Source organism: Colletotrichum navitas (assembly GCF_030913465.1).
Source record: "Colletotrichum navitas strain CBS 125086 chromosome Unknown LY79scaffold_28, whole genome shotgun sequence".
Classification (NCBI taxonomy): Eukaryota; Fungi; Ascomycota; class Sordariomycetes; order Glomerellales; family Glomerellaceae; genus Colletotrichum; species Colletotrichum navitas.
This window is the reverse complement of record NW_026850574.1, coordinates 112,705-241,025: the sequence shown is the minus strand read 5'-3', so window position 1 is coordinate 241,025 and position 128,321 is coordinate 112,705. Positions and strand designations below refer to the sequence as shown.

General features: G+C 54.4%; 43 protein-coding genes across 43 annotated transcripts in view; 23 read left to right on the top strand and 20 right to left on the bottom strand.

Annotated features, from left to right (window-relative positions):
• LY79DRAFT_553427 (uncharacterized protein) overlaps positions 1–1,532 on the bottom strand; it is a 1,961-nt gene extending 429 nt beyond the window's left edge. The window contains exons 1-3 of the mRNA XM_060557778.1: positions 720–1,532; positions 278–670; positions 1–216 (exon numbers count right to left, since the gene is read on the bottom strand). The exon at positions 1–216 is cut by the window's left edge and continues 329 nt beyond it. Coding sequence (XP_060414354.1) covers positions 1–216; positions 278–670; positions 720–1,133 — 1,023 coding nt within the window. The 5' untranslated portion in view covers positions 1,134–1,532. The remainder of the gene's footprint in view (positions 217–277; positions 671–719) is intronic.
• On the top strand, positions 1,533–3,646 carry LY79DRAFT_659228 (cora-like Mg2+ transporter; the record flags this gene model as incomplete). The annotated part of the gene is made up of 3 exons (XM_060562740.1): positions 1,533–2,415; positions 2,477–3,108; positions 3,175–3,646. Exons 1-3 carry the CDS (start codon positions 1,777–1,779, stop codon positions 3,644–3,646), a joined length of 1,743 nt encoding a protein of 580 aa, XP_060414353.1. The 5' UTR covers positions 1,533–1,776.
• Positions 3,647–4,486: 840 nt separating this feature from the next.
• Positions 4,487–5,673, bottom strand: LY79DRAFT_194290 (uncharacterized protein). The gene is made up of 3 exons (XM_060551415.1): positions 5,132–5,673; positions 4,653–4,877; positions 4,487–4,563 (listed from the first exon to the last, which is right to left on the bottom strand). The coding sequence occupies exons 1-2, from the start codon at positions 5,347–5,349 to the stop codon at positions 4,664–4,666; spliced, it is 432 nt and encodes a 143-aa protein (XP_060414352.1). The 5' UTR covers positions 5,350–5,673; the 3' UTR covers positions 4,487–4,563; positions 4,653–4,663.
• A 3,649-nt stretch (positions 5,674–9,322) lies between these two features.
• Positions 9,323–11,451, top strand: LY79DRAFT_515096 (IBR domain-containing protein; the record flags this gene model as incomplete). Its single annotated transcript, XM_060554679.1, has 2 exons — positions 9,323–9,918; positions 9,975–11,451. 2 exons carry the CDS (start codon positions 9,323–9,325, stop codon positions 11,449–11,451), a joined length of 2,073 nt encoding a protein of 690 aa, XP_060414351.1.
• A 1,701-nt stretch (positions 11,452–13,152) lies between these two features.
• On the top strand, positions 13,153–15,606 carry LY79DRAFT_193870 (major facilitator superfamily transporter). The gene is made up of 6 exons (XM_060551412.1): positions 13,153–13,522; positions 13,596–13,652; positions 13,711–14,221; positions 14,294–14,424; positions 14,485–15,082; positions 15,156–15,606. The coding sequence occupies exons 1-6, from the start codon at positions 13,372–13,374 to the stop codon at positions 15,478–15,480; spliced, it is 1,773 nt and encodes a 590-aa protein (XP_060414350.1). The 5' UTR covers positions 13,153–13,371; the 3' UTR covers positions 15,481–15,606.
• Positions 15,607–17,939: 2,333 nt separating this feature from the next.
• LY79DRAFT_669603 (SH3 domain-containing protein) lies at positions 17,940–18,893 on the bottom strand (the record flags this gene model as incomplete). The annotated part of the gene is made up of 2 exons (XM_060563667.1): positions 17,940–18,692; positions 18,840–18,893. The coding sequence occupies 2 exons, from the start codon at positions 18,891–18,893 to the stop codon at positions 17,940–17,942; spliced, it is 807 nt and encodes a 268-aa protein (XP_060414349.1).
• An 888-nt stretch (positions 18,894–19,781) lies between these two features.
• Positions 19,782–21,661, bottom strand: LY79DRAFT_515113 (2-methylcitrate dehydratase; the record flags this gene model as incomplete). Its single annotated transcript, XM_060554682.1, has 3 exons — positions 19,782–20,395; positions 20,445–21,222; positions 21,377–21,661. 3 exons carry the CDS (start codon positions 21,659–21,661, stop codon positions 19,782–19,784), a joined length of 1,677 nt encoding a protein of 558 aa, XP_060414348.1.
• A 2,106-nt stretch (positions 21,662–23,767) lies between these two features.
• On the top strand, positions 23,768–25,006 carry LY79DRAFT_515102 (RNA polymerase II transcription elongation factor-domain-containing protein; the record flags this gene model as incomplete). The annotated part of the gene is made up of 2 exons (XM_060554681.1): positions 23,768–23,924; positions 24,009–25,006. 2 exons carry the CDS (start codon positions 23,768–23,770, stop codon positions 25,004–25,006), a joined length of 1,155 nt encoding a protein of 384 aa, XP_060414347.1.
• Positions 25,007–25,735: 729 nt separating this feature from the next.
• Positions 25,736–26,124, bottom strand: LY79DRAFT_193636 (uncharacterized protein). Its single transcript, XM_060551410.1, has one exon. The coding sequence runs from the start codon at positions 26,016–26,018 to the stop codon at positions 25,821–25,823; it is 198 nt and encodes a 65-aa protein (XP_060414346.1). The 5' UTR covers positions 26,019–26,124; the 3' UTR covers positions 25,736–25,820.
• A 105-nt stretch (positions 26,125–26,229) lies between these two features.
• On the bottom strand, positions 26,230–29,034 carry LY79DRAFT_515099 (POPLD domain-containing protein; the record flags this gene model as incomplete). Its single annotated transcript, XM_060554680.1, has 1 exon — positions 26,230–29,034. The coding sequence occupies one exon, from the start codon at positions 29,032–29,034 to the stop codon at positions 26,230–26,232; it is 2,805 nt and encodes a 934-aa protein (XP_060414345.1).
• Positions 29,035–29,456: 422 nt separating this feature from the next.
• Positions 29,457–30,705, top strand: LY79DRAFT_631788 (GNAT domain-containing protein). Its single transcript, XM_060562182.1, has 3 exons — positions 29,457–29,673; positions 29,734–29,887; positions 29,946–30,705. The coding sequence occupies exons 2-3, from the start codon at positions 29,781–29,783 to the stop codon at positions 30,577–30,579; spliced, it is 741 nt and encodes a 246-aa protein (XP_060414344.1). The 5' UTR covers positions 29,457–29,673; positions 29,734–29,780; the 3' UTR covers positions 30,580–30,705.
• Position 30,706: 1 nt separating this feature from the next.
• Positions 30,707–32,673, bottom strand: LY79DRAFT_553392 (polygalacturonase). Its single transcript, XM_060557777.1, has 4 exons — positions 31,765–32,673; positions 31,183–31,692; positions 31,019–31,120; positions 30,707–30,960 (listed from the first exon to the last, which is right to left on the bottom strand). Exons 1-4 carry the CDS (start codon positions 32,350–32,352, stop codon positions 30,817–30,819), a joined length of 1,344 nt encoding a protein of 447 aa, XP_060414343.1. The 5' UTR covers positions 32,353–32,673; the 3' UTR covers positions 30,707–30,816.
• Positions 32,674–33,440: 767 nt separating this feature from the next.
• On the top strand, positions 33,441–34,742 carry LY79DRAFT_669597 (pectinesterase; the record flags this gene model as incomplete). Its single annotated transcript, XM_060563666.1, has 2 exons — positions 33,441–34,257; positions 34,327–34,742. The coding sequence occupies 2 exons, from the start codon at positions 33,441–33,443 to the stop codon at positions 34,740–34,742; spliced, it is 1,233 nt and encodes a 410-aa protein (XP_060414342.1).
• A 294-nt stretch (positions 34,743–35,036) lies between these two features.
• On the bottom strand, positions 35,037–37,286 carry LY79DRAFT_590114 (C-5 cytosine-specific DNA methylase; the record flags this gene model as incomplete). Its single annotated transcript, XM_060561109.1, has 1 exon — positions 35,037–37,286. The coding sequence occupies one exon, from the start codon at positions 37,284–37,286 to the stop codon at positions 35,037–35,039; it is 2,250 nt and encodes a 749-aa protein (XP_060414341.1).
• Positions 37,287–38,929: 1,643 nt separating this feature from the next.
• Positions 38,930–40,354, top strand: LY79DRAFT_669595 (HhH-GPD superfamily base excision DNA repair protein; the record flags this gene model as incomplete). The annotated part of the gene is made up of 1 exon (XM_060563665.1): positions 38,930–40,354. One exon carries the CDS (start codon positions 38,930–38,932, stop codon positions 40,352–40,354), a length of 1,425 nt encoding a protein of 474 aa, XP_060414340.1.
• Positions 40,355–41,877: 1,523 nt separating this feature from the next.
• LY79DRAFT_515258 (helicase sen1) lies at positions 41,878–48,218 on the top strand (the record flags this gene model as incomplete). Its single annotated transcript, XM_060554693.1, has 3 exons — positions 41,878–42,236; positions 42,302–46,012; positions 46,064–48,218. 3 exons carry the CDS (start codon positions 41,878–41,880, stop codon positions 48,216–48,218), a joined length of 6,225 nt encoding a protein of 2,074 aa, XP_060414339.1.
• Positions 48,219–48,679: 461 nt separating this feature from the next.
• On the top strand, positions 48,680–49,846 carry LY79DRAFT_193558 (uncharacterized protein). The gene is made up of 2 exons (XM_060551409.1): positions 48,680–49,471; positions 49,535–49,846. Exons 1-2 carry the CDS (start codon positions 48,974–48,976, stop codon positions 49,604–49,606), a joined length of 570 nt encoding a protein of 189 aa, XP_060414338.1. The 5' UTR covers positions 48,680–48,973; the 3' UTR covers positions 49,607–49,846.
• Positions 49,847–50,631: 785 nt separating this feature from the next.
• Positions 50,632–51,117, top strand: LY79DRAFT_553384 (uncharacterized protein). Its single transcript, XM_060557776.1, has 2 exons — positions 50,632–50,907; positions 51,057–51,117. Exons 1-2 carry the CDS (start codon positions 50,715–50,717, stop codon positions 51,095–51,097), a joined length of 234 nt encoding a protein of 77 aa, XP_060414337.1. The 5' UTR covers positions 50,632–50,714; the 3' UTR covers positions 51,098–51,117.
• Positions 51,118–52,190: 1,073 nt separating this feature from the next.
• Positions 52,191–52,927, top strand: LY79DRAFT_553382 (uncharacterized protein). The gene is made up of 2 exons (XM_060557775.1): positions 52,191–52,308; positions 52,373–52,927. The coding sequence occupies exons 1-2, from the start codon at positions 52,286–52,288 to the stop codon at positions 52,911–52,913; spliced, it is 564 nt and encodes a 187-aa protein (XP_060414336.1). The 5' UTR covers positions 52,191–52,285; the 3' UTR covers positions 52,914–52,927.
• Positions 52,928–54,447: 1,520 nt separating this feature from the next.
• LY79DRAFT_553379 (uncharacterized protein) lies at positions 54,448–58,517 on the top strand. The gene has a single exon (XM_060557774.1). It carries the CDS (start codon positions 54,748–54,750, stop codon positions 58,051–58,053), a length of 3,306 nt encoding a protein of 1,101 aa, XP_060414335.1. The 5' UTR covers positions 54,448–54,747; the 3' UTR covers positions 58,054–58,517.
• Positions 58,515–59,996, top strand: LY79DRAFT_553378 (oxidoreductase). Its single transcript, XM_060557773.1, has one exon. It carries the CDS (start codon positions 59,015–59,017, stop codon positions 59,852–59,854), a length of 840 nt encoding a protein of 279 aa, XP_060414334.1. The 5' UTR covers positions 58,515–59,014; the 3' UTR covers positions 59,855–59,996.
• Positions 59,997–61,745, bottom strand: LY79DRAFT_553377 (BRCA1 C terminus domain-containing protein). The gene is made up of 2 exons (XM_060557772.1): positions 61,388–61,745; positions 59,997–61,246 (listed from the first exon to the last, which is right to left on the bottom strand). Exons 1-2 carry the CDS (start codon positions 61,457–61,459, stop codon positions 60,134–60,136), a joined length of 1,185 nt encoding a protein of 394 aa, XP_060414333.1. The 5' UTR covers positions 61,460–61,745; the 3' UTR covers positions 59,997–60,133.
• Positions 61,746–62,501: 756 nt separating this feature from the next.
• On the bottom strand, positions 62,502–63,519 carry LY79DRAFT_590108 (uncharacterized protein; the record flags this gene model as incomplete). The annotated part of the gene is made up of 2 exons (XM_060561108.1): positions 62,502–62,553; positions 62,750–63,519. The coding sequence occupies 2 exons, from the start codon at positions 63,517–63,519 to the stop codon at positions 62,502–62,504; spliced, it is 822 nt and encodes a 273-aa protein (XP_060414332.1).
• Positions 63,520–63,767: 248 nt separating this feature from the next.
• LY79DRAFT_553371 (uncharacterized protein) lies at positions 63,768–65,392 on the top strand. Its single transcript, XM_060557771.1, has 4 exons — positions 63,768–63,865; positions 63,913–64,239; positions 64,457–64,535; positions 64,660–65,392. The coding sequence occupies exons 2-4, from the start codon at positions 64,219–64,221 to the stop codon at positions 65,043–65,045; spliced, it is 486 nt and encodes a 161-aa protein (XP_060414331.1). The 5' UTR covers positions 63,768–63,865; positions 63,913–64,218; the 3' UTR covers positions 65,046–65,392.
• Positions 65,322–67,866, bottom strand: LY79DRAFT_686363 (uncharacterized protein). The gene is made up of 5 exons (XM_060564657.1): positions 67,590–67,866; positions 67,171–67,540; positions 66,508–66,987; positions 65,837–66,475; positions 65,322–65,783 (listed from the first exon to the last, which is right to left on the bottom strand). Exons 1-5 carry the CDS (start codon positions 67,797–67,799, stop codon positions 65,752–65,754), a joined length of 1,731 nt encoding a protein of 576 aa, XP_060414330.1. The 5' UTR covers positions 67,800–67,866; the 3' UTR covers positions 65,322–65,751.
• A 906-nt stretch (positions 67,867–68,772) lies between these two features.
• Positions 68,773–69,555, bottom strand: LY79DRAFT_553367 (uncharacterized protein). The gene is made up of 2 exons (XM_060557770.1): positions 69,441–69,555; positions 68,773–69,383 (listed from the first exon to the last, which is right to left on the bottom strand). Exons 1-2 carry the CDS (start codon positions 69,486–69,488, stop codon positions 69,207–69,209), a joined length of 225 nt encoding a protein of 74 aa, XP_060414329.1. The 5' UTR covers positions 69,489–69,555; the 3' UTR covers positions 68,773–69,206.
• A 1,034-nt stretch (positions 69,556–70,589) lies between these two features.
• LY79DRAFT_193235 (DNA repair protein) lies at positions 70,590–73,675 on the top strand. The gene is made up of 2 exons (XM_060551408.1): positions 70,590–70,684; positions 70,736–73,675. The coding sequence occupies exons 1-2, from the start codon at positions 70,643–70,645 to the stop codon at positions 73,493–73,495; spliced, it is 2,802 nt and encodes a 933-aa protein (XP_060414328.1). The 5' UTR covers positions 70,590–70,642; the 3' UTR covers positions 73,496–73,675.
• Positions 73,676–73,686: 11 nt separating this feature from the next.
• On the bottom strand, positions 73,687–74,497 carry LY79DRAFT_703430 (uncharacterized protein). The gene is made up of 2 exons (XM_060564967.1): positions 74,351–74,497; positions 73,687–74,279 (listed from the first exon to the last, which is right to left on the bottom strand). Exons 1-2 carry the CDS (start codon positions 74,369–74,371, stop codon positions 74,076–74,078), a joined length of 225 nt encoding a protein of 74 aa, XP_060414327.1. The 5' UTR covers positions 74,372–74,497; the 3' UTR covers positions 73,687–74,075.
• Positions 74,498–77,866: 3,369 nt separating this feature from the next.
• LY79DRAFT_686341 (N-terminal C2 in EEIG1 and EHBP1 proteins-domain-containing protein) lies at positions 77,867–79,862 on the top strand (the record flags this gene model as incomplete). Its single annotated transcript, XM_060564656.1, has 4 exons — positions 77,867–77,929; positions 78,049–78,072; positions 78,142–78,751; positions 78,815–79,862. The coding sequence occupies 4 exons, from the start codon at positions 77,867–77,869 to the stop codon at positions 79,507–79,509; spliced, it is 1,392 nt and encodes a 463-aa protein (XP_060414326.1). The 3' UTR covers positions 79,510–79,862.
• Positions 79,863–80,065: 203 nt separating this feature from the next.
• On the bottom strand, positions 80,066–81,889 carry LY79DRAFT_515115 (hsp70-like protein; the record flags this gene model as incomplete). Its single annotated transcript, XM_060554683.1, has 3 exons — positions 80,066–81,488; positions 81,533–81,680; positions 81,757–81,889. The coding sequence occupies 3 exons, from the start codon at positions 81,887–81,889 to the stop codon at positions 80,066–80,068; spliced, it is 1,704 nt and encodes a 567-aa protein (XP_060414325.1).
• Positions 81,890–82,315: 426 nt separating this feature from the next.
• Positions 82,316–83,104, top strand: LY79DRAFT_669582 (exosome complex exonuclease RRP40; the record flags this gene model as incomplete). Its single annotated transcript, XM_060563664.1, has 2 exons — positions 82,316–82,513; positions 82,574–83,104. 2 exons carry the CDS (start codon positions 82,316–82,318, stop codon positions 83,102–83,104), a joined length of 729 nt encoding a protein of 242 aa, XP_060414324.1.
• A 454-nt stretch (positions 83,105–83,558) lies between these two features.
• LY79DRAFT_193057 (uncharacterized protein) lies at positions 83,559–86,125 on the bottom strand. Its single transcript, XM_060551407.1, has 4 exons — positions 84,815–86,125; positions 83,944–84,745; positions 83,885–83,896; positions 83,559–83,813 (listed from the first exon to the last, which is right to left on the bottom strand). The coding sequence occupies exons 1-4, from the start codon at positions 85,704–85,706 to the stop codon at positions 83,729–83,731; spliced, it is 1,791 nt and encodes a 596-aa protein (XP_060414323.1). The 5' UTR covers positions 85,707–86,125; the 3' UTR covers positions 83,559–83,728.
• A 2,841-nt stretch (positions 86,126–88,966) lies between these two features.
• Positions 88,967–91,301, top strand: LY79DRAFT_515052 (nonsense-mediated mRNA decay protein 1; the record flags this gene model as incomplete). Its single annotated transcript, XM_060554676.1, has 2 exons — positions 88,967–90,560; positions 90,619–91,301. The coding sequence occupies 2 exons, from the start codon at positions 88,967–88,969 to the stop codon at positions 91,299–91,301; spliced, it is 2,277 nt and encodes a 758-aa protein (XP_060414322.1).
• A 1,037-nt stretch (positions 91,302–92,338) lies between these two features.
• LY79DRAFT_553331 (uncharacterized protein) lies at positions 92,339–93,588 on the top strand. Its single transcript, XM_060557769.1, has 2 exons — positions 92,339–92,649; positions 92,725–93,588. Exons 1-2 carry the CDS (start codon positions 92,535–92,537, stop codon positions 93,468–93,470), a joined length of 861 nt encoding a protein of 286 aa, XP_060414321.1. The 5' UTR covers positions 92,339–92,534; the 3' UTR covers positions 93,471–93,588.
• Positions 93,589–93,651: 63 nt separating this feature from the next.
• On the bottom strand, positions 93,652–94,741 carry LY79DRAFT_669579 (uncharacterized protein; the record flags this gene model as incomplete). Its single annotated transcript, XM_060563663.1, has 2 exons — positions 93,652–94,480; positions 94,536–94,741. 2 exons carry the CDS (start codon positions 94,739–94,741, stop codon positions 93,652–93,654), a joined length of 1,035 nt encoding a protein of 344 aa, XP_060414320.1.
• Positions 94,742–96,401: 1,660 nt separating this feature from the next.
• On the bottom strand, positions 96,402–98,434 carry LY79DRAFT_515234 (AMP-binding enzyme; the record flags this gene model as incomplete). The annotated part of the gene is made up of 6 exons (XM_060554692.1): positions 96,402–97,072; positions 97,126–97,288; positions 97,342–97,599; positions 97,657–98,022; positions 98,085–98,320; positions 98,392–98,434. The coding sequence occupies 6 exons, from the start codon at positions 98,432–98,434 to the stop codon at positions 96,402–96,404; spliced, it is 1,737 nt and encodes a 578-aa protein (XP_060414319.1).
• A 4,438-nt stretch (positions 98,435–102,872) lies between these two features.
• On the top strand, positions 102,873–105,227 carry LY79DRAFT_686310 (uncharacterized protein; the record flags this gene model as incomplete). Its single annotated transcript, XM_060564655.1, has 8 exons — positions 102,873–103,081; positions 103,143–103,264; positions 103,319–103,503; positions 103,651–104,335; positions 104,388–104,557; positions 104,621–104,680; positions 104,736–104,921; positions 104,970–105,227. The coding sequence occupies 8 exons, from the start codon at positions 102,873–102,875 to the stop codon at positions 105,225–105,227; spliced, it is 1,875 nt and encodes a 624-aa protein (XP_060414318.1).
• Positions 105,228–106,811: 1,584 nt separating this feature from the next.
• Positions 106,812–108,665, bottom strand: LY79DRAFT_590095 (eukaryotic aspartyl protease; the record flags this gene model as incomplete). Its single annotated transcript, XM_060561107.1, has 3 exons — positions 106,812–107,757; positions 107,834–108,395; positions 108,467–108,665. 3 exons carry the CDS (start codon positions 108,663–108,665, stop codon positions 106,812–106,814), a joined length of 1,707 nt encoding a protein of 568 aa, XP_060414317.1.
• Positions 108,666–112,457: 3,792 nt separating this feature from the next.
• On the bottom strand, positions 112,458–112,952 carry LY79DRAFT_553322 (uncharacterized protein). The gene has a single exon (XM_060557768.1). The coding sequence runs from the start codon at positions 112,943–112,945 to the stop codon at positions 112,769–112,771; it is 177 nt and encodes a 58-aa protein (XP_060414316.1). The 5' UTR covers positions 112,946–112,952; the 3' UTR covers positions 112,458–112,768.
• A 209-nt stretch (positions 112,953–113,161) lies between these two features.
• Positions 113,162–117,154, top strand: LY79DRAFT_553320 (uncharacterized protein). The gene is made up of 2 exons (XM_060557767.1): positions 113,162–113,703; positions 113,765–117,154. Exons 1-2 carry the CDS (start codon positions 113,489–113,491, stop codon positions 116,877–116,879), a joined length of 3,330 nt encoding a protein of 1,109 aa, XP_060414315.1. The 5' UTR covers positions 113,162–113,488; the 3' UTR covers positions 116,880–117,154.
• A 1-nt stretch (position 117,155) lies between these two features.
• On the top strand, positions 117,156–118,605 carry LY79DRAFT_703421 (ATP12 chaperone). The gene is made up of 2 exons (XM_060564966.1): positions 117,156–117,591; positions 117,667–118,605. The coding sequence occupies exons 1-2, from the start codon at positions 117,225–117,227 to the stop codon at positions 118,452–118,454; spliced, it is 1,155 nt and encodes a 384-aa protein (XP_060414314.1). The 5' UTR covers positions 117,156–117,224; the 3' UTR covers positions 118,455–118,605.
• Positions 118,606–119,254: 649 nt separating this feature from the next.
• Positions 119,255–119,981, top strand: LY79DRAFT_192909 (uncharacterized protein). The gene has a single exon (XM_060551406.1). The coding sequence runs from the start codon at positions 119,264–119,266 to the stop codon at positions 119,747–119,749; it is 486 nt and encodes a 161-aa protein (XP_060414313.1). The 5' UTR covers positions 119,255–119,263; the 3' UTR covers positions 119,750–119,981.
• Positions 119,982–120,212: 231 nt separating this feature from the next.
• LY79DRAFT_515214 (kelch domain-containing protein) lies at positions 120,213–124,977 on the bottom strand (the record flags this gene model as incomplete). Its single annotated transcript, XM_060554689.1, has 4 exons — positions 120,213–123,825; positions 123,878–124,160; positions 124,228–124,639; positions 124,702–124,977. 4 exons carry the CDS (start codon positions 124,975–124,977, stop codon positions 120,213–120,215), a joined length of 4,584 nt encoding a protein of 1,527 aa, XP_060414312.1.
• Between the last annotated feature and the right edge of the window lie 3,344 nt (positions 124,978–128,321).

The following is a 128,321-nucleotide window of genomic DNA, read 5'->3' as shown; positions in this document are numbered from 1 at the left end:
TAGGGGCCCAGCCTTGCTGCGGCCCCTTGCCTCGAGCAGCCTGGCCACTTTGGCATGTTCCTCCTCCAAGACATCCAGCGGCCAGAGAGACAGATTATCCCCGAGCCCTTGTGAGGAGAAGAAGTCGCCCAGAAGGAGTAGCATGTGCACCAGACGTCCGTCCAGGTTTCCTGGGTTCCGGTGAGTAACGGCGTTCTGAAGGCCAACCCGCAGCGTCTGCCCATGTGTTAGCACTCTAACCACCCCCAAGATCGTTTCGACGCATCAGATCACTTGCCTCCCAGGTCTGATGTTCGGCCTGGATCTTTGCACCGCCTCTCCGAAGCCAAAAGAGAAGCCTCTGCTGCTCTGGTGTCCATGGCCCCGTAATGAGACCGTCTGGGATAGTTGCCTTGGGGTGTACATCAACATAAAAGTCGAGCGCGGGTTTTGGGCCGTTAAGCCCGTACGCGAGCCAATCATACTCGAAGCAGCCACTTGAATCAAAGTGACCAAAACCGCCAACTCTGTCATGAAGGCAGTCCAGGGAGCCCGTATGGTCCGTCTCCTCGTCTTTTGGACCGACGTGGGAATGCGAATACCACCTGTCGCGAGCGAAGCGCCAGGCCCAAACCTGCCGCGCGTCGATCATGATATCCATGCTAAGCCAGGGAGATGCTAGCACGGAAGACTACAAGTGATTTAGCGATCTGGGACCATCCAGCGTTATCTTATCATACCTGGAACTCTGGATCTCCCGGGAAGCACTCGGAGAAGTCTTCATGTCGCCAAACTCTCCGTGAGTCTTCTGTGGCATCGCGCTTTGAGACCGTCTTGAGCGCACGTCTGTTGACACCAAACCAACAATCCCACGTAGGGTGGAATGCAGCTATGAGAAGGTTGACAAGCGTAGATCTACCAGAGAGAAGACGGCCGACGAGGGGACTGCAACGGGGGAAGTTGAGGTTCTGGCTGAGGACAAAGATACGCTCGATGATTTCAAGAGGTAGTTGCCGCTCCAGAAGGGACTTGCGCTTGACCGACAAGCGACTCGAAAGGCGTGATGTACGTTTCTTCACCGGTTGCTTGGTCGGTGCCTTGGACGAAGGGGCTTTGCCACGCTTGCCTCTAACTTTGATAGGGGTCAACTGCATGATCCGTTGGGAAAGGATACGCCTCCCAGCTCGCTCCCGTATCCCCAGGCGTGATTATATCGACCTTTTCATCTCAGAAAAGTATCTGGAAGTACTGTCGAAAATGCTTAGCCGACCAGAAGGCGAGGTGTAAGGATGGTTCATTACAGAGAAGACCAAAGCTGATGTATCAGTGGTGTAAGTAAAAGAATCTTGTGTCTCCTTGACTTTGACCTCTTATGGGCCAGAAAAAACGCGTGTTGGACAACCGAAGATGTAAAACAAAGAAGAGAGATAAAAAGTCGTGAGGGAATAAAGGAGGCCCGAATGGTGTTGCCTACGAAAACATTTCATCGTCATCCAAACCATTAGAGGGGTCTCGAGATTTCAGTAGTGGGTTCCGCCGTACCGTGCGAAGACAGTGTGGAATGATGTCAAAAAACAGGACGTGTGTAGTCACCTGGACCGTGCACATGGATCCCAGCTTCGAACCAGCTGCGCGGTAAAACATCAAGAAAAAAAAAAAGTGTCAGTCGCAGCAGATACAGATACAGAGGAGTTCGCGTCGTCATCCGAGGTCGCAAGATTCAACTCAACCCCCGGACGACATCCCCAGCTTCACACGTCTCCGAAAGAGGGGATAGTGCAGTATTGGACCGTCACAATGCGTCCAGCGATCCGAACCCCGGTTCCATCGACGAGCCTGCTACGGTTTCTGCGATCGCAAACAGAGGCCTCTTCGATTTTCAGTCGGACCCAGTGTGCCGAATCCGCGACGACTGCTTCCATTCAGCCCAGCCCAGCCCGGCTGGCTCAAAATCCCCAATGCCTTGCAAGAAGGCTTTCAAGGATAGGGACCGCGACGGTGACAAGGCCGGTTTCGACCAACTGCAGGAGTTCCGGGCTACTCCCAGCCTCGCCTCTTAGCTCCAGCTCCAGCTGCGACTCCGTCATCACCCGGGCGAGCCGCAGACGCAAACTCGCCCATCTACCCTCCTCGCCCGTCGCATTCTTTAGCACCACTTGTGCGAGACGAGACTCCTGCGGCGACGACTCCTCGGCGCCGCCCCCGACGTGGAAGGAGAGGCTATGGGGCATGCGAGGTCGAGGAGGATCCAAGGCGCTGAAGCCCAATGACCTCCCCTTCCACGACGACGGCGAGGCCGGCTCCATGTTCAACAGCCGCCGCATGCTGACAGCGAAGGCCGCGCTGGAGCCCAGGCTGCGATGTACCGAGGTGGACGAGAACGGCGAGGTAATTTTGGTCGATGGCGAGTTCAAGAAGACGGAGCTCATCGCAAAGGTTCGACTTCACCAACCCAAAAGGGGACTTCCTACAGATGCTGACAACGGGGTGGTTATAGTACGGTCTGCTGCCCCGCGACCTGCGAAAGATTGATTCCTCTAACCTGCCTCACATCTTCGTCCGCCAGAGCGCGATCCTCCTCAACCTGCTCCACTTGAAAGTCCTGATCAAGAAGGACCGCGTGCTGCTCTTCGACGTGTACGGCTCCAAGACATCGTACCCGCAGTCGGCCTTCATGTATGACCTGCAGGGAAAGCTCAAGCAGAAGCACGTGCAGGGCGGCGTTAACGGTCTGCCGTACGAGTTCCGCGCCCTCGAGGCGGTGTTGACCTCCGTCACCTCGGAGCTCGAGGCTGACTTCGAGTCCGTGCGGGACCCCGTCATCCGCGTTCTCAGCGAGCTCGAGCATGACATCGACCGGCACAAACTGCGCGTCCTGCTCATTCTGTCCAAGCGGGTGAGCACCTTCGAGCAGAAGGCCAAGCTCGTGCGCGACGCCATCGAGGAGCTGCTCGAGGCCGACGACGACCTCGCCGCGATGTACCTAACCGAGAAAGCACACGACCTCTACCGCGGTGTCGACGACCACACCGAGGTAGAGCTGCTCCTCGAATCTTACAATAAGTTGTGTGACGAAATCGTTCAAGAGGCGCAGAATCTGGTGTCTGGTATTCGCAACACCGAAGAGATGTAAGCCCATTCCGTCTCGCTTGCTCGTTTGCTACCCGAAAAAAAGACCGTTCCCGCTAACAAAAGCCACAGCATCCGCGCCATCCTCGACGCCAACCGCAATGCCCTTATGCTTCTTGATCTCAAATTCAGCGTCGGCACTCTCGGCCTGGCCATGGGCACTTTCCTCGCAGGTCTCTACGGAATGAACCTCGAGAACTTCATTGAAGAAACTAACTGGGGCTTCGCCGGCGTTACCATCACCTCGACCATCTGCTCCCTCTTGGTTTGCTGGTACGGCCTCGTCAAGCTGCGCAAGGTTCAGCGCGTCAAGATGATGTTTGACGAGCGCGGGCCCTTAACCCGGACCAGCCGGCAGCTGACTTCGCCATCGGCGACGACGCAGCCGAGCCTCGGGGCGGGTCAGCACTGGTTTCAGGACGACGGCCCAGCAGGTCTGCTCGACGCCCGGAACCGTGAGAAGTTCCGCCGCGTAACGAACCAGAAGGCCGCCGCAGCCGCCAACGCCAAGATGACCACCAAGAAGTGGTTCCAGTGAGGCGGCCGAAGAAAACGGATGAAGCTAGAGAGAGAGAGAGAGAGAGAGAGAGGTAAAAGGGGATCGCGAACACTCTCGGCTCCTTTCTTGCTTGCTTGCTTGCGTTTATGCCGTAAGCGTGGTGATGCCCCCCTTTTTCGCACGAGGTGTTGGCCATCCCTGAAGGATAAGGGCTCTCACCGCAAAGGCGAAAACCTAGACCTTTTGAACGGATGTCACGGCGTTCTGGATGGACGGGCCGGTACGAAATGTGCAAGAAGAATAACCGACCACGAGCAATATGCCCTCGTCTCACAACTCCGTTGCTATCGTTTACTGTAATTTTGCGCCAGCGTACATACACATACTGTATATTGTACCGGATCCCATGTGGGAAAGGCGAGTTCTCGCTCCATCTTCTCAACTCATTGTACGGACAATTTGTTTTTGTAATGATTGCTTGTTTGCTTGCTTGCCTACGGCAAAGGAGCACTCACTGTACACCAAAATAGTATCTATACCCCAGCCGAATAGATCAATAGACGAGGCACAGTTTCCAGAGGAAAGAAAAGAAGAAAAAAAATGACGAATGGATGATGTACCTTCTTCCGGGGATTGGCTGCTTCCAAGACACGCTGCGTGTCAGTGACGAACGTAAACAAAACAGAGAGTAGTAAACATCATTGCGAACCATTGTGTCGGGGCCTTCTTGGCCCCCGACTCCAGAACTCTCCGAACCCTCTGGGAATGTTTCCCAGAGCTAGGCCAGGAATGCTTGACGGCTCACCGTTTGGGAGAGAATGACGGCCGCAGCCCCCCCCCGTCAGTGACCAAATCCGGCGCCCGGTGGCGAGCCCCCATTCCCTCACCTTTCCCAATCCATCAGGTCGAGTCGAAGCCCAGAATGGTGGGGGGCCAAGAAAGGGGCGAGAAGGTCGCTAAAATTGAAATAAGCAAACGATGCTTTTTTCGACTGTCGGACGGATAGGAATGAGACTAGGTCGGAAGTGGCAGGGGCCGAGCATACCACAATCAGCTTTAGAGATTGTTGTTATGATCTAAGATACCCGGACGAGATTGTAGAAACGCCAAAGAGGAACAAACAAAACCCATCTCTGCCTCTTGGGGTTTGCCCCCATCCCCGTCCACGCTTCGGATGACAGGGTTGACCAATCGCCTTGACCGTGCGTCGCCGAAGGCGGAATATGATGACTCTTTGCGAGCCGAGCGAACTAAGGCCAAGCGAGAAAGTCTGACAGCCAGGAGAAGGTTAGCTCGCCGCTGATGGCTCGACAGATCAACAAGCGCAAGCCACTCAGCAGTAGTGGGAGAGGATGAGGAAATGAAGAAAGAGACGACATGAAAGGGTCAGAGCTTGGACTGAGGGCTTGCAAGTCGACAACTTCTCCTTCGATAATCTCATGCGAGAAGACTACCTGGTCAGGCTTAGCCGTGCCCTGGCGTCGCGGATGGCATGCACCACTGACTCGGGCTCACCGTCGGTACATCGACTCGGCTTGCAGACTGGGTTGGCTTGTGAGATGCTTGTCGGAAGCCATAAAGCAGTGGCAGGCTGCTGTAACTGCTAAATGGAGACTGTGCGCTCGGTGGGCCGCCATCCGTAGGCTCGCTCCAGTAACTGGACCACATATGCTTGGGTGGTTGAACACGAGGACCGCTAGAGGCATCAGTCGGTGGCGACGGAGGACTTTGAATATGCACATAGCGATGAGCCTCGACTTGATTGACAGCTTCGCGTTCTTGCCATATGGGCGATCAGAAAGCGGAACAATGCCGGCCGGGCTTGGTTTCTTGATGTCCGCAGGGGGGAGGGGGTGGGTGGTGATGATGCGGGCCTCGCGCCAACGTTTCTGCCACCAACTTCTCGCGCCTTGTTGAGGCGACTCGAGCAACAAAGCGAAGGGGAAGACGAAGACGAGCAGACTGGGCTGGAACTAGCGTCAGCGATGTCGCGCACAAGGAATTTGTGTTTCTGCAAGATGCTCTCTTTCAACAGTGAGGGACATCGTCGTGCTCGCTTCGCCGCTCAGAAAGTCGTGGCCGAACTACTTCTTGGCAGCGACCTCCGGGAATGAGAGGCACAGATGATCATTTCCGGTGGTCGACACCATCCGATATGGAAGCGGACACCCAGTCAGCACAAGAGCTGGTCAGGGGGGGGCGGCGGTTCATGGCGGTCAGAGGGGTAAGGATGGAAATACACGATACCCAACGAGGACACAGCAGACAGCACGTAGCAAGGATGTGAGGTGATATTGATAAGGTCTCAGATGACTACGGAGTATACTGCAAATAATCGCGAGCACGGGCTTGAAACTGCAGGCCTGCCGAGCCCATATTAAATTGTGCGGTACCCCAGCAGCCGGCGCGCCGGAGACAAGTCCGGAGGTCAGCCGGCCAGTGTGGGTCTGGACAGGGCGTGAGCGTGCTCCACGTCCGGACATTCTGTCCGGACGTGGAATCTGGAGTAGGTGTGCGGAGACGAGCGAGGACTGCTGCTACATGTTGCTATGGCAGCGCAACTAAGAATTCAGAATCTGCATACTCTGCACGAGTTCAAGGAGCTGGTGCTCCGGGGCGAAATGGGCCAATTCGACTAATCCCTGCCCAAAAGAAGAAGGCAAGGAAGCTTAAGCCATCAGCCGACGTATTATTGCCCTGATAAGTCTCACCATCAAGGATGTGCCAAAAGTCAAAGTGGCGAGTTGCCAACGTCCAAAGGTTTCCAGTACCTTTTGGAGTTTAGATGTTGGATGTCGTTGCCCGGACCCAATACCTACCGGATAAGGGTGGCTAACGGCTATGCCGCGAGACGACCGGCCGCCGGTGGTCGAGTGGGGGCAATAAAAGGAATCTGACCTTGTTTGTCTGTATCGTATCTGTTTTTATTGAGAAATGAAAAGGGTATACAGGTCATATTAGAACAGGCCACTATTGATACTAGTTGGGCATGCGGACATCCGGTGTAATGTGAGGATGTAGCTAAGAGGAAGTTAGTTGAGTAGTGACGGACCGTTTTACAGTTGCATATGCCGGTCATTCAAGCTACATCCAGGTCGCGCAAAGCTGCCGAGGATGACAACGAGGCTAATGTCAATGTATCCGTCCGACATGCCCCTTGGCAGCTAGAGTCGACAATGCGAATGCTGACGCAGCATTGACCTTGGGGTCCGGGCAAAGCTGCGACGGCATCCTAGAAGCAATAGCAGGCATCTACATGGTAACGATGCTCGTCAAGGATCGACACCGCTTGTACTGTTTGATTCAGTTCAAGCAAGACCTTACCAGGGATGTAGGTAGTGTTTGCTTACAGCTGGTCAACGGCGTGCGGCCGAGGCAAAGGACACGAACGAGCTTGGAAGGCGACCAAGGGGGATTCCTGGAATTATCAGCAGGCTCCCGTCCGGAATTGTCTAGACAAGTTCATGTCGGAGTGAAAGTGGTTGTTGACCGCGGTCCATTACTTGGCCTGCGAGGTGAAGAAAGACTCTTAGTGCTCGACCTAGCCCAGGAGATAGTGGGTAATCAAGTAGTGATGACCAAGCAAATGCGGCATGAAATGCAAGTGTGCGATTTCGATTGCGGCATGTCGTGCAACAGGTGCAGATGCAGGCGCATTTCTCTTTGTCGGCGGTGGTTGTCAACTCAGCGAGGCAAGGAAGACGCTGCTGACACCTCGAGTGGATGGTGGGGAGGGGTTGACGATCGAGACTGGGATCGCACAGACACACACGATCCGCAGTTACACGCTGGAAAGGCACTGCAGAGGTTGGTAACGTACCTATGTCCTGTAAATAGCAGGTCGGTGCGGGGCTGGGCACGTACCTATCGTATCCACCAGTAGTTCTCGGCGAGATGCGATTTCCCTGTCTCACCAACTGTCCACACTACCATTTGTAGTTGGCACCTTTACTATATGTGGTAGGTGCTGCCTCTGTTACCTAAGTACGATGTAGTTTACTAGTACGGATACAGATGCCTACATAGCTATCCGTAGTAGGCAGACTGGAAATCAGGTCATGCCTATGATGGATGTGACGACGCCCAACAGAGGGCGGAACCCCCCAATCACACCCCACTTGGCGCTTACCGCCGAATATCACTGGCTTCCCCAATTTTCCCCAAGCCAGTGGCTCTCATTGCATGGTTATGCTTGGCCTCAGATGTCTTTGTCATTTCTTACTGGCGGCGGCTCTGTTGGGATCATGATTAGGTATTCTTACGATTACACTTAGCGCCCGTCGCCCTTCCTCGGCTCTCCTCCTTCCCACTTTGCTGCAACAGGGGGGGCACAGGACTGTATCTTGCTGCTTAGGTATCATTCGATATTGGAGAAGGGGAAAGTTGGAACGTTAATCCCACGATCCCAGTCCCAGCCCCCTGTTCGACGACTAGTAGGCGCTTTGTTCTCGGCTGCTGCCCGTCATCCGCCGTCTTGACTCTCCACGGGCCACGCTCCATACTTCCACACGGTCCAACAAATCCATTTGCGCTGCATCTTGGGCTCTCCACCAAGTCCGTTCCCCCCTCATCTCTTCCCATCGCGCATCACCCGACAGACAAACGAGCACCGAATCACATCCTCCGAGTCCCGCTCTCACCCGACTCTTCCTTGTGGTTTGCAGAATTAAGAGACCAGCAAGGAGAGAGGGGGAAAAAAAAAGGGAAAACGGACCAAGATCTTGACACCATCCGTTCATCTCTCCCTTATCTCACTTCCCCGCCGCCACCCTCCTACTCTCCTCTGCGTCTTGACGTTATCCTTCGCCATCGTCTCTTGTTGTATTCCACATACGGATTTCTCACCAGGAAACCAACTTCGACCGGGGGTGGGAAAAAGAAGAAGGAAAAAAAGGAGGGTTCAGATCGGGGCGTTGTCAATCCACCGACAGATAACCAACCTGATCATCCGAGGCGGCGGCCTTCCCACTAATTACACACTACACATGCCCGCGCATTGCTCCCCTCATCCCCATCGTCCTCCACAGCTCCGTTCTGGGCCGTTCGCCCCCCGTAATTCTCAAGGGTCTCCAAGAATCACTAAAGAACGGCACTTTCGCCCTACCGTCAATCGCGCTTTGACTCGATCGTCCTTTTGGCTACCTGGGTGCTCGAGGCCTAACACCCCACCCCCCCCCCCCCCCTTCTCTCCCTCTCAAAACCTGGTGCTGTTTCCCCATCGCGTAAGACACATTCAATTCACGGCCTAGGCCCATTCCTGGTTCGCTTATCTCACTTCCAGGCTCAAAACAACAAGAAGCAATCCTCTACGCACGTTACAGAGTACCACGACATACCGACTACACTTCCTTCCGCTTCCCGTCCTTGGGTCTTCCTTGCCCTTGGCCACCACCCAGGAACCTTCGTCCTTCTCTCGTCCTATCATTGCTGCTGCTTGCCAACTGCTCGCCAAACCTTGTGGGTTGCCCTACTTCGTGGGTTCATCCTTTCTCCGGCTTCGCTTTATCCGTTCGATGTCAAGCCAATACTCACAACTGCCGTTTCAACCCCTCTGCGCATTAGTTGGCAACTAGTCTTACGACCTTTACTTGCCACATTGTTTGACTGGCGAGGTTGGGAGAGGCTGTCCGACGCACCGAGCCGAACCACGATGCCTCTGCTCACGCTGCGCTGACTTGACCATTATTCCCTTCTGCTCTGCCCACTCTGTCCGTCATGGCCTCGCTTGCCGGCCAGACGTGCTCGACCCCCGACATGGCCCCTTCGACGGCCGTTCTGCCATCTATCGAAGACGACGAGGCGGAATATCTTACCCAGGTCCTCCACCTCACGCCAGAAGTGTCGGAAGCAGCTATCGAGGAGGAGTTGATCGCAAAGGCGAATGCCCTGGGTATTTCAATATCGAGACTATCACCCGAGAAGCGTAACACCTCGAGCGCCGAATCGCAGACTTCTACCATTGCAACACAGCATGTCCGGACCTTCTCGACCGCCTCGCGCAATTCCGCCAGCACAACCCTCACCTCCCATCCGTCTCTGCACGCAGTTCCCATCACGGCCGATACCCCTCCGCATTCCCTCGCCAGAAAACGATCCAAGAGCCTCGGCTTTTCCCAATACGACAAGTACCTGTCTCAGATAGACCCCAATATCGACCAACCCAAGATCCAAAAAGCATCCCCATCCATTACCCACGGCGCCTCAACCCACAGCTTATTCAGCGTCTCTTCACGGAGGAGTTATTTCAGTATCAAGGAGGGCATCCGGAAGATACGACGCAAGAGGACTTCTGGTATGCTGGAATCTACAATGTGAGCACAGCACTTCGACTATATGCGTCCTCGGCTGCTAACAGAAGACACTATAGCTATTGTATATGCTGTCGCAATGAGTTCAACAAGTCCAATTCTCTGCACGGCTTGCCTTGTGGCCATACATACTGTGCCGAGTGTCTCAGCATTATGATTCAGCAATCAACGACGGACGAATCCAAGATGCCGCCTCGATGCTGCACGCAGCCGATTCCAGGGTCCATCGTTCAGAAGATCCTCAGTCGGGAGGAGCAGCATGCCTTTCTAAAGTCGGTTCTGCAATTCAGCACGCCGTGGGAAGCGAGGATATTCTGTCCGAACACAGCGTGTGGCGAATTCATCCCCCCTCGTAACAGGATCGACCCGAAGCACCCTTTTGACGTTGTGTGTCGCAAGTGCCGGACACGAGTCTGCGTGATGTGCAAACGCAACGCTCACCCCGTTGGCAAGGACTGCCCGTCTGATTGGGAGTTGGAAGCGGTCCTGAAGATGGGCGAGAAATCGGGCTGGCGAAGGTGTTACAAGTGCCGGACATTGGTTGAGTTGAGTCAAGGCTGCACTCACATGACCTGTAGATGTAAGGCCCAGTTTTGCTACATCTGCGGTGCTATATGGGACCCGTCTGTGGGTTGCCCCAACTTTTGCAACGGCGACGAAGAACTGGAGCGAAGGAGGATGGAAGAAGAAGCCAGGAATGCTGAACTTGAGGCAGAAAAGGCTGCCCAAGAAGCTGCCGCTGCTGCAGAAGCTGCTCGAAGGATCGAAGCCGAAAAACGCACCCAAGCCGACGCGCAATTCACCAAGCTGCAGGGCGAGATGCGCGAAGAATTGAACCGATTTCGGGTGTACACGAGGAAGATGAAGTGGGCCATGTGTACAAGGCAAGCCGGGAAAAAACAGGCATTGGCCGACAGGTACTCGGACCAAATTGACAAGATGAAAGAGCGCCATGCGAAGACTGCCACTCATCTAGAGGAACGCCAGATCGAAGCCGAGATGGATCTGAGGTCAACCCTCGACCAAAGTGAGAAGAGCGTCAAGATTCGCCTGAAGCACATGGAGGCATACTGCGATGGGCTCGGCCGCTCTACAAACGCCAATCTGCCGCCCAGAACCGTTACGGAGAGAGACCTTCGCCTATTGGGGCAACAGTACAATTTACGAGATGGCATGGAACGCTTACACCAGGCCAAAATCAACGTTTTGCGAGACCGTCAGGCCAAGCGCATGGAGGAACTTTTGGACCGACAGGATCAAGAACTCGAGAAACTATTCATCAAGAAGGAACAGGATATAGAGAATCTGGCAACGGATTTCGCACATGAAGAAGATATCCTGGTCAAGATTATTAATGACCGCAAACAGAGGCTACAACGACGCTGGCTGATGGCGATAGAGATTTTGCGTAAAGAGCTGGAAGAGCAAACCGGGGATCAGTATGCGTCACTCGCACTGCCAGTATGGCCTGAGGACAATGAGACGCAGGACGAGATTCTGGCGCCACTCCCCAGTTCTCTTTCAAGCGAGGGCTAGTCTTGTTACCACCAGCTCGCATCGGCGGTGTTTGCTTTCGATTATCACGGCATCACTTGCAACCATCTTTTCTTTGGGTTTACACGTTGTGCGCACAGATACCTATGGCGATGGTGTTTATCAGGAGTTTGCAAGGGCTGGCATATACCAGGCACAGATACCACTCATTGGGGGCTTGTGCCTGCACAAGCATTACTTTGGTACAGAGGTTTCCTTGAGTCTACTACAATTCGGAGAGCATTCAAATCTCCCCGGCTCATATTTGCTTACGATTACGGATGGAGAGACAGACGGATGGCAGCATTTCCTGATACAGACGGGCAGATAACGTAGCGTCGGCTAGCGAGCGCGACGAACGAGATCAAGGAAGAATGGACGAATTTATTTGATATTACCTTATTACCGAAGAGCGATTAATGTTGACAAATGAAAACAGAGACAAGAACAGCATGAGGACTCTGGGTGCAGTCCGAAGCCTACAGTCCTTGGGGCTTTTCAGCTGGAAGACTGGCCCGAGGCCCGTCCCATGAACGGTAGCTTGTGAAAGCGGGCCGAGAGTGGCGGCCGAAGATGGCGACCCACGTCCCTCTTTGAGTAACCATTCGTATCTGTCGAAGCATGTTTGGAAGACTTCGCATTAGGTTTGATTCTCAAATGAATCCGATGATTATATCGTGAGACTGCTAACTGATCTTCATACGCGCTGCAAAGTACGGTTGTCGGCTTGTTTAAAACAACCTCCCCTCTCTGGGGAAGCAGCCGAGCGATGTTCTGTCGTTGGCCGGCTTAAAGTAAGTTGCCGGTTCTGCCGAAGTAAATGGTTGAGGCTCAAGGCGGGGAGCCTAGGGTTGACCTTGCATAGAACATAATGGTGTTTCAGCTACAACAGATTCTGAGGCCAACACACCCAATCATCGCAACAACTCAAACTCCTATGCCGTACCTGAGAGTTTTACAAAGTTGGGATTGTGACGGTACTGGACTAACGGTGCCGTCACTCCGCGACCATTCCATCTCGACTCTCGCAAGGCCCGACCTAATCCAGAGACGCCTTGAGAAGGGCGTTCCTGAAGTATGATAGCCTGTCGTTTGCTTTGGATGCCATGATCCTAGAACTTATGTCGAATGATAAGGCGCAGTTCTCTTTCTGGTCGAGCCGCCGGGAAGAGCAACGGCCCCATCGAGACATTAAGTTAAATTGAATCTTTCCATATCCTGATCATGAGGGTCCAAACATCACGGCTTCGTCGGAAGGTTGATTGTTCGGATCGGCGCCGAGCTGATCAACTCAAACTCCATCACATTGTTTGTATAGGTCCTTATACCTATAGAACTATTCGATTAGATCCAACTGAGGACAACGTACGCAGCTTGATGGACATCCCGAATAGGAAGACTTTTGAACACAGGCGAAGCCAGGATCAAGTTGATTCCAAGCTGCGGATCCTGCCTAAATCATTCAATTCCCAAACATCCGCATGAGTTGACCAATATGGTAATGCTTCGATACAGTCCTTCTTTGCCCCCCATACAACGCTCCGTGCGCTCAAACAGTTGCGCGGATGCACACATCGGCCTTCGTCTCAGATTACACTACTCGTCTAACCGCGGCCGGCCCATGGCAGAGCGCTCGCCCCTCGTGCCAACCTGTCACGCACGGCAACATGCAGCACTATAACACCAAACAACCCACCGCTACCCATTGCGTCGAGTACCTACTTTCGTTTCCTGGCTGTACGACTGTATTCTGCTGGGAGGAATACAAGAGCGACTCGGCTATCAAAGGATTTTCAACGACTGAATCAGCCGGTACATGTCACGATACATCATCACTCATATCTTGAGAACGACCGGACGAAGCGCAAGGCGACGACGAGAAATCTTGACCACTTAGACCATTTCCTCCAACAGGAATTCAAGATGGCGTCAAAGAGCGGCTGGACCGAGTCTACGGACAACCTCGCCGATGCGCCAAGGGTCGAAGCCCCAGAAGAACTGGTGGTGGGATCGTCAAGGTTGTTTGATGGCAACAACATGCGATTTGTGCCGATGCCTACACCAGATCCAAAGGGTCAGTCTTCAGCTACATGAACGGCCATTCGGGAGTAGACGAAACGATGACACTAACTTGCGTCGCGGTGTAGATCCATTGAACTTGCCAACCTGGAGGAAATGGGTTGCCATCGCAGCACTTTGCTTCTGTAAGTCATGGCCATACTGTGCATCTGGATTATTGACAGATGCTAACCATTTCCAAAGTTGGGTCACTGGCCCTCGCCGCCGAGTTCATTGTGGGCGCCTTGGTGCCCATCTTTGTGCTGGAGTACTCCGGTATCAACCCTCACATTTTGAGTCAAATCGATATAGGGGCATTGAACAAGCCCGGTGAAGTCAACTTGGACCCCATCAAGATCCTTTCTGGTCTCGGCGGACCGCCCCTATATCAAGTAGCACTATTGGCTTCTGTTCCGCTGCTTGTCAATGGACTGAGTTCTTACCTGCTGGTGCCGCTTTCGATCGCCATTGGCCGCCGCCCCGTGCTTTTGCTTTCCGGGTTCCTTGCATGGACCGGGGGTCTCTGGGCTGGTTTCTCTCAGGGCCTCGGAAGCCATCTGGCTGCTCGATGCTTCCAAGGTTTTGGCGCAGGGGCTGTCGAGGCTTTGATTCCATTGATTATTCAGGACATGATGTTCATTCATCAGCGCAACAAGGCCATTTCATCTGTTGGCGCCTCCCAGGGTCTCCTTGTCGTGAGCTTGGGTATCGCGAGGTGCGTACCATGGATCTCTGTCTCCCTAGACCATTGACCCCTCCCAAAGATCGAGCTAACTCGTTGAAATAGTCCCATCATTGTTTCCCGTCTTACTTGGCGCTTCATCTACTGGATCACCTCCGGTGTTGGTGTGCTCGCCTGGATCGGCCTCATTTTCTTAGTTCCCGAAACTCGCTGGATACGCAGCGACGATGAGCTGGGTATGTTGAGCAGACATCTGGTCATAAAAACGATGCGGTCCATGCTAATGATGCAAATAGCCGGCAAGGAGGTTTACCCTCTTCGTCCTGGTGAAACTCGCCCCCGTATTGATGAAGTGACCTACCGCCCTCGCTCCAACTGGGACGAATTCGGCATCATGAACTACGGCTACGAGTGGAAGGAGGCGAAGCAATCTACCATCGACATGTTCAAGACGACGTTATTCCCCAACATCATCTGGGTCATCATCGTCAACTCCATCCTTGTATCCCTGCAGGGTGCTCTTAGCCAAGTCGCCTCTTCGCTTCTCATTGCTGCCGGCTGGAAGTTTGAAACTCTAGGCTTCATCGTCATCCCTATCGTCATTGCCAGTCCCTTTATCTGGTTTTTTGGCGGTTATGTTGCAGATTGGATCTCCAACTGGCTTGCCAAGCGTAATGGTGGCCAACGCGAGCCTGAGGCCCATCTCGTCAGTCTCATATTTCCACTCTTGGCTTCCATCATCGGCCCGCTCCTGTTTGGCTACGCTGGGGAGCACATTCGCGAACTCCCATCCATTGTTGTGCTGATATCTATCTTCCTCGTCGGCTTCGGCCTGTTGACGGCTAACACCATCTTCGCCGTCTACTTGGTTGAGAGTTATCCCAGATATGCCGGGTATGTATTCTTCAATCCCCGTTTACGAAACACTGCCCTGCTTCTAGGTTTCCGTTGCTAATGCCTTGTCCAGCCCTGTGCTTGTTAACGTCTCCTCGGCCCGCCTCATCGTCGGTTTCATCATGTCTTTCAACGTGACCACCTGGATCGAGCAGCTCGGCTTCTTCAAGAACTTTGGCATTTACAGCGCTGCCCTGGCAGGAGTAACCATGCTCTTGCCCGTCATGTACAAGTACGGCAAGCCGATGCGCTCCTGGACCGCCGGCCGCCTCGAGCCGAGCGTCAAGCCGGCCAAGGTTCTCGAGGACGACGAACAGTACTGGAACAACAACGAGCGCTCGGGCCAGTGGCAGGATGAGAAGATGGTTACTCATGTCGGCATGCCTCGACCAATTTAAAGGCTCAGGTCGTCATTCTCGAGAGGGTTCGATGACCAGGCGGTGGTGAATTGGAAAGAGCAGTTCGCGCATGGCACGCAGGCGTACGACAGAAACGACAGAGTGTTCAACACGAAAAAAAAAAACTCCGAAGAGCACGTCACAGTGAGCACTTCAGCGTCAAGTATAGAGATGGAGCAAAATTTCGGGACTGGCTAGCAGCCTCTGCATCGTTGTCTGGAAAGCATGCGGGCATGATCTTGTGTAAAACTTCACCAGAGACCCGCCCGGGACCCGATTTTGGTGCGTCTCCTGTATATGGCAATTTGGAAGGGCATCGGAATCCGAGGGGGAGGGGTAGGAGGGGTTGAGAAGTTGGAATATTTGCTACTCGGCTTAGTTTTTCCTTTAGTGTGTTCCGCTCTCCTTTCCTCTTCTTTGTCTTTTCTCACTCGACGTTCCCTCAGCAGGGAAACGCCGTCACGCACGCCTCCCTGGCCGAGCGCGTCCGCGGCGGCGGTCCTTCTTTCCGGACGGAGGCTGTTTGAGGCCCTTTGCATACGTTGCGTGGGGCGGAGAGGACATGTTCTCTAAGGTACTGTAGGCATGTTTCTCGCCTTCGCGGGAGGGGGTGTAGGGGGGGGAGGGATACAGGGAGTCGGAAACGAATATCAACCCTCTTTTGGTCTTCTAGAATCCTGGTTTTCCCAGTGCAGGTTACGCGCCCATATCGTGAGACGGTGGTTGTGACATGTCGTTTCCTCCTGTTATCGCCACGGTTTGCCCTGGCCAACCGACAGCACCAGCCGAACTTTGAGGTTTGGCGACTACAGCGCGGCCTTCAACCCCTGGGTTTCTCCATCGGCCACCCTCCCCGTTCATGAGAAGAATATCTCACGAGTTAGTCGTGGGGGGGGGGAATAACAGGCGAGCGAATCCGCAAAGTCAGGCCTCCGAATCGGGCATGTGTTGGTTCCGTGGACTTGGTAGCAAATGCTCCAAAATTGCTGTGTGCGAAGCTAAGACATGCTCTTCTGACAATACTTCCACCCCACGGAACCCTCCCCATCCCCCCCCCTGAGCGCGCGACAAGTTTCGAGAAACTCGTTGCGGGGAGCGGGTTGATCCGGCGGGGTGATCGACGAGAGAATGGTGCCGAATGGTACCAGATCCGAGTGCCTGGGACGGGGGAAACCGAGAGTTCCTGGGAGTGGAGGCTCATGGCGATTCCCCAGACTCTCTTACACACAACCTTGGTGTACCATGTTACGTGTGTGTGTGTGGGTGTGTCTTTGACTCGAGTGATTTGAGTCACATCGAGGCGCAAGGCCCAGCGTGGCAGGACTCATTAACTTCCCGTGCCAAGCCATGGCATCCTGGAATCTCAAATGCATGAACCCTTCCTCCCGTATGTCTAGGCTGACAAAGGAGAGACTACCCAGTAAAACAGGAAAAGGGTGAGTGGAACCCGGACCTCACGCAGCCCTCCGATACACTTTCTTCTCAGATTCACAGTTGTTGACGCGGCGTCTGAGCATCCCACACTCACACACACACACACACAAACATACCTACACATACGCATTAATCCACACACCAACAGCATGGCACACTCAGCCCCCTCCCGCCCGCTTTCGGAAATCGCCTCGGGCTGCCGGGTGCCCGACGAGGTCTGACACGCACCTCATTAATGGGCCAGTCCGTGGGGTAGGCGATGTATGAAGGAGGGTCCGAGGGGGCCGCGATTTGGAAGGTTGAGGGGTTGACGTGTGTTCCCGCGTCCGCAAGCCCTCTCCGTTCCGCATGCCAGAACCGCAACCCCGCGCAATGCGAGGCTTCGAGGCTGGCCCGAAACTGCCCGTTAACTGGCCACTCGTTGGGTGTTTCGCGACCCTTCGGACGTTCTGCCCTGCCCCATGTCTGCTCGGAACACCAGTCCTCTCCTCCGCGAAGAGTCAACAATGTCCGAGCCCTTGGGTGCGCCCCGGGTTTTTGCAAGTGTTAGACTCCCGACAGTATGGATAACTTGCTACGATGTGAGTCAATTTGGTGGACGTAGAGCCCCATGACGTTAGGCCAGACCCCGGTCACCACCTTAGAGGCGATTCATGGTATGAAATATCAGATGTTTATTAAACGCCTTCCTTGCCCATGACCATTAAGCGGAAATACTCCCAACGTAAAAAACAGAAATGAGCGTGCCATGTGTGCAACATTCCCGTGCAAGCAACTTCTCATCGACGCAGTCGTCCATCCAGTAAGGGGTAGCCGGGCCGGTCGCGGCTCGGCTGGTACTTTCGCCAGAAATAGGCATCTAAGGGAAGGTTTACCCCAAACAAGCAAAAAGCAGTCTACGTTCTCCAAGTCTCCCAGCCAACACTTCTCCGTTGACGGTTCAAACCAAGAACAGCCATATACACAACCCGAAGCACCGTCTGATTTTCAACTGCATCTCGCTCGCCATCGCCATCACGCGACGCTTAAAAGATGCTGTTGACAATGTTGGAACCGATGGTGGCACCGGCACCGAAGATGGCGGCGTTTCCGAGCTTCTTGCCAAACTTCTTTCCCATCTCGGCGCCCTTGCTGTCCTTGCCGCCGGTGCCCTGCTCAGCGACGGCCTGGGGCGGCACGTCGGCGTTGTACGGGTTCTGCTGAGGCGGCGGGCCCTGGGGCTGGGCGTACTGCGGCTGGGGCGTGCCGTACTGCGGCTGGGGAGCCCACTGGTTCTGTTGAGGCGCATACTGAGGCTGGGCGGGCGGCGGTGCGAAGGCGCCCTTGGCCGAGTCCTGTTCAACCATGACATACGTCTTGGGGAAGATGCCCTCCTGGCCGGTGCGGAGGTTGCGACCCATCCACCAGTCGGCGTTCATGTACTCGTGGATGGCGATGCGGTCGTCGCGCTCGAAAGCCACGTCGCGGGCGTCGGCGCCGGCATATCGGTAAAGGGCGCGGGCGTGGGCAATGATGGGCTTCTCGTTGGTGCGCGCCGGCAGAGACGGAGGCCCTGTCTGAGCGTAGGACGGTGGCGCTGGGGTCGGGTTGACATTCAGGGCTGCCATGGCCTCGGTGGGGGGAGGCGACGTGGGGTTGTTGTTCTGGACGGGGGTTGCAGCGTTGTTTGCGGCACGGGATGCGGCGCCGTGAAGGGGGGTCTCGGTGGGAAGAGTGGCGTGAATGTTGTCGTAGGCAGCTTCCGAGATGACGCCCTTCTCGAGGAGGTTCTCGAGTTCCTGGGATTGTTGTCAGACATGTGTCTCTGCAGTTCCGCGGATTCGTCGGGCGGGTGTCGTGAAGAGTTGGGCTGGGCTTGATCCAAGTCGATCCGCCTACCCGCCTCGGACCCGGTACCGTTGGCTAACTGGCGAGAACGAACTCACATTCTTGATGGTGCGCAGCGACCGGTTGGTCTCGATGATGGTTTGTCTGTCCATTTTGTCTGCCAAAAGCTGTACCCCACTATTAAGGTTTGGACTGCGTATCGAAAGTCACTCGTACGACACGGAAATGGCGGCTATCGTCGAAACTAGGTAAGAGAAATTCAAGGTCTCTTTCTGTTGTCGAGCAAAAGAGGGAATCGGGCGTTGAAATTCAAGGAGGCGACGTTGTTTCCGGAACAAACAAAGACGAGAGACGGAGTATAGTCAATGTCCGAACAGGAGACCGACACGGAGTAAAGTGGCGCCTTGGTGGAGGGCCAAGAGCACCAAGATGACTGGGCAGTGCGGCTTAGGTAACCCATCCTCCTCCTGCTGTGTGGTTCCTGATGGTAGCATTGGAAAACGGATAGTGTCTGGCCTAGGAAACCCAAAACAGTCAGCGAACCGAACTAACCGTGCCCCCCCACCCGTTACAGGAGAAAACACCCATCAAAAGCCCCACTGAACGAACCCGCCCAGACTCCAGCTCAGAGTATGGGGCTTGGCGATCACCAGGCTTACGAAAGAGCCAACCATTCCCCAATTAAACCCCGGGAGGCGGTGTCGCGGTCCCGCGGGCCCCTCTAGTTGCACCTGTCCGAATCGGGACGGGGGCCGCCTATCTGCAGGGAGTCGTCAGCGACAAGTTGATAGCGTGTCGCTGTGACCGGACAATACTCGTATTGCCAACCCCTCATGCCCGTCTTTTTCAGAGGCAACCGTCCCCGGGTGCACTGACCGGCCATGTTGCACACCACCCGGATCACGGAGATTCATCACACCAAGACGATGGAGCGTTGGAGGAGCGCCAATATACTATTTTGTCGGATTTCCATTTCTAAATTTGGTAAAGACACAACATCTATAGTATCCAGCCTTTTCCTTGTTTCATTCTTCAAGCGCCTAGACAAACTTGCTGTCCTTGACGACGTAGAGGTCAACATACTCGTCGACGGGAGTTGCCTCCAGCTCCTTGGGGTTCAGGCCAAGGTCGACGAGCTGCTTGACCTTGCCGGCATCGAAGTGGGGCTCCAAGTGTCTCTTGTACTTCTTCAAGATCTCGGGTTTAGCCTCCTCTCTCCTTAGGCGGTGACCAAGAGGTGCCTCGACGACGATCTCCTCCAGCACGGTGCCGTCGTTCAACTCGACTGTCAGGGCGTTGGAGATGGTACGCAGGGCGGGGTCGTGGTAGTCTTTGGTGAACTGCGGGTCCTCGACGCACTTGATCTTCTGGCGCAGGGACTCGACGAGGGGCGAGGTCGCGGCCTCGCTGCCGTCGACGTAGTCGGTGGCCTCGAGGCGGCCGAAGACAAGCATGGTCGCGGCCATGTACTGGATGCAGTGGTCACGGTCGGCGAAGTTGTCCATGGGCTTGAACTGCTTGTCGATGATGCGGATGCAGGCCTCGTGCGTGCGGCAGGTGACACCCTTGATGTCGGCCGCCGACTTGCCCATCTCCTTGAGCTTCTGGTGGATCTTGGACGACGCCTCGACTGCGGTCTGGGAGTGGAACTCGGCTATGTTTTGTCAGTCAAGTGGCCTCCAAGCATTGATCATTAACCTTACCAGGGTAGGAGACCTTGAAGAGAACGTTCTCCATGACGTAGCTGCCGTAGGGGCGCTGGAACTCGAACTTGTTGCCCTTGAACAGGACATCGTAAAAGCCCCATACGGGGGCAGAGAGGACTGTGGGGATGCCCTGCTCGCCCTTCATGACCTTCAGAGCCAGGTTAACAGCGCGCTGGCAGGCATCGCCGGCGGCCCACGACTTGCGGGACATGGTGTTGGGGGAGTGGCGGTAGGTTCTCAAGCTCTGGCCGTCGACCCAGGCCTGGGTGACGGCATCGGCGATTTGCTTCTCGCTAAGGCCGAGCATCTTGGAAACAACAGCAGTGCTAGCAACCTTGACCAAGACAACGTGGTCCAGGCCGACCTTGTTGTACGAGTTCAGGAGAGCCAGGCAGCCCTGGATCTCGTGGGCCTTGATCATGCCCTCGAGGACATCGCGGACGGTGAACTGCTTGCCACCGGCAATGTTACCGCCGGCCTTGTTGGTACGAGTGATCCAGTCAGCCACAGCGAGGATGGCGCCTAGGTTGTCGGAAGGGTGACCCCATTCGGCAGCGAGCCAGCAGTCATTGTAGTCGAGCCAGCGAATCATGGCACCGATGTTGAAGGCGGCGTTGACGGGGTCCAGCTGGAAGTTGGTACCCGGGACCTTGGGACCATTGGGAACGACGGTACCAGGGACAATGGGGCCCAGTAGCTTGCTGCACTCCTTGAAGCGAAGGCCCTCGAGACCGCAGCCTAGAGTGTCGAGGAAAACCCATCGTGCCGTGTCGAACTATTCTCATGGGAATGGCGGTTAGCGGCGGCGATCTGGCCGTGACGCGGGGTAAAACGTGGGCGGGTCACCCAGGTTGCCAGCCGAGAGAGCTAGACAACCAAGGGAAGAAAGACGAAGGGAGAAGATGGAAGAAAAGAAAAGGAAAACCTACAGCAAGGTCGGAATCGACTTTGTAGTTCTGGACGTAGTTTGCGATGTCCCTGATCTCGGGATCGTACTCTCTCGCCTCGGATGCCATGGCTGGTGCTGCACTCTGTCTGGCAGATGCGGTTGAAAAGGTGTGGGATTGTTGAGGTGCGGAGCGAGTCGCAGAAGAGGCGGCAAAGGTAGTGGAGGCGACTGCGGCGCGGAGAGGAGTAGCCAAGCGGACACTTCGCGATTGGAGACGCAACGAACGGGAAGCTGTCCTAAGACCTCGGTTGATGGCCGCAGACATGACCGCGAGGACTATGCAGGCCAATTGATTGGGAGGAAAGATGGGAAAGAGTAGTTCAAGAGCAGACAGCAGCACAAAAGAACGGGGGACGGCCCTAAGTATCAACGGTCTCTCTCTCTCTCTCTCTCTCTCGTGTCTTTCAATTTCAATCTCGGGTTTCCGGACACTTCAATCGAGATGAGGAAGAAGATGGGTAGATGGAGAGAAGAAATAAAACACAGGCCTGCAGGATTATGAATTTTTAGCCCGTAGCGAAGCTGGAGGTTGTCTCGCTCAGGCGGAAGGGCAGAACTAGGAATGCCGCGGGCTGCCGAAGTTTGTGTGGCTGTTTGATCCGAGGTTGTCTGCGCTTACCCCTGGTGGGGGCCGCGATAGCACACTGAGAGGCGGCCCGGAGAGGGGACGAGGGAGAGGAGAAGCAGTTGGTTGGCCTGGGGGCAGACGGCGGGGAAGCTTTGACATCAACATGGGCGAGGTTGGGGGAGGAATGTGGAGAGCCGTGGTTCTGCTGCAACCCCGATCCAGCGCATTTCCCCTCCCCCTGCGATGTTGAGCCTGCCTAAGTACGGATACTATGGAGTGTACTCGTTGCTGTATCCCATCCCGTTTGAGTTGAGGGAACGGATTGGTGATGCATCAAAGCTTTCTGTTCAATTGAAGATCCAATCAATCGACGGTGGTTTAACTTGGAAAAGGGCGATGGTCCCTCTGACGAGGAAACCTGCCAAGGTCAAGCGGGCATGCGAAGGCCATGCTGAGAATCACCAATGTCACAGACATGCCCAGCCCTTTCCGTACCGCCGAGCCAAACCTGCAAGGCGCCTCGGCTAGCGGCGGCCAGTGGATAAGGATAAGCTCGATCCTTATCGCGGAGTTTGGGGCCATGGAGGCAGGGCATAATAGTAGGCACCCTCCTCCTCGTCCATTGTATCCTTTGTTTGTAGTGGTCCCATGCATGACTCGGATATCTCATACTAATTACTTGTACAGCAATTGAATATGGTCCGCTTCAAAGGAGACAGATAAATCGAAAGACAAGAAGGAAGAATATCCTGACGGAAGCGACATGCGAGCGATACGCTCGTTGACATGCTTCTTAGTACTACAGTTCGAGCTCACATTTAGACGGAGGTTGATCCCGAATTCGTCTATTCTGGCTCACGAGGCACGTGGATGAATAATTACATCAGCGCAGTCACGCTCATCTAGGTACAAGGTCTAGAATGGTTCTACGACATATCGGTCAAGAGCAGGATATAGGTACTGCTACCTCCGGGTGGGGATGCGGGGGCGCGTTGCATCTACTAGAGGCCAAGTTTAAGCGGAATTTTGATGGCAGAGGCTCCTGTTCACAAACACTGGTTATTGATCAGTGGCATCCAGCCACACAGCGGATGCACAAGATGCTCCTGGTGGCAGGCGTATGTCTCTGTAACCTCGTTGCCGCTGAATAAGGCGCCTAAGCGTCGGCCTGGTTCTCAGTCACTGGATGTGGCTGTGGAGCGAACTCTCCTTTGGTGCAGTGAATGGAAACAAATGGACTAATTAAGCGACGACACCCTTCTCTCTAATCTTTTCTTCAACACCAGAGCCTGTGCTGTCTACAACTTCGACGCTCGACATCAACGCCAGCGCCAGCAACGGGCAAAACGTCTGTCACAGTTCTCTTGAATAAAGGAAGAATAAAGGAGGAGAAGAAAGAGGGAAAACCCCTTCCCCATCAACCGACCGTCCGTTACTGTTTTCTCTCCCTGCCCTGACTCTGGCGCCCCTCCTCTTCTTTCCCGCTAGACGGCTGGACCCCTGGTCAACCCAACGTTCATCCAAAGCAGTGTAACCCACCTGCGGTCTCGCCCTTCCCGCCCGACACAGCGTAGCACAGCGCAGCGCAGCGCAGCACAGCACGCGCAGCCGCCTGCGTCTCAAAGGGAGCCGATCCCCAGCCTACCTAGTCCGCCAGCATCCAACGCTGTAGCTTACCACCCTACAAGGTCATCTCTCTCCACTTCGCATCAACGATCATCGGCCAGTCGTCTGTCCCCCTTCCTCCACTCTCTGTTCCTCACGTCGGCCTCGACTTCTTCTCGTGTCGCGACGGCCGCCACCATGTCGGCTCTTCGCCCAAATCACAGGGAAAAGGCGGCTCCCAAGTCAGGTGCCGCCAACGGCCTTATCGACCCGACCAAGACGGGTAAATATCCCGTCATCCTGAGCGACACTCTCCTCGGCCGCACCCAGAAAGAGGTCTTTACCGCCGTACGATGTAGGCATCTATCTACCTCTCCAGGTCACTTTGGTTGTGGCGAGCCACGACACAGCAGACTGACCTTTTGTGCAAATATCACAGATAACCACAAGCCAGAGCTCACCTCCGAACCCGGCACCGCCAGGTTAAAGCCAGAGACTCCCGGCAGCAAGTCCGACTTCGACCTCTCGTTTCCTGACGGCAACAATGGCATGTACGGCTACGCAGGCACCCGGACCATGGACGACAACCAGTACGTCCTTTACTTCGACCCAGCCCGCAAGGTCTTCATCCTGGACAAGGTCGACTCGACTTTCCATATGAACGTCACTCGTACCCCGTCCAATGACAACCCCGAGTCCCTGCGCCAGCAGTTCGAGCAGCTCGATACCTCCATAACCGCCACACCCGAGGTCCGCAAACCCACCGCCGCCGCCGACAGCAAAGACAAACCCTCCACAAAACCTGCCGCAAAGGCTTCGTCGGGACCAAAGAGGCCTTCGGCCAGCAGCAACAAGGCCGCCGCCAAGCCGCGCAAGCCCGCGGCAGCTAAGAAGAGCGAGCCCATCCACCTCGCCCTCCCAACCAACGACGCACCGCCCGTGCCCGCGAAGCCCACCGCGCCGGCCAAGAAGAAGGAGACGACACGCAAGGCAGCCGGCTCCGACGACGAGGAAGATGACGACGACGACGATTTCGGACTGACGATAGAGTACCCTGACGAACACAAGAATAAAAAGGCCGACTTCTCGCCCGCTTTCGCGCCCAACATCCAGGTCCGCAGCTTCTCTGACTTCTTGCGTGACTCTGAGGCCGACGACGCAGATGGCGAGTCGGACTTGGAGGAGCGCGATCTCGCAAACTTCAATCTGCCGAGCCCGATGAACGGCCAGGCGCAGCAGCAGGAGCACCAGCAACATCACCATTTCCACAACGATCAATACCAAGATCAGGACGACGATGCCGAGCAGATGGAGGTTGATTCCGAGCCCGATTTTGAGGATGCCTTGGAAGACGACCTGGAGGCGGAACTCGAGAAGGAGCTAGAGGCTGCAAACAGCGGCGACGCCGAGGAGAGTGAGGTGAGCGAGGAAGACTAAGCAAAGACCTTTGTGTTGGACATTATGAAAGGCGAAAGTCGGAGATTATCGTGAATTTGGAACCGAAGACTCAGCACCCGTTAAAGTGGGATGCTGTCTGACAGGGACATAATGACGGCGTTACTACCAGGATCAAAAGGAGTTTGGATGTACATTTTGTTGGGTTTCACACGCGCTCGGGGTGGCTGCCCTCCATGAGCCCGGTTGAATAGGTACAGCGGTATACCAGGCAGGATACCTTGCAGTTCAGACGCGATTCGTTTGCTATATACACATGTCCGACCGACAGTTGTCCACTATGACGGCTTTTCCCATCAAACCCCCTCTCCGTCCTTGGACAAGACGACGCCGTGCCGCGTGCCCCTCGTCAGCTTCTTCCCCGCAGCATCCCGTCCGTGACACCCGCGACTTCGTCAGTGCACCATACGTGCCTCCTAGCGCCGACTGGGGCCCTCCTCGAACCCCTCGCCCGGTCTCGTTGCCGGTGAGGAATAAAAGGGCGGACGTTGCGACGCTGTGGAGGAACAGGAATAGGGAGCCCTTAGTGCGGCGGCACCGCTGTTGCGTTGGTCGGAGGAAAGGGCTGCGGCTGCTGCGAAGTCGTGGGATGGTGGGAAATCGACGCGGAGGCGGCCGCCTATGATGGAGGCCGGCGTCGGGAGGGGCTCGGGCGCCATGATGCAGGCGTTACGGTCTAGGTATCAATAGAGGGCAAATGTGTCACAGCCCAACTCATATAGATGGTATTTAGATGATGGACGAGAAAAGGGGCAAGCAATCAGGCGGGTTAGGAGTACGAGTTGCTTTTGGTAGTCTAATTGGGTATCTTATGCCCTCCACCCCTCCATTTCTGATCCTCCTCCCGTCCGCCGGCGCCGCCCTCTGGTGCTTGCGGCCCTCGTTGATCGGCGGCGCTTTTGCGACGACGTCTCCCATTCAGCCCGCTGCGATTAGCGTTGACGCCAAGTGTGCGGGAGCGAGCAAGCAAATGCGAGAGCCTCCCTGGTCGCATCGCGCAGCTAGTTGAACGTCCGGCACGTCACGCGGCCCCGCGGGCTGCAGTGGAAGACGCTGGTCGCGCTGCAGCTGGGCGAGCATGCCATGCCTCCGAGCATGCGAGTTGCGGGTACGCCACCCGCCATAACACACGATTTCTACACCCCGCTATCCACCCTCAGCGTCTGGTCATAAGTTGTCGCCGGCATGGCAGCGGCCAAAGAGCTTTAGACAGCCTCCCAACGCGCAATCCATCCGACGCTCTCCCCAGCATTGCGCACAATACACAGCGTGCCCTCCCTTCTCGGCCCGCCGACCTCCATCGCTTGCGCAGCCCTTTCGGCGGAAAGACACCCCATGGCAGTCGCCCGTCCCTCGCCTAGGGAGTACGCCCCCGTCGTGACGAACCCGATCAGGTCTGCCTCGTCCGGCACGAGCGGGTGGCCGTTCATGTCCGTCTGGTTCGGCTTCGGGGACGGATATGCCTCAACGGGCGCCGCGATAAGCGTCTTGGCCAGCATCTGCTTGCGGGTCTGCAGGTCGGCGTTCGCCGGCAGGCGCATCTGCTGCTTCGACTTGCCGCTGTTCCCGCACAGCGGCCGGCTAGGCAATGTCGCAAGCCACTGCTCGCGAAGGTTGGCGGGCAAACCATCGATGGTCTTGGGAGGTGGCGGGGCCGTTGCGGGGATTTCGACCAAGGAGGCCGGATGGGCGGGAGCGGGACGTGACGGGAGGCGGTAGATCCTCGCGCAGGCTGTCGCAACGCCGCGGTTGAGGATGGCGATTTTGACGTTGATCACGGAGCGGGGCGGTAAGGGGTTAGATGCTGGCGCGGAAGTGTGCGCGTGGAATGCGTCCTTTCGGACTTGATGGAGCGTCTTGAGGAAGTTTTCTGGTGTCGACGTGGGATCCGAAGCATTCTCCTTCTCCGGCGAGGGCTTATCCACGTCCATTGCATCTGGGCGCGGTGAAGCCCGACCCTCGTCCGTCTTGTGCTGGAATAAGACCTCCATATCGCACGCCCATCCGCTGCCCACCTCTCCCTTGCGACCGGCGCCCAAGTCCAAAGACTCCCACGCCACCCGCTTGCTCTTCGGCCGGCGTTCCCACTCCTGCTTCCGCTTAGTCCGCTGCTCCAGCTCCCATTCGGCGCCGGCGTCTGTGCCAAGAAAGTCGAAGGGGAAGCACGGCAGGTTGCGCTCGAACGCAACCTGCCTCATCTCGTCGAGGCCTGAGAAGCGTGGATTACCACCCGAACTCAGGGGGAAATGGACGAGGCTGTGCCACAGCGGCTGGACGCATCGCCACGGGACGAGGACCGTCCAGTTGCCCTGGGCCTGCGTAGCGTTCGAGCGTGATGCGAGCAGGAGGACGGGGATCGGTGGGTCCGCGTCGGAGACGTCGAGGGCCGTTCCCGGGCGCCGAGCTCCCTTCCGTTTGTCAATCGACTTTTGCGACGGTAATCGGGTCGCTGAAGCGTGGGCATCTCGTTGGAAGAGGCCATATGGCTTCAGGCCTACGGCCGCCGGCCAGTTCGCCAGCAGCTCCATCGACCTGTTTTGCTCTGCTTCGTCATCCGGATTCGGTTGACTGACTTTTCTTGGGGGGTATCGAAGACGCGGGTCCATAATGGAAAATCCCAGGACGGCGTTCCGGGGAAGCGTTGCGGGGCTCGTAACACTGGTCAGACCCCCGAAGATCTCCGCATGCTGTTCCCTGGATCCTTCTTTGACGTGGTAGGGGTGAAGGATTCCCAGGAGAGCCTCTGTTGATGCAGGGCCGGTAAGCTCAATACTGCCGACCTCAAACCGCAGATCCTCTATATAGGGTCTGGGGTTCTGCATTTTAACCAGCCGGAGGAGGTCGTTGAAGATTTCGAGAAATGCGGAAGGGTGCACCCTGATATAGACCTGCCTTTGGCTCTTGCTCGTCTGCATTCCCTCTTCATCCCCGGCTTGCTCCGCGACCGTCTCCGGGTTCCAAACAATCGTCGCTGGACAGACGTCTCGCTTCACACCCTTGACCTCTTTGCTCAGGAACCCAGTCCAGTGTCGTGTACCTGCTCTCCAATTGACTCCCCTGTCGTTCCAACACCCTTCCTGTGTAACACCAAGCCTGCGCAGAGCTTGCTCCACGCCCTTGGCCCCGCCGTAGAGCCCGATCGTGCTCATATAGCTCGTATCCCAAACAACGACACCCTTCTCGCCCTGGGATCGATGCGTCGCTCGGTACGTCTTCTCGTTGGGCGTCAGGGGTAGCGCGAACCGCCACAGAGGGTTCTTGGGCTCGGTCATTCGCGCTCTCTTTGCGTGCCATAGGTGCGTCGGTAGCCATGTTTTGTTGATCTGGCGCTTCCTGAATTTGGACTTGCGCTGTGGAGGGTCGTTGAGCTGGTTCCGCCGGATTTTGGGTCTCGGCGGCCGGGTCGAGACTGTGATTTTGCTCTTGTCCGGAACCTCCTCTTGCGCCTCGCCGTCCTTGGCCTTGGACTTGGCAGCCTTCATCTGCCTCCTCCGCTTCTTCTCCGCGAGGATGCCCAACCTCTTGGCCGTCTCGGCGCGGATCCGCGCCCTCGTCGTCTTGGGCTTGCGCTTCTTCGACACCACCACGGGCGTATTGTCCTCGACCATCTCCTTGAGCGCGCGCCTGCGCAGCCGCTTGGGCACCCTCTTCGCGTTGTGGCTCGCCGTGCGCCGGCGCATGCCGCGGGGTACCTGCTGGAAGGCGCGGCTCGTGGCCTCGGCCTTAGTGTGCCGCATGCTCTCCTCGAGGGCCCTGATCTCGAATTCGCGCGCGTTTAGGAACGCCTGGAGGTCGAGCTCGCCGTCCTTGAGGGCCGCGTCGGAGGGCTGTGCCGCTATTTCTCTGTCGTTGCGGATCTTGACTCGCTTCTGCGCCCAGCCTCCGCCGCCGCCGTTTCCTCCATCGCGGCCGTTGCTCGGCCGTGAGCCATTGTCGCCGGAGGGGCCCTGTTTTCGTTTATTCGCAAAGGCGGACTTCAAGGGTTTTGAATCAGGACCTGCTGCCGACATCGCGGGTCATGGTGCGTATCCGAGGGTATGAAATAGTTGTCTTCAGAGGGCTTCGTCGCGTGGTGACTCTCCAACTTTTCGTGCATCGAAACTGGGGTCTCAGGGTGGCCCCTGTCGGCTTAGTCAGCACTGTCACTCTTGCTCAGGCCCTATGTATATGCGTCTCGGCCTCGGAGCGCGCTGACAACATTTGCATGGTCTGCATGCAAAGGCAAGAAGCGGGGATGTGACAGACAACTCCCCTGCCCTAACAGCTGAGTTTTGAGTTCTAAGGCCGTCTGGAGTACGCGCATCTGCGGATCATTGGCTTGTTACATGACTTCAGAATCGGCGTAAGGTCTGGGATTATCAATGCAAACGAAGCGAGGCACGTCGTGTATCTGCAAGATCTAAGTTGCACTCTAGTGACCCTAACTTGGAAAAGGATCAACTACAGATATATTTAACCGCGTTCACTTCTCGCGCTTGAATGTCAGCTGTCTTGAGGATTCGGCGACTCTGTAACTTCAGCTACCTTATGTACGGTCTGAATCCTTCGGCAGAACTTAGTACTTCCCTGGCCGGCCCTTCAAAGTGACTCACTGGATCGATGAGTCTTCCATTAAAGGTCTAGATTACACCTGCTATAGCCGGCACCTCGTAAGTGTTGTTCGACCTGTGGAACGGCTTGATATCTCGTTCTCTCATGCCGCATGCAAGGCTTTCCCCCGCGTGCTTACTTCTCATGGTCTTGCTCCAATTCCACCATGCAATCGCAATCCTCCAAGCCAGACTTCTGGCTAGAGCCCCTCGATGAAAAACATCTCCAGGACTTTCACGAACTTTGCTCAGACGAGCAAGCTGCTTTTTGGAGGTGAGGGCCCCTACTCTCCACCCACTATCCGCCATCCATGACTCACATCCCGTCGCAGCTCCCAGCGCTCCACAGCCACCCTCGAAGCAACAGCGGTTCGGCTAACCCAAGCCTTCGCGAAGGATATAGGGAAACCGTGGCTCGTCAGCTGTGCCATCATGTCGTCAAACCACCCGCCCCAGGGCGCCCACGACGCCACGCCGGCGACGGCAACGTCGAAAATGATCGGTGTGGTCAGGACGACTCGGGCGTCGCCGTGGGGTTTGATGATCGGCTACAAGCTAAGGTCGGACTGCTGGGGCAGGGGGTATGCCACGCGTGCCGTATGTGCGTTTCTGGACATCTATTGGAGCCAGCCGCGCCGAGCGCCGAGGGGAGAGACGCTCGTTCAGCAGGCCCTGGATAACCATGAAGCCAGGTCTGGCCTGTCGAGGGATGAGACATCGACGCGAGACGGAAACACGATGACGAGGGTTGTGGGGTTCGGCGGGGACGCTGACGAGGTTGAGATCACGCATCTCGTCGCCCAGGTGGACCCGGACAACCTGGGCAGCATACGAGTGGCAGAGAAGTGCGGCGGGAAGCTTGTTACCGTCGCCAAGGAGAGTGTCAAAGTGTGGCGGTTTCCCGAGAAGAGAGATATGGCTGTGTGGAGGTTGGACAAGCCTTCTGCCAGCGCTGAATCGGGTTGAGCGGATGGTAGGCTTTCATGTAATGGAGAGTTTGTTAGAGCGAACCACTAGAGGTTGAGTGTATTGTTCAACTGCACAAAAGAGAAGCGGAACGATCGCAATGACATTGAATATAATCAATTTCAGAACATGTGCACAGCGTTCCTTTTTTGAAGAGAACACGGCCTAGGGACCGGAGCAGACTAATGAGTTCAACGTCTGAAACATGACGATCAACATAAAGAATGAATATCAAGTTTACATCCCGACCAATCTCTTGGCCACCTTGGTCACGCAGTTGATGTCAAGAAGACCGGTGTCCAGGTTAACGCACAACCACTGTGGGTTCGCGCCAGTCGGGGTCTTGACGGCAATCTTTGATGCGTTGATATTAAGGCATTTCTGCTACAGCATCAGTGACTTGTTCTTTTTGCAGATCCGAGGGACAAGAGGGTCTTACCGCTGGGCTGCTGCAGACGAGAGTGCCCGCACGGGGGCTGTACTTGGAGGAGGTCGTGCCGTCAAAGTTCTTGAAGTAGATGTCACTGATGGTCAAGTTGGACTAAAAAGTGTCAGCAAACTTGTATGTTAACATTGTTTTCACGGTGGATCGAGAGTCCCTACAGGATACTGGTTGCAGAGAGTCTGGTTCTTCTGGCCGTAGCACTGGTCGATTGTGATGACGTTGTCGTTGTTGGAGTGGTGGAAGCCGTCGTATGTCACGTTCCTGACGTATCCGGAGCCGCCGCCACCGGAAAGCGAGGGCTGGAAGGGTGTGTCGATGCCGGGCCAGACCTTAATGCGGGCGGCGTCGGAGGCGTTGGACATGGTAGTGTTGTAGACGTAGAGATTCTCGACGACGTCGAATGTGCCGACGTACTGGCCGAGGGAGCCGACCGAGATGCCGTGGGATCCGTTGCAGACGAGGTTCTGGACGACAATGTTTGTCGAGTTGGGTTTAAAGGAGACGCAGTCGTCGCCGTTGTCGATGTGCGAGTTCTGGATGACGACCGAGTCGGAGCGGTACGTGTCCCAACCGTCCGTGTTCTTGGCCGGGTTCTTGGAGATCGAGCCGACCTTGATGGTGATGTCGGAGATGAGCACATTGCTGCTGTTGGCGATGAGGTTAAACCACTGCGCGGAGCTTAGTGAGACTCATAATTTGGGGGAAGGGAGGTCCGGAGTCTCGGTGTTTCTGGACCATACCTGAGGCGAGTTGACCATGTTCAGGCCGGTAATGGAGCCGCCGTGAAGGCCATCGGTGACAAGCAAGATGGGTCTCTGGAGGGTGGCGTTGGAGGCGAATCGGTCGTACCACTTCTGGCCGTTTCCGTTGAGCGTACCGGCACCGTTGCCATAGATGTTCACATCCGTGCCACCAATCTTCCACATGGACGAGGACAGCTGGAATGTGTACTTGAAGGTCCGTGGCAGCCAATAGTCAATGTCATCGCAAAAGTTGACAGTGCCAGTGATGGCGGCGTCAACGGATTGCAAGAAAGTCAAGTCCAGGGGCGAGCAGATGTTGTAGGTCGAGTCGAGGACCACGGTGCCGCCGTGGTTGCAGTCCGTGAAGGCCTTGAGGATGGCGGGGGCGTCATCGGTGCCGGCGGCGCCGGCCTCCACGATGCACGTCTTAGTCCTCGGGGCCGAGGTGGGGAAGGCGGGACCCGGATGGAAGGGCGCGGGCTTGATGTCCGGGCGCAAGGGGGCGGCGGATGAGGACCCGGCGGCGTGGGTAAGGGGAACCAGGGCGGCGGCCAGGAGACCACTGAAGAGAGTTGGTGCGACCATGAGGACGGTACGTAGCAGACCACCTAGGCCGTAAACGAATGTGGTGGTGGCTGGCTACGGTACGGGTTTCTGCGTCAAGTGTCTGCCGAGCGATGCTGTGCTGCAATACTCTTCCTCGAGACTGGCGGTGATTGCTACCCTAGGAGGAGCAGGACTTATATCATGGGGTAGTCATGCTATGGTTCGTCTCGGGGGGACTTAAGATGCATCATTCTGGTAGGTATCCACCACCAATGCCACCGAAGGAAGGGATTCGGGTCGCTGTACGTGAAATATGACACTAGGATGCGGGTTTCCGGTCCATATGATGGGTGGGCGGACAAAAAGTTCTGAGCGGGTTTTTAATTGGAGTGGACGATCAACGCCGAACGGTCATCAATCATAGTTTCGCCTACGGTAGTGCTAATTACCCAGTGTACAGGGGGCTGGTCTCTCCATCGACAAGCATCAGGATGATCGGTAGGCCGGCTCCAGGGACCTTTCTCGGCTCGCGCTGTGGTTCGTGGAAACCTTCGTCTCGAGTTCTTCCATCCGCAGAGCCCCAAAGTTTGGTCCGACCTCCTTATCTTCCGCTCTACCCCTGTTTTCTCCATGCCGTCGAGTGCCCCTAGGCACGCATATCTTGCGTCTAGACTCACAGCATGACACGGCATATCCACACCCTTCCCCATGGGCCGTCACGATCCTGTGCCGAGGACGAAGGGCTTCTGGGGTAACATCTCCGTCCCCTTACCCCGCGTTGACCTGCGAGTCCTTTTTTCTGGCATCAATGCCGCTCGCGCCGGCGCTTCTACTGCAACTGTTCGCCGCCACCCTCATCCACGCGCCGGTCCTGCAAGCGACCTCTTCTGGGGCAGGGGGGTGCCGGAAAAGATATCCCAGGAAGCTGGGGATGAGGTCTTCCCCGGGTAATCCACCAGGGAAAATCGGGTGCTCTGGGTAGCAATGGACAGCGGGAAGCTACGTGGTATATATCAACAACCAGTTCTCCGGGTCCAGAGTTGGATCTGGATGCTCCTCAACCCTCCTCCAGTCCGGCCCGGCAGCACTCGTCTTTTAGTATCTGGTCCGCGCGAAGCTGTGTCATAATGAAGACTTCGGTTTCCCTCATCCTGCTTTCGGGGGCCCTCATCTCTTGGGCCTCCCTCATCGCTGCCTTGGACCCGGCAAAGACATACGCCGCATGCCAGAAGAAGACGTCAAACCCTCTCGCAGGCTGCCCCCCAAACACCCTCTTCGTCAGCAAGAACTCGACCCGCGCAGACTTCACCTCCATCCAGGCCGCCATCGCCTCTCTGCCCAACAACACAACCCCCTATACCATCCTCATCGCCCCCGGGAGCTACACGGAGCAGCTCAATGTCACCCGCTTTGGACCCTTGACCCTGCTGGGCATGTCGGACCGCCCCGCCTCGGGCGACCTCTACGCGGACGTGACGCTCAACACTACCGACTCCAATGCCAACGACGTCCAGGTGTGGTGGAACGCCGCGAACCACGACGTCGCGTTCCCGGACAACGTCTACACGAGCGTGCTGACCGTCGGCCCTAACCTCAACGCCACCCTTACCGGCACCGGGCCCACCGGCTTCCCCGTCCCAGAGGATACGCCCTTCGGCTGCGTCGACTTCCGGGCGTACAATATCGACTTCCGCAACGACGAGTACCCCTTCGCCAACGGGCCTGCGCATGCCGTCGGCGTCAGCAGGGCCAACGCCGGCTTCTACTCCTGCGGCTTGTACAGCTACCAGGACACCCTGTATGTCGGCAAGCTGGGCAACGCCTACTTCTTCGACAACGTGATTGCGGGTCAGGTGGACTTCCTGTACGGTTTTGGCACGGCGTACATTGAGAAGTCGACACTCTCGCTGCGCAACTGCGGAGGCGGCATCACTGCCTGGAAGGGTAAGCTTCTTTCGCTCCCCCGTTCCCGTGCGCTCGAGGCCCCGGACCTTGACTGACACCTTCTCCCAGGCACAAACACAACCTTTGAGAATAAGTATGGCGTTTACATCTCCGACTCGCAGGCCATCGCTGCAAACGCCTCCATCGCCCAGACGATCCGCGGCGACTGCCCCCTCGGTCGGCCCTGGAATGCCCAGCACCGCTCCATCTTCATGGAGACCTACTTTGACGCGAGCATCAAGCCGCAGGGCTACATTCCCTGGCTCACGACAGAACCGCGCATCAACAACTACACCTTCATGGCCGTCTTCAACGACCGCGGCCCGGGCTGGACGCCTGAGCAGATGGTGGCAAGCAACGTCACCAAGGTGCTTGATGATGCGGCCGTGAAGCCCTACAGAAACCCCACCGACGTGTTCCAGACGGCTGAGGGCGAGTTTGGTTTCGTCTCGTGGATCGACCAGAGTGTATTGAGAACGGCATGATGTCAGAAGTTTGAAGGAGACGTTGGCGGACGGGTCAAGAGCTGGTACAGGTGGAATGATTCTAGACAATAGAAAACTAATGGTATCGTTCCTGTTACAAGAAGATATCCTCTTCCCCGAGCTGCATGAGAGAACACAATGTACCCACGTATCCACCTCTCAGACCATCGCTTTTCATACCGCCTCCGAGAGCCATCATCCGGTCGTATCAACAAAACCAAGCGAGCAAATTTTATTTCATAATCCATGGTTCCGTCAGCATCCATTTCAAGAATCGCATGTCCGAATGCCTCTTTAGTCAAACACGATAGGCGAGTCTTTGCTGCCAACAGCTGGCACAGGGCTGGATGTAGCCCCGAATGATAAGGTTCTTGAGCGTGACCGCGAGCGAGGTGTGTAGGGCGTGTCCGGGGTGTTTGGCGTGTTCGGTGCGTCAAAAGTACCGGGAGTGTTAGGGGCGTCGGGCACGTCTGTCATGTCGACATCAAAAACCTCGTCATACTTGATATCGACCTGCATCTCATCATCGTCGTCCTCCAGCATGATAGCGTCTTCATGAGAACCTCCCAAGTCCCTAACGACTGGCATCGACGCGAGCGGAGGTGTCTCACGGCATGGACCTTCCGATACAAAGACCAACTCTCGGCCACCAACGCTGCCTCGCAGCTCTCGCGCCGGGGCAAGACCGTCCTCCACGAGCAGCCAGTTCTTTAGGTGCTCGCACAAAAGTCTCACGACGCAAGCTGGAAATGCGTTGCCAATCTGCTTTTTCAAGGCCGACTTCGGTGCATCGGCAAACTGGTGCCAGACGGGGAACCCCTGGAGGCTGGCGAATTCGCGGACCGTGTATGATCTTGTGTTAGACCAGTGCATATTTTGCCCGCCTGAACAGGTCACGCATCTGCGGAGAATTTGGTCGGGGTCGCTGATGACGGACCCGAGTGGGAGTGTGTCCTTGACCTCCTCTTCCGGGTTGTGAAAGGTGGACGTGACATTGATCTTGGCCAGTGCCTGGCGGATCGTAACATACTTCGACAAGCCCCTTCCACCAGTCTCCGAATGAGTAGTCGAAGGGAAAGGGGGTAATTTCTCACCAGGGCATGCTCCAATCATGATTAGTCTTTTCCGGGTTTGAGGCAGGCCCCAGTTTTGAAGATGAACAATCTTCCAGGTGACCGAGTACCCAAACTCAGTGAACCCTCCTACGAGAGAGCAGAAGAAAGGATCGAAACAGGGCTGCATGATGCCGAAGGTCTGTTCCAAGGTGAAGATGCGAGGACGTACTTTCTCAACAAGACTTCGGCAGGCGAACAAAGCGGCAATGTTCGCCTCGTCGTTGGCACCTGGAACGGTGTGCGCTGGAGACCATGTCTGACAGGGAGGTGACAGATGCAGGATATCGGTACGCAACTGGTTATCTTTCGGAGACAGCATAAGCTCATCGACAGACTTTTCAAAGAGATTAGTGTTCGGAAAGTTGAGGCGATAGGTTGCGCAAGCTTTCTTGCAGTTATCGACGGCATATTTAACATGCAGCCCAGCGCGCTCTGCTCCGCGAGAAAATCCACCGGCACCACAGAACGAGTCGAAGACGGTGTATTGTTGTTTGGATGCAGTGAGGCTGGAAGCAAATCCTCCAGTCTCGGGCGTTTTGGAGCCACCTGGAATCGTCTGGCCTCTCCAGTCCTCTCTGAGAACCTCCTCAGGGACTCTGAACTCGTCCCGTATGACCTCATGAGCTCTGATACGCTCAAGAGACCAGTGGTTTGCCTTGCGATCCCTCTTCTTGCTGAAGTCGCGATAATGTATGTGAAACTTCCAGCGGCAGACCAGAGGGCCCTCTTGTTCGACTGCAGCGCGATGCCCAAAAATCTTTGGATCATACCGATGTTGAGGGAAAGGCGCGTTGGTCAGGTGTAGGGACCGGGGTCTGAGAAGCGCAGAGACTGTGACTTCGATGGATGCTTGATCCTCTGGTGTGCGGTCATCCCCCTCCTCCAACTCATAGATTGCAAAAATCTCGTTGAGCTTTCGGGGAAGTTTTGCCATCAATGTCCGGGACCTGGTGAACGGCAAGCCTTGGACTACATACTCGTGTGTCCAGAGATTCTCATATATTCCGGTAACCAGAATGAAGTGGTGTTCAATGGCCGACTTTTGTGTATGCTCAGGGCTAAGCTCGTAAAGCGTATTGAGCTTAATCGAGAGGCCTCCTGCAATCTTGACCTTCTCATGCTTGCGCTGAGGAGCTCGCGGGGCAGGGTCACGGTGGCGCCTTTGGGATCGAACCGTAACGACTGGATCGTCGTCTACAGTAAGGTCGATGAAGTTGGCAAGCTCCTCGCTGGCAATTTCTTCCTCCGTTTGCTCATCGAAGCCGCTGATATCAGTGTAGAGTGAGTTGTTTCTGGGCTGAAGCCGGTACGCATGGATCTGACGCTCGATGTCAATGACACGCTGTTCTCCTACTGAGTAGGCGGGTTCTTCAGAATCAAGGTCAATGGCATATTGAGGACTCTCCCCCGAAGGTTTCAAGGTTGCCATTACTGGAAAATCAATCCGACCTATAGAGTTAGAGAAGAAAAGATGATGGCAGTTGATGCGTTACTCACTCGGCTGCCCGGAGAGTACAGATGATTGAGTCTGAGGAGTTCGTATGAGAGAAAAGCTCTCAGTCACCTCTTCCACCCAACTTGTTTGCTGAAACCTCAAGTTGATGAGGGAAGAATGTAATTCAGGTTTCGATTGAAAGTGAGAGTTGTGGCTGGGCAGGGAAGGTAAGTGGGGGAATCTCATATGAAGTAAGAAAGAGGGATGAAGTTGACAACCTACCTATTCAGAGGCGGTTGTGGACGAAGTGAAGTCAATTGAGTTGATGGAAAAGGGAAAGAGCAACACCCATTCCTTCCGGTGGTGTCTTCAGGCTTCAACCTGTTATCGGAAGGTGCACAGTATGACTAGGCAATTTCTCGCGCTATCAAGGCTGCGTGGTCAGTCACCGTATTTTGTAAAATCCCACCAAGAATACAGAACAACTTGTGGCAATGTCTTGAGTCCATCATGGTGATAATGAGACAAGCAAAAGGTGCAAAGCACACTGCCCGGACCAAGCAGCAACACTTTGACAACAGTAAAGATAATATTTGTCTCGTTGCTTTTACCATTTCATAAATTCGATATTTGAAAATAAACCCTGCATGTGATTGTGAACAATAAGCAGGTCAAAGATGAATGAGTACACAAGGAAATGTAGCATAAATGCTAGGTGAAAGAGAGCCTCACACCCAGAACAACATTCCCAGACATCACATAACTTTGCCTTACTCTGCTGGACAATTCAAGGGGTAGTCAAAGACTCTCAAATACGGCACCCTGAAGATTCGCAAGTTTCCGCTAGAACAACACGCACTTGAGTGCCATGCTGAATCTTGCTACCGGCGATTCAATACATGGCGGCTGGTGACAAGCAGGATCGGCATGTGTGGCCCCAGGCCCTCCTTCCCAGCTGACCTCCTTGTTTCCTAGGTGCCTTCCATGCTATCTGATTATTCTGGCCTGGACATGCCCACTGCGTTTTTACTTTGACAGAAACTCAAATATCTACCTGCCGACCTAGGTACCGAGAACTTACCAATTGTTGTCCTTCCCTTCCCTTTCATTCGCTTTCCCCATAACCGTGATTAACGCCCCCAGGCCTGTGTCAAAGCGACTGCAGTTTAGAACAACAGAACATTAACAGCTCAGCTCTTCCATTCCTTTAGGGGTATAACGATCTCTTTTCCTTGTTCAAAAACCATTTGTCGCCGACTTTCGATACGAGATCAGCAACCAGACCCCAGGTGTTCGGTGCAAGTCAAATAATCAAGCCGGCCACAGCCCCTTACTGGTTTCTAGAAGGGACCCGAGTACTGCGAAAAAGGCAGGGGACAGTAAACACATAGCTCTGATAAGAGAATAACAGTTAACCTGACAGCATTTGCTTCTCTCAGAACGGAAACAATCTCGCAAAGCACTCGAAAGGAGGCTAGCAATGCCGCTATACAGCCAAACAGAGGACCAGAAAAGTTCTCTTCTTCCCACCACTTGGAATTCTTGATCTGGAGCATTCATCTGTGAGCCGAAACCTAACATCTTACAGATGGCACTGGCTAACTGCTCCCTGGCAGCTTTACGCACTCCGTGAAACAATGCCTCAAACCCGTAGCGCCGCAAAGCGGGCTGCAGGAGCAGCCCTCCTATCTGATGACTCAACGGAACCAGGAAATAAGAGGCCTGCAAACATCAACCAGACTCAAGAAAAGACATATCGTACTAAGCACGCACAGAAGCAGTCCCGTTACTCTGTTTCGCCAGCACAGCCGAATACTATAGTTCTCCCTCACGGTCTTGGAGCCGTTCAACAGTCAGCAACCCTCAATGATGATGACCGCAAGCTTTCTTCCAGCTTCAATACCACCGCCGCAGGCATAAAGAAGATGACACTAGAGGAGCTCAAGAAGGCAGCAAGGCCCCGGGGCTTGCCCAAGGAAACACCCGACAACAAGTACCGCTTGATGCCCGGATCAACTCCATTCCCTGACTGGTCCAGGCCCACTCCAGAGGAATGCCAAGCCGTTTATGACATTTTGGTAGAGGAATATGAAGAAAAACAGAAAGCCAGAGAGGAAACAGCCACGCAGCCCAAGAAATATGCGCCACTCAGCTTCACCCCTCCGGCAAAGATCCAACCACCTTCTACTACCGTTGCTGGATGTGGAGAGGTACCTGATTTGGTGGACGCCATGATGAGAACCCTCATAAGTCAATCAGTAACGCGGGACAGTGCCAACATGGTCGTGGAAAGAATCATCGCGAGATTCGGCCAACTTGACCCTCAAGGAATCGGCGCTGCCAGCATCAACTGGAATGCAGTACGCCTGGCACCCCCTGAATATGTCATACAGACCCTCCACAAGGGTGGGCTGCAAAACAAGAAATACGAAGGCATAAAAGGATGCCTCGACATGGTTTACACGGAGAATCAAGTCAGAAGATCTGCGTATATGAATGAAAAGGAGACAGGAAAGGTTGCCAATGTGCCAGGCGCAGCTGAAATGACCGCGGGCCAAAAGGAGCACCAACTAAAAAAGATTGAAGCTGGAATCCTCACTCTAGACCACATTCGCGCCATGCCAGCAGACGACGCCATGATGGCACTCATCAAATACCCCCATATTGGGGTCAAGACGGCAGCTTGCCTTCTTCTCTTCTGCCTGCAGATTCCCAGCTTTGCGGTGGACACCCACGTTTACCGCATGTGCAAGTGGCTGTACTGGGTTCCTGGCACAGAAAATGAGAATTACGTCTACATGCATTGCGACCTACGAGTTCCGGGCCATCTCAAGTACGGCCTCCATCAGCTGTTCATTGAGCACGGTAGTGGATGTCATCGTTGCAAAGGCAACACTTCAAAGGGAACTACAGAGTGGGACAAGGTAGTTTGTCCACTTGAGCATTTACTGGATCGCTACAGCAAAAAGGAGAGTAAGTCAAAGGCAGCAAATGTTGTCGGCATTGAGAATAATGGTTCCAACGCGCATGAGACTCGTGAGGGCCTTGTCCAGTCTGATTGATGCTGCTGTCAAATAAGAGACATCTCTGTCAATAACTAACATTGAAGAGGAGAGTGGCTGTCGCTGTGTCAAGGTGCCCCTCATCAACTCTACAGCAGGCCAAGCAGATTCTGAACTTCTCTCAGCAGCACGAGACAATGCTCAAAGGTTGTGGACAAATGGAATTGAGGTGCAGGGCTTCAGAAAGACATCAGAGTGGACATACAACGGTAGTTACCTTACCATCACCCAACATTGCGGACACAAGGTATACACAACATCTTTGCGACAAGGTCAGCCAGCATGAAGGTCTAGCCAAGACAGATAACCTGACATTGTGCTATGTGTATGGGGGTTTTTTTATTAAAAAAAAACCCCCCCCCACCTATTCGGGCTCCATTCGGGGAACAGGGCGCGCTCTTTGCCTTTTCTGGCATTTGACTGAAGAGCTGAGGGTGTTAGTTATTTTGGGGCTTTTCTGTGGGTGCAGGTATTGCTAGAGTTGTTCATGGTTGCGGCAGCGTATGTTTGTAGACGACTTGCTTCAAAACCGCCATAGAGTAAAAAGGGATTAATGCTAGCAGTCTACAGAAAGAAGTGAGTTATATATTGACTGTCTTTGACTTTGTCAATTTTGTGTTTGGCATCTTGGGCTGGCTTTGATCAATGCTGTGAGTGTTCTGTTGGCCAAGAGTCAAGAGTCGTGTCCAAAGATTTCGTGTGAAGCTGCAGTGGGATTTAAGGCATGGCCCGTGCACAGACAGCCCAAGCCTTTGCAATACCTGTCCTAGGTACGGATACCAGATTGCTGGATTGCCCGGCTCTGCACCGCCAGAAGTACTTCTGTAGCCTGCAAGACTCGAGACTCACTCAGATGAGCGACGGCTCCATTCACACGCACACTTACCCCTGTCGACACGGTTGGATGCTTTAATGGATTTTTGGACGCCTGACCGCGTCCTAGCCGAGCCGGAGCGTGTCACTACACTTTTTGCAGCCCACTCTTGCCTTTCTGCCAGCATCCAAACACCCAAAAACTTCGTGGGTTTTCTTTTCCTCCTCCCACGCCGCCCTTTCCACGCCAACCTCGCCTTCTTTTCGATTGAGGGCCTTTCGATTTCCTAATTGCTTCCTTGGCTGGCGAGGCTCGTTTGTCTTCGTTACCCTCACAAACGTCGCCCTGCTGCAGCGACCGACAGACACTAGGCTCCACGAGAATCGGCAATCGACTCAACTCGATTCCACGACGAGACTTCTCCCCGTTCTTTCCACGATACTGTGTGTCTTCTCAACACAGATACATTCGACTGCACCAGTTCTTTCGTTCTTCTAGCTGCACTTAGCTTGCAGCTAGCGATCCCCGTCTTTCGTGTTCGCCCCCGTCGTCCTCGGCGAATATTTCCTGCCAACCCCACATTGCCGAAGCTCCTTATCTCACCTCGCATTTCGACCTCCGCATCGCAGCCTCGTCGAATCGACTCTTCGTCTTTGTGGCCTCTTGATTTCTCACGATATGCCTCGACGGGTTTGTTCACTGCAGTAAAATGTCGTCACAACCAGTCGAGGATATCCTCGAAGAGAGCTATCGCAAGTTCACCCACATTCCTCCGGACCTCCACCTTCTCTGCCCCAAGGTAGACGAAGATGACTTCGAGGATTACGATGACTTGAACACTGCCGGCGAAAGCATCACAGCCCTTGAGAAGAAGGAGAGGGTGGAAAAATGGAAGGAACGGCTCGACATTGCCTACTGGACTAGTCTCCTGCTCGCGTACGGCAAGGACAAGGCTGGTGTTTGGCTTGAGCAATGGGGTGCGCGCATGGCCATCAACCTCCATAACTGCGACAAATGCGTTCTGAACTGGCACATGCACCGGAAGAAGTATATCCAGATCTTTTCCGAGTAAGCTCTCATTCCGCTCTGAACGATACAGCCAGCAATCACCATCGGTGCTAACTGGACCGCAGGAAATGGCCAGAAGAGGCTGTTGCCGGAATCGAAAACTGTCTCCACCGATTTGACTTTGACCGAATTGATAAGGGTCTCCAATGGGCCAAGGACATCATCGGGAAGGTCGAAGGCCAGGGTCGCGTCTTTCAAAGAGCTGACCTTGGTGAGGACCAGGGCGCAGTGCTTCTCACTGTCTACGAGGCCCTCTGCTGTATGGCATACCTCAGTTTGCCCGAGAAACGGAACCTCTTTCAGTTTGTTTTCGTCCGCCTTTCGGGCAAGAAGCCTTTGAAGCTGGGCGAAAACATTCTACTCCCTGCCATGACCCAGTTCCTATTCGGGGAGGACAAGACAAGGCTCCAGTTTGCCGAGAAGTCGTGGGAACGCCTGCGACAGAGGTCGCTGACCGAGGCGCAATTCAACTGGGCCGTTCATGATAACCTGGTGGAGGCGATTCAGTCAGTCGCTCAACGTAACCCCAGGAACCCCACAGACATTCCGGAAATCGAGCGGTTTTGGAAAGCCGTTAACTGGATCATCAAGACCATGGATGACAAGCTCTTGCTGCATGGTCTTCGAAGTATGGAAGTCAAACCAAGCCTCTACGATCTGCTTTTCGTTCATATGCAATGCGAGTCCGAAGCAATCCTTTTGCTCATCATTCAAGCTTTGACCGTCCTCTTGGAGACGTCTCCTCAGGCTTTCTGGGACACGATAGGTGACGCGCGGCCGTTTGTTGTTGTCGAGCAACTCCTTTCTCAGCGGCTCTTCAAACAACTGCTCGCCCAATCACTGACGTTCGCCATACCCTACGACGACGGCAGCGGCAGCAACGACTCGGTTGAGTCAATCACGACTTCGTGGATCAACACGTGGATCCAGTCTCTCAAGCGCCAGCAAAAGAGCGACGCCTGCGAGCAGCTGCTCCATTTGCTTTTCGAACAAATCGTTCATGATGCAAGCATCGGGGAGCAGGGCAGAGCTGCATGCATCCGTGCTGGCTTAGATGCCTTAGACCATGTGTTGAGGTCGTTTCTGGATCCGTCAGTCAATACCGTTTCGAGTACCACATCTGTTTACATCAACTCAATTCTCAACGTCACCTTGAAGCACAAGGATGTCATCAATGATGCTGCGGATACCAAGAGCAAAGAGCAGCACGCCCTGGGCGTGCCCAAAGCAGCCATGAGGGTCATCAGCGCTGCCATGAGCCTGGATTCTAGGGCGACCTCCGAAGAGCATCTCGAACTCCGTAAGAACGAAAACGCGGTTATCCAGACGGCGGTCACCCGCAGATCAGCAGACTTGTGGGACGGGTTTCTGGAAAACCTCTTCGCCGGGAAGCTCCTGCTAGCTAAGACAATGCTCATGGCCATGACCCCTCTAATCAACGTCGAGAGGTTTCGTGGTCCACGTAAGGAGCCGGACAACCTCACCCCGGCGAAGAAGAGCTTCAACAACCACTTCATCAAGGTTGCAGAGGCACTTGGGCGAGTACTACAACGCATGTGCGAGTTCACATCACCGCAACTCAATGAGCTGTGTCTCGTGGGCCAGAGCATTCGTCCCATCATTGCTTTCACTGTACACGGCGAGGACGAAATTAGTAGCGCGAGTGCTGAGCTCATCAAGTCCATCACCGAACAACCTGTCAAGTCGGACGCCATCACAGCGTTGCTTGACCGACACCTTAGCATCACCCTGTCTTCCATGATTTTCGCAACACGGAGGATCATGGAACCATCCAGTGTGGCATGGGGTCCAGCACGGCATATTATCAACACCGCCAAAGATGTACTCAAGAGCCTCAGCGACCTGTCATCGGGAATCCTCAGATCCAAGACGTTGGAAAATAGCGAACAGATCGCCGTCACTGGTTGGTGGGTTGCTCACTGGAAATACATCGAGGTTGCTTTTCAATGCACAGCCACTTGGTCTCACCAGGCAGAAATCAACGTAATGCAAGACTTCTGTCGAGATGTCATTGAGCTGGCCGACGGCATGCTGGCTCAGGATGGCCTTTTTGCCTCGGCACTGCAGGCCACCAACGTGCAGGCACAGCCGCAAGATCTGTCCAAGATGCAGCAGCTTCTGAGAGACCCTCAGCGCCATCTTACTGGCATTGTTAGGATGCTTCGGCTGAGAGACCTTTATCTAGTAGAAGTCACCGTTAAGGTCGTCGCCAAACTACTCTTAAGACTTCGCGAGAATCAACTCGACATACCTGATGAACCGAAGGCCTTTGTCCAAGATTCTTGCGTCAAGTCACCGGCCACCGGCAAGTACCCTATCAGCACCAACTTGAGCGATCAGCAGCGAGCGGAACTTCTCAAAGCCCTTGGCGAAGACGATGATGTGGAAATCATCCAAATCCAGCCAGCCCCCAAAACTGAGAAGCCAAAGAAGCAAAGCCTCATCGACGCTTGGTCCAAATCCGGCTCCTTAACTCCCACTTCCCAAACCAGCCGAACGAACAAGGACGATGTTCTCGAGCTCAGCAGCTCTGTCGATAAGAAACGCTCGATTCTGGAGCAGATGGCTTCTCGGCAGAAGGCGTCCCCCCTCTCAAGCGTGTCCAAACTGCCGCCACCGAAGCCTAGACTTGAGCCCGTAGTTTCGCAAGCCTCGAAAAACGCGCTCATCGAGTCGCGAAAGAAGGCAAAGTTGGAACGTGCCAAGAGAGATGCCGATATGGTCAAGAAAGCACAGGCTCTCAGAGATGCTGCCAACGTCGGCGAGGGTTCAGGGCTAAAGGGCCTCAGTGGTGTCGTCGGGAAAGATCTCGCACCGCAGAAGAGTCAAATTTTGGTCGACAGTGACGAGGAAGAAGAGGATGACTCTGAGGATGAGGATCTCGACAACCTTATCAACAAGGGCCAGCAGGGTCAGAAGGCCGTTGACGAAGCCAGAAGGCGTCGTGAACGAGCGCTGCTCGAGAAGACCCGTGGCCCAGTCAAGAAGGTAAAGGTACAACGCTCGGCCAAAGACATGCGTGCTCGTTTGATCCCGCCGATGGACCAGCTCCACCAGGCCATCTTGGAATGGGACATCTTCCATGAGGGCAATGACCCACCATCGACCTCAGCCTCCTTGGCCATTACACGGGTTGCAAGCACGTACGCCCACCCCGGGGAGTACAAGCAGACCTTCTTGGGCCTCTTGATATCCGAAGCATGGAGATCTTTCGTGACTGCCAAGGATGAGACAACATCCAAACCCTATGGCCTCAAGATTGCCTCTCGTATGAACGTTGATAAATTCCTTGAAGTGACTGCCAGCATTCCCAGCGCTGAGAATAAAGAGAGAATGCTGTCAGAGGGTGACATCGTTCTCGTGTCCAAAGGAAATAGCCCGCTCACGGACAGCTCTGAAGCCCATGCTTTGGCGCGAATCTGGAAAACCACCTACAAGAAAGAAAGGCTGGAAGTGACATACCGCCTGAACAGCAAGAATAATCCCCTGCTTGCTACCAATGTCCTGGGTGTTGGCTCTGAACTACAAGCCGTAAAGATCACTAACATGACGACCATTGAACGAGAGTACGCGGCTCTGGAGAGTTTGCAGTACTACGACCTCATGCTTGAAGTCCTCAAAGCCGAACCTTCACCTATCTTGAAATACGGCGAGGAGGCTGTCAATGGCGTCATGCAGAATTACCAGTTGAATCCTGGTCAAGCCAAGGCGATTCTTGGTGCCAGAGACAATGATGGCTTTACCTTGATTCAAGGGTAAGAATAAACAGACATCCCCTTCCTATTTTCAGTGCTAACACATTGTAGTCCTCCTGGTACGGGCAAAACGAAGACCATTATAGCTATGGTTGGCTCGCTGCTCACGGGTAACATTCAACCTCCGGGAACAGCCATCAAGCCTAAACTTGTGGGCCAGGCAGGCCAGAACGCCATGCCGAAGAAGCTTCTGGTCTGCGCTCCCAGTAACGCCGCTGTGGACGAGCTTGTCTTGCGCCTGAAACAGGGTGTAAAGACGATGAACGGGTCTTTCCACAAGATCAACGTTCTTCGTTTGGGTAGAAGCGATGCCATCAATGCCGCCGTCCGAGATGTCACCCTCGATGAACTCGTCAAACAGAAGCTTCAAGGCGACACCACGCAGAGCAAGGCAAAGGAGGAACGAGACAAGATGCACAACGATGCCGCCAAGATCCGGGATGAATTGGCAGAGATTCGACCCAAACTGGACGAAGCCCGCGCGGCTGGCGACCGAAGCCTATCGCAGGCTTTGCAGCGGTCCTTTGATCAGTTGAAGCGTGCCCAGATCAACATTGGCGCCAAGATTGACGAGGATAAGGCAAGCGGCAACACTGCAAGTCGTGAGGCCGAGATTCGCCGACGACAGATCCAGCAGGAGATCCTTGACGGAGCGCAAGTCCTCTGCGCCACGCTCAGTGGTAGTGGCCACGAGATGTTCAAGAACCTCAATGTTGAGTTCGAGACTGTCATCATCGATGAGGCTGCGCAATGTGTGGAGCTCAGTGCTTTGATCCCTTTGAAGTACGGCTGCACCAAGTGCATCCTTGTTGGAGACCCGAAGCAGTTGCCCCCGACGGTGCTTTCTCAGTCTGCTGCCAGATTTGGTTACGATCAGAGTTTGTTCGTCCGCATGCAGCAGAACCATCCCGACTACGTCCACCTTCTCGATCGTCAATACCGTATGCACCCCGAGATCAGTCTGTTCCCCAGCATGGAATTCTACGAGGGCAAGCTTGTTGATGGCGAGGACATGAGCGCACTGCGCTGTCAGCCCTGGCATGCTAGCGCCCTCCTTGGCCCGTACCGATTCTTCGATGTCGAGGGTACCCAGTCGAAGGGCAGCAAGGGCCGTTCGTTGGTGAACCACGCGGAGTTGAAGGTTGCTATGCAGCTCTACGAACGGTTCAAGGCAGACTTTGGACGAATCTACGATATTCGGGGCAAGATCGGCATCATCACCCCATACAAGGCCCAACTGCAAGAGCTCAAGTGGCAGTTTTCGCGTCATTTTGGAGAGACCATTACTGATGACATTGAGTTCAACACAACGGACGCTTTTCAGGGCCGTGAGTGTGAGATCATCATCTTTTCTTGCGTTCGAGCTGATCCTACCGGCGGTATTGGTTTTGTCAAGGACATCAGACGTATGAACGTTGGTCTGACCCGTGCCAAGTCGTCTCTGTGGATTCTGGGAGATTCAAGAGCATTGGTACAGGGTGAGTTCTGGAACAAGCTCATCGATAACGCGAAGCAGAGATCTCTCTACACGAAGGGGGATATCATGTCGATGCTGCGGAAGCCCATCGCTATGAAGTCACTGCCGCCGCTACCTACGCCGCAGGGCGACTTTGGCATTGAGAAGCCGGAGCAATCACAAGCTCAAGAAATTGACATGACAGATGCGCCGACGGCGCTGCCACGAAAAGCAATCCAGCATCCTCAGCCGCCACCGACGAACCACATAAACGCAGAGCGCCGCCCGGGTTGGGAGGGCAACAGTCGCATCGAGCAGCTCAACGAGAGAGGCGAACTGCAGCCTGCCGTCGCCCGTAGCTCTGACCGACCCCCCGTCATCCAGTCATCGACACCAAAGCAGGAGTCCAAGAAGAGAGCGTCCGATGCCAACGATATGCAACGTGGCTCTAAGCGGGTATGTAAAGACGAATCAAGCAAAGATGCAACCAAAAAGGTTTCCACCCTTGTGCCTAACACGACAACTACAGATGGCGACCGAGCAGAACCGACCTTCCATCAGACCGCCACCAACGGGACCCAGATCAATGGGCAACGCGCCGAAGGAGCCGAAGAAGGCGAAGGACCCGTCTGCCATGGTAGCCCTCGGTCTGACACCAGCTGCACGACCGCCGGCGATGGAGACGACATCGACTTCGAGGACGTTGCCATCAAGCTCTACTCTGCCGCAAAACCGCAACATACCCTCTAGAGTAAGTGGATATAAGATTGCCAGATTTTGGAGCTTTTTGGGACACTGCTAACGTACTTGCTGCTAGCCTCCGGCTCCGGGGCAAAATGGGCAAAACGGCCCCGTCATCCACAGGAAGAAGCCCAAGGCGGATCCCTTCATTCAGCGAAAGCCTCCCAGACGCTAAGGGGGCCAGCCAACTCCAACACGACGGTTGATTGATTTTGTAGATTAGACTCGATATAGGACCGGGCTTGGGCAAAGGCTGTTGCATCACTGAGGGGACATTCGAGCCCCTGGCGTTACAGGTCCAGTTAGGCAAAGGGCGTAGCACCCAGCCTATCTCTCTCTCTCTTTTTTTTCGTTTGTTTTTTCTTCTTGCAAAAGGGCGGAAGGACGTTGTTGCCTTCTCGAGTTTGGTCTAGCCGTGGATGGCATCGGCGCAGGCAATAGGCAGGACGCATCTAGGGGCCGGGGAACTAGCAACGGTGGGAGAGGGGAAAATTGGTTTCCTGCATGGGACTAGCCCTGAGATGCAGCCGACGTAGATCGCCGCAGCATGGCATGAATATGGGATTCTCTGCGCGGCTGTGTGAACGCTAGGACGGGGTGATTAAGGCAGCGGTAGCATGGCACTGCATGGTGGTGAAAGGGTGAGACCGAACAATGTAGACGATGAGAGGCGCGACTTGCGTTATGCAGGGGCTGGGGATAATGTCTCGCCCTTCCTGAGTAGTACGAGAGCGGCCCTGGGCTGCCCGATGAGATGACGATGGATGCTGGGCTTCTTGAGGCCCAAAGCTTATAACGTTGGAGAGGATGTGCGTCATGGTTTCCAAAAAAGGGGGACGATGAAGATAGATCATGCAATGCCACGACGATGCGCGAGGGGGGAAAGCGGAAAGTCACCACCGATCATGACGAGTCTGGCTAGCCCAGACACAGGCACAGGCACACAGGCACACATTCTCTCTCTCTCTCTCCTCCCCCGCCCTTTTTGTCTGTCCTTCTTACATATTAGGTCGTATAATACGAGCTTCCGAGCAGCGTCCGGGAGCGTAGGAGAAGCTCCTCGCCGACTATCGTTGTCAATCCCTTGGCCTCAATCATGGCCGAGGAGAGGGAGCACGGGTTCCGGCCGGAAATCCGAGACATGCAGAGAGCGCGACGCGCTTTGGGGCTCACGTTCCGTCACGAATCGCGTTGCGTGGCTTGTCATTGACCACTGGAAAGAGATTGAGGGAAGGGTGCGGCAGGACGAGTGGCAGGCAAAGGTGTGACGGTCTTTTTCTACAACTAGCTGTTGTACGCTTACACTTAGGCTTGGTGCACCGAAGCCAGAGACGCCCAAAAATTTACTTATGCGTATTCCCCGTATGAACGGGATGGCTGGTGAGACGAGGGGCTAATGGGCAGCGTTGTTTTGCAAGTCTCGGGCTACGGCGGCGGCGGTTTTGCTACCATGGCGGGAAGGCTTGCCAGAACCGCACCACTCAGGTCGTGCGCGGGCGCGGGTGGTGGAGGAATTGACTACAGGCGGCTGACACTTATGTGCGCCAGCCAGGTTCGGGCCATGGAGGATGGAACGGCTAGATATATGGTTAGTAGAGGAGCTCTTGGTGGTGCCGGACGCTTGATGGCTATGGCGTAAGTCGTCGGTCGTATTATGTGTGTGTCCGAGTAGAGTAGCAGCCAATGTTACGCACGGGGACCGGAGTGGCTTCTATTGCCTGTGTTCACTACTAGTGTACGTAGGGTCGCGCTTGGCGACAGAAGAACACCTTGTGCGGTGTGTGGGAAGAAGAAAGCAAATGGACCAACCGGACGAAACAAAGAAAGGAGGGGAAACGTGGTCGGCAACGGGAAACCACATGGCGAGCTCGGCGGCATGTCTTTGACGATGACGAGGACGGGATTTCGAGACTTGAGGACAAGACAAGACGTCAGGGTCTCGCCGTTGCGGCAAAGCCTCGGGGGAAGGGAAATGGAAGCGGGATGGATTGGCGACGCCCACAACGAAGACAAGAGACAGGAGAATCAAGCCCCGGGGCCACTGTCGTGTTTCTTTTCATCTCGGGGTCTGGGTCTAGTCTTTTCTTCTTCTTGCTCTCACTCTTTTTTTTCTTTCTCTCTTCTTTCTTGTCCGCCTCATGTTTTCTTATCCTTGAAGAGGGTTTCCAGACCTCCGGTCGGACCTAGCCGTAGCCCTGAGTGGCTCGAGACTCCGTGAAGCATAGGCTATGATGTGCACACTGGGCAAGAGAGAAACATTATGTGGAACGCCGGCGAGGCGCCAAGGACGAGGGGGATGAGTGACTGGGATGGCACGGAGAGTATTGCGATCAAGAGGGGTAGACACCTATCATTCGATCGCCTGCAGGTTTGGACTGGAGTTACACCATGGATTCATGGGATGGATGATAGAAGGGCAGACGGGGGGGGGGGGAGGGGGGCCAAGGGTCCCTGCCGGGGGTGAGGAGAGAGGATGGGTGTGGTTCTCTGTCCAGGTCGCGGACCATGGCCTCTCTCAAAGTTTATCTGCCCTCCGCCTTCTTGTGTATCTCTTGGCGATTGAAGATGCTTCTGGCCCAGGCAAACTGGGCTTCTTGGGTGTTTAGGTCTCGCTCGTGTCGGACAGCAATCGATACGGGGCGCGGGCGGGGCTTGCGTGCATTTTTCTTGTTTCTTGAGGCGTTTGTCTCTGTTTCGGCTGTCATGGGGAGGAAGTATTAGCCGGAAGCGATGAAAGGGAAGGAGTGACGGAGGGGCCAAGCGGAAGTGTTGAGCGGACCGGGGTCTGACGGAGGGCAAGGAGATCTCTACAGAGGGGATGCCCGTAAGACGACTAGGGTAGCTCACGATCGATCGTAACGCACAAGGGTATCTGTGATGAATTGTAGGTGGATGGGAGTCTGGGAGCGGAGCAAGGGAGGGGAGAGAGAGGGAGAGAGAGAAAAAGAGGTTGAAACCGAAAGTTTAGTGTAGACAGGCAGGTTTAGCAGTGGAGTAAGGACGCTTCTATGGATACATACCACCTTACCTTAACTCGGTTTACCTTACTTTACCTTACAGTACCTGGCATCGACCCGGCATCGATGCGGGTGTTGTCGGGGGTCGGCAGGGCATGTCAAGGATGTACGCAGTCTTGACGATGTACGAAGTCGATTGGGAGCAATATGATTGGAAGCAATATTAGGAAGTGATGCTGGGGATGTGCAGCTGGGAAGGAGAGGGATCTGTGGACAGGGGGTGGATGGACAAGGGCAGGGGGGGCAGGTCGCTCTCGGGTGACGCTTCCGGGGCGAGCGGACGGGGGGGGGGGAAGGTTGCTTAGTTTACTAAGGTGCAGATACTAAATGAAGCGGTCCCCCATAGTGTCGCACAAGTACCTAGACAAAATATCAACCATACACAGTCGTAGAAGCTGCTTAGTTTACACGCGTACGAAGAATGGAGACCACATGCAGATATGAAGATGCTGGGATAAGTTTAGCGAGAGGGACGTACAGTACACCTGGGTGCGTGATGGACCATGGTTGTTTGTACACGGATCGCCCGAGATGCAGAGCCGATCTGCCGCAGTTGGCAGCGTGACACTGGGGGGACCGCTTATTAGGCTATTACACACATTGCGTTGCATTGCAGTGGTTCGTGCCTGCACATAATCAAGCATACGTACGGGGGGTATTATATCGGGCTTTTGGCGGGAGTGCTCGTCCGTTGAGGCTGTGCTCGCCATGAGAATCAGCTGAATGAATAGGAGCTCGTTGCCAGCCGGAGTTGGTAAAGCACCGCATTATCTTGGCATGTGTTGTAGGTTCTGTGGGAAAGGGTCGGTTGCAACAACATCTCGTTGCCTGGCCGGAGGTTTCTCATGCTCGATATCGGTCGTGTTTACAAATCGAGAGACACTCACTCTGCTGAGTACCACACGGCGGCGGGCGTTTCCTCGTGAGGGCATCTCCAGCCGATATCAGGTTGTACCAGTGGTGATTACAGGTACCCGAGGTCGGCAGTTTCCTCAGATACAAACATATACCTTGTCTACCTATCTACCTAGGTACAAGCTGCATGTACATCACACATGCATGCACACGGCCCCAAGAAACAAGCAAGCGACAGGTACTGGTAGTGGATCGTCTGCCACCAACCCGTTTCCTGCTAACTTGTGATAGTCAGATTGCATCGCTGTTGCCCCCCTTTCCTCTTCCTTCGTCTTGTGTTGCTCGGAACAAAGAATTCAGTCCCTCTGGCCAATCAATATGGTTTGTCGACGACAAGAACATATGGGCGATGACGGCAAGGACAAATCGTACAGACGAAGGAAGCAATAAAAAAAGAAGGGGGAGCGCAGGGCTGAGAGCGTCGCCAAACACTTTGTGCCCCCTAGTCCTCCCCTTGATAAAACATTGGGACACGGACGCTGCTCCCCGAGGTGTGATGCAGGTAGACAAGAATGAGAGACATTCGAGAAACACAATCACTCTAAGGAATTCTCTCACTCTCCCTCCCGCCTGTCATCTCATTCGACAGCCAACCTGTCAATCGTATACACTCCGTCGTATACACGCTGAGAGAGAAAGAGAGAAGGAGGAGGTAGGGTACAAGGTAGGGTACACAGACACTGGCAGAATGCCTGGGTACGCACATGCCATCGTATCCCTACCGCGCATCTGGTGGTGTAGACTACCTACCGTATCCTCTCAGCAAATGTGAAATCCGCACGGGCCACGGGCTGCTGGAAAGGGGTAAGCGGGCTGGCAGAAACAGGGATCTAGATGTGGCAAATACAGGAATTCATTTACGTCAGCAGCAGGTAGGTGGCAAGGGTTAGGGTTATATGGGTGGGTGTGTGTGTAGGTAGGTTGACCGCCTGTTATAATGGGACTAGCGTGTGGCCCGTGCGGATTTCACATCTGCTGAGAGGATACGGTACTCAGTACATTGTATCTGTCCCTTGCTGGGGTTGTCCAGCGTCCGGGAAACGTCCGGTCCTGCCTGAGCGACCTCCCGTTTCCCTCGGCGGTCCTTTCCGGACCCTGTCGTGTTGCTCTGCTCATCCTTGAGCATTGAGCATTGGGCATTGGAAGACCGGTCTCCCCTTAACCGAGAGAACGGGTGACGGATCAGACCCCTGTCCTACTGTATGCACGCCAAAGGCTATGACCGTCGTTTCTTCTCTCCCACCGGTCCGCCTGCCATTTTGACAGGCCCTCTTTCACTTCGCCTTGCTTCTTGGGTACCTTCCCACCTATCTAGTGTAGGTACTGAGGGGAGCCATCCATGTTGGCCTGCTGTCTACTGTCCGTTACTTGTTGTAAATCTTGCTCCGGACCACTGGCAAAGAGAAGAAGATGAAGATGAAGGAAAAGAAGCCAGCCTTCTCTCTCTTCGCCCGAGCATTTTCTGTATGGTGCCAAGTGGCACACATTGGGTGCACCACACGCCTTTAGCTGGTGGACCATCCGGTTACAAGGCGCCGGTAGAAGGAATATATCATGGCTGGCCTTATCGTGGCGCTGTCAACTGGTTCTTCTTCTTTTGGCCTCCTTCCTTTGCCTTCGTCACGCCTTGTTCATGCTCCCGGCTGTCGGAAGTCTGTCTCTGGGCACCCCGAGATGGGCATTCAGCACCAAAAGGAAGAAAAAGAAAAAAAAAATCGTATTTCGTAGACAATCCATCCTGAACTTGAGTCTCAGCGCCACGCCCACCAAGCGGCTCCTAGACAACAATCTAAAGCTCCGCCTTCTCCCTTGATCTCTGTTCTGAGGCTTCCTGCACCCCTCCCCTCCCCCAACCGTTGCGCGCCGCCCACGTTCTTCTTCCCTTGGTCACTCACCACCTGGTCTTACAGACAAGAGAGGTCAACCGAAGAGTCTGGCCAAAGCGTTGGTCTCGAAGCCGCTAGCACTCGTTCTCATACTTTTTTTTTCCCTTTTTTTTGCACGGACGCCTCCCCTCGAGGGGTTTGACGCTTCTACCGCTGGCATCTGACGCCCTCTACCTCCTCTCCAGTCTGTTCGTTCCAACGGTCGCCCTGAGGGATAAGAACATATATCGATCCCGCCCGTCCACGGCTTGACCCTCAAAGAAGAGTGGCAAATGATCCGAATGCTGTTGCACGGCCTCTGATATTGTGGTCTCCCCTCTTTCCTTTCGTCTTCTACAGCCCTCCCCCCTCTATGCCTCTCTCCCCTTTCCATTGCCTCTTGGGAGTTGATGAATCGACTTCGTTGTTTCTTCCCAATCCCCCCCCCCCCCCCCGGGCGGAACATTCCGATCTCTGATCTACCTTCTCGTTTCAATTACGTGACCATCATTCCACTTTCTTCCACGAGGGTGTCGCCGAGCGACCCCGTGTTGCTCAGATTTGCTTGCTGCGCCGCAGGCAAGTTGTCTGCCCAGGAGTTCTACCATCATCACGCAAACCTATTCAAAGCACCTTACGCACATACGAAATCTCGCTCCATTTCCGCTCTTTCCCCATGGGCACGCTCCCCTCCAAATCAACTCCATTTACACCACTGAAGCCTTTTGACCGTCTGACGAAATGATATTTTCCGAACACGTCAACGGACGCAACGAGGTCGTGGTAGTCTCATCAGAGTCGGGTCCGCCACGGCTTGATCTGAACCTTACTCCGGGTCGCCGAGGCACCTTTGACAGTCTCGACAGTGACTTTGACAGGCGTTTCTACCCTCGCACGGCACGCTCGTCCAACGACCTCTTCGCCCAGACTCTCGAAGGGATGGACATGATGGACTGTGACTCGGAATGGGGTGCTGTCCGCGCAAGAGCCCGGGAGAACAACGACAGACAGGGTCTAGCGGACCTCATCGACTTCCTCAGAACCACTTCTCCGCCGTCAGGCTTCCCTTCACAGTCTGTCTTCGATGAGGACACCAACGAATTACAGGAACTACCAGAGAAGTGGAGACTTCTCAAGAAGCTGCGTCGCCCGCGCACAAGGGCCAGGTCTTTGTCGCCTGCCCGTCGACCTCTGAACGCAGGCCTGCCTAACTCTGCCGTTGTGTCCAAGACAAGCAGCGGCAAGTCGCATATCGCAATTTCCATTCCGTTGGAGTATTGCCACGTAGGCCCGGATTCCGATTGGGCTCTCGCCATCTTCAATGCCACGCCGCCGCTTCCACCAAGCCCTCCGGCGCGAAAGAGCGATGATGAAACCGACAACGCCGCCGTCAGGCCTTATGCTAGTGAGCGTAAAGTTACTGTCCTCAAGACTGTTAGCGAGAAGGGGTCTATCTCAACCATCAACACTGTCAACACGATAAGCACCAGAATGGGAACCAAGGGCTCAGTGTCTATCTGGCCCAAGATCACCCCAAATCCTATGAGCCCGCCCATGACACCTTACACTACGCCGCCCGGAAGTCTACGTGAGTCTTCTTCGAGCAAGGACAAACACAACCGGATACCTCTAGCCGCGTTGCAGTATGCCGAGATTCCTGCAGATCCTGTTTCGACACGCAGAAGGCTAGGCGGCAGTCTCGACAAGGGCCATCACCTCGGCAGCGACGAGGGTTACCTCGCCCAGGTGGCAATCCCAAACGCGCGAAAACCGAAAGTCAAGTCGTCTCATAAACGTCCCGAAAATATTACTCTGTCTCCACGCAGGTCGAGCACAAAGATATCTAGCCCTCAAGTAGACCAAATCCTAAACAGCCAACACTTGATTGGCGGCAGTAATGATCGCAACGCTCAACACCAAGGCGTGGCATCGGATGTCCCCCAGTTGAGCCCGACTACCTACTCAGAGTCGAACTCCATTAGTCCGAGTGTTACCACAGAGCTATCTGAGCCGGTGGTTTCAAGCGCGCGGTCCGCGAAGGCTTACTCGATGGTTTCCATAGTACGCCCTGAGATGCCGTCGACGACGCCTAGACAATCATGCCTTGCCCGGCCGGGAAGCAGTGATACGGCGCAGACAACCCTGGTCGGCGAGTCCGTCGCGTCTCGGAATGCCTCTACAAGAACCGCTTCCTCAAGACAGAGTCGCAGAGAGCGCGTCAGGTCTATCAAGCAGCGGGACATGGAGGCTCTCAAATCTATTACAAAACAGGTGTCGCAGGAGGAGGATGGCGAGGTGACTCCGAGGCCGAGGACCTGCGACACGGCTATCAGTTCTCTGCGTCTGCCTTCTCGTGACGGAACCTTTGGCTGCAACGATCACTTCTCGCTTCATGAAATTGAGACGAAGCTTTCCGCCACGAACTTGGCCAACATGGCAAAGTCCCATAAAAAGTCGTCGCATCGCGTTTCCCATGGCACCGCAACCAAGATATCGGACTGGCAGGCCACGCAAGAACCAGAGACACCAGGATGGGAGACAGCGCGAGAGGAGCTAACGCCCGGCTGGGAGACTGCTCAAGAAACGCCGGCGATAGACTGGGAAAAGACGCCAATTCTGGTTGAGATGACGGAGGACCAGGTAATCTCGGCCGCCGCCAGCACTAGAACCTTTGGCAACGGTGATGCCAGGGACAGCACCCTGAGCTCCGAGCCTCCCCGTCGGTGGGGGAGCCTTCACCGCGCCAGCTGGGCTAGCTCAGTACCGCTTTTGGATCGGATAGGAAGCTTTGCACCGTCCGACGAGAGCACGACACAGGTCGTGGAGGCGGACGGCAGCCACTTGCCCCCACGCCGAGCTCCGAAGTCACGAGCCGACTCTGTCACACCATCACAGGCGGATGCGGATCAGCCCTACTTGGACAGCTTCAGCTCCCGTGGCCCTGGCAATCCGGCGCATATAGACCCTGTCGATGATGACCAGTCCATCGCGGGCAGCATCGCGGCGTTCCCCAAACCTGGTTCCGGCGCTGGCCCTCGCTTGAGCGCTATCATGCCCGTGGCTGAGGTGGTACCTTCGGCGCCACTCGACGAGAGATGGTCGGATTCGGCTCTCAACTCGCCCATGACCGTGGTTGAGCTTTCCTATCCGCCCTTCGCCGATGACCTGACACCGCGACGGAGTTCGATGCCGGTGGCTCACCTGCCCACCGCCGGCAACCCGAACATGGCCCAGCCTGATGCTTCTAGAGACCAGAGGCAAACCAACGGTAACAATCGAAGAGAACCTGCCCCCGTCGACGGCAACACAGGAGGGACAACGGCCTTGCGTCCCCCAAACCGTTCGAATGAGGAAGACTCCGTTGGCATCGCAAACATGTCGTCTCGTGAGCTCCGCAACCACTACGCCAGCCTCCGCAGCACGCGTGTCAACGATCTCGCGCACGAGATGCTCTTGAATCAGGAACGTCTCGAAATGCGCATGCACCGGCAGGAGCGCAACCAGATTCTCTTCATCGAACGCCTTCAAAAGTGCATGAGCGAGCTCCAGAGCCTACCCGAGGACCCCCACCTGGACCCTCACCCGCAAGACTGGACCCTCAACGACGATGAGGACAACATCTACGAGGGGCTGCGCATCAGCCGGGACCCGAGGCACGAGATGCGCGCCCGCAAAACCGTCCGGCTCAACACCCCCAACCGTCCACTGCAGCAATACCAGCCTGGTCCGCGCCACTCTTCCCGCCGGGTCATGGACGTCGCGGGTGTATTTGATGATTTTGCCGGCGACTTTGTCGAGCCACGGCAGCCTCAGCAGCATCAACAGGTGCCGAGGGAGCCGTCGATGTCGCATGACACGCCGCGCATGGTCCGAGGCAGCAGGTTCCAAGCCGTGATGTCGACACCAATGACCACGCGCGGCGGGCTGGACGCCATGGACCCTCTCATTCGGGAGCTGCAGCTGGCGGCGAGGGTGAGCTTGGAGACGACGCGGACGGAGAGGACGGAGACGTCGCAGGTTGGCGACTATAGCTACGCCATTGTTTAGCGTGAGACGGGTTTACTCTTCCTTCACTCTTTGCTGTCTGATGCTTTTTTTTTTCTTTTTTTTTTTTCTTCACCTCTTTCTTTTTTTATTTGATATTTGGGGGTGCCGGCCGTCAATCGCAGAACAAAGTTGTGGTCTCTATGAGCAGACATGGCGTTTTATGAACTGTCTAGTATGGGGGCGGATTTCCTTTGTCGAGGCTGGAACGCGAGGCCTGTAAAGTCTGTATTGATGTGCGTATACCCAGTACTCAAAATCGAGTATTGTTCTGTTTCCATGTAGTGAGATGAATGAGCATTCTGCGCTGCTCATGCGTCGGCAATGAATAGAACATCATTTCAACAAAAAATGTGCTTACCGCAAGTACTTGAGGTGCAGAAAGCAGATGCATTCATGTGAGTCAAAACAAGGCGGGAGGTGAGATGCGATCGCCCTAGAGCCTCAGTAGTATTAACAACCCAAACTGACCAATGCGTGTGAATTGTAATTAGTGTGTGTGTGTGTGAAGGCGACAAAGGAATCCTGTAGCCGGGCGAAGCTTCAGCCAATGACGTCGTCGACACCCCCTGCTTTCCCTCCAAAGACTTGGGAGGGGGAAGTGGTGCGTCGCAGTGGGCTCTTCTCCATCATTCCAAAGTCATGATGTCTTTGACTGAGGACTGTGGAGAAAACTCAGCTCGACAGCCGCGTCTTCTGTCTGGTGAGTAGTTAAGTTAATACTGGTCTGAACATTGTGCGTACATGTTCCGTTCGATGTGATTGGGTCCTTGTTCTTCATCCAGCTTCATTCCGTTCCGTATCCAAACAGTCTTCTGCATGCCACCCCGGGTGAGCCGCCAGCGACGACAACACTAGCTGCCCATGAGCCAAGCACTGCTATCCACGTTCTGAACCCCCGGATCCCCAAAATTGTGTACAAGGGATCAGGCAAGAAAAGAGGAGAAGAAGAGAAAAAGGGGTCATGTCCAGCCCCTGGATCCTCGTCTCCCCCGCATCCCGCGGCATCGGCGCCCACCTGGTCGGGCACCTCCTCCGGACGACTGCCGCGCCGGTCCTCGCGACGTGCCGCTCGCCCGACACCACGTCGGCCAAGCACCACCTCCTCGACCTCCTCGCCCTTCCCGCCGTGGAAACGGAGGACCTCGCCTCCCGCCTCAAGGTCGTGAGGCTCGACGTCACGGACGAGGCCACCGTCGCCGCCGCCGCCGCCGAGGCGCGCGTCCTGTTCCCCGACGCCACGCACCATCTCCGGCTGGCCCTCGCGATCCCGGGGATCCTGCACCCGGAGAAGAGCCCGGCGCAGGTCGAGTACGACAGGGCGCTCGAGACCTTCCGCGTCAACACGCTGGGCCAGATGATGCTGATGAAGCACTTCTCCCCCTTCCTCCCCCGCCGGTCCGCCGACCTCCTCGGCCCCTCGTCGTCATCCGGTGACGCCAGGGGCCTGCCGCCGGGCCACGCCGTCTGGGCCGCCATGTCGGCGCGCGTGGGGTCGACCTCGGATAACCACAAGGGCGGGTGGTACTCTTACCGCGCCTCCAAGGCCGGCGTCACGTCCCTGGCCAAGTCGCTGGACCTGTGGCTCCGCGCCCGCAGCGGCGATAAGGCCATCTCCGTCGCGTACCACCCGGGGACCGTCAAGACGGGGCTCTCCGAGGCCTTCTGGAACACGGTGCCCAAGGAGAAGCTGTTCGAGCCCGAGTTTGCGGTGGAGAGGATGTGCAAGGTTTTGACGGAGGAGGTCGGGGTCGAGGGACGAGGCCAGTTTTGGGACTGGCAGGGCAAGGAGATCTTGCCATGAGGACCCCCTCCGTTCAGTACGACGGGGAGGGACTTGTACAAATAGGAGGCTTCAAAACGCTACCCTGAAAAAGGTGGCCAACCCCTCGTGAACACTGGCGGCGCCGGCTTATCAGAGGCGGGTATCATGGAAAGTAATGAAACGTTGGCATCATCGTTCCATGATAACTGTCTATATGTGTCGTGAAGAAATGGGTAGTCGTACACTGGACACGAAACATCTACGTAACTCCGTGCTGTGAAAGGAACCGCAAACACCTTTATTCTTACACCGCCCGACTTACAAGGCTACGTCCTGGAAGGATGCTCCGTCAGGGGAGGTGCCAGTCTTCTGCTTCTTGCTTGGGTTGTCTTCTTCTCCTCTGCCATCCTCGCTGCCCGAATCCGACTCCGCCTTTGACCGATAAGCGAGGTTCTGCTCGTCCTTGTCCTCCAGTCGCACCTTCTGCTCCTCTTGGTCTGCGATCCTCTTCTGCTCTGCTTCCTTCTCCTCGTCGCCGGTAGATTCAGCGTCCTCCGCCTTGGATGCAGGCTTCTCGCTCTCCCCTTCGGGGGACTTGGCAGACGTGGCGGCCACCTCGTAGTCGTTCTCTGACGTGTTGACAGCAGGGGGGGTCGGTAGCTCCTTCTGCATCTGAGGGGTCTGCTGCGGTTGGGGCGGAGTCGGCGCTTGCTGCAGCTCATCGCTCGAGGGGCCGGGCCTGAGGGCGTCAAGGTAGAACTTGGTAACACCGAGGATACGGCCGTTCTTCTCGCACGCCTCAACCCACTCGGGCCGGACGACAGGGATGTTTGTCTCGACGGCCTTCTCCCATGCCAGCCCGCGGCCTTCGGTGGTGACGAAGTGTGTTGTATCGATACGGACGCTGTCGACGATCTTGGCGCCGATGCGGTCGACGGCGGAGGCCAGCGCCTCTTTCGTGGCGGCAGGCATGATGCCCGTGGTGATAGTGATGCCACTAAGGTCCGTCATCTTGTGGGTACGCACGACGACCTTGTCGGAGCTGAAGGTACCGGCCGTGGTGCGCAGAATAAGATGGAACGTATACTCCGTGTCGACGGCGAGGCCACTGATCTTGGTGCTGTGCATCTGCAGCGGGCGGGGGATGCTGCCGGCCTTTTGACCATTGCGGTATAGGGAGAGGGAGATGAGGTCGGCAGTCGCGAGCTCGATCGGGTCCCACTCGAGGACGACGGAGGTCTGCGTCGCGTTGCGGCAGCGAAGGATGGGAATCGCGGGCGCGCTGGCCCCGAAAGCGGAGTAGATGCGGTCCTGAAGCTCGCGGAAGGCATGTTCTGTCTTTGCCTCTGAACCCAGGTTGCGAGCGACAGTGATGTCGACGATGCTACCGGAGGAGATATTGGGGGGTAGGAGGATAGAAGGGAACTCGATCTGGAGGGTATCGTCAGTATGGAGCGTCAAGGGGAGGTGAAGATAAGCTTGGTGGATGGGCATCGAGGCCGGGGAGGTGTCTCCTAGGGAGAGGCCCCCTTATCCATCGTTATCATCAGACGTGCATCATGGACAACGTACTAGGCGCTTGTCCGGCGTCAGAAGCACAGTGACGCCGGCGTCAACCTTGCCGACGGTTAGGGAGACGAGCATAGTGGGCTGTGATTGCTGGTGCTGAGTGTGTTTATCGTCTTGGTGGCGTGCGATGTTTCTGTGCCGAGCCAAGCGGTCAATTGCCTAGATCGCCCAACCGTCGATATCCAGTCCGTTCTTCGCTGGTGGTGTCCGGCTCGTATTCGCTTCAGTTGGCTGAAGGGTGGCAGTCAGGTGTGCATGTAGGCGAGACACATATACTGGTTTAGAGGTGCAACGACAGTCACTGTTGATTGCTAGGTTGGCAGCTCCAAACGTCTCGGCTGACAGCTCTGCGCTAGCGATGTGATTCGTCGCCAACAACTCCAAGCATTGGCTCAGGAACAGAGCGGGCACACAAAGAGTGTGCTCAGGTACGTACCGCCCTGCCCTGTGCTTCACCGGGCACTTATCACTTTGCATGGAGTACTATTAACTAGCCAAATCTAACAGTTGACTTCTTTATTAATAGCCGTTACAAGGACTCTCTCATAGGTGCTTGTAAAGATTGAGTGGCCGTTCGTATTGTCGATGCCCCCAAAGCCGTCTTCCTTCTCTTTCTTAGAATGCCATTCATCACACACTAGTACCGCCCTCGCTTTTCCAAGCTGCTCAAGGAAACCACGCTGTCGTTGTCGTCTTCTGTCACTCGTACGATCATCACCCACCTATACCCTCCTCACCTTCGCCTCAACTCTCACCTCGAAGAGGGCGAGGGACCATAGCCATCGAGATGAAGACAACCCCAAGCCTGCAGATGATAGCTTAGCGAACAAATAACAACAGCCTGTCTGGGAAGAGTACGTGGCTCGCATCCCGGAACACGATCCATAGCAAACCTACTCGAGCGTGTTCTCAATGGAGGTGCACATCACCCGGTAGTCATCATGTCTAATAACCCATCCCCTGAGGGCATCTTCTAAGTGTTTATGATCACCTCCTTCGGTTGACAGGCACCCTTTAGACACTACGCTGCGGACGCTGCTACACTTGACTTTGTCATCCTCAGAGAAGTCAGAACATAGTCCCTAGGTGGTGAGGCCAATTCTTCTATATATGGGTATCACTTGTGTCTTGTTACAGTGGCTCGAAGCCTTTGATAGTCGGGGAGCCTTCTACATATCCATAAGCATGGTTGGCATCTCCTTATAGTCCAGGGCCGTTCCCATCGGCAAATGCTCATTTCCGGCGTGATCCTAAAGCCGGCGAACTCCGCCTCTGTTTGCGCCCTAAGTGTCCTCTCATGAAGTATTCCTGCTTTGTACTTCCGTCTCCCCTGGACGCAATTTCTGCCAAAATGTGTTCCTTGACGGTTTGACTGTCGTTTTTTCTTTCTCCTTCATCTGATCTGTCTCGTGGATGCGAATGAAGACGTCTACGACGGCGTCCATCGCAAGGCGAAGTTCCTTCTTCGGCAGCTTTTTGACGACATCCCTGGGATATTTGGCGACGCATGCGATCGTCCCTTTCAGGTCACCACGAAGAGTGGTGCCTATCCCCGTCTCGCTTTCGGGGTCGATTATCCGACCCTGCGCGTCATAGCCACGGTCCTTGAGGGCAGCGTGGAGCGCAAGCCTCATTCGATACTTGGCCAAGCTTACGACGGCCGGTGTGTCGATCGAACTGAAGCCATAAAACCACAGCCATAAAGGTTTGTTCTTCTTGTATTCCTCGTAGTAGTACCTCATCAGAACTGTCTTCGGGTGCTCGTACTTGTTCTCCGTAAAGTAGTCCATGTCGAAGGCTCTCATCACGTGTCGCTTCGATATTCTGAACCGAGTCAGATGTTTTGCCTTCACATCGCGCGGAAGGTATATGATTCGGTAGTCTTTGGCGGGTGTCCCAATATCGAGCTCATCAAAGATCTTCGTCCAGTGCGGCGACAGTTGCACCTTCTCGAGGTTGTCTAGGCTTCGGAGCTTGTTGAATTCAACTGCTTTGGATAGTTCGGTGCTAGTACCGGCCGTCTGCCCTGAAGCTTTGCGCCTTGAGCTGGAGTAGCGGGCGAGTGGTGGGAAAGTGTTGCGCTGTGGCAGCTGCCGAAGGATGTGAGTCACATGTTGGAGTCGCGTCGGGTTCATGACGATGTTGCTGCTGGCGGCTCGCGAGCAGCCATAGCTTGGAGGCAAAAGACAGGCGACTGATAAAAAGCGCCTAGTTTGGCATGTCAACAGCCGTAGCGACCTTCGTGGGTAGGTAGATTTGGGTCAAAAAGGGAGCGATGCGGACAAATACCGAGGTCGAAGCTCTCCCGATATCCGTACTTACCTGGCTAGGTACGTCCCCTCGATACTCCAGACCACACACACACCATTACGGGTCTCTCGCTACGAATCACAGGTACCTTAGGTGGTTTACAAGCTGTGCTCTTGTCACTGTCTGTGGCTTTGCTTACTCCACACCCTACTGGACAAGCCACACATTTAAGTACATACATCATTCTCCGTTAGGACCTACCTAGTGATTGTACCTAGTGTCACACCCACTTGACTCATACCGGCACCACTTTCTGCGCACAAAAGGCCAGCCTCATTCGCCCCTTCTAACCAGCACAGCCCACAGGCAAAATAGTACCCCTGTTCCATCCATTAGATCACCGAGCAGCAAAGTGCCCAGTAGAACCCGCAGAAGCCCAAAGCCATTTTGCGCTCGCGCACAATAAAGCCCCGTCAACATACCGCCCACTCTCTTCTCCCCTTCCTACTTTGACAACTTCGACTTCCGCCACCCCCCTCTCCATCCCATACCGCTGAGAACCGGAATTCTCACGAGTAGCCAAGATGCCCAAGAACAAGGGAAAGGTCAGTCTAGAAATTCTTGCACATGACGCTCCTCAAAAGATTTTTCCCATCTAAGCGGGTGCTGCGAAAACCACACCCTCCCCCTGCCAAGTTGGAGGACCCGCAAAGAACCCCGCCCCCTCCTTGCTGCTGATTGGAAACACGACACACTTTTGATGATGAAGCCGTCGATGATGGAGGTTTTTGAATTTGATCAAATGGTCTAACAACCATACAGGGAGGAAAGAACCGCAGACGTGGCAAGAACGAGTCCGATCACGAGAAGCGTGAGCTCACCTTCAAAGAAGATGGCCAAGGTTAGTCCCACCAGTTCCTGATTTCTTCGAACCATCATCACCCCAAGGAGAGGAAAATTCACGCGACATTCCACCGCCGCTCGATTTCCCTTCTTCACACATCAGGCTAACCCCCATCAAACAGAATACGCCCAGGTCGTAAAGATGCTCGGTAACGGCCGCCTCGAGGCCCAATGTTTTGACGGCGTCAAGCGCCTCGCCAACATCCGCGGCAAGCTCCGCAAGAAGGTCTGGATCAACCAGGGAGACATCATCCTGCTCTCCCTGCGTGAGTATCAGGACGATAAGGGCGACGTCATTCTCAAGTACACCGCCGACGAGGCCCGTTCCCTCAAGGCCTACGGCGAGCTGCCCGAGTCCGCAAAGATCAACGAGACGGACACGTACGGCGCCGATGGCGACGGCGATTGCAACTTCGAGTTCGACGACGACCGCGATTCCGAGGAGTCCGAGGACGAGGCTGCTGGTGGCGCAAGCGGCAAGAAGGATGTCGACATTGACGACATCTAAAATGTGTTGCCTCATGTCCGTTACCTTTTTCCTCCCTCGCTCGCGCGTGTCTCGAGAAAGCCCCGAACCCTTCCCATCTCTCAATAGATCGTCTTCTGCTGCAAGGCCGAGGGTAGGAACGCTGTCTTCTCTCTCAAATCCGGCGACCGTCGTCACTGTCGACTGCTGGGTTCCGCGACAGTCAAGGTGTTCGGGGTGGTGCGTTGGACGGCCATGGTGGGAGAGACGTCATGGCTCGTCGGATCATCTGGACGATAGACTTACTTTTGATTGCGCCTCATTAATTGAATACGCTTGGCACGGGGTCTTGGACCACGTTCCTCAAAGTTACCAAACGCCCTTTGAATACTGCATAACTCTTATGATATGATATATCAAAGTAACCCTGTGTTTTATATGGACAGTTGTGAATATTGTTTGATTCCACACTCTTTACACCCATCCGGCCATGTCTACCGACTCGTCATCCATTGAATGCTACCATTCAGCCGACGCCTCCGTCATCCAGGGACGATTCAAACGGAGAATACATCAGCCAGCCAATGAAACCAGTCCACCCGGTCCCCAAGTATGCAGCTGTCGCTTGGAATAACAGGTCGAAGGTATGATAATTTGGTTTGTAATTTCGACAAGGCGTAGCGATAATACCAAGCCTTGCCTGTCGGTTCTTTCTGCCATTTCCATTACCCATGGATCCTCAGATGCTTTACCAGTCGTCGTTGTCACTTCGTTCGTCATCTGTCCACACATGAGCTTCAAAAACAACAAATACGGGTTTGGCCTTGACTTACCGCTTCTGCTGACCTTCTCCTTTCTCTTTTGCAATGCAGCGGCCAGTGCGTTGGCCATGTCACCACCACCACCACCCGGCGCGACTCCACTCGGAGGCAAGCCACTACCATGCGGCCCCGTGTCGCTGCTGCCACCAACGGTCGCGGCACTTCTGTCACGAATCTGGCTTCTATCGACCTTCTTCAAAGCTTTGATACCGCCAGCCTTCTGAATGTCGCCTAGCACGGCCGAGCGCGAAGAATCTGGAGCAGGCACTGGGACGCCTGATGAGTAGCCAGAGTCTCTGTTGGGCATGGGAGGAGGGGGGGGAGGACCGCCCAAGGCACCCGGGGGTGGAGGAGGTGGCGGGGGAGGAACACCCATTCCGGGAGGCGGTGGAGGTGGGGCTGGGGGTGCGTTGGACGATGGCGGCAAAGGTGGTGCCGGAGGGGGTGCTGGAGGAGCGTTCGATGACGGCAACGGTGGCGGAGGAGGTGCGTTTGATGTTGGCAAAGGCGGCGGAGAGCTGGGTAGAGGAGGTGGCGGGGGGGCGCTCGATGACGGTAACGGAGGCGGAGGCGGAGGATTGCCAGTCGCGGGAGGCGGCGGCACAGGTCGTGAAGATGGTGGCGGCAACGGAGGCGCCTCGGATGCTGGAGCTTTCGGGGGAGTGGGGGGCCAACATCTGCACGGGGAGGAGGCGGCGGCGGAACGGACCCCCGGCTCGGGGTGGGCGGGGGCTGGCGAGATCCAGAGAAAGCCGGCGGTACTCCAAAACGGTGGCCGACAGGCCTCTCCTCTTCTTGCATTGGCGTTTTCGGCGGTCGAGGTGGGGGAGGCGGCCCGGAATTTACGGACCCGCGAATAGAGTTAATCGAACCCCCCAGAGAATGGGCAAGCTTGCCGGCATCTGGTAACGGCGGCGGCACAGCAAATCGGTTCCTTGGAGCCTCCGGTACAGCAGGCTCGCTCGGCGGTGTCGGTTCTCTGTTGACAGCGGGCGGCTCTGTTTTGCCGGATCTTCTAGCTGGTGGAGGAGCAGGTGCAGCGCCACGTCTGGGTGCAGGCGGAGGGGGCGGTACCCGTGGACTGTCCGAATGCCCTCCACCTGAAGGCGGCGGCGGTGGAGGGGCGCGCGAGTTTCGAGGTTCGATGCCATTCGAATAGGATGCTGGAGGGGGGGAGGGGGAGGAGGGGCATGGTTTCGGGCACCAGCCATCAGCTTCTCTTGCTCTTCTTTCAAGAATTCGACAATGAACTCCTGGTTCTCCTTGATGAAGTCGTCCGTCAAACCCTTGTCTCGTAGGTCTTGTCCGAAATTCTCCCGCCATTGAGGATCGAAAGCATCAAGAACAGCGAATTCCGAGGGGTGTGGCCGTTGGCACCCCCAAGGATGGCATTCGACCGTGGGGCAAGTTCGATCGCGGAGAGTCTGGAGGGGTAGGAGCTGAGGCGTGTCGGCTGCCGAAGAGACCTCCAAGCAAGCCATGTTTGTGTCCTGAAGATTGGGCAGCCCCTCCGAACGGAGTCGATCTCGTGGCTTTGCTTGCGTTTTTTTCTCTGTCGTCCATCTTCTTTTTGAACTGTTTCGCTTCCTTCTCGTCGACAAAGGACAGACCAGCGAGACATTCCTCGATTTCGAAACTGTGGAAGAAGGTACGGTCTTGGTTGTAGTTCCAGTTGTCGAATATTTCCTGATCCCAAATGACACCGCGGTTTCCGGACTGCATCGATGTCAGGTCGGAATGCACTAGTTCAGAAAGCACAACTTACCGATATATCCACCATCTTCAGCCAGTACGTGTTGCCCACGAGGTCATTCGACAGGACAATAGCACCCTGTATACCTGTGTTGGTCCATTTTGCAGGATTCGGGTACGCAACGTATAGTCTGGCGATGGCTACAGCCTGAATCTTGTTCGTCTGCTTGGGTACAAAGCGCTTGACAGTCTCCTTGTCGTCGTCGCTTATCACCGACGGCATGATGGCGGATGTGAGGGGTCAGAGGAGGCGAGGAGGGCGAGGTGCTGTGGCTCGTATGTAGTTGAATCTAGGTGGAATCGGGAATTGGGATGAGGTGGAGTTGATGGATAGGCTCGTGTGCTTGCAGGAGCCGCGGCAGCGAAGGCAACAGCCACCTTGGTCGTAGCAATTTGCGCTGTACTCGTGTGTGGGCAAATGTCAGATGTCACTTAGTCGGTAGGTGCTGACTAGTTTGAACAGGCAAGACACCTCCTCTTTCGGGACGGCGATTCGTAGGTCGGTCGCTTTCAGTAGCGAAGTGGACGAGGTCCAGGGGACAAGTCGGTAGAGGCAGTCTGTTGGATGTTGAGGGAAGCAAGGCACAGTACAATGAGTGTCTGTACTATGCAATCAGTAACAGTACGTGAGGCAGCCACTCTGCAATGTCCAAAAAAAGTAAAGAGACAATAAGCTTGTGGTCAAAGATGCCAGAGCTTCCGGGTCCGGGGGCGTTTCAAGAAATGTGGACTCGCATCACTCAATGGGGAAACCTAGGGATATCGTAGGAAGGCTCCAGGGAAGGCTGAGTGAGGAGAAGGTTATGCCGCGTGAGGGTAAGGCCCGGGTGGTGGTGGTGGTGGTTGCGGTGTGTTTGTGCGTATGCGAATGGGACAATGTTACTCGCGGGAGAAGGAATGACGAACGATCGATGGACGGACTTACTCAGGTATCAGCCAACCCAAACCACCCTTATGCAGCCCGTCCACATCAGCACTGCGTGCGCCCAGCGGGGAGACTCGTAACCGGCTCCTGGGCCGTGGCAGGTGGCTGAGTCGTTCGTTTCAGTGGAAGCCGGCTAGGATGTTTCCCTCTCTCGGGCGCTGCTCGGGCGTCAGCTCAGGCTTAGGCTTCTCCCCTGTTCCAGTTCCTCTTCCCGCGAGTAACAGGGTACCTGTAGGTAGGTAGTGCTGGTCACTCGCACCAGCCACAGAATCCCGAACTTAGCACCGCCACGTGGAATGATGAGGAAGCCTGTCGTCATTGTGGACGCGCAACTGCCAACTGCGCTGGGTTTAGGTAGCGTACCTAACCGTATGGTTGACAACCTATCCCCCAGCCCAAGTTACATGGCCTTTTCTTGTTGTGGAATTGCAATAGATCTATCTTCACGAGGCTGCAATGTTGCAGACTAGTATCAGATCTACTGAAAATTGCGCGATCGGGCTTGACAAGGAAGTCCAGGTCAAGTCAAAAGTCTCGGGTTGTACGGGCACTCGTTCATGACTTCGTTGACATTATTACTACGCTATCAGCCCGCCATTTCCGACGGTACTTGTCGTATTGCCCTTATCATTTCCATGTTCTACAAATCATGACTAGTCATACATCGTCAATCATCTTAAAGATGCAGCCCCAGAGGCAGATTATTTATTTGTTCAAAGCCTCTGCCTTGGCCCGGCGCTCCTCCTTGGTGCCCTCCTCCTGGGCATTGAAGTCCTTGGGGATGGCAGGACCGGGGTGCGCCTGGTGAGCGGAAAACTTGGGGTCAGATGCACCACTCTCGTTGATAGGCTGAGTGCTGAACTGCTTCTCCTTGTCGGAGTTCTGCTCGTAAGTCAGCTTGTTGCTCCTCCGTCCTCAGCTAGTTCTGTGTGTACGTACGTCACCCTTGGTGATGTTGTTGACGAGTTCCTTAACCTTGTCGGCCATCGTAAATATGTAATTTGTTTGTTTAGGTGAGTAATGTTTCAGTTGCTTATTTTGATTTGATCCAAGTGTGTTGTCTGGACATGAGAAAAGCGCTATGAGGGGGCAGGGGAATGAGCTCTTTTAAACTATCTTTGTTGGTGGCTTACATGTGAGATGAGACGCTTCAGGCGGTACTTGGAGGATTGCGACGGCTGATGACGTCGTTCCGCCGTCCGAAGAAGGGGGGTTAAAGTGACAACCCCGAGCAACAAATCCCCACTTACCTGGAAGGCCTCCCGAGCAAAGACAACGGCACAACGGCCTAAGCTATTTCATTGGCTGCCCGTCTCGATCGGTCATGGACGGTCCTTCGAGCAGCCATTAAGCCGGATGGGAAGATGCTGGCCAGACTCCTGCGCGTCACCGGCGAGTTACGTACATGTCATGGGGCCGCTAATATGGCGCAGGATGGGCCAAAATCTTGACAGCGGACGGCGGTTTACAGTTACAGCACGCCGGTCCCCATGAATGCATCTACCAGTTATCGTTGCAGGGCCGCGTCGATTCGAGGGGCGTGAGCGCTAATAATGATCACTTTTGAAGATCTCGACCGTCGGCATGGGAGGGGTAGTATTGTACCGTAATCTGCGATCATCTGGCTTGTCTGTCGGGGCAGGTTGCCGCCAAAACAAATCAGCGGTGTTTGCTGTACTAGGAAAATCGTACATGATGGAAAAGTAAGAATCTGGATTATGTGAGGACAGAAGACTTCTTCATTGCCCAAGCATGAAAGTAGGTATCTGAGATGGATATCAAAGGTCATATACTAGGATCATTTGGTAGTCGCTCGCTCGCCAGAGATCCGGTAAGTCTACTAACTATAGGTATCAAATAAACCTGGAAACTCACTGCGCTTTATGCATCATTCAAATAATCCATCTTGAGGTTGAACTCGCTACGAGAACTAAATTTTCCAAGGCAAAACCGTACAGTGCTAACTAAATGGTGAGAGCTGGCGTCTAAACCGGAGAGACGTACGTACAGTCTTTGCACTGTATCACCCCGGGATGGTAGTTAGGTCAGTATCCGTCCAGTCATGATGTCTTGCACGGTCCAGGCAACCACCAACCTCACTAGATACTGCTGCGTCTTCTCACGCCCAGGCACGATGCACCATGTCAACCAACGCTCAACCGGTCAAGCTCTCACTACCCCTTGTAAGTGTCGGCTCCGTGGTGATTGATTTTCACCAAACTGACCCCGCCCAGGAATACCAGCAGAACCTCTTCCAAGAGCTGAGAAATGAAGATGAGCTGGTTGTCCTCGCCCGCGGCTTGGGGCTGATGCGCCTCGTCACGAATTTGCTCCATTCGTACGATGCAGCCGGAAACAACCTGATTATTCTCGTTGGTGCCGATGAACGAGAGAACAACTGGATTGGAGAGGCCTTGGCCGAGCATGCCGCCATCAGCATGTCCCCCAACGCCAGGGGCCTCACAGTTGTCAACACCGACTTCACCAGCGTTGGCACAAGAGAAAAGATGTATACCCGTGGCGGAATATTCAGCATCACTTCGCGAATATTGGTTGTTGACCTTTTGACTAACCTCATCGACACCGAGAAGATCACAGGCCTCGTCGTTCTTCACGCCGATCGCGTTGTCGCGACGTCTTTAGAAGCCTTCATTCTGCGAATCTATCGGCAGAAGAACAAAGTTGGCTTTTTGAAGGCATTCTCAGACAATCCCGATCCGTTTTCGATCGGGTTTTCCCCATTAACCACCATGATGAGGAATCTGTTTCTGAGGAAAGCTTCGTTATGGCCACGGTTTCACGTAACGGTCGCCCAGTCGCTAGAAGGGAAGAAGACTGCAGAAGTTATTGAATTGAATATATCAATGAGTGAGGCTATGAGGGACATTCAGAACGCCATCATGGAATGCGTCGAGGTCAGCATCCATGAGTTGAAAAAGGGCAACAACGGCCTGGAAATGGAGGATTGGAATCTCGACAGCGCCTTGCACAAGAACTTTGACGTTATCATCAGAAGGCAGCTCGACCCTAACTGGCATCGAGTGAGCTGGAAGACACGGCAAATCGTTAACGATTTAAGCGTCCTTCGAGGCATGCTTCAGTCAGTTCTCACACTTGATGCCGTCTCGTTCTTGCAACACCTGGACACCATTCACGCAGCACACTCCCCGCCTCCCGGGTCAACGAGGCAGAACCAGTCCCCCTGGCTATTTCTCGATGCTGCCCAAACGATATTCGAGACAGCACGACGACGAGTTTACTCCGCCAGCTCAAAAGCCGCCACGGCGGACGCAAATATCGATTCACTCCGGCCCGTCCTTGAGGAACAGCCGAAATGGGCGTGGCTGGCGGACGTCTTGACGGAGATCGACAACAGCATGCATTTCGACCCCCCGGTCCGCGACGACTCCAATGGTACTATACTTATCATGTGCGGTGATACCAACACTTGCCGACAACTTCGCGACTACCTGCAAACGATGCATTTCAAGCCAAAAGTCGAGAAGGACCTAACGAAAGAAGACGATGAAGAGGAAGACCAGCCGTCCGCCGCCTTCATGATGCGACGAAAACTACGCAACTATCTGAGGTGGAAGCGGGAGTTTGCCCAAGTTAACGCAACGCTCTTTTCCGAGAACCAGAAAGCCCTGAACGGGGCAACTGATCGGTCAGGCCAGCGACTTCGGGGCAAAGCGCCATCGAACAAGCGAAGGCGGATGAGAGGCGGCGGTGCTGCTGGAACGTCTCTCGTCCGGGCCGACAATGGTAGCATCCTCCAATTCTTTGAGCGACCGGCAGAAGTCGATGATCTCATGGCCGAAGTGCAAATTACGGAAGAGGAAGCAGAGCAGAAGCCAGAAATCGTCAGCGACCCCTTAGAGAATATGGAGGACTATTACCAGCTGTACGAGATGCAAGATTTGGTCGTCATACACGCGTACGACGGAGACCAGGACGAGCATGTCTTGGAAGAGGTCAAGCCGCGGTACATTATCATGTATGAACCCGATGCTGCCTTCATCCGTCGAGTCGAGGTCTACCGGTCGTCTCACAACGACAGAAATGTCCGCGTGTACTTCATGTACTATGGCGAATCAGTAGAGGAGCAACGCTACTTGTCGAGTGTGCGACGCGAGAAAGACGCATTTACGAAACTCATCAAAGAGCGGGCGTCCATGTCGTTGGTAATGACGGTAGATCCGCACGGCGCCGAGGACCCGCAGGAGGCCTTCCTGCGAACGATCAACACGCGGATCGCCGGCGGTGGGCGTCTCGCTGCCACGGCACAGCCGCCTCGTGTTGTCGTCGACGTGCGAGAGTTCCGGTCTTCGCTCCCTTCACTCTTACACGGCCGATCCATGATCATCGTACCCTGCATGCTGACAGTAGGAGACTACGTTTTATCGCCCGCCATCTGCGTTGAGCGCAAGTCTATCAGCGATTTGATCTCCTCTTTCAAGGACGGACGCCTGTACGCCCAGTGTGAGACCATGTTCCAGCACTACAAGAGCCCTATGCTCCTCATCGAATTCGATCAGAACAAATCCTTCACACTGGAGCCCTTCGCCGACCTGTCGGGTAGCCTCAACAGCATTGCACCAACCAATGTCTCGTCCGACTTGCAATCCAAGCTCGTTCTTCTCACGCTGGCATTCCCGAAGCTGCGCATCATTTGGTCGTCCTCGCCGTATCAGACTGCCGAGATCTTTGAGTCGCTCAAGTCGCAGGAGGACGAACCAGATCCGATCGCCGCGGTCCGCGCCGGCTTGGATAGTGACATGAAGGCAGAAGACCAGGCGTTCAATTTGGAGCCGCAGGAGATGCTCAGCGCCGTACCCGGGGTAAACCCAAAGAATATCATGCGATTGGTCCTGGCGACAGAGAATATACGAGAGGTTGCCAACTTGAGTGAGCGTGAGCTAGAGCCAATGGTTGGCAAGGAGGCTGGACGGCAAATATACGGGTTCTTCAATCGAAATGTGCTAGAAGATTAGATGTGTTTTGAGACCATCGTATGGCGTTAAGAACAGTATCTATTTCAAGGTGGTGAGATGTTTCGCTTCGACCAGTTGCACGAGGAAATGCATCATCACTTCATAAGGCTAGCACAGCCAAAATTCTGGCAATAACGTAGATCTTATCAATCTTGACGAAATTGAAAAAATTAACTGCTATTCAAGCGGTACGAATTCAGAGGAGCGGCAAAGTGCAAATGGTTAACACCATCACAAATGTGTACTGAACAGGTTTACATCATGTTTCTCAAGGAGTAGGAAATTGTGGATATCTTGTAATACCATTGAAGCTAAGCTGATTGGTATATGGGTATCGTGGAAAAGAAAAAAGAAACTCGGGTATGCTGTCAAAGCTGATCGCGCACGCTCGATAAAAGCAGTCGCAGGTATCCATGCCTCCTCCCCTGGTTGCCCCTCCTCTCTCTGGCAGAAAGAATTCGAATCGAATGCTCGTGAATGCTCATATCATAAAGTGTGACGTCTCCCTCATTCGATCTGTGAACGGCAAGACGCTTGATTGTAGGCTGTCCATCCGGAACATTCGCAGATGAGGGCCGGCTTAGACTCGACTTCTAGTCGTGGTCGTATGGCGCGACCGGCGACCGCCGCCGCTGCCGCGGCGTCCGCAGTAGCCGCAGGTGAGGAAGCTGATAATTATGTTGCAGAAAGAGACGATACCGCCGATGATGGCGTGGAGGATACCGCCAATGCCCGAGATGATAGAGGTCAGGCAGTTACCGATAGTACGGAAAACGGATTGGATCTGAAGCAGATTGGGTCAGTATTTGCTGTGACATTATGATGATGGCTTCCTGGGCAAGGTGCAGAACTTACGCAAGAGACGACGGCGCCCATTTTTGCGGTTGTGTGGTGTGTTGGGCTGGTGGTTTGTTCAGTGATGATAATTTGGATGGAAGAGTGTCGCCTCTGAAGAGATTCGCTGTTTGATTGCTTGATGATTTGTTATGGTGTTGAATTAATAATGTCGACACTATTGTCAGGAGAGAGAGAAAGGGTCTTATATACATTGTTCGCACTACAAACGATCAGAACCAGCCAGAGTACGCGCCACCCCTTGTGACCTACATCACGGCCTTACGTGTGGTGACACAATACCTATTCTTCCAGCCCGCATTGGCAAATTCTTCTTCCCTTTGTGGGCTAACCGTTATCACACACATTGGACTACTACTCGTCGGGTTGCTAGATTTGGACCGGAGGTAAGGTGTGTGGGTGAAGGGATCTGCTCGTGGTACACCGCATAATGACGTCAAGGTAGTAATCTCCCGTGATGCATCACATTTCCCCCCCCAGTCCTTCATCCCTCAATTCCTGCCGTGTCCTTTACCGCTGTAGTACACTGGCGTCAAGGTTACATGTTGACACTGACCGATAAAGATCGATAAATAATTGAGACGAGGGTGTGACTCGATCCCAGCCCACGTGCATTGTTAGGCTGAGTTGAGGGTCTCTTACTCGTCACCAGATGTTATCTTAGAGGCTCGATGGAGCCGGGACAAATGCACCGTCCCAAAGCGGTAGGGTAAGGTCCAAAGAGGGGCCCTTTGTATGTTCCCCCTCACGTTAGAGTGCAGAAAGTTTTCTGCATCGACGTTGTGATTGCACGTTTCTGGCGTTCGTGTTGGATCAAAGCCCATAAGCCCAATCGATGATTGGAGACGAGCATGTCATGATGCTTCTGTCTGGACCAGTTTGTACAGATACGTACCGCACCAGCCCCTCCCAGCTTGGGCCCAAGAAAAAAGCGTGGCGGCTGCTGTACCGGTAGTTTGTTCGTGGCTGCGTGTGATTATCTCATCCCCCATCCCTCTCTTCCCAAACAGGTTCCTGTGAAGAAATGACATAGCTCGTCTGGGTGAGAGGTGAGAAAAATATGACGTACGCGGCTCGAGAAATTTCTTAGCAATGTCGCTGGGGTTTTGATTGAGATGTGGAGACGGCACTGTGTCACACATGCGAGAGACGGCCACTGCAAGGGAGCGAACGGGGCGGGTATTGCTGCTGGGCCTCCTCAAAGGCCCCCTGGTCGCTTGCTTGGCTTGGAGCTCTCTTTTGGGGAGGTTCACGAAGGGCCTAGAATGGTCCTTCGTATGGTTTGTCTTGGCGAGTGCGTGATGACATAAGTGGTATGCCCTGACTTCTCGAACGCCAGGGATCGCATTGCGAGCGCGATCTCTTGTGTCTCGTCGTGGATTCCGTAAACTGGACGGGACAATACGAACAAGCATCTAGGCAAATATTCGGCCTGGACCGGATCAGAAAGCAGGGTGAGACATTCGGCCTCAGAAGAGGAACGGCATCATCACTGGCTCGTTGTCTCCATGCCTGGAATTATCTAATTCGAGGGGATCATGAGGTCCAGGCCCTGTCTGTACGCATCCCCTTCACGTATTACCTGTATGGATTGAATTGGCCGTTTCCGGGCTGTATCTTAAGCGAAGCTTCGAGCCACGTTGATCGTCTGTTTGCAGCGTTGCAACAAGCATACCTACCGTGAATACAAGAGTCTAGCAACCGGTTTCAACCACCATCGACAATCAATACAGAGTATAAGACGTTGGAACGTTAATTTGAGTAGGTAAACCGAAGGGATATGTAGAGTATCAGCTAGGAGATGTCGTTCCGATGCATGGCCGAGTAATGTGTTTGAATTGATGTTAAGAATTATTACACAATAGAAAATGGATGGCCCCCCATATTTCTTGCTTCCTGGTAAGATTGATGGTTCCTGCAGCCGAAAGTGTTTACGTACGCAAGCCCGTTCTACTAGACCCTCATGCGCAGTAGGTGAGGCATCAGGCCGTTTACCGTTTGCCTATTTCACGAGTAAAAAAGTTCAACCAGATTCAAGATGATATGTGTCGAGGGATACCAATGCAAGTTGAATAAACCCTCTCCCCCCAGCCCGGGAAATGGGAATAAATCATTTGGACATTAGCTATTTAGCTTCGTAATTAGTAGCGGTGCTCACGAATCTCAATTCGGCGTGGTGCTATAGTGTGGCGCTGGCTACCTAATATAAATACATAGGTAGATTTGGGGATCCATTGTGGCTTATTAAGCTTGGGGCCAAGGCACATGCCGCTGCAGCGCTGTCGCCTGTCGCCTGTCGGACGCCCGGGATGCCCGGGATGCCCAGGGGGCCATCCTATTGGCACCAGCTAGGCATGCTTCCAGGACATCGGTTGAGTTACGTGCTCGCCGCCCCTCGTTCGAACTCTCTTCTTTCATAAGAAAAATAGGCCCAAGGAGAAAAGACGGCATTCTCCCAAATCCATATACTGATTAGCCCGACCAGCCATCACCGCCGAGCAACCGCGCCTTTGCGATACTGTACATGTTACGGAACCCCCTTACCTGCTGAGTAATTCTGTCAGTGGACGGACTGGAACCCCCCGAATTCCTTCCTGACCATCCCCTGCTCATCCAACCAAGCTTGTCTTCTACCACTCTCCCGGTCTCTTTCATCGACGGGCGCACTCGGACCGAAGAGGGGACAAACGTGCGGACGACGCGGCGGTCAGATAGACGATGATTGGTCGTTGACCTCACATGCGACCTCGAGCCTTTCCTTCAACGGACATACAGAGAAAACACAGGATCACGGTGTCGGCATCCCGTTATCTATTAGCCGTATAGACAGTTCCGCACCCCCTCCTTCTCAGCCTCTCGTTACCGTGCTGCTGGTCATTCTGAAACCAAGCGCCGCTGGCCGACAGACAGGGCGAACAGGTCTCTTGTTCCTGTCGTTGGATCACTCTGCGTGTCTGCACCTGCCTGCGTCTGCCTTGCCTGTCCTTGCACGTAACCAGTCCACCCTTTCTATCGTCCGACGGCGCGCGCGGGCGCGGTCCTCGCCTCAGACGGCAGGTATTATTAACCTGTTCCCCGATACGACCCAACCAGCCATGCCGTCCATGAAACATGGCTTCCTTAAGTAAGCCTCCATCATTTGCCCCCCCTCCCCGTCTTGTCCACACTTGTCATTCGTCCCTTGTCGTCTTTCTCGGCGTCGCTGTCCTTGTGTGGTCGATCTTCTCATTTTCCTGAACCAACATTCCTTTCCACCACGTGGGTTGCTGTCTGCTCACCTCGGCCTTGCATAAGGCTGAGATCTTACTGAGACAACCCCGGAGAGAGATCTCGGTGGCTTCCCCCCCCTTGCAGCTTTACTCGCCCGTCGCCTCCAAAACCAACATCCTCAGCATTCCTATGTCTCTCCCTTGAGCCACGTCTTGTTGGGGCCCGGGGCTTTCTAGTCCCCGCCTCGGTTTGCTTCTCTCTTGTTCTCGACACTTCTCTTTGTCATCAGCAAATCGCTCGCCCAACATGAGTCCTCTCAAGAGCATGGCTAACGGGGGCTTCCTTCCCACAGTCAATAAAAACAGAAAGGTAAACGCCCACACCTATCGTCCTGTCGCAGGAAACTCAATTCAAGAAAAAAGTGGAGGGTTTGCGGCGTCGGGAGGGCTACTCAGCGAACGGGTTGGGGCTGACATTCTGTGACGCAGCCAAAGTTTGAGCTACACCTAAAGGTGTGAACCCCTCTCAACAGAGTTATCTGTCTTCAGAAAACCTGGTTTTCGTTGCTGATCCATCTCCAGATTTACGACTTAAACAACGTCCCGCTAGTATCCGGAACATCAATAGTAAAATGGCATCTCTCGCATTCCATCCACGCCGAGCACCGGGGACGGACGCCGAAATGCCCCATCTCCAACCACAAGGTTGAGTACAACTACTCCAAGACGGTCAGCCACATTCGGATCAGTATCGACAAAAACAACAATTTGACCGAGTGTCCCATCGAATTCGAGGTCTTGCAGGAGTTTCCGGGCACCGGCCGCGAGGAAAAGATCTCCCTTGGCATCGTCAAGCTCAATCTCAGCGAGTATGTCGAGGAGAGCGACGGTCTCGCCCGCGAGAGCGTGAGCTTCGACCGTAGTCACTCGCGCAAGCGTAGCAGTGGCACGAGTCAAAGCCCGTTGTCGCCAAGAGCCCCAATCACGGATGATCCGGACGTCGTGGATGGCATCGTCAGGCGCTACCTCATGCAGGAGAGCAAGATCAACAGCACTCTAAAGATTGGAATCCTGATGCTTCAGCTCGACGGCGACAAGAACTACTCTGCGCCCCCTCTGAGGACTGCGCCTGTCTTTGGAGGGATCGCCGGCATTGTGGCCGGTGAATCGGTTGAACAAGACGACGCTGGACGTACGTTTGCCACTGAATGTGTATTTCTCTTCCATCCTTGTATATACTGACGGACTATTGAAGAGCTCCCGACCATGGCCAAATCCCGCGACGCCTCCGAGGTGCAAGACATGTACCGCCGCGCCCTCGCAGCTTCCTGGTCCTGCCAGCCTGACGAACTTTCTGCTGACCAATGCATCGAAGACATCTTCTCCGGCGGCGATGGCTGGCGGACAGGCCGCCAGGGACGTACCGGCAAAAAGACGGCCACATTCGACCTTGAAAACGATGGTTCCCTCAGTTCCGATGAGGGCACCATGGGCGGCACCCTTCGTCCTTCTGATTTTCGTAAAATGGAACGGAAGCAGCAACAAGGGCAGCAACAGCAACAGCAGGAGCCGCCTCAGCAGGACCACCTCCGCCTCCACCACCTTCACATTGGTCACCGACATCACTCCCGCAACAATAGCGGTTCCAGCGAAAGGAGCATGACGACCGTCGTTACTGGTCGCGGCGACGCTGCCAGCAGCACCGCCGGGGCGAGCAACGTTGCTCGTCGGGGGTCTCACAGTCGCTTACGGGGCCGAGAGGGGGAAGGCGGCACCAGTCGACGCAGCTATGGCCGATCGAGGAGCCGCAGCGGCAGCATCGTGAGCCTAGCGCCGACTATGGGCAGCAGCGACCGTGGACGCGAGGCGTCGAGACGAAATAGAGAGCTTGAGGAATTTAACGTGCGAGACGATCTCGTCGCCTGGAGGTTGCCCGGTGCTGTCACATAAGCGGGATAGCGGGACAAAGCAGAGACGAAGGAGTGGTTCCCGTGACCTTGTATTTGGGCATTTGGGCCACTATCCATATTATAGCGAGGTGTTGATAGGGAGGCGTACATTTGCATAAACGATGCCCCTCTTTTTCTTTCCTTCATCATCAGCAACGCATTCTTGGTTCTCTTCACACGAAGCTAATAGAAACCTGTACTTTGGTGTCGCTTGCCAACTGCTGTGGTTTATAGACTCAGTTACGCATTCCGTGCCCGGGGTTCGACAAGATGCTCAGTATAAACATCCAGTGACCCGTATCCTAGAACAACTCGAGGGAAGCTCAATGTCTCTGACTCCTTCAATGCTCTTTCAAAGTCCTCACTTTTGCTCCTGCTCTATATTCCAGTCATTCATTTCCATGTCTTTTTGAATCATCCCTTGCCTTCCCCCTAAGAAATCCATGTCTTCTAGCTTTCGATTCCTTTTTCTTTTACTAATTTTGCGCCTGACCAGCCGTCGCTGACACGCGTGCTTTTACAAGTCGTGAAAACACTACTCCCCCGGAAGAGATCGTTCAAGGAGCCGCGATGTTGCCGCGGACACCTCCCTTGCTGCCAACCTCTCTCGCCGTTATCGTAACGCCCAAGTCGGCAGCGACGTTAATAGTGACCTCAATCTTGGCACCCTTGCTGACGCCGCGAACGGCTGCCTCGGCCAGGGTAGGACCGACCTTCCAGATCTTCTCACGGGTCTCCTCCTCCTCCTCCTCGGAGTCGAAGTCGGAGTCGTCCTCGTCACCGTTGGCCTCGGGTTTGGCCTTGGGCTCGGGCTTGGTGACTTTGATGTGGGCACCGCCCTCAACGATGCGGACTAGGACGTCGCCGCCATCCTTAGGGCCGGCAACGTGGATGGTGCGGCGGGCAGGGACGGCCGTCTCGGCAGGGACGATGGGGACGAACTCGTCGTTAGCGCCGACGACGCCGATGGCGTTAGCAATGTGCTTAACAACCGTAACGGCGGCGTGCGTGCTCTGCTCGATGTCGTCGGCCTCGTATTCCTGGATCAGCGAGGCCTGAAGGGCAGCGCCTCGGGCGAGGAGCTCCGAGGGGTTAATGGCGGCGGCCTGGGTGGCCGGGGCGACGATGTTGGTGGACTCGGGGAAGAGGTTGGCGAAGTTGGCGGCGACGCGTGGGGTATGGGCGGTGCCACCGGCGAGGATAACCTCGTCGATGTCGAGGACGTCGAGCTCGGCCTTCTTTACGACACCCTCAACGAGGCGGTTGAAGCCGTCAAAGACCTTGCGGCCGATCATCTCATAGCGCAAACGGTTAATGGTGGAGGTGAAGTCAAAGCCCTCGGCCAAGCTCTCGACACTGAAGCTGGCGTTGGTGCCGAGGGAGAGAGCCTTCTTGGTGGACTCGGACTCGGCCTTGAGCTTGGCCAGGGAGCGGGCGTTCTCGCGGGGGTCGGTGTTGTGCTTCTTAATGAACTCCTTGGCAAAGTGGTCCATGAGAACCTGGTCAAGGTGGCTGCCGGAGAACTCGTAGTCGTGGGCAGTAGCGAGAATAGTGTACATGCCGCCGCGGGAGGCAACAACGGCGACGTCAGAACGGGTGCCGCCCAGGTCGGCGACAACGACGATCTTGTCCTCGACCTTAGCCTCAGGACGGGCATCGTAGGCGAGGACGGCAGCGACGGGGTCGGAAATGATCTGGAGCACCTCGAGATCGGCGTCGTTGGCGGCCTTGACGAGGGCCTCCTTCTGCTTCTCGGAGAAGTTGGTGGGGACGGTGATGACGGCCGACGTGACCTTCTTGCCAAGGTAGTCGCTGGCGGAGCCGACGAGGCGGCGGAGGTACCGTGTTGCGGCCTCGGTGACGGAGACGATGGAGGGCTCATCGGCGTCTTCCTTGTCCTTCACAGCGAAGGAGACTGTGCCGTTGACATCCTGGGGGTGGACGGAGGCGTGGTTGTGGGTGGGGTCGATGGCCTTGAAGCTATTGCGGCAGTGTCAGTCAGATGCGGTCAGGGAGAGGAGAACGTAGATGTAGGTAAGCCGTACTCCTGGCCAAGGAAGTCCTTGAAGTATGCGATCGTGTTGTTGGGATTCCTGATAAGGAAGTTCTTGGCCTGAGCGCCGTAGTACTCGTCTCCATCAACGTAGGAAAGGATGGTGGGAATTTGACGGTCTAGCGGGAGAAATCCCGCACGGTCAGCGCTGCGTCCTATTCAGCCACAAATTAAAGCTTCTGCCGTTAAACTGACCTCCATCCTCGTTAGCGATGACCTCGGCCTTCCCGTCCACGGTGTAGGCGATGGAGCTATTGGAGTTGCCAAAGGTGATACCAATGACGGTACGGTCGCCCGGCGCGGGCCGCGAGTCACCGTTCGCAGCCATATCTATAGGTCGCAAAAGTTTTTGATGGCGTTCTTCGGGAGATTTGATCGGAAAATAGCGACAGGTTGCAGGCTTTGACTATGTTTGGGTTTCGCGGGCTCCTGTCGAGATCTCGGAGACGAGTGTTTTCAACGGTGGTCAATGGTGGGGGTTCAAAAGTGCCAAAATTTTGGGCTAGGGAAAAAAAAATTCCCAGTCGCTCTATCACCCAGTGGGACGGGACGGTCGATTCCCCCCCGTCCCCCACACACACCGGGCCGTGTTCCAATCAAATGAACAAGGAAGGTGCCCCGCCAAAGCTTTCAACTTTCTGCTACAAGGCTGAATGCAGACACAGACGGGCGCAGAAGCCAAAAAAAGGAGACTTGACCTGACCTTGGCGATTCCAATTCAACATCGCATCGCCCACCGCCCAGAACGCTCACAATGGCCTCCGATGGTCTTTTTGTGCTTCCTGGCGACGAGATTGACGCGTCTCTGATCCCGTCACATCAGAAACTTCCCCTGCGACTCGGCCCTGGCCTTCGACATGTCCCTCCCAGGCAAATAGTGCCCACTATCGCCGGCAAGATGGTTTCCGACCGCAAGAAGAACTCGATATGGGTTGAGCAGACAAGTGGACGTGTGAGTCCAGCCCATTGACCACTCAACCCTGCCTTCAACATGCTAACGCGTGAGAAACAGTACATTCCCACCGTCGGCGACCTTGTCATTGGCACCGTCCAGCGCACCGCTGCCGAACTCTACTACGTCCTCCTGGCCGATTACTCAACACCCGCCATCCTGCCCCAGCTTTCTTTCGAGATGGCTACGAAGAAGACTCGCCCTCAGCTTGCCTCCGGCGCGCTAGTCTACGCTCGCGTCACGCTCGCAAACAAGCATATGGACCCCGAGCTTGAGTGCGTCTACCAGTCCACCGGCAAGGCCGACGGCCTGGGTCCCCTCGTCGGCGGTATGCTCTTCAACATCTCTCTTGGCATGGCGCGCCGTTTGCTCAAGCCCAAGACGACAGATCTTGTTGTGTTGGAAGAGCTGGGTGCCACGGGCGCGGCCTTCGAGACGGCCGTGGGTCGAAATGGCAAGATTTGGGTCAATAGCGAGAGTGTCAAAACCATCATTGCGGTTGGAAGAGCTATCCAGGAGACAGATGAGCGGGGCCTCACAGTCGATCAGCAGAAGAAGCTCGTAAGGTCGTTAATCAAAAGTCTGAGTTAAATCCACTGCACACGCCCCCCATGATGCTTTTTTTGCCTTGTTCTACAATATGTACCTTGGCCAGTCTTCGGGCCTCCAAACGCCCAATTACTGCCTTTGGCAGGTTCCGACAAAAGGTCTCCTTGTTGCCTCCGATTTTCCTGATTTTGGAGTCAAACACGCTGTATATGAAGCAACCGACCGCTGTCGAGTTGGAAAAAAAAATGATAAAAAAAGAATGACGCCCCTGAGCGTCGCTAATGCGGACGCAGATCGCCCTTCTCGGATGCCACCTTCGGCAACCATTCTTCCAGATCTTGTGTCGTGCTACGTCCCTCTTCTTTCCGTTCGCTGACGAGCCGTGGCAGTGGTAGCTTGCAAGTCACCCGCCTGTTATTTTTGAACAGACCACTTCCCAAGCGTTATTCCGCATCTGTTGGCTTGCTGGTCTTTCCCCTTCGTTGAAAGATACCCTACAACGTTCTTCACTCAGTTGGTTGTGTGGTCTTGTGCGCAGCTTCGCTCCCAGTGTCTCATGTTCCTCCCATTGCTTCGTCGACAATATCGGGTTCAGGATCACACACTGGTGTAACTTGGTGTATATTCATCATGTGCCGCCTCCAGTTGTCCTTTCGCGGGAAGGATTTACCTCCGGCCTTGGAGTAGGGGCAAGTGCTCACAGTGCAATGAAACTTCTTCGTTTTCCTGTGTTTGTCGTTGATATGGCGATCTAAGTGCGTCTTAGTACCGAACCTCTTGCCGCAATTCGGGTGACTACACTCATGAGGCCGCTCGTGGTACCGTTTGTGGTGGCTGGGGTTATTAGTTTTGCAAACAAATTGGCCATGGGCGCAACCTACTTTAGTTTATGTACTTGATCGAAGAACCTGCCGCATTCATCACAGATAAATGTTCGAGGTGACGGTTGCAATCCCGGGTATGGCGAAGTGCTATTACGAATGTCGGAGCTGCCTTCTGATCTTGGAGATGGGCTGCTGTCGATTTGTGTATTTGGGGTGCTTTGATGTGATGGTCCAGAGCTAGCGTGTCCAAGCATCGGTGGGGAGTGTTCGGACGGATCAGTCATGTCTCCGTCGAGATAGTGTTGGCTGTGGTCAGGCATAAGGTGGGTAGAGTCGGCATGGTGGGCACCGTCGCTCATTTGAACGTCCTGAGTGATCCTGTTCGCGTTGCTGCCGTCTGCACTATTCCATCCGTTCCCTTGAGCGTGCCCATTCTCGTACACCTTTGGTGCTTCATTGAAATCTTGCTGATGTTGCTCCTGTTCGAATAATTCTTCAAGAGGCGACTGAGGCGTAGGAGCTTGTGACGGTTGTGGCGAATTCTGGGCCGGCTTAGTGATGGCGGGTGCTGGTCTGGACGGTGAATTGGCCATCTGATATAGCTGTTGGTTTGTATGCCAGTGGTGCTCTGTCGGATTAGACGGGGCCATAATATCCATTGGGTTCACAGTGCCTGGCGCAGGTACAATAGGTGGCAAGATAGGGGGCGACTCGATGCGTTTGGCGGCTCTTATTGCGTCCAGCTCTTGGGCGTGATCAAGTTCCTCTGACTCCGACATGGGGCTAACAGGAAGGTGAATGGGCGAGTCCAACTGCCGGGTTGATACCGCCCCAGGACCTCGCTCGCGGAACGATGCTCCTGTGAGTTCGGTAGGAGAGTCAGATAGCACTTCGCTGAGAACTGGCTGCGAGGGTTGTGCAGGGTAACCTTTTGTGCGGGTCAAGGCGGAGTCCTTGGTACTGATGCGGCGCATCATGTTCGCTAGGTTGAGCTTCAGTGAGCTTCCCTGAGAGCTTGAACGTCTTGGAGGCGGTGACCTGGTCTGTGGTTCACCGGTAGGAGGCGTGACCATGCCAAAGGCCTCGGAGGGGATAGTTGGACTGTAGTAGGTTGCACTATGTCCATGATTGGCATCGGCGTAGTCCATTCCATCAGCGCGAGTGGCAACCAGCTCAACACCCACAGGTGTCCACGGGTAAGATGCCTCGCTCTTCCACGTAGGTGCGCGTCCAAAAGAATACTCGGTAGTGCCGCGTCTCGTCGTCGTACTCGGTTGGGTACTGTCGCTGGTGAAGCCACGCTGATGATGACTGGCCAGCTCACCGCTCGGAGGGCGGTCGACGCCATTGTGAGCATACAAGGCCTTGTCTTTGGTGGGCTGTTTTTCCGTGCCTCGTAAGGTATCCGTCTTATGGCCTAACGAGTCTTTAGATGATAGATGGCTGTTGACTCCGGGTCCGGGCGCCGGCGCCTGTCCTGAGGGACCCATCGGCCCGGGGACGAAAGCCGTCTCCGTGTCAAGACGTTGGGACGGTCCATGCTTCTTGCTTCTCCTCCGACGGGCAAAGAACGGATAGGCGCAAACAAGAGCAAGAAAGACGGCGACAATGACACCAACAACGACACCAGCGACTCCTCCTCCAGATAATGAGACCGAGCGAGGCTCGAGGGTCGCGCGGCTAGAGAGGAGCAGCATCTCTCTTGGTTTCAGTCGGGCCATGTCAGTCGAGGTGTCTAAGAATGATGGTGAGCTCTCGTCAGTGTCGTCAAGGTCTGATTGGGCAGTAATACCCTCAGACAAGGCTGTGGGAGGAGCCATTCTCGGCACCACACGTCAGCACTTGCTGCACCACATGAACCGCCCAAGAGACCTGAGACACTCGGATGACGACGACGCTGGCGATGGGAATGAGAAGACGAGCAATCGGTTCTACCTTGCTGGTAGTGTTCTATTGAGATGATATGGTGGGTAGATGAGCAGTCGCCGTGATGGCGATGAGCCCACGAGAGAGAGTAAACGGGTGAAACGCAGCCGGAAGCAAGCTCAGTAACGGGGACCGTTGGATTATTAGGCCAGTGCAAGCAGGTGGTTCAGCCTCACCAGAGGCAGGTGCGCTCAGCAGCCAGCAGGTGGGCGCCGGCGGTACGAGGGAAGTTGGGAGTGGATCAAAGGTTGGACTGGGTTGCCTCCCGCCTCCATGTTGCCCTGCAGATTTAGGAGAGTACATGTGGCTCATGGGGGAGGTCGAGACAGCAGGGCAGTGGAGGAGTGTGTTGAGGGGTGGGAAATGCCGGCAGAGAGAGAAAATTACGGGCTGGCGCAGGTATCTCGCTATCGGTGAGCAGCCCCCCATAATTATCAGTCTCGGCCAATCGTGTCCTCGGACTGCTTCACTGCCCCGCCACACGGCCTCTTCACGACCCTTGGTCGTCTCCGTGTCTTGGTGGCAGGGACTAACTGGAAAGCGAACCGTTGGGTCCCACACTGCGTTTCCTGATTGAGTGCTAATCATTCACGTCACTGCTCCTGACTGGTTCTTACGTAGTACATCTATGCCCACAGCCAACGAACGGGAAACCCATAGTGCATCTTTTGGCTGGGTACCAGTCACCCGCCGCTAGATGGGGAAATCGCAGAAAACCCCTTAGCGGTGGGGTAGAGCGAGGAACCTTCAGGTCGACAAGGAGGCGTGGGCAGTCCGCACACAAATCCCTCAAGGAGAATGGCAGACTTCCGCGCCGCATCCGACGGCATAGTGTAAGTTGCATTGCCTCCACAGTAGCTATAGGTTTAGGCTCGAGCCAATAGTCGCCCAGTTTATGACAGTGACGCCCAGAGCTGGTACTTGCATATCTGCCTCAATGCTGGGGGAAAGTAGGTACATGCACTAATAGTACTATGGTACCAGGCCGAAGTTTTATCGCCCCTGTCAGGTACCTCCCCTCCAGTCCGCCAGCTGTCAAAGGCATCTAGCTATTACGCATTACCTATCACCACCACTATAGATTTCTATAAGAGACAGGTAGGATGCTGAGATAATGTGTGGCGATTTACATCACTAGGGAAATAAAACTTTCCCCTGCCACCCTGTACCTAACTGTCCAAAGCATTTAGGGACTTGCTCGTACATAATGGACCTACCTAGGTAGTGAAGCGAGGTAACTGCTGATCCCTGCTTGCGGGTCCTGGCCGTTGTGGGCTAAAATAACCACAAGACCCAGCCCAGCGGTAGGCTTCCGCCGACGAAACAACGGACACAACGACATGACATCTTGTGCAGCAAGGGTAATCAGAATAGACTTGCATTACTGGCGATGCTCGAAATTCCATATCTAGCTATGCAGCCAAACCCATCCCGATCCCTGAATCTTCTTACTCTGGTTATCAAAGCCGATCCCAATGCCTTGACCAGGCTCTGCTTCACCAAGACAAGGAACCGATGTCGAAATTGGCAACCTCTGGAAACCTCACATCACTCCACCTTCTCGACATCCTCCCTACAACAACACGGATGACGAGGTCCGGGTCCGTGACTGCGACCAACTATGTAGCTGCCGACATTCCTGTGCACTACATCATCTCGAGAACATTGCTAGGTTTCTGAAAGCTGCTAGCTTTGTTTTAGAACAGACATTGTTTCTCCACGTCTCAGTGTCCGCAGCCTTTTCCATCGTGGCCGTCTGCTATGCCAGTATCATCACCACGTGTCCGGCATATCAACTGGAATAATATCAAGGACAGACTGGTGTGCCACCGTCATAGTGCAGAAAACCCGTTACCAATTCGTAGGCATGGAATGTGTTATTTATCCAGTGGGTGCCTGGTGATTCTCATGCCGTCGTCTCCAGGCTTTCTTTGAAGCTGCTCTGTTATACGATCCCTTGAGCGTCCTGGCTTGTCTACCACTGGAACAAATGCAGAGAGACAACCATGTAATCAGTCGTGCTGATTGTATGATCAGAACTTGAAAGTTTTCAGGCAGCCCTCCATCCCCAGTCTGCAGCTGCCTCAAGCCTTCAGCAACACAAACATCACAAGTATATCTGCTGCCTCGCAAGAAACATGGCCTTCTTCCTTCCCTTTCCCGCCCATACCACAAGTTCAAGCTTTCCTCGGACCTTCCTCACTTACTTACCACTCCCCATCTCGCCCCGGAGGGAGTCTATATCTTCCTACCTTTCTGACTCTTTTCATGGGCCTCACAAGCAAAGTGTCTTTATTGCATCTCAAATTCGCACCGATAGCCCTTGATATAAAACCATTAGGAGGCCATAAGGTAACCCCATCTGGACAGTGAGTACTTTGCACTTGTCTACTTGCGAAGTGGCTAACCTATCTCTCTTTTCAGTGGGAAAAAGGTGAATCACCGCCTACCTACCTAGGTGATGAACCAACCCCATTCACCCGAGGAAAGAGACACTCGCCTTCCCTTCGGAACCCTCCTTCTTCCATATACCTCTTTGTCAGCAGACTCCGCAACTTCCCCTTCCCATCAAGAGATCGAGCAACAACTTTTTTTTATCCAACCTCTGCCCACCAACATCTCGGCTCTCTGAGAGCATTGTTGACAGAAAATCAAGGTCAACCGCACTATCTTCTGTTAACATACGGATCTTGCCATGTGCTCTTAGTACACATTTCCAAGAGTACAAGACGGCTCCTGGAAGTAAAAACCAAGCATATCTTCCCACACCAGGCGTCTTAACGTAAGTCTTCCTACCTCATTAATTTTGTCACCCATTTCTCGTTCTCACAACATACAAACAGATGCTTCTCTCCACGTGGAATGTAGGCTACGGGCCTATCGACGAAAGCCCAGTCTTTGGCAACGGCTCTTCAACCTCGGATTCTCCTGTTTTTGAGACTACCGTCAAGCAAAACGAGAGGATCAGAAGAGATGGGTCCATTTGTCACGCCCTAAAACGGCCTGTATGCGTTCCATCTCCGTCTCCGTTCTCTACGGACAGTTTTGACAGGTTCAGCAGTTACACGGCCGAGGATGCGGGTTTCGTATGGTGCATTCGTTCCGTAGCAAGCAGGAATTTGCTCGCGTCCACGGTGATGGCACAAAAGCCGAAATGGCGAACGAACTTTTCGCAATTGAGCAATTTAACAAAACGACCTGCATCAGATACGCTTGGGTAATCGCCTCAATCCCTGGTCCCTATTCGCTAATTTCTTCGGACCTTCAAAAGAAATGGATCGTGCTCGTTGAACTACCAAAAAAGCCGGAGAGGTGTTTTCCAGAGGAGGGAAATCGGTGCAGAATTGCCTTCATGCAAGACTTCACCCGAGAAGAAGACATGCTGGTAGCTGAGCGGATTGCAAACCCATACGATGATATGGCAGAAACACACCCGTACTCATATTATGCGGTCTTCACTGTGACTACGGAGCACCTGGTGCACCCAGTCACCAAAGAGCAGTTTCAGCCGCTGTTGTCGATCATGATCGCCCAACCCACTGACATCAACTCCCTGCCTACCCCTTTGACTGTGCACAATGCAGTCGAGTGCAGACTCAAAGTCGATTCGAATCCGATCACATATGAGGCTGAGTTGTTGGCATTGTCTATCTTGACGGAGCCGAAGAAGGAGTCGAATGCTTTGCCAGCAACAACCCTCGGGACGTTTGAGTATCTGCTGGACTTCCGCAAAGAACCCAGCTTCAGGGTCAACCTGTTCGAGAAAATACCGCACATGAATAATCCGAGCGAACACCCCAATAACTTCTTGAAGACGGTATACAGTCGGCTGAACCATGACCACAAGTATGTTTACGACCAGCTTCGACAAATACCAGCCGGACTTGCTCTTATCCTTGGATGTCCGGGTGCTGGGAAAACAGCGTTGAACGCATTCATCGCTGCTATGGCTCTGTCGCAGCCTGTCAAGGAACTTTGGCGGGATGGCAAACAAAGACGCAGACCAGTTAAGATTCTTTACTTGCTGGATGTCAACTATCCGTGTGACGATGCTGCCAACCGGGTATATAACATGTTGCAGGATGCTGGAATTCACAAGTCAGTTGTTCGGGTTCGTGGTTGCGCCCGTGAGATGAGGAACAGCGCAAAGCTCCATCCAGAGCCGCGAAACTTGACGGAAGATCACACTCCAGATTTCACTGCCGGTTTTCTCAAGCAAGCACGTCTTTTTGGTGGCTTGCAGAAAGTTCACCGCGATGACAGCCGGGCACCAACGTTGGATGAGGTGGCTTGGGACAAGTATGAGGCTGACAAGACCAAGTACATCGCCCTGACAAAGATCTTGGACAAGCTGAACGAGGGTGTACCCAAGACAGACCAGACGGCTAGAGAACTGAGGAAATGCGTCGCGAGACTTTATTTCTCTGTCATAGAGAAAGCCGACTTCATAGCTACTACCCCAGTCGGCGCTGCTGGCTATCTGAGCAAAAGGTTTCGCCCCGATATTGTGTTTCTGGACGAAGCGGCCCACGCAAGAGAGCTGACGGCTATGATTCCGATTGCTCTTTACTCACCGTACACTTTTATTCTGACAGGCGATACTCGTCAAACTCGTCCATTTGTTGAGGGAGTCAATGCTTCAGACAAAAGCGGCCAGGAAAATGTCTACGCGAGACAGCTGATGCTCAGCACAATGGAAAGAGCGGACCTAGCCGGAGCCCTCGACAGCAAACTCCATATCAGCCACCGTGAGTTCAAGATTTTGTGTTTATCTTCTTCATATTCCAACCGCTTACCTTGCTCAAGGAATGTACGGAAACCTACAGGAACTTGCATCAGAGCTGTTCTACGATGGACTGTTAACGTCAGGCCTACCCGAATCCGAGCGATTCCCTGAAGCTATCCAACACATTCAAGGGTGGCTATCGAGGATCACTGGTGGCAAGGAATGTGCGGTTCCTCGAATCCTCATAAGTTACCGAAGCTCGGCGGAGGCCAGTGACAAAGCCAGTTTCTATAATCCCATCCACGAGGCTTTTATTCAGCAGCGATGCCATGAATTACTTGAAGATCCGAACTTCCGGCGAATCGACCAGCCCGAGAAGCCTGGACGGATCTTGATCATCACGCCTTACAGAGCTGCTTTGGTCCGGTACAAGCGGTTTGTCAAAGCTCTTCAGCTCAAAGTCCAAGACAGACTCGGGGTCGAACTGAAGATGAGTGCGATGGAAGCTCGCACAGTAGATTCTGCCCAAGGTCACGAAGCGGAATTTGTATTTGTTGATACTGTCCGAACGAAAAGTGCAGGATTCTTGAACGACCCTAAAAGACTCTGTGTCATGCTCACGCGCGCCAGAATCGGCGAAATGGTGCTCATGCATGAGGGCACCACGAAAATATGGGAAGGAAGGGAACTTGTTGAGGCTGAGTGGACGACGAAGGTGTATGAGCACTGTCGTCGGAACGGCCAGCTTTATCAAATTGGTTGAGACGCATCCTATGACACTAGGTATTTGTTTGTGGGTTTGGACAGTGCTTTACTGGTAAAGGCGTCTAGTTGCAGCAGCAGAAGTTACTTTGAAAGGATAGGTACACCGAGATACGGACTTGAGAAAAACAACAAACAACTCAGTGACCAATTTGATTTCTGATTCAGAGACTTGTGTGGTTCCTTGTCTCAATTCAACCGCCGTTTCTTCCTTACATCTGTTTGTGGGTTTCACGTGTCACTTTTTGGCCATCTTATCCCTCATTCTCTGTACTAACCATAATCTCTGCATTGTCTCCATGCTCATCCGTGTTAAATCATCCAGGTATTCCGTTTTAAAAAGTCAGCTCGTAAGTACATTGAGATATGTCTACATAACGGAAACCATAAGGTGGAAGTGGTGAGATGGAATCCCAGTTGCTGTTTGGGTTATGGTGTAGGCGAGCAAGTTCGAGCACGACTAGAAATATATAAATTCAAAATATGAGTCTATCACGGAGACCTGTAAGTTATCTTACCTTATTTCATGAGGGACATTGTCCATTTTCCTTGTTGATTTATCGTTCTCGGCCACCAAGACTCTTCTGTGTGGATGTTCGACGGCGAGGAACATGGAGCTAGGATGTCAAGTGTCGACTACATGCAGCGAAGAACCCGAATCAATAACGGGGAGGCCTTTTCTTCCTCGAAATCTTGATGAATCCCGGCGCAGGTGGCCGTGTATCCGGGATGCCGTAGCCAAACCTGCAACTGCGTATGCAGGTCAAGAGACTGCCGCATAAAACCAGGCTCTGCCTTTCCCAACCTGCATCTCATTATCAAAGACCTTGGTAAGTAGCACAATATCAAGGTCAAGTCAGTCTCCTGGCTTTCTTCTCACTTCCAGAACCGGGTAGCAGGAAATCCCCACCATTGTCCGGGTTCGGCCTGAACCACCAGTCAGACACCGCTCTCTTGTTCCACCGCTTATGCCGCCTCTCAGCCGATAGCGCGATGTGGTCATCGTTATACTCGCCGGCTCCAATGGTAAGGCACGATACCCCCCAAGGAATATAAGCTAGTCCTGCGGTCCCCTTATATAAGCCAGGCAAGTCCCAGTCTGACAGCCTCCATTTTGGCAGGACCTTTGCTTCTGAGGTTTCTTTGCGAGACTTGGAAGGGGCATAGCTTGTCATTCTGATGCGAGAAGAAAAGAAAAGTCGGAGCAACTGTCGATTGCTGCAGCAGACAGACAATGGCGACGGCAACGGCGACAAGCCCTCTGTCGTCACCTGCTTCGCCGTCGACAACCACGAATGTTTCGGGCGGAAATGAGAAAACCGTACCAGCCGGATGCTTTGATATCTGCAGTAAGCACTCCTTTGGCTGTAAGCACCAGCGCCATAATGCGGACTCGGAAGTTCTAACTAGACATGTATTGCCAGACAATGTCAATGTGGAAGCCAGCAGCGTCGGCAAGGTTCTCTCAATGTGCGACGCAAACTCGGACGTTTGGCGGGGCTATCGGGAGTGCATCTCTTGCATCAGGGCTGAGGCCATCGACGCGGAGACGACAATCGAGACATACATCGATCCCGAATTCAAGCAGTTCATAGATTACTGTGCATCGCAACCGCTGCAACCGAGCTATCCCTCTACTCTCATAACAATCAGGACGGTGGTTCAGTTCGTTGATATAACTGCCACCGACGGAAAAGTCCGGCCGGGCATGCTGAGGACCTGGGAAGTGACAGAACTGAAGGCCGAGTTTACGGGCCTGCTGACCGCCACCTCGAACGCCCTCTCCCTACAGACGACGATGCCGACCGAGACGATGCCCGCAGGCACGTCTGCGACCGCCACGCAGAAACCTTCGCCGGAACCAGACAAGGCATGGATAGCCGGCTCCGTGATCGGCGTCGTGACCGCGATCCTGCTCGTCCTTGCCGGGCTGTGGTTCTTCAGACGGCACAGTAGACGGGTGCTCGATCGGTCTGCTGTCGAGGCTAATGGTTACGGAAAGGAGGAGTTCATAAAGGCGCAGCTCCACCCGGACTGGATTCCACGCGGGCATGCCGCGGAGCTCGAGTGTTCTTGGCCGAAAACAATGCCCGCGATAAGTGTCAATGAGATTCCTGCACAAGAGATGCCAGTCTCAAACAGCCGGCATGTGGAAGGGGTCACGGGGTAAAACAGCTGAATGAAGGTCAAAACTGTTCTTATCTAAAGTATCATTTACTCAAGGGCCTGGAGTTAGGTGTCATTCTCACTTGTACGCACACAGGGACAAGTCAACACATAATATAATAACATTCTTTTCAACTGCCCTCTGGCTGTGGTATCACGTCGCTTGCCCTGCAAGACCTGGCAACTCAACCAATCACCCCGCGCCTCGCCCGGCTCGATCCGGTGAACTGCAGGTTCTCATTGCCAGTAACACCCGTCAGCACGTTTCCGATGCCCTGGACCTCGCCGTTGCCGCCCTGCATGATGGCGGCGTAGTTGTTCGCGACCAGCTGGATCCCTGACACGAAGCCCTTCTCGTCAAAGGCGCAGTGCCCGCCATTGGGCGAGTTGTTGACCGTCTGCTTGGCGTTGACCTGGTCGGCGCTGAGCCCGGAGTCGGTGGCGATTTTCTCGTACGCCTTGATGGACGCCGGGATCGCCTTCTGCAGGCTCGAGAGCTCCTGGAGGGTGCTCTGGAAGTGGATGCGAGTGCCGGCGACGGCTTGCGCGTCCTGGACGTCGACCTGGGGCGGGAGGCCGCCGCAGTTTAGCAACACACCGTTGCCAGCGAAGTTTTGGATGTGGGCGGGCATGAAGAAGCCCGAAAGCATCAGCGAGCCGCCAGAAACTCCGGTGAAGAAGACATTGGACTGGTTGAAGGCCATCACCTGCGGGAGGGTCTTCTGGATGAGGTCGTTGACGGCCTGGGAGTGGGCGACGCCGTCTGTGCGCTGGAGGCCCTGGCCGCCACCCCAGAACAGGTTCGGGTCCGGCGCGAGGATGGCGACGCCGGCGAGGTTCTGCTGCACGCCCTGGTTGGGCATGTCGAAGAAGGACTGGCCGCCATCGCCGTGGAGGAGGACATTGATGCCGAGGGGGCCTTGGGCCCCGGCCTGAGCGGCGGCGCCGGGAACGCCGCTCGCCGCGGTGAATTGGTCGGCAGGGCCGCTGATCTTGAACCGGAGGTCGAGGCCGCTGAGGGTTTCTCGTTAGTTGGCATGTACGGGTGAGATGAAGCGGGGGTCCTTACTTGACGTTCGCGGTCATGTCGAGGATCACGGATCCATCGGTCGCTTGTGAGATACCCTGGGGCACCTGAGCGGCCTGCTGTTGCGCCGTCTGTCTGTTGGCGCGGCCATTTCCGCTTCCTTTCCTGTTCTGTGGCGCGCCTTGGACGACGCTCAGCAGACTGAGAACGACCGCGAGAGCGGCGGTGGGTGAGCGGACGGTCAACATCCTGGTCGAGAGGAGCGAGGGAGAGAAGAGAGGCTGTATTCAAACAGGAATATTATAAAGAAGGAGAGGAAATAATCTGCTGCCAAGCTTGCGGCGCACAAATATCAAATCCTTGGTGTTCTTGGTAGATGAAAGTAAATCGGAGTTTCCCAGAAACCCGGGGAAATCAAGAATCAGAAGAAGAAAAAGAAGCCCAAAAGGGCAGGGGATGGGGTGGCAGCTCAAGCTCATCTTTAAAGGACACCGAACGACTGCTGCTTGAGAACATCTGCCCATCTCATCATAGTCAAGGGTCCGTATTGTCGCATCTGAAATGGGACAACGGGGTGGTTCTGTGATGGGCCAGTCTTGCTTCTCAACGCATAGCCAACCGCCCCGCCACCTTCAGACTGGAGACAAGGGAGTGGGGGAAAGAAGGCTAACCATACAGGCCGGGTGCGAAGCGGAGCATCTCAAATCGAGGGACGAAGGTGATAAGCTCGTGCTGTCCCTGTTTCGCCCGGACTCCGTTGTGTGAGAGAGTTGGGACAAGTCAGTCTGGGTCTGACCGTCTGTTGCTCGCTTGGGTTGAAAACGGGGAAGTCTGGTCAGCTGGCTGGGGAGACTCTGTAGTAAGTAATCAGCAAGATGTTCTAGCTGGGAAGCAGCGGACATGGACTGGGCCCTCGGTGGAAATATTGGATCGTCACTGGAGGTGCTGGGCGGACGCTGCCAGCGAGGGCGCAAGGCTTGACGACCGTTTCACTTGGCGTGTCTTTTCCAGCCCCGGGGCGTTTGAGGTTATTGAGACCGACCCCGGACGCTAAGTATATATCCCTGCTCCTGCGTCGCTAAGCACCCGCTCGGGCGGTCGCCTTCAGGTCCCCTGGTCCGCGGGGGGCGGTTTGAATATCCAGATTAGGCAGTCGGGAAGAATCCATTATGTCCACAAATGGCATCGGGCTGTTTCGTCATAGCAAAGTTCTTCAACCAGGTATGAGAAAGCTTTAACTTGTCATTTGTCTTCTGTTTTTTCTTTCCCGACTTGAGGTGAGCGAGCCCCTTGGCCGTTTGGGGGTTCCGTGACACCGGGTCGACTTTAGATGGTGGACTCAAGTTGGTGGGCTAAGAAAATGCTTAAGGGCAACTAAGCATTAAGGCTCGTAGGGATTCTTCCGGGGAGGGGCTCGGTGAGTCATGGACGATGGAATGCAGGCGCAGGGTTGTTTGTGATTATCCCAAGTTTGGGCGATTCTGAAGCCATCAAAGCCTACCTACTTAGGTATTGTTCCAGACTTCGGGCGGAAAACGGTGTGGCGCGTCGTGTTTAAGCTATTCTCTTTTTGGTACGGATACAAAAACTAAACTTCCAAGGTAAAATGATATTAACACCAGAGTACCTTGTCTTGTTTCGGCATGAAGCCGACCGACCCCACCGCGCTGGACGATTGCTGGGCGAGAACACAGGGGGTTCAGACGGCACTGGTTTCGGGCCCCGTCACTCGAATCAGCAGAACCTAGCAACAACATTCGACAGATGGAAATCGCTAAATATAATCTGTTTCGTAGCACACGTACATATGCGCGAGGTCGATTCTCTAATGCCAGCATCACATCCATCATACACCGTCTTAACACGCCAGCCAGAGCCTGGCAATAACCCTATGGGCATGCCTTGCGCTCAGAGCTTAGCACCATTAGCCCTCCTGGCTTCCTTCTCGCGGTCACGGAGGAGACGACGGAGGATCTTGCCGCTGGGGCTCTTGGGGATGACATCGACGAACTCGACGCCGCCCTTGAGCCACTTGTGCCGCGCCTTGTGCTCCTCGACGTACTTGCAGATGTCGGCCGCGACCTCACCCTCGGGCCTGGACGCGTGCTCGGCGGCACGAACGACATAGGCCTTGGGCACCTCGCCGGCGCGCTCGTCGGGCACCTGGATGACGGCCGTGTCGGACACAGCCGGATGGGTGAGGATGTGTGCCTCGAGCTCGGCCGGCGCGACCTGGTGGCCCTTGACCTTGATGAGTTCCTTGATGCGGTCAACGATGACGAGGTGCTCGTTGCCGGCGGCGGACTTGCGCACCAGGACTTCGTCACCGGTACGGATCCAACGGCCGTCGTCGTACCACACAAATGTTTCGGCGTTGGCGCGCTCATTGTGGAGGTAGCCCAGGACCACCGAGGGCGATTGTACGAGAAGCTCGCCAGGCTTGTTGTACTCAGTGATCTCCTCGCCGGTCGTAGGATCGACGATCTTGCCGCGGGCACCCGGGACGAGGGAGCCCGACGATCCAACGTCGATGTCGATCTCGGATGTCGTGCAAACGACCGTGCTGGTTTCGGTCATGCCTGACGCGTCTTAGTCATACCGCATGGCAACTCTCCAAAACATCAAAACTTACCGTAGCCTTGACCAACGTGCCACTTGGGGTACTGCTTCTTCAGGTCCTCCACCGTCTCTGCTCCGAGAGGTGCTGCACCAGTGTAGACGAAGCGCACGCACGTGAGATCATGCTTCTTGCAAAGCTCCGGATTGCGGATGACTTGGATGATAATTGGCGGAACCTGTGCGAGTCAGAACGGGCTTGTTGTCCACAGCTTCAGAGACGTGAGCTTACCACTGCAAGGCAGTTGATCTTGAAGCGTTGGACAGCCTCCAAAAATTGCTTGAGCTCAAACTTGGGCAGCACAATGACGCTGTCACCGCGCCATGTTCCACAGTGTGCAATGACGACCAGACCGTATATATGACTGAAGGGCAACAAACCCAGGACTGCTTGTGTCTTGATGCCCAACTCTTTCCTCGGGACGGATTCGTATGTTGTGAATTGAAGGACGTTGGCGATGACGTTTCTATGAGAAATCATGACGGCTTTCTATAGTCAACTGTCAGCCTCCGACTTCGTCGATCATCGCGGCCGGGTTTGACTCACAGGCAAACCGGAAGTGCCACTCGAGTAGCACAAATAGGCAACTTGGCGTGCGCCTTGTCCCTTGACCCATTTCAAGGGTTCCAATTCAGGCAGGGATTTCCCCTCCTGAATCAAGTCGTCGAGTGTGATATAGGGCGTCTTCTGGCTGACGCCGGGTACTGGCAGCAAGAAAATGCGGTCGTTAGGAATGTTGACAGCTTTCGCGGCCTTGAGAGCAGTCTCCAACAAGGGAATGCAGGTGAAGAGAGCCTTGGCGTTGGAGGAGCGCAGCTGATGCTCGAGTTCTTGAGCCGAGTACGCGGCACTGGCGGGGGTGACGATGCCTGACAGGCGATGGATTGCATGGGTGAAGGGAATGTAATCAATCTGCACAGGATTTAGCTAGTTGCGAAAGAGTGCCATATAGGATTGAACATCAAGTCACATACCGTGTTGAGCGAGAAGAGCGCGACGACCTTGTCCCACTCTGTGCCCTCGTTGGGCACGAAATCGAGCTTCTTTGAGAGTGCCCTGGCCAAGTAGTCTGTTCGCTGCTTCACCTCGGACGCTGTGTACGACTTGCCCGATAGGCCACAAGTGTACGGGTTTCTTGCTTCCGCCATAGGATAGCGACCGTACTTTTCATTGCTCATGAACTCAGCAATGGTGATGGTGTCCGGAGGGTCTGCGATATCTCGGTGAGCAGAGCTCGCCCAGAAGATTGCACAAGGCTCCAGGCTCGAGGGTGCATCTTACCTATGGGCAACTGAGGGACCCATTTCGGCGATGTGAAGACCATCGTGCGTGATACAATCGAGGCAGGAGAACTGGAGGAATGAGGGTGATCGTCACCTCAGCGCGAGTCTGGATGAGGCGTTGTAAGGAGCTTCGTTGCACACAGCGGTCTATCGTTATCTAATGAAGGAGAGATGCCAAAACGTCGCGACGACGAGAAACAGAGGACGGGGAACGGGGGGGTGGCTTGGAGTTTTGAATGAGGTCGAGTTGCCAACAACCGTCGGCCCAGAAGCGTCCGAGGGGGACTGAACAGTTTACATCCTCTCCGTGCATTGGGTCTCTGTGCCCTTGGTGACGGACCCCCTGTGCCCCTCACGACCGAAGCAGCAATACAACTTGAAGTTTACAGAGTACCTAGCTTCCCCCACTTCTCCGCAGTTATCCCTGTTGCACCTCGGCAGAATGGCTAGATAGCACGGCATCTCGCTGCCTCTGGGTCGCTCTTCACCGAACAGATACTAGAGCGTTCCGAGCCATTTGCCGCCCAGATCGCCGTCATCCAGAGGCTATAAGCACCCTAACTGCGGGCTGGCCATCGATGGGATCCGATGCCAGCAGCCGAAGCGTGGCGTCAGAACCTACGATGTGCAGTACGATATACCCCAGTCTCTGGATGGGCCCCGACCCCACTTCCCTGGGCTTCCCGTGGTACTACTAATGATCCACGTCGGTTACCCAGGGGCTTCAGGGCCCTGAATTTGGCCGAGCAGCCGCCAGTTTTACCGGCTGGAGGCCGCCCCTTAGCCGGCTGCTGGACCTTGGTAAACAATCAGCGAGGTTTGTCGCCCAGTGTCGTCGTTTGTTTGTCAAATGAGGTCAGCAAGCGGGTACCGAGCTTCTCCAACTAGTGTAGTCATCGGAATTGACTTCTTCCCTAGTTCGCTTCGAGTATGCAGGGTCTGGTTTGTGGCTGCTTTAACATAAGCCGAAGGCGAGCCAAGGTCAACACCGTTGGGTAAAGGTGAGTCAAGGTAAGTAGAGTTTGAGCCGAAGAAACCGAGCTTGGCCCTCGGCAGAGCATACATACATGCTAAAGGATGATGTCGCACTCTTTATGCCTGCGGCGTTTTAATCCTTCACCTGTAACTGACTTTCTTTGCTCCGGCTGCTTTCGCCTATCCCAAATTTAATCAGAAATTAATCAGTTGATTCCTGTGTAGTGTAGACCTTCAAAGCGACAGGGAGATAGTTGCCCTTCAACCTGAATGAGACGTACTCCATCGCCTCCGTCTTGGTGACGAACAGTAAATGCCAGCTGTGGAGCTCGCACCAGCTGGCTACAGCTGGTGATCTCCATGCACCAGTGTTCTTCTGGTAGTTTAAATGCTTCTGTCACTAGTTCCCTCTCCGGCTTTATAGTCCTTGTTGTGGAAGCTGAATGTAACTAAACAGTAACTGGTCCTATTTGGACAACCTGGCTGCCCAATTATTTCAACATGCTATCAACGGTTGCATCTCCCTGTTGTGCGAGGAATACTGTAGTTGGAACACGGAGTCATGGGCCTGGCTGTTTGGCTCTCGCCCGTCGATATCGTAGGTGCCAGCAACGAGATTCTCCATCCGTCTCATGCCTGCTCCAGTACCCATCTTGCCTCCCAGGGTTAGACATCCCAAAGCCGTTGGAGGCATTGCATTATGTCCTGATGCCCGGCTAAGCCTATATCGTCAGAAGCGGTGCGCCCTATTTTGTTTTTCGTGGTTAGAAGAACGATAACCATCATATTCTCAGGCACCTCCTGAGGGCTATCACCGAGCTCGTCAAACCATCCTGCACAGGCCTCCAGGCCTCAGCTCTAGATTCATTTGGGCATCCCCAGCTTTTGCTCAAGATAGGACAAGTATCAAGTGGGAAGCACGATGCCTTGACACCCGGCGCGGGCGGCCATGTGGAAGACGCTCTCACTTACAGTGTTCCGTATAAAGAGATAGCCCGGAAGCACCTCTTAAGCCAGCGTTCAGAATTCAGATCTCTTTCGAAGCTTTTGGCAATTTTTATTTGCAGTTTTGGCTCCGTAATCCCTAATGGCATGACGGAGGTTGGTTGTTTAGATTTCCGGCCTGCAACTCCAGCTCGGGAATCTCTACCTCCACCCAGAGTTCAGCGCCCTCCAATAAGTACTAGAGCTGCACACGAAATACTTCAAAGACACTTATTTTGTTCTCAATGACTTGCTTTTATATTTAGGATACTCTCGTTACGACTCGAGGGCGAAGTTGAACAGGAGCTTTGCGCAACTGGGCCTGGGGCGACGCCGAGTTGACCATCACACATCTCACCATCGCACATGTCACGAATGAGACTTCTAGCTTCGCCACAGGTTTCCCTTGAAACATCTGTTATTTAAATGAGTTATTACCTTGTCTTTCGTCCAGAGTTATGTGAAGTTTATCTATCCTTTCAAAAGTACATTAATAGTCTACTCTCAACCTGGGCCTGAATACTTCAGACCTTGTCATACAGAACAGTGTATTTCCCGTTGTCTATTGACTGAACCATTGATTTTTTCGACAGCTCTGATACCCGTCTGCAGCAGAATGTCCACATCTGGGGATTCTATTGTCCCCAAAGCTGAGACAAACCCTACCTAGACCATTCTCGTACCTGTTGCTTTATGAATCACTATTCATGCTAGAAACAGTGAACAAGGGGTATGCTCACCTAACATATATAATAATACACTACACCATCAATCTTGAGCCTCCATCACTGTTAGTACCTATATCCATCATTAACTCCGCATTCAACTTTGATAACTCAATCCAGTCTTCACCATAGCAATTAAGCGACTTTGTCTTCTATGAGTCGTTCTTGTCTCTCTTGCCTATCTTTCTTTCATCTAGAACCATACATCAACTCGTACCCGCTCTATTAAAGGTTTCCTACCTTTGCTACTCCACCTTTCATTTCTATTTTGGACACTACTGCCAACAAGAAGCCAAACTCGCTGGCATTTGAGTAAATCTAACTCCCGTAAGTCGGTCTTGCCTCTATTATTCTTGCCTAGAACAACAGATCCACTCCCCACCTCATTACTATTTCTCTCCTAGACATAAACCACTAACAGCAAAATTAGTACCTAAAAGTTCAGCCACTACAATCAAAGGGTCCCCTCTAGCCTAAGGCCAAACTTTAGCAATAAAAGCAGTTTTGCCACTTATCACGTACCCAGTCAGACACACACTATCTGAGCGCAGTTCCCAGAGAGGTAAGTTGAGATCGCATGCTGACTGCTCTTCCTTCTTTTATACGGAGTGAACAGTACAACATTTCTCATCACTTTGAGTAAGTCGACGACTTCCTAACTCTCCGTCTTACATCAACACTCTTCACCTTTAATATCATAACACACACCCACGACCTTCACTATCTACAAGTCAGACTCTTGTCTTCTACTTTTACAGGTAATACACAGCATCACAACAGCTCATATCTCATTGTAGCTAGTTGACCTACAGGGGCCGCCTATTTCTTCTCTTAAAGAGGTATGTATATCTAGAAAGAGCTGCTCTATCTATCCTTGATATCACATATTACCAGCAGTTATATGCCGTTCTGGTTTATCAAGCAGACTGTTTATATTCAATGAATCACCTTGATCCCTCTAAACTAGGAGCTTACTCTATACTTTGTTTGTTGCCCTTCATCATATAGCGCTTAAGACGTACTGTATTCCAAGCACTTTCTTCTAACTATCTACAGGCTGATACTCTTTCTAACATTACTAACATATGCTGACCAGAAACAATAGGAGACAGAGAGAGCACTTCTATTACTACATCTAGGTACAGGTACGTTCATTTGTTTCAATTCTTCTATCCTTTGATGCCTTCGTCGATTCCACCTTTGATACCTACTTCGATGCTTCGATCAGATCATTCGGTCGTCCGATCAGTCGCTCCTGCCTCGGAGTTGGCACTGCGCTACAGACTAGAACTTTCTAAGAAGCCAGTCCTTTACCTCAACAGCCCTCGTTCTTTCCAGCTACTCCCCTAGGTAGTAGGTCAGCTGTACCGGCTGGTCGCACTTTCTATATCTTCTGGAGACTGACGGCACTCACCATCCTAGAACATTCGATCCTCTGCTCTTTCTCTCTTCCCTCCCCATACCTACAGGCGCACCTCCCTCTTTGACACACAACACTCCCATGTAATCATTTCTCTCCCCTCTCTTGTCGCTTCCATCCTGCCACATAGAATCTCTCCTTCTTCACTACAGTAGACCCTTTCTTTCTCTTCCCCCTTCCTCTCCCACTCACTCAAAAACACATCACAATTGGCCCAAGTCTTCCCAGCGATTTCCTCTCCTATGCGCATCATTTCCCGTGTATCTAAAGTCACAAAGCAGGCGTGATCATCGTTTCCCTGACTTACATATTCACGCCTTCCGTTTACCTATCCTCGCCATTTTCTCCAACCTCTTTCAACACTCAGTCACAATCATGGCTGCAACCAGTTCAACCCTGCCTGCTCCCATGGGAAGCCCTCCGGTGTGGGCTGAGAACCGCCAAGCTCTTTGCGACGCCCTTCCGTACTTCAAGGCGCATGAAGGAAGCCTTTACACAAAGGACAAGCTCATCAAAGGCATGCTACTCAACGCATTCTCTAGTGTGCGAGACTATCTGGGAGCAGAGGTCATTATCACTACACTGTAAGTTGCCATGTTCTCCCTTTCCAGCTTCATAACCGCTTATTATTGTTACCTATGACAGTGGTGGCGGCAAAGAGAAAGACAGTCAGGGGAATCTGGTCCGTGTCAAGCAGGTACGCCCCTTTGTGCTCGAGTCTTGCCATGCGGCCATGAATAGTGGAACGCCTATTGGAATTATCCTAGGTAATCTCATGCATATGCCCTTTTATCTCAAGGCTTGCGCTCACTATCAACCAGGCAAACACTACCCGGGCTTGTCTGTTGAGATAAAACACGCCTTCAACGTCCTTGCATTCTTCAGCATCACAGATATATGGTCTGAGAAGGATGAGAGAGGCTTTTCTATTCATAAGATTCGTCTTGAAAAGACCGACCGCTCTATGCCGTCTTGGTGGCAGTCGAAGTCCGAAGTACAGGACATTGTCAAGCTGGAGGAGTTTCCTACACACCAAGCCAACTGCTCCAAGTGCGGAATCCCATCCAAGCAGACATTCAAACAGGGCTGGACTTGCCTGAATGCTCAGTGTGAAGAATGCTTCGTCTTTCCTCCTGTTGTTGGCATCTTGGAGCTGACCACTTCTTCCACACACGCTTCATCTCTTGCATGGTGTGTTGACTGTCACCAGGGAAGCAAGACAGTCTTCTCCTGTGGCTGGGTCTGCCTCAATCAGAAATGCGGCAGATTCTTCGCTTTTCCTGCTGGAATCGATGTCACCCAGCTCACGTACTCAGAGGACTTTCTTCTGGAACGAACATCTCACCAGGTTCCCCAACAGCCTCTGCAGCCGCCTCTCCCGGACATTACCATGCTAGGCTTTCTGGGCACAGAGAAAGCCATGCGTGATGGTATCATCTGCCCCGAGTGCCATCGCTGTGCAAGACGAGTGGATTGGACAAAGTGGACTTACGAGGACCCTCTTTGCCAATTCACCCTGTTTGCCCCGCCCCTGCCTCTCTCCTTGGAAGAGGTTCATGCTGAAGAAGCCCAGCAACGACAGAAGAAGACCTTTGAGTCTAAGATCTTGGATGAACACATCCTAGAGGCCAGAAGCGAGTCGAACGGCTACGATATTGAACAATATCTCCTTCCGGACCCGCTCAATGTAAGTGCCATCATTGGATCGGTCACTGTCTTTCGAGCTACTCGAGCTATCAATGCTAGTGAGGGCGCTCCCGATCAGATGTGGGGTCTCCTCCAGCACGATACCACCCAAGACTTTGGCTTCCGAAGACAGCCTGCCATCCATCCTGGACGTATGTACTGCCTTGTTTCTCTTCACTGATTTATGTGACTGACATACCTTAGTGCCTACTGAGAAGTTGACCCGCAACTTTCTCCAGAATTGGGGCGCCCCGTACAAATTCGCTGTCAATGTGCATTCGAGGCCATTCTCAGAGGCTCCAGACTCTTTGATTGGAGCGCTCAAGAGGATGCAATGGGCTGGTCAGAAATCGGTAGACATGACTAACGATACCGTGGACGCTTATGCCCAACTGCCCGACTACAGCGAGATGGCTCGATGCGATACGCTCACCAAGGACTTCATTGACTTCAATGAGCTTCTTTCGATCGGGTACATGGAAGAAGACAAGATCAGTGTGAGTTATGGTACCGCTTTGCCTCTTGATTATATACCTATTGACCTTTATGAAGTACCACGATGACGGAGAAGACACTCTGGGACCTACTGTGGCCACTCTTTCGCTTGGAAGCCCATCCCTGATGTCCTTCAAAACGAAGAAATCTTATGCTGGTAAGGACAAGAAGGTCCTCCAACTTACGATGTTCCATGGCGATGTGGTGGTCATGCATGGTACCCGAATTCACCAGGCGTACTTGGTATGTGTCTTCCATTTTGTCTTGGAACCCCTGGTTAACACTTGGCAGCACAAGGTTGTGCCCAAAGGCAAACGTCGTTTCGCCTTGACCTGCCGAAAGATCGTCCTGGAGAATATCGAAGACGACGACGTTCGAGCTGAGGCTGTCCAGAACAGCATTATTCCAGAGGTCTCAAAGCTCTGGGATTACCCAAAGATCGAAGATAGTGAAAGTTGTGAAACGAATGCTCGCTCGCTGAAGCGTGCCAGTGATGATGCGCAGACCACCGTGTCTCGCACAACGAAGCGAAACAAGACTAACACTTAAGCGTCCGGCATCAAGTTCCAAGATTGCAAAATCTGCATGAAATTATACCGGACTTGCGGTCGTCAAAGACATGAACATATGATAGGGGGTAGAATGGTATTGGAACGGGTGTCTTCTGCCGGGGAGTTTCTTCTGATTTCTGGGACAGCGTTTGATAGACGAAGCGCATCAGGGTTTCGATCTCTGATATTGCGTTCTTCACGGCGAAATCATTCACTTCAAGCGGGTTTGATGCGGGAGATATTTCGGATATGGCTTTTCTTTCTAAACTTGCTTTACGACAGCTTGGTTCGGGTCTGCTGCTTCCGCAGCCACTTCATTTCACAATGGCCGTATGTCCATAGCTCAGATAGACCATAGGGCGAATCTCTAGCAACTTTCATATAGCGTTTCGAGCTGCCTTTGACGTGATTGAACGAGAGCGTTGAGCGCATGACCGGGACCGCTTGTCGCACGAAACGCAAGCAGACAAGACATAGCGTGTGGGTATGGGATGAACACAACACATACTGATACCGTCAACATCTAGATATGTAAGAGGATGCCAAGCGGTAAGCTAAGCAATGAGAGAGACATGTTCTGTCTCGGACTTTGCGGCACGAAAGAGGAGTTCTTCCGTCATTTCGGATAAGCAGCCGGCGCCCAAGGTGGTTCTGGCCAAAACGGCCCCATGGGCCGCCCGTCCCCCAAGGCCCGGCCAGTCCATCGCCGACGCGGCACTCCCTCTCCTAACTCAATTCGGCAAACAGGGAGCGAGGGAACAAAACATCTTCAAGGACGGTAGACCTGGATCCGGGGAGAGGCGCCGGGCGCCACGGTGATCGTCTGTTCCAGATCGCCGGGGCTGGCGGGGGTAGGTGAGCACGCAAGATGGGAATGATACTTGGATAGACGGCACGGCGAAGAAGGGATGCCACCGGATGGGGGTTGGGAAGTGTCTCGGTCCATGAGCCCAAAACGGCCCAGCTCTTCGCCCGCCATGATGTCATTCGCACAAGAAGAAGAAAAAAACACGCAGGAACAACGTGCGCTTTCGGACGCAGCGTCTACATGAGGCGGCTTCTCATCAAGTCTTATTGAACTAAGAGGGAGGGGGTTCTGTCATGGGTAAACACACAGCGAGCATGAGGGGGAATATGTTAGCTTGAAAGTCAGGCATATCTATTATCTTCCCTTCATTTCCTTCAGTTCGTCGCAAAAAACGAAACCGAAAAAAATGAAGTCATAGCTATTGGGTATCCTACTTCATTGGTATCGTAACGGATCGTAAAATAGGCGTCTAGCTAGACCCTAGCCCTTCCTAGCTGTTGAGGTATCATCCCTCACGTAGAAAGTAAAAGCTGGGACTGGCTAACTGGCTGGCAATCATAAAAAACTTCTGTCTGCAACCACAGATACCTTGGTGCATTCTCTCTTCTGGAGAACATGTCTCGCAATGCAAAAAATGAAGAAACAAGAATAAATAAAGAAAAGGAAAGAAAAGAAGAGAAAAAAATATGTCCTAACCCAAGCACTTGGTATTCTCTTCGGATATCCTCTCCTGATTCTTTTGTTGTTGATATCATCACACCCATTCCTTGCCAATCAGATGTCTCGAAAAACGGCCGCCAACGTCATTAAGCCACCCAGTAGCAGACATAGGAGCCGCCCCTCGTTGAGGGATGACGCGGCGGAGGGGGAATCGGAGGGTGTCGAGGACGAGGAGGCGCCGGTGGGCGCCGCGGATGAGGGGCTGACGCCCGTGTTCTTCGATGAGCCGCCGGTCGATAATCCGCCGGCGGGGTAGGACGAGGTAGGCGAGGCTGTGTTGGGGGAGGACGGCTGGGGGCAATGTGTTAATACGGTACAGGAAGACAAGAGAGTAACATAGATCGGGGTCGGGGCCGGAGCCGGGCTGTTATCCAAAATCTTGGTAACAATTGTCGGGTCGACAGTGGGCGCAAAGATCGGGATGGCAGGAGCTGGAGAAGCAGGTGGACTCACTGCAGACGCCGGAGGGGTTTCTTCGCCGTCCGGCGTAGTGGGACCCTGGCAGAGTCCTATGACGCCACTGGGTACAGCATCGCTACCATTGCCAACGGCCACGATCTCCTCCTTGCCGCAGGTGCTTGCCTGCGCCATGTGGACGATCTGGTTGTCCCAGTCGAAGACGAAGTAGCCGGCCCGCATCACACTGTCACCGAGGATCTGCTGGTCGGTGGTAGTGACAAGACCAATATAGCACTGGTCATCGGTAGGGCCCAGGTCGAGGATGAAGTCACTCAGGGGCACACGGATGGTCTTTCTGCCAAACGTGAAGGTGACGTATGAGTCGTTACCGCTATTGCGCAGGGAACAGGCCGCAGTCCAGTAACCATCGCTGTTGGTTGTGGCCTTGAGGTCTGACAAGATGGGGCGCGCGAGGGAAGGGTGCAGGCGCGTGAGTGTTGTGCCGGAGTCGATCATGACGTTACTGTCCTCTGGGGCCAGATTGTAGGTCTTAGCGGAGTTGGACAAGTTCATACCGACGCCGGTAAGGTCGACAGCGAGGCTTTGGCGGTGTTAGCACGGACAGCTCCTAGTCGGAAGGAGGATGAGATGATGAACCCTGAGATGACTCGACTTACCGAGGCTCGCCCTTGGTGCCATTGACCATGGGAACATGCAGGAGCTCACCAATGAACTTGCCGGTGTCGACGCCGCCGTAGATGAGAGCGCCCGAGTCCGAAGACGCATGACGTAAATCCAATGAGAAGATGCGGCTCCCGATGATACCCTGTTCGGCCAGACTGTTGAGAACCAGACTGTACGGTTGGTTGACGGCGAAGCCAGCCTTCAGGTCGGGGGCCAGGCCCATGATGCCAGTGGCGATGCCATTGCTCTTAGTGACGACGCCGAACGTCTGGTTGGACAAGACGCCATTACCCATTGTGATGCTATCTGAGTAGTAGGCAATCTCGGCGCTCGTCTGAGTGTTGGGAGCTGAGGGATCTCCGTAGTTGAGTATACGAGTGCCAGTGGGGCCGCTCGGCGGAGTGCGACTGTTCCGCGGGTTGTACTGGCCGGCAGCGCTGCACTGCTTGGCCTGGGCGGCCGAGGGCGCCGTGGCGCAGTCGGGGTTGACCCAAAGCTCAGAAGAACCCGTGTCGAGGAGAACGGTCACCTGCTGTCCGGGTGTGCCAATGATGACTATTTGTTTTGAGTCGTCGTCAGTCGAGCCAATACGACAAGAAGGAGCAGAGGGCAGGATGGTTTCTCACCGTCAGTCGAGTAATAAAACTCCTGATTCTTAAGGACGACCTCGATGGCGTCTCTCTTGGTGAGATGATCCAAGTTGAGTCTACTCTGTTTGACCGGCATGGCGATGTAGCCTTTACCCTCGGTAGCGCTGGGTAAAGACAAGGCAGTGACTAAGCTCACTATACCTCCTACAACTGCAGTAGAACCACCTGTCCTCATCTTGGGCGGTTATGGGTTTGGTTTTTTGCCGTGAACAAATCCAAAACACGAGGATGCTGGAAAAACGAGACTGGCAATAAATGGGTATAAAAAAGTGAACGGGGCGACCCAGCAATCGAAGCAGATGCAAACCTCTAAGGAGAGCCTTGAAGGAGAGATGAGGCTCTGTAGATTGGGGAACATCAGTAGATAAGCAGGAGGAGAAGGCGAAGTAAGAAAAAGGCACTAAAGATGGATCTTCAGCTTCTAGAGCGACGGAGTTCATGGGCCCGGTCTGGGGTGTTGGGTGGCTTCGGATTGCGAGAACTGGGCCCTTTGGAGGAGGAGGAAACAAGTCAAAGCCGTACAGGCTTTGCTACATGCACTCGTGCTAGTTGTTGTTGGCGTTGGTCGCGGTTGAAAGAAAACAGAGAGAAATATGTCTCTCCTCCATCTGATGTCCCTTGCTTCACCGTCTGTTTGCGGTTATGTTCCAAGACGCAGGCTTTGGGACCCGACCTCTAGTTCCTTTGCCAGGCCTTCGGATCATACCTCGACCCCCACACTGCGTGCACGGTCAAATATCTGGATATTCTTGAACTTGCCTATATTGGAACACTTCCACTTCCGGGTTGGTGAAGTCGTACAGAGGGAGCCGGTTTGTGTAGCACAGAATCCGATTTCCGCATGCGACATCTCCCCTGGGCTCAATGCTTCTGTCCCATGTGTTTGCCCACGCGAGGTTCTGGCCAACGACCTACAGTACTGGTCAAATCCGAAGGCAAATGGCCTGATAATGACTGTTGCAGCAGCTAACATCTTCCGCTGAGAAAGAGTTTCCATGCTCTAGTTACGTTTTCCCATAAACGGGCTCGGAGTACTTTCTCATGGAGTCCGAGACATACGCCCGAAGATGGCGACCAACGGCTGGCCGCTGCTTGTTTTGGCTCCGCTGGTCCTTTAGACTGCAATGTAACACGTGGCATCGAGACTTTTAATGAGCCATGGACGAAGTTTTCCATGGGAACTTCCGAGGCTGAAAGCAATGGAATTCTCGAGAACAGCCATGGGCCTTTTGAGACTAACACCTGGAAGGTTAGAGACTTTGAAAGCTGTATATCATTAAAGAACATGTCAAAGCCTAGCTATTGACCACTTGATCCGCGCTCAGCTTGGGGTCCTGCCCTCTTGGCTGGATTATGAAGTACAGCTTCGTCTCCTATATCTCGGCACGAAGTCGCCGCTCAGTAAGGTCTACCAAGTTTGCCAGGGAACGTTACTTGGTTATCAAATCAAAAGCTTCAAGGTAGGAAAAAAAGGCTAAATTGGGAGGGGCAGGGCCATAGGATGGGGCAATGTGCAGGAAAACCAATGTTGGTAGGTTGGCCCCCTTGACTTCATCTCCAATACTTGGTGAGGCTCGGTGAGCGATACCTCCTCCAGCTTCGAGTTTTTGATCGGCGAGCAGGCTCCACCAACAAGGGGTGATGGGTCTGGGGTGCGCTGCAATTGGACTGCCAATCAGCAGGTGGTAAACCAACCACCCTCTTGAGGGACGGACGTCTCTGAACTGTTACGTCACATCACATTCAAACACTTGTTTGACGTATGTGACACGCAGCCCTTTGAGCCCTCGAGGGCAAGGCAATATTGAGCAGCCATCCTAGTAGACCGAATGACAATGACCGATTTCTATGGACCTTGTGTAGGTGGGAAAAGAAAAAAAAAAAGTCGCCCGCAACGCCTCGTACGTGAGCTTCTCCAATGATGCAATCGGAAGGGCAGTGTACTTGGTGGTATTGTTGCTGGCTTCGTCATAGTTGAGACCAGTAGGGCTTGAAGATGAAATTTGACAAAGACTTCCCAAAGCGAGGGCGGAAGGTGTTGTCCTGGTCCGGCCGTGAACGTTAAAATGGGTAGGATGGATAAGCGTTATGGACAAGGTGAGACAGTTCTTCAGTTGATTAGATGTTGATAGCCACGCCGCATCAACGTCGTAACCTGAGCATCAGCAGCGAGTCGGCAGAAGCCGCCGAAAGCTTTGAGAAGTTCACCAGGCCACGAGACCAGCCAATTTAGACTCACCCCACGTCCAAGGACCGTATGAGATCCCTACAGCTTGATGAACGGGATGAAGCCTTGAGGTGGACAGAGTGATTGGTGTGTTGAGACGAGACTGGTTGGTGACGTCTGAAGCCACGAGACTGCGTATCATGATGCGGCAACGTTCCGGAATCTAACATTGCCCCGAGAACTACCAACATGGGTCGTATCGGGGTTGTCGAGTCCAAGGACGCCGGATGTTGCGGGAGGTGCGGAGGAGTGGCACGTAGCGTGGTTGGATCGCAATGTGATTGGTCGCAAGTACGGTGTTAAATACCTTTCCCGGGTCAGCTGTCAAGCAGTCCGTGATGTCGATGTTGACACTCGCTTACATGCAAGTGAAAGCACGGGGTGGTGTGGGAGAGTGTCCTTGACCAGATTGTCCTTGGCGCCCATGTAAAGAACAGCGATGGTTCCCTGTGGCTATCCGCTACAGAAATTTTTCCGAGTAAAGTCATGAGATCTGGAATTCGGGCTCGAGATGGATGGTGTTTGGCTCAGTTGGTAAGGCTCGAAGGGGCTGGGATGGAAAGACTTCACATGCCAAGGCGAGAGTGTGTTGAATCCCACAAGGGACCGAGACTGGCAGATACCCGCAAAGCTTCAATCACAAGGACGAGCGGTTAGGACGGACGACAGGGGTTTGTTGGGAAAAGAATACAGGCTTAGTTGGACAGTTGAGAACCTGTGCGTACAGCAAGTAGATGGGATGCAATGCTGGCGACATTGGACGGGATGGCGGTGAGTGCCGCTATGGTAGACAATTGGACAAAGGTTGAGAGTAAGACGAAGGATGCAGATGACAAAAAGAAAGACCACAGTGGGACAGTACTTTTGGAAGGAAGAAATGCTTCCGTAGGTAGCTTGGCTGGTATCTTAGCTACCTATTCTAGATGTCTAAGATACCTAGCTTACGCATATAAGCCACTAACAAACGCTTCCGTATGGAGGTCTTCCATCCCTAACAGCGGCCCTCGCCGCATGCTTGTGGATTAGGATGGGCCTGTGTGCATCGAGTCCGAGCACCTGTTGGAACTCTCCGAGCAGGCGGGATCATCCCAGGTACCTTTCCGTTCCAGACATACCTTGTGGGCCACAATTCTCGCCTCAAAAACACCTGCAAGAGAATAGCCGGGAGGACCAAAATAGACGGAAGGGGTAGATGGGTGTTTGTTTGGTCCCAAACACCTAGACGGGGTCCCTCGGCACCATGTAACCATGTAGACGGCCTGCCACAGGGAACAGAAGGGGAAATGGAATAGGTAGTGAAACATGCGCCCAATGACAAGTGCGTCCTACACCACAAGCTGGGGGCCGTTCTGGCGGCTGTCATGCAGTGCCATGTTCGTCGCTGGTAGTACGTGCTTGGCCAGTCCTCAATGGTATTTTGATGTTTGGTGTCCATTAAGTTCTACAATCTTGCCATTGTGCCGAGAACATGAGGGATAAACAAAAGAATGCCTGCATATATGCTGAGCCACCAAAGACTCGTCAGGGCAGATTGCCATTCCGCGCTCGACAGCAGCCCAAAGCCATGTCGATCGGGACCAGGCTGGCTTGCTCAGTACTGGACAATACTGCATGGTCTGAATGAGCCAGCCAGCCAGCCCCCCTTTGCCCCTCGATAGGTAGGTAAGCACAAACCCAAGCCTGGTAATGGTGAATTGCTGGCGACAAAGGGGGAAGACATCAAGAGATGGTAAAACCAAGCCCCCTTGCGCTTGTGGATTAGAGCAACGAACGCATCACTCGCTGGGAACCGGGACGCCGGACCTGGATGGCCCCTTACCCCCGAGATTACCAGCTCGTCATTCACACAGGCGCTTGTCCGTCTTCGGGTCGCAATCTCATCCCCAAATCGCGTCCCCCCTCTTGCACATGTCTCTCATCCCCCCTGGTACACTGAGAGCATGCAATTTTGTTGTGTTGTTGTCCGAACATGTGCTCAAAACGTAAGAGTCGGTTCTCCATCGTTTCCACTCCAGCTTTCTAATATACATAGGTAGAAGGGGGGGGGGACTTCATCTGTAAATAGGTAGACTGGATACGCTCGGACGGGCTGCTGAGAGTCTCTCTATTACTATACACGATGGAACCATCGGGTAATTACCCAGTGCGGGACAATCGGGCCCAAATGGTGACGAAGAGGCAGTCAGGAGCAAGACGGGAATGTGGTTCGGTGCAGAAAGCAATTTCATGTCGAGCATCCGTGTCCGCGTCCGCCGACGAGGAACCCTTCCCAACTCTCATTGCATGCTACAGTACGGATAGGTACCTACCGACAACAGTGCAAAGCCCCGACGCGCAAGGTACCGCACCTAATTCCCACAGGCAAACCATGTGTCTACAACGCGCCATGCTTAACCCCCCCCCCCCCCCCCCCCCCCAGTCCACTTGGCCTGACCGGGCCTGGACTGGAATCTGTGTCTGTCGGCCTGTCTCTTCCAGGTTGCCTGCCACACCCCAAACTATCGTCCGCTGGCTTGTTCAGTGCGCCTGCTTCCCTCTCCCAAATTTGTCCAATGCCTCACTCCTTCTTTGCTTTTCGTGATCTATGCCAACGACGACGACGACGACCGCTTCCTCGCATCTGTCTGACCTGACGCGCGAACGAACGCCTCCTGTTGTCTCTTCTCCCCAAAACCTCGATGCTTTTTCCTTCTCACCTCCTAACACTACCATCCACGAGGTAGTCTCCCGACGTCTCCCCTCGCTCATTGGGCTCCGATCCCACCGGCGTCATGAACGCAATTCAGCAAAAATGTCGTCCGAAGCACCAAGTGTTGGTGCTCAAGTGCTACCCGCGAACAAATAAAGGTGCTGTCGATGTGAAGCCGAACTCGAGCGAGTTAAGCTACCTGCTGTTCTACGCCACCTCCCGCCGCTCCAAGATCCAAAAGATTGGTTCCTTCCTCGAGAAGAAGACCGCCAGCGATGTCTGGCGTCTGCGCATCGGGTTTGTTGATCCTCCCCCGGACGTCGTTGGGCGAATGCGTCGCTGACCCGAGCCTGTCCAGGAATGTTCAAGTCACCCTCCGGATTCTCACGGCACTGATCGAGAAAGCACCCAAGGACTTGCCGCTTGTGGCCCCGAATGTGCTTAAAATCCTCGATCTCATCCTTGGGTCAAAGGACATAACCATGGTGGAGTCCTCCATCCCTACGTTCGAGGCCTTTTGCGAAAATCACGACGCCTCTACTTCCTTTGCCGACCAGGCCTACCTTGCCCAATACGAATCGATCGTGCGCACCTACGCCTCGCTCTCGTCGACCCGTGAAAACCCAGGAAAAGGAGCTTCGAGTAAGCCTATGCTGATGCGATGGAGAAACGCAGGCCTCGAGGCCATCAGAAGCGTCTCCTCTTCAGAGGCCCTGTCTACCGTCACCGGTCGTCAGTTTGACGTGATTGTTCCCGTGATTTTGGATAATCTCTGGTGGGACGACGAAGAGTTGCTCGGCACACTTCTGTCGCGCATCCAGATGGAAGAGAAGGTACAGACCGAGAAGCTTCGCCGTAGGACGAGTGTCGCAACTGTCGAAAGCGGCGACACTGGCGGCGAAGCCAACCCTATTGCATTGACAGGCACCGCGTTCGACGTGGATAAGCTGGCAGAAGAGGACATCGGGGTTCTTGCCATGCAGTGCTTGAAGCAGATCTTCGTCGTACCCAACAGACCACAGATTCATTCCGCCACCGGCTCCCTCTTGCACTTCATTGAGAATCGCGTTGCGAACGGCGACACAGTCGTCAAAACGGACGAAAAGTCTGGTAAGGATTACGGGTGGGCAATCAGCATTTACAGCGCCGTTGCGCGATGGGCGCCTGTACAAGATCGCTATGTCATTCTGGTGACCGCCATGGATCATCTTTTGAAAGCGCCCGTCAAGGACGACAATCTGAAGCTGCATCTAACGTTTGCGGCCATGATTGGATCCTTGCTGCGCTCTGATATCAACCTGATTGGGCTGAGCGCCATGGACGTTCTGCTGGGGCTCATTCAGCACATGAAGAATCTGATCCAACTCCCCGGTGGCTTCGGTAGAGTAGAAGGGGATGCCGAGGAGACTCCTTCCAGCCCGCAGGGCTCCGGGGACATCTTCGCACAACGGAAGGAGCTTCTTGAGCGAATCCAAATCTGCATCGGAGACCTCGCAACACACGTCTATTACGCAGACCAGATCTCGGACATGATTTCGACCATCCTCCTCCGCCTCAAGCCCTCCAAATCCTCGAGCACAACCTCCTCACCTCGGGCGGACGAGGCCGAGCAGCCATCCTCGGACGATTTGAGCTCTAGCCAGCCTCAGCTGGAAACCATTCTTTCCCGTAATGTAGGCAAAACTGCCGCTTTGAAAGCCATCAAGAACATTCTCCTTGTTGCGAACCCGCGGGCGCAGATGTCTGGCAACTTGAACCTTTCACGAAACAGAGTCCCGATCCAAGTATGGGAAAATACACACTGGCTCCTGCGGGATCCGGACGGCGAGGTCAGGAAAGCCTACGCTGATGCGCTTTTGACCTGGCTTGACCGCGAAACGACGCCGGCAGACTCGAAGGCGCGGGACGAAGGCGCACAACATTACCGCTCATCATGGCACAAAAACAGCCGCGAGCTTCAGCCAGCCAGCGTCGCTCAACGTGCCGCCTCGAACGCCTCAATCCGCGACAAGCCGTCGCGGCAGCGCACGCACTTCCTGCAGCTCCTACACATTGCAATCTACGACAACGCACTACAATACGTCGACTATGACCCGGACATTGTGCTCCTTCACGTGCTGCTCACCAAGCTGGTGTATCAGCTGGGTATCAACGCAGTCAAATACGGGTTACCCATGGTGTTCCGCCTTCAGGAGGACATCCCGGATGCGGAGCTTCCAGTGCAAAAGGTCCGACTTGGCAGTCTCTGCCATGGATACTTCTGGGCAGTGACTGAAAAGTTCGATATTGAGAACTCTGCCGTCGGGCGCGCAATCATCGACGAAGTTATTCGAAGACGCAGTAAGCATTTCTGGACCGAGGGCGTGGCTATCCCTCCTCCGGGACTGGATCTCGTTGGCACCCCTGGGGTTCCTAAGTTGCAGACAAGGCTGCCTTCCACCGAGGTCGAAAGCGAAGCGCTGCTGCCTTTTGACGACCGGGAATCACTTGTTGAAAGCATCTGTATGAGTTATGCAGACACAAGCATCTCACCGCAGAACAGTCCTCCTCAGTCTCCTGGTCGTAACTTCTCGCACCCTATTCTCAACACCTCGATCACTAGCGCACCTGCAGCGCCCGGGACAGAGCTGCCAGCCTCTTTTCGAGAGCACATGCTTACGGACTGGTCAAGGGATGCGGCAATGTTAGCACTGCAGGCGGGAAGCAAGTCAGAATCTTTGGCTGGCTCGAAAAATGGCACTATGGGGACCAACCGACACCACCTCACGGTCAACGGCGCTAACGGCCACGGGCAAGCGGGCGAGTCGTCGCCGCTTGGCAGCCAGCGCAATCTTCGTCCTAATTCGTCCCAGGTGCCTGGGGGCTTGTCTCCCATGAGGCAGCTGCGCAAGTCCAGTGTTCGGAGCGGTGTTTCGCCCTCGCCCTCGGACTCTAGCCGGGGCGTGGTTGCGTCTGTCGATCAGCTAAAGATGGTATTATCAGGGCAAGCACCGGCAACACCCATTGGCACCTCAGCCGGGCTGCATCACGAAAGCGATAGCGACAGTATGGTCAGCTACGACTTTACGCCATCGGAACTTAGCTTCAACCCGGGTGCATCACAAACAGAAAATGGCGACGGGGCTTCTCTTGGGCGGCCACGGTCTTCATCTCAGTCACGCAAGGGTGGGCCTCTGAATTCGAACCCTTTGTACGAGTACAACGAGGACGAGCAGGTGCCGCCCGTCCCGCCACTACCCATTAATATCGGCGGACTGGCATCCTCGATTGCTATTCAGGATTATGCGGTTAAGCCAGCGAAACGGAACTTGAGCAGTCGCGGTGGCGATAGTATATACCATGGGTCGGGAAGAGGGGATGGGAACTTTTCGATGGTCTCGGGTGGGGGTATGGATTTGCATGAACTTCTTAACGGAATCGACAGCAAGGCGGGAGAGCTTAGCCTGGGAAATGTCACGAAGCCGCCATACTAACGTAATGGACCTAAGCGGTGTGTTCAAATTTTGTATTGCTACAGCCAGGCGTAGATGTATAACGAGGCGCAAAGCCGAGGGTTTGCAATTTTAAGAAGCAGCCTTTTCTTCGAGATCTATATAGCAAATTGCCGCCAATGGCGACCCTGTGTTCAATCATACATAAGGGTGTGTCCCTTGCTTCCAGCCAATCGGATCATGTGTTGAATGTGTGGGGCCTACTTCAAAGCTCCCAAAAATTAATCGACTTCTACTTGTACTTTGTAGCTCCGATAGCTCCTCCCAAACTCACTACTGCAACCTCTCTGTAGTCATTTACACGCAAAAGCCGACAAAAAAAAAAAAATGAAGCCATCGACCCGCATACCTCTCCGACTCTTCGCGGCGTCGTCGCCGATGACGACAGCGGCCGGCCGGCCGTGCTTCGCTGCCGCTGCCGCCGCCGCATCCAGAACCATCTCGACTACAACGCTCAAGCCCGCCGAGGTCGCGCCCGTCGTTGGCACCGGTCCGCCACCTGAGCCCCCCGTCCCGGATCTTGCTGCAGAAGATCGGGCGGCGGTTGCGCGCGCGCGCGTCGAGAGGAGGAAAAGACAAGCAGAGATGTTGAAGCACGCCAAGACCATCCGCACGTCGGCGGAGGCGAAGGCAAGCAAGCCGGGCGCTCTGAAGAGGAGGTTCTGGAACGATGTTAGCGTGCAAGAGGTCGATGGTGAGCTTCGCCGCGTCAACTATGGTGTACCGTGTTCTGTAGACTGGGTTTCGAACTAACCAAGCACCTTGACAGGCGCTCTCCAAGTCCACCTCGACAGCCGTCCCCTCCGCCACCCCAACACCAAGCAGATCATGCGTCTGCCGGTCTCCAAGCAGCACCTCGCCTCCGCCCTGGCGATCGAATGGGACCTCATCACCTCGGCCCAGCAGGCAACCAAGCAGCACATGATCCCCCTTACCTCCCTGACCTGCCGCGCCCTCGACATCGCCGAGGACGACGCTGCCTCCGGCGCGATCCGCCAGTCTATCGCCACGACGCTGATGCGCTACCTCGACACAGACTCCCTGCTGTGCTGGGCGCCCCCGGCCGGCCCGCTGGACACGCGCAATGACGCGGGCGAGTCTTTGAGAGACGTCCAGAAGCGCACGGCTGAGGACGTCGTCGGCTTCCTCACGGCGCGGGTGTGGCCGGGCATCGAGATCCACCCGGTCCTGGATGGGCATAGCATCGTGCCGAGGGCGCAGACGGAGGGCGTGCGAGACGTAGTGCAGGGGTGGGTCATGGGACTCGACCCATGGGAGCTGACTGGTCTCGAGAGGGCTGTCTTGGCGGGCAAGAGCCTCATCACCGCGGCGCGCTTGGTGGTGGAGTGGAGCGAGGGCCCCGTCGGGGAGTACCGCGACCCGGCGAGCCCGAGGAAGTTTGGCATCGAGGAGGCGGCGACAGCGGCGAGCCTGGAAGTCTCGTGGCAGACTGGGTCCTGGGGCGAGGTGGAGGACACGCACGATGTGGAGAAGGAGGACCTGAAGAGGCAGTTGGGGAGCGTCGTGCTGCTGGTCTCGGGCACGAACCGCAAGTGAAAGAGAGATGCGAGTGGCAACGGAAGATACTCCGTGGTACTGTAAAGATGGAGAGACCGAGATTTGTACATCAAAAGGCATGCATGGCCCTAAGGGCTTCATTGTGCCAATGTAAGAGTAACAGCTTAAGACAATGTGATCAGTCATGTTGCCCTTCTTGCTTGCCGCCTCAAGCGAAGTGTCTAAGCTCGTTCGAGAGGCGTCGTCCACAACCTACGCAGTGTGCTTGGTATACCCACTGAAGCGACAGTGTGGCTCCTACCAGGACCGGTACTTATCAGCCAACTAACAATCCTGGGCATAGGATTTCTTCTCCTCGGCGGCGCCTCATATCGCCGCCATCTGGAATGGCGACCACGCGTACGGAGCGAGGGATGAGTAGAAGAGACGGAGGGTTTCCCTCTCGCTCCACCGCCGCACGCCCGTGGTCCGCGTGTTCCAGGTTGAGTAGCCACGACATTGCTGAAAGAGGACGATACGGGCGAAACGGGGGGGCTTAACATTCGAGGTGAGGTCGAGGAATCGACACAGATCAGGACGCTAAGGATGGCCAGCCATCTGCTCGTCACCCAGAGGCTCATGGAAGAACGTCACTGGTGGCGGGTGCCCATGGTGGCGTGTTATAAGGTATAGGCAAAGGCACAGGTGCAAGGGAAAGTCCGATGCTCTCGATAGAAACCCTTTCTGCCAAGCTCGCCGGTGAAGGGGCCACTCTACACAGGTTATCACTTGGACAGCCGGCGTTCAAAGCACAATGTTGATCGGAAAAGCCCTCCCTTCCCCCCAATCACAAAGCACAGGCGGTTCTTATGATCATTAGCATAGTTTGCACCAAGCCGTTGATATATATCATCGTCAAGGTTTCTCTTATACACAGAAACGGAATACAACGCATCACAGAACAGGTAGGCGTATCGGGTAACAATCGTCTTATCATTGTCCATTCTCCCATCGTCCATGCCGCCAGCTATCCTCGTCAAGCCGCTGGCTTATCGGATTCGGAGGACTGTAGCAAGATTACCAAGGGAGTTTGTTGTCGAAACCGCAAGGAAAAGAGTAGATTCCCTCCTTGCCGGTCCCTTGTTGTCATATCCTTTCCCCTCTTGAGTCAGCTCCGCTCCGCTCGCCGAGTGGATCGTCAATATGTCCCGCGCACCTCGTCTGCTTTTTCTTCTACGATCGTATTTCGTAACGGAAACACCGAAGTGTATGGCGTCGAAATCAAGCTTTCTCCAAAAAGTGAGAAAAAAAGGAAAGACAAAAGCCATCTGAAAAGAAGAGAAAATCGGCGGTAATTGTACATTATCTTAGAGAAAACGGAATTGGGCACATGCGCTCAAACTCAGCGATGTCCATCGACCCCATCATGAATAAAAATAACCATTGTGCCCCTGTTTACTCTTGTACAGATACGGCTAAGAACAAACAGGGAGCGGCCATGTTACATAGTGTATCATCAGAAAGGAAGAACCCATGAACTCAGCAAGGCAAAAAGAAAAGCGCAAAAAAATAAAATAAAAAAACCGGGCGGGGGATTAAATGAAGGCTGTTTCGTCATGAATACGTAGAATCATTGCGAAACGAAGAGCCAAGTCAACGCGTCGAAGTCAGATTCCCGTATTCCGAAAACTCCTTCCACCTACGTGAACTGCTGCTGCCTGGGGGGCAGTCAAGGGAAGAATGTACAATAAATAGTGGCAAAAAGCCTCGCAGTCGTCATGTAGAAAAGCGAGAGTTCATGCGTCGCAGAACGCCAGACTAAGGCCGGTCAGGTCGGCTTTTCGTCTTCGCTCGATCGTTTTCTGTTTGCTCGTCTACGTCAAGTCGCTTACGCCAGTCAGCCAGGCTCTCACTGAGGCCCATCCCGACATCTTCGTCCTTGCGTATTGGGGTTGTGGCGCCCTCAAAGTCAAAAGTGTTGCTTAGACGATAGTTTTTGTTGGTGGCTTCCCAATGGGTTCGCAGGGTTTCGAGCTCGTTTGCTAGGTTGTCCAAGGCTGTGCTATTGCGCCCATCGACTCCGCCCGAGGCAGCTCCATATGTGCTATCCATGTCCGAGCTATCCTGGCGTTGGTGGCCCGTGTTTATTCCGTTGGTGCCCCTCTCCGTCAGCTCGGAAGTCATGCTCGGTGCTTGTCTGCTCTGTCGACGATAGCTGTCGACCGAGGTTTCAACTTGGTCTAGTAAGAGAGAGACTTTCTCCTCAGCATCCTGGGCTCGGCGCTCCAGAAGAATGTTTTCCTGTTGAAGCTCCTCCAAGTCACGGCGGTTGGCGGCAAGCTTGCGGGAAGCCTCTTCAGCGTCCTCAAGAGCATTTTCGCGTTGCTTCTTGCTCTCCTCAAGTTCCTTTCTGACAGAGTTCAGCTGCTTCTCGAGCTGTTCGGTAGAGGCCTCTAATTCTTCCTCGAGAGCTTCTATCTTCGTTTGCAAGATGTGGCGTTCGCTTTCCCAGTTGGCAGAGGCCTCTCCGGTATTGGCAGTAGCAGACGCCTCGACACGCTCTTCGAGCTCCTCGATCTCGGACTTGAGTTTAGCGTTCTCCGTCTTATATCTGGAGAGTTGCTCCTTCAGCTGCTTGAGCATCTTTTCGGTGCCCTTGACGTAATGCACAGCAGACTGATAGTCGTTCTCGAGCTGGGTAAGTTTCTCGCGATAAGCGGCTTCGCTAGCCTCTTGCTGAGCCGCACTGCGCTGAGCGTTCTCTTCATGGGCGGACAGGGCAGCGTTGAGTTGATCCTCGAGATCCCGGATGCGTACTTGGTCTGGGGTGTTGACGCGAGGGCTGCCAATGCTACGTGTCCGCGACATACCGGTGGGGCTTATGCCGCGCTCGACTAGAATGTCTTTCAAGGTGTTGTGCTGTACAGTCATCGCGTTGGTCTCCAGCTGCTGGTTCTGAAGCTGGTGCTTCAAATCCGAGTTCTTAGCCTGCAAAGACTGGGTGTCGCGCAGGGCCGCCTGAAGTTGCCTTCTGATTGCCACGCCCTCGCGGCTGGATTGCTCCTGGTACACCTCCAAGCCAGCAATGCGCTCCTCTGCAGTGCGGAGTTTGTCGGCAGCAGCATCAGCTTCCTGCTGGTATTTTTTTACCAGAGCGTTGGCTGCGTTGAGTTGGCCTTGCAGCGCCTTGAGCCTTTCACTATCGGTCTTGCTATCGGATCCAACGTCTCTTGACGCAGTGACCTTATTGAAGCCAGCAAGCACCGCCTGCTGATGGAGTTTAGCCTCCTTTGCATGCCTCTCAGCAATCTCTTCAGAATCGCGCAATCGCTGAGTCGCTGCAACAAGCTCTGCAGTGCGTGCTTCATGCTCCGCCTTCAGGTTGTTGAGCTTCAACTCGATCTTCTCCCTCTGCGAACGCTCCTCTTCGAGTTTACTTTCTAGGAGAGCCTTGATCTCGGCGGAGGCCGAGATAGCCGCGCGCAGAGAGTCAAAAGTAGCATCCTGCTCTTGGGAGTTCCCAACGGATTGGTTGTACTTGGCCTCAAAATCTTCCTTCTCAACCTTTAACAGCTGGACGGTGGCCACAGCCTCCGTGTACTGAATCGCCTGCTCTCTTGCCTCTTTCTGAACCATGTGCAGTTTGGCCTTGAGTTGTTCGAGCTCTGTAGAGGTCGTCGTTTTGTAGGACTCAAGTTCGCTCATACGCTTCTGGGAGGCATTGGTGGTGTCGTCGGCCAGTTGGCGGGCGCGCCGCTCGGCATCGAGTTCCGATTTCATTATCTCGAGCTGTGCCTGCAGGTCTTTCTGGTAGCTCAGAGCATGAGCCAGTTTCTTGCTAATCTCCGTGGAACGGTCATCAACATCACGTTCGCCGTCCAGTTGAGGAGTGCTTGCAACGCTACCGCCGACTTGAGCGGCGAGTCTTGCCTTCGCATACACCGCTTCTTGGATGGCAGCGTCTCGTTGCTTCTCAGCTTCTGCAATCTGCTTTGCAGCGAGTACAGCCTGCTTGTCGACGGAGGCCTGGACATTTGCAAGCTCGGTTCGCATGGCTAGCAGTGCCTCGATCAGAGGCTTATCTTCATCGTCGAAGGTCTCGGCAGCTCTGCTGTCGAGAACGGGGCTAAGACTCGCGTTGGGAACATATCCAGCCTTGCGGGCTAACTCAAGCTCTGAAGCATACCAAGCGTTGCGGTTTCTAGCTGTATCCAGCTCCTTCAGTAAGGCAACGGTCTGTGAGTTGCGGCCCGAGGACCTTCTGGACATTGGGTTGCTAACTTGGCGCGCGGGAGGCGGTGGTGAAGCGGGACGGGTAGCTTGTTGCTGTTGTACTGGAGGTTGCGGTAGTTGCTGTTGGGGCATCGGCTGTTGCGGCGGTGGCGCCTGCACTGGAGGTGGCGGCTGTACTTGCTGCGCTGACGTTGTTTTCAAAGATGGTTCGGTCGTACTGTCTACAGAGCCCTGAGACCTGTTCCCCTGCCTCGACCGGGTTTTGGAAGTCTCGGAAGGCACAGAATCGGATTTAGAGCCAGATGCTGACCTTCCAACTTGTTGAGGAGTCCGTCTGCCGTTTGTGACCGGGCTCTCGGCATCTTTGGAAGCTGGTTCTCTGACTTCTCGAATTACTGGTGACTGGCCTGCCACAATTTTGGGTGAGCCGCCTACGGAACCATCTCTCTCTGATGACTGGCCGCGAACTCTGCCAAGGTTGCCAGTCTGCACTGAAGGCTTTGCAGGTGTCGGGCCTTGAGGAGGCGGCCCAGCGGGAGGTGATGCCGCCGCGGACATTGGGATCTTCGAAGCGTTGACGGTTACAGGGCTTGCGTCACTGCCATTGGGCGATCCTCGAACCCCGTTCGAAGGGCCATTACTGGTTGCTGAGCCGTCGCGAGGCGCCCCGACAAGCCTCCTCTGATCAGGAGGGCCAGTAGAACCATCTCGGGAGAGCAAGTTCCTTGTCTCAGCAGCGGTGCTGGGTCGTCTTGCTGGAGGTACTCGTTGCTGCCCCCCAGGCTGCTGTGCGGGTGGGGCGTCGTTCGGGTAGCGAATCTTTGTAGTATCGAGCATGTAGACTATTCCGAGATCACCGACGCTGGCGGGGGATGAGCTTGGTTCACCTCCAACGACCACGACAGCCTTGCCGACGGTTGTCATGCTGTGGCCAGACCGAGGAGAGGGTGACGGCCCCATGTTCTGGAAAGTGTACCAGCGGCGCGAGGTGATTCTGAAAGCGGCCAAATCCCCCAAGTCGACACCCTCCTCCGTACGGCCGCCAAAGATGTACATCACGTCGTCGACTATGGCTGCGGCATGTCCTTCGCGGGGTACAGGAATGTAACCGATGCAGTCTAGTTGTGCCCACTCGTTTGTGGCAGGGTCATAGCTCCAGACGTCGTTGAACCATTGGTAGCCGTTGGTACCACCGAAACTAGGACGAGGTCAGTATCTGCGTTTCCCAGGGTTCTCAATAAGATACCTACAGGTACATCTTGTCGTTGAATGTGACAACAGAATGGTTTGTTCGAGCGGCGGGAATCTTGCCGACGGCGGGTCCACCGCTGTCGGTATTCTGAATAAGCATCTCCCAACGATTGTTGGGCATCTGTAGCTGGTTCAGGTCAAAGGCTGCGAGGTCATTCATGAAGTAACCTTCTATCTGCCCACCAAATATGTAGATTTTGGACCCAAGGATGTTCAGAGAGTGGCCGTAGCGACCAGACGGTCTAGTCCCGGCAGGCAAGGCTCTCGACCACTGTCTCGTAGCTATTCTTGAATCAGTTACCGCCCAGTACCTGAACAGCGAAAGCCGGGATGCAGAAAGAAAACTTACAAGTGTTGAGAAGGTACAATGTCTCATCTAGAACATCCGTCTCGTCAACCTTGGTATCGCCACCGTATACGATAAAGGCATTGCCAACGAGTAAACTTGCGTGGCCAACACGTGGGCCTGGTCCCTCAGCGGTCGTTGCCAGGGGGTAGCAGGCCATATTCTGCCCAGCCTCAATCATCCACAAGTCGCCCTTGACCGTTGAGCTGTTGATCAAACCTCCCATCACGTAAATGTCGCCTTCCTTGGATGATACAGAGTTGACGGCGGCTCCATATCTGGGAAAGGGGCTCGGGTGTGAGGACGTGTAAGTCAATCGTCGTTGCGACCAAGGGTATAGCGACGCATTGGGGTTTGTCACTTGTTGTTGAGGAGGCATTTGATTTTGAGAGGAGACGGGGGGGCCATTGCGAAGCTGCGAAACGGTCAGCTTTCTTCAGCGAAGATGTTCCGTCGCATCGAGTCGGTCGGACTTACAGGTAAATCGCTCGGTGGTTGCGACGCAGTTTGGTCTAAACTGGTACCTCGTTGGCGACCATAGCCTTGATCGGGGCTTCCGGCTCCAGCACTTCCATCGCGGTCGATTGAGTGCAAGCTGCCAGTCGGTGTCGAGCGCTGGGTGCCGTTCTTCTCTTCTCTGGCTATTCTTTCGCGCTGGCTCTGAATGGAGCCTTGGGAACCACCGCCCGAATTTCCATCGCGGCTTGCAAGGGCTCGATCCTGATTCTTCTTGGATTTGAAGAGGAAAGCCATGACGGATCAAATCACGGCCTGCACGCTGGGCGGCAAATGGGACAAAGCTCGGTCGTCCGTCGTTTCCAATGCGCCGTGATCTTTGGGGGTATCAATTGAATCGTTTCGTTCGTCGGGGTTCAGGTCGTTCGCGTCAGTGATGGATAAAGTCGATCCGTCAGTCGCGAGGACGTTGCGGGGACTGAGATGTCGTCGCCCGTTCGCTGGTGCCGAGTCGGGTGAGGCGTGACGGGGTTGATGCAGTGGATGCAGGAACGCAGAAACGCAGGAACAGGAGAGGGAGTCGGGGCTCGAATGTGCGGATGGCTGGGTTCGCATTGGTGGGGTGTCCCGGGGTAGCGCGCGTTGCTGAGGCGAGGAGCGTCCTGCGATGTTGTTCGACCTCGTCCTTTTTTTTTGCGGTCCTCCTTGTCGGCGTCGTAAAGCGAGTAAGTAAGGTGGCAAGGGGACGAGGGGTGAGGAGACGAAAGGAGGCAGGGTGCTGAGCGCGAGAGACGGGACGATGTTCGATTTTGCGCGTACAAAAAGAGCGGCTTTTGCTGACGGGGGTTGGCTCGTTAAAATTTAGGGGACGGGTTACTTTTTCCCTACTAGGCAGTCCCCTCTTGAACTAGTCTTGATTTTTTCCCTTTCCTTTCCTTTTCTTTTCTTAATTCCTGTCCGTGGTCGTTTATTATTCCTCCGGCTCTCGGGCCTTTCATGTATCGTCGGTGTTGCTGTAGTCGCAAGAAGGAACGTTGTTAAAGTTGGGAAGGCAGGACAGCGCAGCAATAGAAAAGGAGGGCAGACTGTACGACAGTACGGTATCTCTCTCCCTCTCCCTCTCTCTCTCTTTCTCTATCCTACCTGCGTGTCGGTCAACTTGGTTTCCTTTCCTGAAGCGGATGTTAAGAGGAGAGTTTGGCAAAAGGAATGTCGACAGGGGGGGTGGGAGGTGGAGGCCCCGATGGAAATTCAATACAGCCCCAGGACCAGGAGTGCCGATGGGACCAAGTAAATGCACTGAACTGCAGCCCAGTGCTAGTAGCACCAAGCTGCAATTGGCGATTAGGCTCCCCGTGGCACCTCACTTCCCGTTTGTTTCGGGGCGCCTGTTCCTGCACAGACTGCAGCTCAGTGACTGGCTCGATCAGGTCGCTCTGGACTACTCTCCGCCCTCCCCCAACTGACTGCTTTGGCTGCATTGTCACATCAGGGGCTTGCCTGTAGCTGTTTCTGGCCAATGAGATCATGACAAGCGGATGGGGGTGTGTAGGGGACAGCCCAGCATCCGAGCAGAAAAGGGAAACTTTTTTCTTCTCCCTCAGGAAGCACGGGGAGGCTGCAGGCTTGCTGGCGCTTTCGCTACGGCGGGGGGAGGAAGGCAAGAATGGAAGGATCCTCGGACGTCAGGCGGAACATTAGGAGTACTTTAGGAACACGCAGTTTCACGCTGCAGTTGCCATGTCGCTCGTCAGTACTGTGCCTTGCACGGTGGTATGTGCATTCCGTTTCCTCCAGGGTAAGGCAGCTACGTACCTAGGTATTGTAAAGGGGCTACGGGAAAACGAACGGACGTGACATGCGCAGACCGTACGAATAGAATGCATCACTCACGTTGGCTGCTGATATTCTACCGCTACCCCCTGGGACAAAATCCCATTTCTCCACTGCCGTATCCATCTCAATTCGTTGCCGGCGTTGCCTCAACATGGCTTGGTGCCTTAGGTATTTAAAGATCTCGATGGACACTGGGTGGTGGTGTTCGGTGTCAGGTTCTATTAAAGGGCCTCTTGGGCAAAACTTGACGCGTCCCGTTCGTTCGTTCGTCGACTGAGTCGAGGGGGCGGGGACCCAGGCCCCCCCCCCCCCCCAAATTGTTTCTGGCCTTCACCCACCCTCCTTTTGTATGCCTCCCCGTTCAAAACACCCCGTACCTTTTGCCTTCGAGCCACCCATTATTAACCTTTATAATTTCGCGGTGTTTTGGGAATTGAAGCGCATCAAGTGCCATGTGCCATGTGCCATGTGCGATTTTGCTTGAGCCAACCCAGCCTTCCTGGCGCTGATCCTTGGTGGGCCATCCACCAGAAGGATTGGCCAATGCTGGCCAAGACTGGTCCTTCCCATCTCCTTTCCAGGGTCATAAAATGCTGTTTCTGGGTGCTGGTGGCTGCCGCCAGCCCCCTCCGGCATCCGTCGAGACTTGTGCTGCTACGTATCCGTATTCTTTCGGATACCTCGACGGCTTGCACACATCACAGTGACATGGCCTCCATTAAAGGCCCCGGCAACTATTCCTGATCCGACGCCACGGCAAGTTGCAGATCCTGAGGTCTGAGTCGGTTGACGTCTGTTCCTGTGCTGTGTACTCCGTACAGTGTATTGCGCATCGCTCAAGAGCCAGTCAGGTCCGATGTCAATTTAACGTCAGTGCGCGGGAAACATTGCTTCTTTGCCGAACGTTGGATCTCGACATGAGACATAATGCCCAGTGATTGACGCTTGCTCATGCCCCCAAAACCCTTCTGCCAACATACCGTACTTACCAAAAATTTCCGCAGTGAACCAGGTTTCCCAAACCAGATTTCCACCGCTTTAGTGTAAAGACGCTGGTCTGTAAGAATCGAGAGTGTGCAGAAAACCGCCCTTTCACTTTCTGTAGCTTAGTAGTATGAATTGTGTACCCTTGCGTACTTGTCTGACAAGTCGTCGACAGGGTCACCCTTGGCACTGGAGTTCATGAGAGTCTTAATCTTGCTCATTGCCATGCTCCAACGCTCGGGCCAGCTTATCGTGTACAGAAAGAGAAGGTCAGATTCGGGTCCTTTGTTGCGCTGACGCATGATCGATCTGGCGATGACTATTTGCTGTTATGAACTCGTGGCTTCAGGGGTGCGGTGGTCCTCGGTACCCGACAGTAACGAAAGAGGGCCGCCCTTCCGTTGCTCTGTTGAGGATAATTTCCCATCAGGCGGGTCCATCGGCCATGATATGGTGTGTTTCATGTTCTCCAAAGCTTCAACGCCATTAGTAGCTTCCAAGTTCCAGTACACGGACGCCCTGAGGCTACGAGGCGGACGCAAGGATGGGACGGCGGAAGACCAAAACAGGAATACGGGGTCGGTGAACAACAGACGGAAAAGATAGGTATTGAGCTCCTCATCAACTCCTTCTGCAGAATTGGAAGCGCACAGATTGTGGTATCTCCGTACACTGTACGGAGTACGGATACTACGAACTCTATACGGCAAGCCACGACCATAACCAAGGCAAGGGAGCAGGTTCTACACGGACGTCGAAGGTATCTTAGCGTACCCTTTGCGTCCGCTCGCTCTATGCACCTGAAGACTCTTTGGAAAGAA

Bases quoted from the DNA above. Each gene is read 5' to 3' on its own strand.
- LY79DRAFT_553377 (XM_060557772.1), bottom strand. From the start codon at position 61,459: ATGCTCGTCTCCCTAACCGTCGGCAAGGTTGACGCCGGCGTCACTGTG. The intron at 61,247-61,387 runs GTACGTTGTCCA...GATACCCTCCAG, and splicing joins TGACGCCGGACAAGCGCCTA to ATCGAGTTCCCTTCTATCCT.
- LY79DRAFT_553379 (XM_060557774.1), top strand. From the start codon at position 54,748: ATGATATTTTCCGAACACGTCAACGGACGCAACGAGGTCGTGGTAGTC.
- LY79DRAFT_553320 (XM_060557767.1), top strand. From the start codon at position 113,489: ATGAACGCAATTCAGCAAAAATGTCGTCCGAAGCACCAAGTGTTGGTG. The intron at 113,704-113,764 runs GTTTGTTGATCC...GAGCCTGTCCAG, and splicing joins GTCTGGCGTCTGCGCATCGG to GAATGTTCAAGTCACCCTCC.
- LY79DRAFT_553378 (XM_060557773.1), top strand. From the start codon at position 59,015: ATGTCCAGCCCCTGGATCCTCGTCTCCCCCGCATCCCGCGGCATCGGC.
- LY79DRAFT_553331 (XM_060557769.1), top strand. From the start codon at position 92,535: ATGGCGACGGCAACGGCGACAAGCCCTCTGTCGTCACCTGCTTCGCCG. The intron at 92,650-92,724 runs GTAAGCACTCCT...ATGTATTGCCAG, and splicing joins CGGATGCTTTGATATCTGCA to ACAATGTCAATGTGGAAGCC.
- LY79DRAFT_686363 (XM_060564657.1), bottom strand. From the start codon at position 67,799: ATGCCGTCGGTGATAAGCGACGACGACAAGGAGACTGTCAAGCGCTTT. The intron at 67,541-67,589 runs GTAAGTTGTGCT...ACATCGATGCAG, and splicing joins TGAAGATGGTGGATATATCG to TCCGGAAACCGCGGTGTCAT. The intron at 65,784-65,836 runs GTAAGTCAAGGC...ATGTGTGGACAG, and splicing joins GGAGAAGGTCAGCAGAAGCG to ATGACGAACGAAGTGACAAC.
- LY79DRAFT_193558 (XM_060551409.1), top strand. From the start codon at position 48,974: ATGCTGGGCTTCTTGAGGCCCAAAGCTTATAACGTTGGAGAGGATGTG. The intron at 49,472-49,534 runs GTGTGACGGTCT...GGTGCACCGAAG, and splicing joins AGGACGAGTGGCAGGCAAAG to CCAGAGACGCCCAAAAATTT.
- LY79DRAFT_553367 (XM_060557770.1), bottom strand. From the start codon at position 69,488: ATGGCCGACAAGGTTAAGGAACTCGTCAACAACATCACCAAGGGTGAC. The intron at 69,384-69,440 runs GTACGTACACAC...ACTTACGAGCAG, and splicing joins ACAACATCACCAAGGGTGAC to AACTCCGACAAGGAGAAGCA.
- LY79DRAFT_703421 (XM_060564966.1), top strand. From the start codon at position 117,225: ATGAAGCCATCGACCCGCATACCTCTCCGACTCTTCGCGGCGTCGTCG. The intron at 117,592-117,666 runs GTGAGCTTCGCC...GCACCTTGACAG, and splicing joins TAGCGTGCAAGAGGTCGATG to GCGCTCTCCAAGTCCACCTC.
- LY79DRAFT_553384 (XM_060557776.1), top strand. From the start codon at position 50,715: ATGGCCTCTCTCAAAGTTTATCTGCCCTCCGCCTTCTTGTGTATCTCT. The intron at 50,908-51,056 runs CTGTCATGGGGA...AGGGTAGCTCAC, and splicing joins GGCGTTTGTCTCTGTTTCGG to GATCGATCGTAACGCACAAG.
- LY79DRAFT_553322 (XM_060557768.1), bottom strand. From the start codon at position 112,945: ATGAAATTGCTTTCTGCACCGAACCACATTCCCGTCTTGCTCCTGACT.
- LY79DRAFT_553382 (XM_060557775.1), top strand. From the start codon at position 52,286: ATGCACACGGCCCCAAGAAACAA. The intron at 52,309-52,372 runs GCAAGCGACAGG...AACTTGTGATAG, and splicing joins CACACGGCCCCAAGAAACAA to TCAGATTGCATCGCTGTTGC.
- LY79DRAFT_193235 (XM_060551408.1), top strand. From the start codon at position 70,643: ATGTCAACCAACGCTCAACCGGTCAAGCTCTCACTACCCCTT. The intron at 70,685-70,735 runs GTAAGTGTCGGC...GACCCCGCCCAG, and splicing joins TCAAGCTCTCACTACCCCTT to GAATACCAGCAGAACCTCTT.
- LY79DRAFT_193636 (XM_060551410.1), bottom strand. From the start codon at position 26,018: ATGCGACCAGGGAGGCTCTCGCATTTGCTTGCTCGCTCCCGCACACTT.
- LY79DRAFT_553371 (XM_060557771.1), top strand. From the start codon at position 64,219: ATGCCCAAGAACAAGGGAAAG. The intron at 64,240-64,456 runs GTCAGTCTAGAA...ACAACCATACAG, and splicing joins TGCCCAAGAACAAGGGAAAG to GGAGGAAAGAACCGCAGACG. The intron at 64,536-64,659 runs GTTAGTCCCACC...CCCATCAAACAG, and splicing joins CTTCAAAGAAGATGGCCAAG to AATACGCCCAGGTCGTAAAG.
- LY79DRAFT_192909 (XM_060551406.1), top strand. From the start codon at position 119,264: ATGATCATTAGCATAGTTTGCACCAAGCCGTTGATATATATCATCGTC.
- LY79DRAFT_193057 (XM_060551407.1), bottom strand. From the start codon at position 85,706: ATGGCTCCTCCCACAGCCTTGTCTGAGGGTATTACTGCCCAATCAGAC. The intron at 84,746-84,814 runs GTTACCCTGCAC...CCGAACTCACAG, and splicing joins CGCCTTGACCCGCACAAAAG to GAGCATCGTTCCGCGAGCGA.
- LY79DRAFT_193870 (XM_060551412.1), top strand. From the start codon at position 13,372: ATGGCGTCAAAGAGCGGCTGGACCGAGTCTACGGACAACCTCGCCGAT. The intron at 13,653-13,710 runs GTAAGTCATGGC...CCATTTCCAAAG, and splicing joins CATCGCAGCACTTTGCTTCT to TTGGGTCACTGGCCCTCGCC. The intron at 14,425-14,484 runs GTATGTTGAGCA...TGATGCAAATAG, and splicing joins ACGCAGCGACGATGAGCTGG to CCGGCAAGGAGGTTTACCCT.
- LY79DRAFT_703430 (XM_060564967.1), bottom strand. From the start codon at position 74,371: ATGGGCGCCGTCGTCTCTTGC. The intron at 74,280-74,350 runs GTAAGTTCTGCA...AATCTGCTTCAG, and splicing joins TGGGCGCCGTCGTCTCTTGC to ATCCAATCCGTTTTCCGTAC.
- LY79DRAFT_631788 (XM_060562182.1), top strand. From the start codon at position 29,781: ATGCAATCGCAATCCTCCAAGCCAGACTTCTGGCTAGAGCCCCTCGAT. The intron at 29,888-29,945 runs GTGAGGGCCCCT...ATCCCGTCGCAG, and splicing joins GAGCAAGCTGCTTTTTGGAG to CTCCCAGCGCTCCACAGCCA.
- LY79DRAFT_553392 (XM_060557777.1), bottom strand. From the start codon at position 32,352: ATGGTCGCACCAACTCTCTTCAGTGGTCTCCTGGCCGCCGCCCTGGTT. The intron at 31,121-31,182 runs GTAGGGACTCTC...GACACTTTTTAG, and splicing joins CTCTCTGCAACCAGTATCCT to TCCAACTTGACCATCAGTGA. The intron at 30,961-31,018 runs GTAAGACCCTCT...ATGCTGTAGCAG, and splicing joins TCGTCTGCAGCAGCCCAGCG to AAATGCCTTAATATCAACGC.
- LY79DRAFT_194290 (XM_060551415.1), bottom strand. From the start codon at position 5,349: ATGTGCATATTCAAAGTCCTCCGTCGCCACCGACTGATGCCTCTAGCG. The intron at 4,878-5,131 runs GTACCGACGGTG...CCTGGCTGTCAG, and splicing joins AGTCTGCAAGCCGAGTCGAT to ACTTTCTCGCTTGGCCTTAG.